General features: G+C 56.2%; 5 protein-coding genes across 8 annotated transcripts; all 5 read left to right on the top strand.

Moving 5' to 3' along the window:
* Positions 1-2,653: 2,653 nt before the first annotated feature.
* Positions 2,654-23,061, top strand: LOC121153780 (IgGFc-binding protein-like). Its single transcript, XM_040976526.1, has 15 exons — positions 2,654-2,687; positions 2,793-2,902; positions 3,060-3,258; positions 4,945-5,222; positions 6,795-7,365; positions 8,945-9,549; positions 10,720-11,290; positions 13,142-13,677; positions 14,119-14,734; positions 15,905-16,503; positions 16,924-17,497; positions 18,686-19,284; positions 19,705-20,278; positions 21,461-22,059; positions 22,480-23,061. Exons 1-15 carry the CDS (start codon positions 2,654-2,656, stop codon positions 23,059-23,061), a joined length of 7,047 nt encoding a protein of 2,348 aa, XP_040832460.1.
* A 1,129-nt stretch (positions 23,062-24,190) lies between these two features.
* LOC121153782 (IgGFc-binding protein-like) lies at positions 24,191-33,219 on the top strand. The gene is made up of 7 exons (XM_040976527.1): positions 24,191-24,838; positions 25,259-25,832; positions 27,031-27,629; positions 28,050-28,623; positions 29,822-30,420; positions 30,841-31,414; positions 32,612-33,219. The coding sequence occupies exons 1-7, from the start codon at positions 24,191-24,193 to the stop codon at positions 33,217-33,219; spliced, it is 4,176 nt and encodes a 1,391-aa protein (XP_040832461.1).
* Positions 33,220-33,265: 46 nt separating this feature from the next.
* LOC121153783 (Fc fragment of IgG binding protein) lies at positions 33,266-68,702 on the top strand. The gene is given in 30 exon segments (XM_040976528.1): positions 33,266-33,337; positions 33,631-34,204; positions 35,407-36,005; positions 36,426-36,999; positions 38,202-38,800; positions 39,221-39,608; positions 39,611-39,793; positions 40,993-41,591; positions 42,012-42,585; positions 43,788-44,386; positions 44,807-45,380; positions 46,583-47,181; positions 47,602-48,175; positions 49,384-49,982; positions 50,403-50,976; positions 52,181-52,779; positions 53,200-53,773; positions 54,979-55,571; positions 56,411-57,005; positions 57,152-57,351; positions 58,634-58,772; positions 59,296-59,636; positions 60,567-61,140; positions 61,522-62,138; positions 62,520-63,048; positions 63,990-64,561; positions 64,781-65,354; positions 66,183-66,382; positions 67,301-67,681; positions 68,427-68,702. Coding segments are annotated over 30 exon segments (14,445 nt in total).
* Positions 68,703-72,351: 3,649 nt separating this feature from the next.
* FBL (fibrillarin) lies at positions 72,352-80,238 on the top strand. The gene is made up of 9 exons (XM_040976318.1): positions 72,352-72,441; positions 76,024-76,203; positions 76,300-76,401; positions 76,490-76,584; positions 77,162-77,332; positions 78,366-78,498; positions 79,300-79,412; positions 79,899-80,044; positions 80,159-80,238. The coding sequence occupies exons 1-9, from the start codon at positions 72,432-72,434 to the stop codon at positions 80,181-80,183; spliced, it is 975 nt and encodes a 324-aa protein (XP_040832252.1). The 5' UTR covers positions 72,352-72,431; the 3' UTR covers positions 80,184-80,238.
* A 309-nt stretch (positions 80,239-80,547) lies between these two features.
* On the top strand, positions 80,548-88,123 carry DYRK1B (dual specificity tyrosine phosphorylation regulated kinase 1B). 4 transcript variants are annotated; one of them, XM_040976321.1, is made up of 12 exons: positions 80,548-80,673; positions 82,568-82,731; positions 83,855-83,974; positions 84,073-84,261; positions 84,568-84,715; positions 85,191-85,477; positions 85,813-85,959; positions 86,082-86,222; positions 86,497-86,532; positions 86,617-86,812; positions 87,167-87,273; positions 87,368-88,123. In XM_040976321.1, the coding sequence occupies exons 2-12, from the start codon at positions 82,669-82,671 to the stop codon at positions 87,758-87,760; spliced, it is 1,827 nt and encodes a 608-aa protein (XP_040832255.1). In that variant the 5' UTR covers positions 80,548-80,673; positions 82,568-82,668; the 3' UTR covers positions 87,761-88,123. The 4 variants fall into 4 exon arrangements, with proteins under 4 accessions (XP_040832255.1, XP_040832254.1, XP_040832256.1 ...); XM_040976320.1 differs by having other exon boundaries at positions 86,497-86,812; XM_040976322.1 differs by lacking the exon at positions 86,497-86,532.
* The last annotated feature ends 28,859 nt before the right edge of the window (positions 88,124-116,982 follow it).

Consider the following 116,982-nt stretch of genomic DNA (forward strand, 5'->3'; position numbering starts at 1 on the left):
AGGTGACTCCTCGGTAAAGAGTGAGGAATGCAACTCCACCCAGAAAACCCACAGCGCTGGTCACTCAGTCAGCTTCTCTTCTGTTCCCCCTGTTGGACTCAGAACGCCCCTCACTGCTCATCACTTCTCATCTCAGGCAATGGGGAGTCACCAAAAACCTGTTCATCCAGTCTCTTCCGTGGGGCAGGAAAAAAAAAAAAGGCTGAAAAAAAAAAAACCCACAAAAACATAACAACAACAAAAATCCTCCCAAACCAAATAGATCTTCAGGAACCAGGAAAAAGTGGGATCCTTGTTCATGCTCAGCCTGGGATTCCAAGCGCCCACTGTGGTCCCCAGCCTGGGAGCGGAGAGGAGCAGCCTGCCCACCTGCAGCCCTGGGAGGTGATGGTGGGGTTAGTCCTCACTTTAGGGGCGTCATCCATGCCCAAGGCCTCACACTCCTGTTGGTACCCAGAAGTCTGTGTCCACCCCCCAACACCAGGGGAAATAGGCTGTGTGTGGCCAAGGACATGGGGGTCAGCTTAAGGTTGGGGGGACTGGGGAGGAGCCAGGAGCTGGATGTGGATCATTTGCTGTGTGGTTCCTGGCAGAAGTTGAAGGAAGGAACTCGGCCAGTGGGCCAGACAACAGGACCGGTGCCCGTGCTGCCTTTGCCCCACCCTGCCCCCTCCTCCTCTTTACCCACCCCAGGGGAACCCAGGCTTCCGGCACCCTGCTCCCCAGCTGTCTCCCAGGGACACTGCCCTTCCAAGAGTGAGTTTACCAGCAGGCCCTGGGGTGTAGCCACCAGCTGCTCGCACCCCCCTCACAGGACCCAGGAGTCCAGAGATTTCTGCTCCTCTCCCTTCCCAGGCTGTCTGGGTTCCCTGTCCCATCTGGCAGATCAGCCAGCCGCCTTGTCCAGGAAGTAGGCTCCTTCTGCCTGGCAGCTGGCCCAGGGTGTGGCCTCGGGGCAGACTCCACTATAAAGCCTGGCCTGTGGGGTTCTCACCCAGCAGCTCCAGGGACCTGCCGGTGAGAAAGGCTGGGGCTCCTTTGCAACGGGCGGCGGGGGTGGGATGGGAGGAATAGCAGGTCCTCCACCTTGGCCCCCACACCTGCTGCAGAACCCATCTCCTCGGCATACTTCCTGGCCCTGGCTCCAGCCCACCCTGTCTCAGCTAGCTTCTCTCAGTCTCTCGGCCTTCTTAGCACCCTGGGGGGCCTGGTACCGAGGTCTGGCTGCTTCTCTCCTCCTGGGCTGGAGGTGACGGTCCAGCATCCCAGAATTACTTACTTCTCTTTTCCATTTGCAGCCATGGGTTCCCTGAGGAGCTGGTGGTCACTCTGGGCCGGAGCAGCCCTCCTATGGGGTAAGTCTCACCCACTCCCTTCCCCTTTTCCTGGTCCGAGTCCTTCTGGGTCAGCATCTGTTCTTGCGCATGTGTCCACACATGCATCTCCCAGAGCCAGCCCATGCTGGTAGGGATGGAACAGAGAACTGATGTTTCTGCAGAAAAATCTGGTAGGGTCTGCCCATTCTTGCTTCTCTGGAGAGATGGGGCTAAACCCCTGGAGCCCCAGAGTCAAGGTGGGGGCCACTTAGCCAAGACTTGGCTGGGGGTCTGTTTCTGCCCAGGTGATGGTTGATATCACAAAGATGCTCCTGGAGGGCTTTGGGTCCCCGGTTCTCGTCGGGTTGTAGCCAAGAGTCTTAGATAAGCTCCTAAGGACTGGGGGAGGCTGGGGTCTCAGGGCCCCTTGACCTCGAGCCTCTGGTCCTGAAGGACATTGGGAACACTGTTGCAGGCTCCCTTTACTGGACAAGCTGACCTTCTGGCACCCGCAATTCTCTCTCTTTCCCTTCTCTCTCTCTCCGTACTGGGGAGTGTCTTCCTAGTTGGAGTGTTGAGAAGCTCACCTTCCCATCATCCTTCTCCTTCCTTTACCCCCTCCCACACCCCCGGCCCCCTCCCACCTGGAGTCATATTAAGACAAATCACCTGCTGGCAGCCAAGTGTAGGCAGTGTGGTCCCCATAGTCCTGCAATCAAATTTTGGGTTGAAGATATCACAGCAAAATGCAGAGAGACAGTGTCTTGAAATATAGGAATATCTAGCATTAAAAAAAAAGTGTGTAAAGAAAGCTGGCAGCAGCCACTGCCCACTTGCTGCGGTGCGGGCAGGCTCCAGCTCCCGCAGTCCCATCCGGACAGTGTGGCACATTGGCCTGATTTGCCTGCCCCGTCCAAAGAGTGGGCTTTTAGAAAACAAAAGCCAGAAAGGTTTAAGGTAAGTAGTGCACAAATAAGAACAAAGCCAACAGAAAAAAAGAAAAAAAAAATACCACTACCAAACCCGCATTGGTCAACCCACTTGCTGGCACTGGGCAAGGGCTTGGCTCAGTGATGGGGCAGATTCGATCAGTGCACCCACAACCTGCGTTTTCTCAAGGATGGACCCAGGAGGCTGCCTTGGATCCCGTGGATCCCAGTGCAAAGGGGGCAGGGATTTCTGATGACTTTTCTGCAGAACTACCAGCCAGGGGACGGTGCTGCCTCCCTCCACCTGCTCATTTCCAGCCTGTTGGGGAGCTCTGCCACGGTCTTTGTGCTCAGCCTGGTGGACAAAACCTCACGGAAGGTCATAGCCAGGCTTGGGCAGAGAGAGCCATGGTCAACAGCAGTGCCACGGCTGAGATGATTGGTAGCACGTGATGGTGGTCCACTCTGACCATGAGGTCTTGCTGCTGGCCTTACTGTAGCCTGGCAACACCTTGGGCAAGGAGCACTTTGTGCTGGTGCTTCTCAGCCGGGGCGTTGGTCACTATCAACCTGAAGGGGGCATTGGCGTTCCAGCACAAGATTCATCCAGCCAGTGGTGTCCTGAGCATGACCCTAAAGTCCTATGAGGTGGCCCAGGTACAGGGCACTGTAGATCTCTCGGGGTCCAAGGTCACGGCCAGCAGCCTCGTGGCTGTCCTCTCTGGTCACAGCTGTGCCCAGAAGCGCACCAACTGCAACCATGTGGTGGAGCAGCTGCTGCCCACATCTGCTTGGGGGCATTCTGGCCTCTCAGAGCTGCTTCGATCTAGCCTATGTAGTAGTGATCAGCCAGGCCATGAAGCTGACCTATAACCACGGGGGTACCACTGGCTGTTGGAGCCTCCAGATGGGGGACATAGTACAGTTTGAGGTGTGGCCGTCCCGGCATCGCTACCTGTCTGCAGATGTGGGCATTCAGGTCCTGTTCTTTGGCACAGTGGCGATAAAGAATGGTATGACCTATGGCCCCTACCTGGCCCTAGTCCCAGATGTGGCAACTTACTGTCACATTCACATGGTCCAAAGTGTTCGGAGCACTCTGGGCGTGGCTGCAGTGATGACCTAGACCAAAGTAGTGGGCTAACCGTGGATGGGGACACACTGAAGGCCTGGCTTAACTGGGTGGCTGTGCCAGGCAGTGAGTTCTTATATGCTGAAGTGGACCCAGGCATAGCTAATGGGACTCACACAGTTAGTGCCAACACCAGCATCAAGCTGCTCGCCTTCAGGCTGGGTCAGACTGTGGGCTTTGGGACAGCAGCTGCCTGCAGTCACAGTGGGTGACAGGAAGTGACCCTTTGTGCCCCTGGCGTCCCTTTTCCCACCTGCCTGCTCCCGTGGGGCTCTGCGGCTCCACTGGGCTATGCAGCTCCATCCTCCTTGACATTCTTTTCTTGAGTCTTCTCAGGACACAGAAAGCACCCCAACTTCGAGGGGCCGCTCTTGGGCTTGAATAATCATGGAGAGGAGGAATTGATGATCACTTGGGGTAGCTGACATCAGCTTTAACACTGGGCTCCATTCCTTATTTTTTTGAGGTTTTGATTTCTTCAGCCATTGCGGTGTGGTGTGTGAGTTGGAGCTGAGACTTGGGGTGTCCACTTCCCAAATCAGAGGGTCTGTTGGAGCCTCAGCATCTCCACTTCTCCCCAGCTTCCTGCTAATGCACCCTTGGAGAGGGTAGATAATGGCTCAAGCCCCCGGGTCCCTGCTCCGATGTAGCACTGGGCTCCTGCTTTTGAACAGGTCCAGCGCCAGCTGTTATAGGCACCTAGGGAATGAACCAGTGAAGGAAAGCTTCTCTTTCTCTTTCCTTTCTCTCTCTGCTTTTTAAACAGACAAAAATAACTAAACCTTTTATTATTTTTTTTAAAGAAAGCAAATAAAAAAAATCATGTTGGCACATTTGCCGGATTTCCTTATGATGAACAAGGGATCATTATCTTAATACATTCTCATCTTTCAAATGAGGAAATTGCGGGACAAAGAGATGGAAAAATTGTTTGTCTGGTGTTACTGAGCCCATTGACTGAACCAGGCTTGCTGCCTAGGCAATCTGACCCACGCCAGTCATCTCCAGCAGGCTGAGCAAGCTCTGTCTTTTGTTTCCTGTTCCTAAAAACAAATTCTTATCCTTTTGAGCCTGGTAGGATGGTGGGGAAGAGGGAGAAGTAGAGAAAGAATGATGAAAATGACAGTTCCCTCCATCCTTCTTCACTACCTTCCATCCTTTCGGCTGCCCCATGTTAAACTGAAGAATCCAACAATCAGGACTGGGCAGCTCTCTCTGTGAAAGCCCAGACCTCAACTGCTCCCTGTGGACACTTTTTATTTTATCTGAATAGCAACGAGAGAGAGAGAGAAAGAGAGCAGAAATTCCATCTACTAGTTTGTTTCCTTTATAAGAGTCCAACACCGCAGGGGCTGAGCCCCGAGGGAGCCAGGAGGCCCAACTCCATGCCAGGGTCTTACCTGGGAGAGGGGTAGCCCAACTCTGCCGCCTCCTAGGGTACAGGCAGGAAGCTGGAACCAGGAGCCCACGCTGGGAATCTCACCAGGCACTCATGTGGGCCCTGCTAGGCCAACTCCTGCTCCACTTCTGGCAGCGTCTGACTTTCTGCTTCTTCTTTCTTGCCTAGCTGCTGTGGCCCTGGGTGAGGCAGAGTCCAAGGCTGTGTGCCGTGCCCAAGGAGATCCCCACTACACCACCTTCGATGGCCGTCACTACAATATAATGGGCACCTGCACATACTCCATGGTGGAGCTGTGCGGCACGGACCCGACTCTGCCTGCCTTCGCAGTGGAAGCCAAGAACGAGCACCGGACCAGCCGCCTTGTCTCCTACGTGAGCTTGGTCACTGTACGCGCTTACAGCCAGGTTGTGATGCTGGCCCGCGGGGAGACCGGCTTTGCCCGGGTGAGTGTCGGGAGGCTGTCGGCATCCGTGTCCACAGTGTCCGTCTTTGCTGTGGGGTGGGGAATGGGATATTGGAAAGAGGGTAGGAAATCACTAGCAGGGTTTGAAACCATTTCTAGGAATTCTAAAGATGCTCAGATAGGTAATTAAGAAAATAAATATGCTAATATGGTTTTAGAGCAGTAAAAAAAAAAAAAAAAAAAAGATGAATAAACCACTGAGTGTGGTGAACACCTGTTAAGTGCCCCGTCTGGTTCTTAGCACCCACACCTCCCCTTGCCTGGGTGCACTTGACACTCACAGTGACTCTGGGAGGAGGCGATATGATTAGGGGCTTGTCCTAGTGTTACGAAATGAAGACGCGAGAGCTCTCTGGGGTCCCTTGTGTAAGAGCACTGGTTGACCTCGTGAGTCTCCCACTGCCTGCTGCCACCACCACGTTGTGGGTTAGGAAGTCGACACTTGAATTTTGAGAGGCCACTAGCGTCCCATCTTTAACACCTGGCTGGAAGGACAGGCAGCTGTTTGTCTGCACCCAGGACATTGGTGCCGGAAGACGCTTCCCACTCTGTCCCTACAGCTTCCTTGTGCCTTAAGGCTAGGCTCAGCTGTTCCCTTCTCTGGCGAGCCTGTGTTGGCCTTGTCCCTCCTCTTTCTTCTATTTCTCCCCCTTTTTTCTAAGTTTCTACAGCTATCACTTCCTCCCTGAACTCTGCACTGTCCCTTGACTGTTGCTGGGCCTGTCCTCACTGGGATGGAGAGCCCTAAGAGGCTAAGGCCTGGAGCTTTGTCTTGGTTCACATAGGATCTCTCAGGCCAGGGTCCAGTGCCAGGTGAGTGTCCAGGGGAGATGGATGTAATCCAGCGGTGACTAAGGGCGCACCTGCTGCTTGGGCCAGGGTCAGTGATCAAGGTGTTTCCATGGAGCAATGGCAGCACGGCCCAATGATGGACACCATGAATGTGCAAGTTATTGTCAAGAAAGCTAGAAGTTGTTCCTAAAAGACAATAGGGGAGGGATATAGAGAATGGAGAGGTGTGACTGAAATAGGGTTGCAAGAGGGAGTTGGGCCTAGTAGTTAAGAAGCTAGGCCAGATCCTCACTCCCTGTGTTGGAGTGCCTGGGTTCGATTCCCAGATCTGGATCCCGATCTTAACTTTCTGTTCCTGAAGATCATGGGAAGCACTGATTGGTCCCTGCCGTGTATGTGGGAGACCCAGAGGGAGCTCCTGGCTTCCAGCCCAACCCTGACTGTTGTAGACATTTTGGGAGGGAATCAGCAAATGGGATCTCTCTTTTTCTTCAAAAAAGTTTTTTTTTTTTTTATAAAGCAACAGTAACATTAATAAAAAAGGGTGGCATCACAGGACATCTGAACAAATATTTGATACAAGACAAGGATGAGAGCCACGTGTGTATGATGGGCAAGATGGGTGAGATGGTTTCAGGCCACAGAAGTGGAAGACCAGAGCTCTGATGGCTCAGTGTGGAAGGAGCTGGAAAGAGCAGATGAGGTATAAGTGGCCAGCCAGTCCAGGGCTCTGACCACCTGCATTTCACCCTCTTTGCAGATCAACAACCAGCACTCCCTCCTGCCAGTCTCCCTGAATGAGAACCACGTGCGCGTGTATCAGAGTGGGACCCGGGCTGTGGTGGAGCTTGACTTTGGACTGGTGGTCACCTACGACTGGGACTCCGTGATGACAGTGACCCTGCCTGACAGATTCAAAGACCAGGTGTGTGGGCTGTGCGGCAACTACAATGGCAACCCTGATGACGACTTCCTCACATTTGACGGCGTGGAGGCCTCGAATGCCGTGGAGTTGGCTAACAGCTGGAAATTGGACGACGGGGATTATCTGTGTGATGACGGTTGCCTAAACGACTGTCCTTCCTGCAGTAAAGATGAGACTGACTTCTATGAGGGCGACTTCATGTGTGGCCTGCTGACCTTGACCGAAGGCCCCTTCTCCACATGCCACGAGGCCCTGGACCCCAAGCCCTTTATGAGCGACTGTGTGTATGACCTGTGCGCAGCCAGCGGGGATCAGAACAGCCTGTGCCGTGCTCTGAGTGCCTATGCCCAGGCCTGCATGGACCTGGGCTTTACGCTTGGGGACTGGAGATCATATGCCAGCTGCCGTGAGTGATGCTGCTGTGGGGGTGGGGGAAAAGGACGGGGGTGGGGAGTGCTGGGAGCACACAGGGATAGATGAGGTGCCTCTTGAATCTCAGCATTTGGCTGAACCAAGTGGGGATGCAAGGATGGCCAACCCCGCTGGGCTGTGCCCCACAGTGAGTCCAAGGTCAGGGCAAGCATACATAGCATGCTGGACAGGGATACCCCATAGCGGTCAGGCTGGGGTTACAGGTGGGTGGGAGGGGTGCAGGGAAGAAATGTGCAGATCCTCTCCCCACTAAGCACCCTTTTGTGACTTGCTCTTAATGTCTCAGTCCTCTAGCCTCCTTTGTTAAGCAAGCATTCCTTGGACTCCCTGCCTGGTCCTGGCTGATAACACAGCGAGGGCCAATGACAGATCTTCCCTTGAACCCAGAGAAATGTTTAGGAGATGGAGAGGATAGGGGGAGGGCAGAAGAGAAGGAGCCACTAAGTTCAGGGGAAACACAGAGGGTGTATGGGACTTGTCTGGGTCACTGCTGTGTCCCCCACCCTATACCTCCAGTATCCAGCACCAAGAGGAAGCAGTGGTTTCATCGATTCTCTGCTCCCCCCCCCCAATTTATCCACAGCAGGTGTGTTTTTGCGCTTGCTTCATTTCTGAGCATCCCCTGCATGCCAGGCTCTGTCCATGGTGCTGAAGGCTCAGCGATGAGAGAGACAGGCACTTGGAGAGATTCCCAAGACACATCCCAGTGGGCGGAGGGACAGACAGGTGGTGCACAGTCCAAGTGCTGAATCTCTTCAGAGAGTGATGGAAAGGAAGTTTTCACGCCGTGGAAGTAACTGGGGGATGCTTAGAACAGGAATGGTTTTTATGGGCAGATGACTTAGGTGCCGAGAACAGGGTCAGGTGAGGCAATCAGCTGATGTTCCTGGAAGACCTCAATGTAGATGAGCCCTCTTTAGCCTTACACCAACCCTGTGAGGCCAGTGCTGGGCTATCCCCTTCGCCAAAAGGAAAACTGAGTCACAACGGGGATATGGAGCATTTGCTCATGATCACACACTAGGAAGCAGACAGAGCTTGGGTCTGAACCTGGGCCTTTGGGGCTCCAGGACTCTTATTGTATGGATATCACACTGGCCTTCTGAGAGAAAAACCAGTGCAAAGGTCCTGGGCATGAGTGGAAGGAGGTACAAAGGGAGACAGAGAGCAAACGAGGGAAGAGAAGTGATGGAGGCAGAGGATGCCGGGTCTCAGGGGTCACTGACTAGAGCTCAGGAGAATACTGATAGGGGTCAGCCCTCCTATGATTCAGGTGCTTCTAGGATCTTCTTGCTGCTTGGGGGGAGCAGATGTGAGTCCTGTCAAGAGGTAGATTCCGGATAAGTGTTGAACCTGCAAGCTTCTGGGACACATTTGCAGGTGGGAAGGAAGCTGATCAGGGCAGTACTGAGGTGTAGGGCCCTCGGGGAGGAGCAGGTTGGACGTGTCGGTCCCTGAATGGCAGTACATGCAGAGTAGGCAGGCGGGCTAGGGAAGGCTCCCCTATCCATCACAACAGCGCTGACCTACTCTCTTGTGCCTTTCGCCCACAGCCATGTCCTGCCCAGAAAACAGCAAATATAATTCCTGTGGGCCTGCCTGCCCTGAAACCTGCAACCCAGATTTCACGTCATCCAACTGCTCTGAGCGCCCTTGTGTGGAGAGCTGCGAGTGCCTCCCAGGCTTTGTGGCTAGTGGTGGTGCCTGCATTCCCCAGTCATCATGTGGTTGTTCGTTTGAGGGCCACCTGCTGGCACCAGGCCAGGAGGTGTGGACTGACGACAGATGCAGACAGCGCTGCACCTGCAATGGCGCCACCCAAGAAGTCAGCTGCATCGACACGCAAGGCTGCCCACCTGGCGAGAGCTGCCGTGTGGAGAATGAACTCTTGGGTTGCTACCCAGGCAGCTTTGCCACTTGCCAGGCCTCCGGTGACCCACACTATGTGACCTTTGATGGCCGCCGCTACGACTTCATGGGTGCCTGTGTGTACCTGCTGGCGGGCTCGTGCAACCAGAACTCAGCGCTGCCCGAGTTCCGGGTGCTGGTGGAGAATGAGCATCGGGGCAGCCAGGCCGTGAGCTACACACGTGCTGTGCGGGTGGAGGTATACGGCATGGAGTTGGTCATTAGCAAGGAGTACCCAGGACAAGTGATGGTGAGCAATTTGGGGCCCCATGCTGGGGGAAGGTATAGGGGCTGGGGCAGGAAAAGGAAAAACGCTAAGGCTCCCAGTGGAGTTAGATGTCCCTGTTAGAAGAAATGGTTGTAAAGTGGTTGGGGACATGTCACCAAGCCAATGGGGCTCCCTCTTCTTGCCTGTGTGACTTGGTCACTGCCTTAGGCTTGTCTTCCTCAAAGGTATAAAAAGAAAGAAGGGCCCCTGAGCAGGTGACATTTCACAGGCAGGGGTGGGGACTTGAGGGAGGTTTGCAAGACACCCCAATGCCCAGCACTCGGTCAGTGTTGCCAGTGATTGTGGTCGTAATGCAGTCAGAATCTCAGATGTGTGCATTTTTGTAGGTTTTTTTTTTTTGGGGGGGGGAGCAGTATAACAACATGTCAGGTGACAGATGTATGTGAGGAGCTAGAGGGGAATGCATCACAGGGGTTCTCACCCTCCTGGGGTGCCTAGTGGTCCAAGGATTCAGTCTAGGGGGTCTCTTCCCATTGAAAGCAGAGAACCAATGACTTTGAATAGAAAGGTAAGAATGGAGAAGGACAGTGTTGGGAGACACACAATAGCTGGTATTGATTAGTGAGAAGTTGTGGGCAGTGATGCATAGCACGTGGATTAGGACTGAGTGGGAGAGTGGTAGATGGGAGACAGAGAACTTATAACCCTGGAAAACACATAGGAAAAAAAAAAAAGGAAATTCTGATCTTAGAGAATACTCCAGATAAACAGAGGACAGAATCACCAGTTTGTATTCTTACTAACTCCTCTCTGAGAGGACAGTTAGCCTGAGACTAGAAACAATAACCAACACATAGTAACCAACATGTGCCATATTCACATGTATCAGTTCACTGACTTTGCACCACAACCTGTGTTGCTGGTCTTGAGATTGGGCGGGGCCTCTGTAGGATTGGGCGGAGTTTCAGTGATTCTGGCCTGGGCTAAGAGATGTGGATTTAAGCCAACGTCTGGAAGGGATGACAAACGTTCAGACAGGGGGGTCAGTAGGTACCAGGCCCATGGTGGGATTGAGCATGATTTGTTCAGTGGCACAGCCTGGAGACCAGGAGAGCTGGAGCCCTGGGAGCCATGGAAACAGGAATGCCCAGCCCTTCTAACCACCCTAGTCACCTCCTTTCTCTCCCCCAGGTGGATGGCGTGCTTCAGTACCCTCCGTTTGAGGCCGCTGGAGGGCGCGTGCAGGTGAACCGCCTCGGTAACAATGCTGCCATCCACACAGACTTTGGCCTGACTGTCACCTTCAACTGGGATGCTCTAGTGACTGTCAAGGTGCCCAGCAGCTACACAGATGCCATGTGTGGTCTCTGCGGGAACTTCAATGAGGACCCCAACGATGACTTGACTCTGCGGAATGGCAGCCAAACGACTGATGCCACAGACTTCGGGAACAGCTGGCAGGAGGAGGAGACGGGCCCGGGCTGTGAAGCGACTGGACCCACGGAATGTCCCAACCTGGACGAGATGCTGAATGAACAGCTGCAGAAGAAGGAGAAGTGTGGAATCCTGGCCGACCCCAATGGTCCCTTCCAGAAGTGTCACAAGAAGCTGGATCCTGAGGCTGTGGTTCGTGATTGTGTCTATGACCTCTGCCTGGTACCAGAACAACCTGATCTGTTGTGTGATGCGTTGGCCGCGTATGCAGCTGTGTGTCAGACTGCCGGGGTCACCCTTGATCCATGGAGAAGCGATACACTTTGCCGTGAGTACTGGCCGTGGCGTGTGTGTGTGTGTGTGTATGCATTAGTAGGCGTACATGCTTGTGCCTGTGACTATGAGGAGGAGGGGTCAGCATTATGTGGATGCATTAACATGTAAATATCATCCATTCAGTTCGTTGTTACAGTGGTCCTATGACAAAGGGACTGTAGATCCGCTTTTAAGAGATGAGGAAAGTGGGCCCAGCGGCATGGCCTAGTGGCTAAAGTCCTCGCCTTGAATGCACCCGGGATCCCATATGGGCACCGGTTCTAATCCTGGCAGCTCCACTTCCCCTCCAGCTCCCTGCTTGTGGGCTGGGAAAGCAGTCAAGGATGGCCCAAAGCTTTGGGATCCTGCACCTTTGTCGGATACCCGGAAGAAGTTCCTGGATCCTGGCTCCGGATTGGCATAGCATCGGTTATTGCGGTTACTTGGGGAGTGAATCATCAGATAGAAGTTCTTCCTCTCTGTCTCTTCTCTTCTCTGTATATCTGACTTTCCAAAAAAAAAAAAAAAAAGAAAGAAAAAGAAAGAAAGAAAGAGAGATGAGGAAAGTGAGGGTCACAAAATTGAGACACTCTTGGGATCAAGGCAACTAGAATGTCCTAGAGGATTGGCGTGCCACCGATGTCTGGGAAAGGACAGCTGGCATCCCATCAGTGGCACCTTGCCTGACTCCCACCTGACAGCCGTCACTCAGAGATGAAGTGGCAGTGCTGCTTTGTCTTGTTCTTTTCTTTTCTACCTTCCTTCCTTTGTTATTTTCTTAAGATTAATTATTCGGTGGCAAACTTACAGAGTAAACGAGAGACAGAAAGATATCCGGCCTCTGGTTCTCTCCCCAAATGGCCACAAGTTGGTGCTGAGTCGATCTGAAGCCGGGAGTTTCTTCCCAGTCTTCGATGTGAGTTTAGGGTCCCATGGCTTTGGGCCATTTTCTATAGCTTTCCCAGACCACAGGTAGAGAGCTGGGTGGGAAGTGGAACAGCTAGGGCAGGATCCAGTACCAGTATGGAATTCTGGCCCTTGTAAGGGGAGAATAAGCCAACTGAACCATCACACTAGTCCCGGGTGTACTTTTATGAATAGCCCCATCCCTTGATCAAGCTGTCCTGGTCTACTTGTGGCCTGCTCTGCTCGTGAGAGCTTCCAGAATCCAGCTGTTAGTGCAGGAGTATTCTCCCAGAAGTCTGAAAAACCATATGTTCCCGCCTCGGCTCTGGTTTGACCTGTTTCCTGTTCAGATGGAGGCCAGGCAGAAATAAGGATAGGCACAGGGATGGAAAGAGGCCTGGTTTATTCTGTGTTTATTTTACTTTTGCAGACTTCCTGTCTGCTGCATAGAAGGCATTGGAATTTGGAGTGAAGAAAGGGAAGCTGAGAGGTCTTAGGTGTAGCGACAGGTGTTTGTTCCACTTTACCGTGCTATTTATCACTCTTCCAATAATCGTTTCAATACTATTGCTAGTTAAAATTACTAAGATTCTACTTTGACGATCATGTGGAAGAGTGAACCTAAGACAACCGGAATTGTATTCCATGCATAGGAAGCAAGGAGGTACACATGCAAGGGAATGATTAAATCAAGCCCCAGGTAACATCTTACAACTAACCTGATGGGGCAATTACATTTCGGATAAATCACTTCAATTGCAGCCAGACTGATATGAGTTGTTATTAACAGTGTTCCAGTGGTCAAGTGTGTTCCCCAGGCAGCATTGAACCCTGAGGACGCCAAGGCTGTGAATGTATCAGTGTATGTGAGCACATGTGAAAACACAAGGAGGTGTGAGGGTCTATAAGTCACGCTAAAGAGGAAGTTGAAACAAACAGCCTCCCTTTCTTCCTGCAGCGTTCAACTGCACAGAGCACAGCCACTATGAGCCATGTGCCCATGGTTGCCCGCTAACATGTGGAGAAGTTCCAAGGTCCGGAGCCTGCGGTTCTGAGTGCTACGAGAGCTGTGTGTGTGATGATGGATATTTGCTCAGCGGCAACTCGTGCGTGCCCATTAACTCATGTGGCTGTGTGCACAATGGTGCCTACTACAAGCCAGGCCAGACCTTCTATCCGGGCCCGAAGTGTGACTCCATCTGCAACTGCAAGGCGGGAGGTCAACTGTCCTGCGAGCCCTCCTCCTGTGGCCCACAGGAGACCTGCCAGGTGTCTGATGGTGTCTTGGGCTGCGTGCCCGTGAGTTCTGCCACCTGCCAGGCCTCTGGAGACCCACACTACGTGACCTTCGACGGCCGCCGCTACGACTTCATGGGCGCCTGCGTGTACCTGCTGGCGGGCACGTGCGGCTCGAACAACATGACGCTGCCCGAGTTCCGGGTGCTGGTGGAGAATGAGCATCGGGGCAGCCAGGCCGTGAGCTACACGGGCGCCGTGCGGGTGGAGGTGTACGGCGTGGAGTTGGTCATGAGCCGGAAGAAGCCAGGACAAGTGATGGTGAGCTAAGGGCAAAGGCAGTGGGTGTCGCTGTGTTTGAGGAAAGGGTGAGGGAATGGGAAAGGGAAAGGAAAAGGATTTTGGGGTGAAGGTCCTGGGTCGGGCTGAGCTGGGAGCGTTGCTGCTGGTGAGGAAGGTAGCAGGGCTGCAGCAGAGGAAGGGGAGGTGCGGGGCGAGCCGAGCCGGGCTGTGGGTGTGGTGGTGGGAGGCAGGCGCAGAGCATGGTGGCTGAGAGGTGTGGGTTTCAGGTGGTGCCTGGAGAGTGAGGGGTTGGATGGCGTTCCAGGCAGGAGAAGCAGCAGGTGCCAAGGCCCCTGGTGGGGCTGAGCACAGCCCGGAGACATGGTAGCCACACACGCCTGCAGGAACACCAGCTAGCTGACCCTCCTCATCCTTCTGGTCTCCTCCCGTCTCTCCCAGGTGGATGGCGTGCTTCAGTACCCTCCGTTTGAGGCCGCAGGAGGGCGCGTGCAGGTGAACCGCCTCGGTAACAACGCCGTGGTCCACACAGACTTTGGCCTGACTGTCACCTTCAACTGGGATGCTCTAGTGACTGTCAAGGTGCCCAGCAGCTACACAGATGCCATGTGTGGTCTCTGCGGGAACTTCAACGGGGACCCCAACGATGACTTGACTCTGCGGAATGGCAGCCAAGCAGCCAACACACCTGATTTCGGGAACAGCTGGCAGGAGGAGGAGACGGGCCCGGGCTGTGAAGCGACTGGACCCACGAAGGAATGTCCCAACCTGGACGAGATGCTGAACGACCAGGTGCAGAAGAAGGAGAAGTGTGGAATCCTGGCCGACCCCGAAGGTCCCTTCCGGGAGTGTCACCAACACGTGGATCCCCAGGGCGCTGTGCACGACTGTGTCTATGACCTCTGCCTGGTACCAGAACAACCTGATGTGGCGTGTGACACATTGGTGGCATACGCTGCCGCATGCCAGGCTGCCGGAGCCACCGTGTACCCCTGGAGGAATGAAACGTTTTGCCGTGAGTAGCCGCAGTGGCAGCTCTGTGTGTGTGTGTGTTGCCTGAGTGTTCTTGTGGGTAGGAGGTGGCAGCCTTCTGTCTGTCCATTGACATGCGATGCCATCCCATTCCGTTCATGCTTTAAGAGCCCCCTGATGTAGACACTGTGGTTATCCTGAGCCTAAGGGTAGAGATGGAAAGAGTGAGATTCAGAAAGTTGAAGTTCTAAGCCTGGGGTGATGGCAACTCGAGTGTCGCAGAGGATCGGCATGCTGCTGATGTCTGGGAAAGGACAGCTGGCATCCCATCAGTGGCACCTTGCCTGACTCCCACCTGACAGCCATCACTCAGAGATGAAGCGGCAGTGCTACTGTTCTGAATAGCCCCAGCCCTGCCCTAAGCGAGTCCTCCTGGTGCCCAGCTGGCCTGCCCCGCTCAGGAGAGCATCCTCGGTCAGTCTGGGTGAGAACCGGGCTGTGGCCGTGGGCACAGACGTGGTCTGCCCACACTTCTGCTCGCCCGGAAGGTTGGAGACCCATGTGTTCCCGCCTGGGCTCAGTGTCTGACCCATGGTCCCGTTGAGGTGCACCCTGGAGGCAGCAAGGGATGACTCATGCACTTGGGTGGGCACAGGGGTAGAAAAGAGGCCTGGTGTGTGCCATGTGAAATTCTGATTTGTCAGAAGCTGCTGTGTGAGACAGTGAAGGGTGTGGAATTTGGAGTGCCCCGAGTGAGACAGGAGAGTCCTTGGAGAAGGGCACAGGTTTCCTTCCGTTATGATGGTATTGGTTTAGTACTCTTGCAGCAGCTGTAAAGTTGCAACAAGTTGATATTTCGAGTGTGACCAAATCCTGCTTCCATTGCAATGTGGAAGAGCACTACATGCACAGGCAGAATGTCCGTGCACATGCAAGTGGATGTTTCAATCTGGTCCCGTGTAGCACCTCAGAGCCAACTGGACGGGGCCTACAATGTTAGTCCCAAGTGCTGTTCGACTGAAAGGAACGGTCATCATCAGTGTCCCAGCGGTCAAGTGTGTTCCCCAGGCCGCACTGGGCCATGGGGCGGCTCGTGGTGTGAGCGTTTCTGCATGTGTGTGAGCGCGTGTGAATGCACACGGAGGTGTGAGGGTCCCAGAGTGTATGTCGGAACGGGGAGTGTTGACGGATGGCCTCCCTGTCTCTGCTACAGCATCCAACTGCCCAGAACACAGCCACTACGAGGTGTGTGCCCAAGGCTGCCAGCCCACCTGCGGGAACCTCACGGTGACCGGAGCCTGTGGCTCTGCGTGCTACGAGAGCTGTGTGTGTGACGACGGCTTTGTGCTCAGCGGCAACTCGTGCGTGGCCCCAGAATCCTGCGGCTGTGTTCACAATGGCACCTACCACCCGCCAGGCCAGACCTTCTACCCTGGTCCCGAGTGTGACTCCCTTTGCACCTGCCAGGCGGGAGGCCAGCTGTCCTGCGAGCCCTCCTCCTGTGGCCCACAGGAGACCTGCCAGGTGTCTGATGGTGTCTTGGGCTGCGTGCCCGTGAGTTCTGCCACCTGCCAGGCCTCTGGAGACCCACACTACGTGACCTTCGACGGCCGCCGCTACGACTTCATGGGCGCCTGCGTGTACCTGCTGGCGGGCACGTGCGGCTCGAACAACATGACGCTGCCCGAGTTCCGGGTGCTGGTGGAGAATGAGCATCGGGGCAGCCAGGCCGTGAGCTACACGGGCGCCGTGCGGGTGGAGGTGTACGGCGTGGAGTTGGTCATGAGCCGGAAGAAGCCAGGACAAGTGATGGTGAGCTAAGGGCAAAGGCAGTGGGTGTCGCTGTGTTTGAGGAAAGGGTGAGGGAATGGGAAAGGGAAAGGAAAAGGATTTTGGGGTGAAGGTCCTGGGTCGGGCTGAGCTGGGAGCGTTGCTGCTGGTGAGGAAGGTAGCAGGGCTGCAGCAGAGGAAGGGGAGGTGCGGGGCGAGCCGAGCCGGGCTGTGGGTGTGGTGGTGGGAGGCAGGCGCAGAGCATGGTGGCTGAGAGGTGTGGGTTTCAGGTGGTGCCTGGAGAGTGAGGGGTTGGGTGGCGTTCCAGGCAGGAGAAGCAGCAGGTGCCAAGGCCCCTGGTGGGGCTGAGCACAGCCCGGAGACATGGTAGCCACACACGCCTGCAGGAACACCAGCTAGCTGACCCTCCTCATCCTTCTGGTCTCCTCCCTTCTCTCCCAGGTGGATGGCGTGCTTCAGTACCCTCCGTTTGAGGCCGCTGGAGGGCGCGTGCAGGTGAACCGCCTCGGTAACAACGCCGTGGTCCACACAGACTTTGGCCTGACTGTCACCTTCAACTGGGATGCTCTAGTGACTGTCAAGGTGCCCAGCAGCTACACAGATGCCATGTGTGGTCTCTGCGGGAACTTCAACGAGGACCCCAACGATGACTTGACTCTGCGGAATGGCAGCCAAACGACTGATGCCACAGACTTCGGGAACAGCTGGCAGGAGGAGGAGACGGGCCCGGGCTGTGAAGCGACTGGACCCACGAAGGAATGTCCCAACCTGGACGAGATGCTGAACGACCAGGTGCAGAAGAAGGAGAAGTGTGGAATCCTGGCCGACCCCGAAGGTCCCTTCCGGGAGTGTCACCAACACGTGGATCCCCAGGGCGCTGTGCACGACTGTGTCTATGACCTCTGCCTGGTACCAGAACAACCTGATGTGGCGTGTGACACATTGGTGGCATACGCTGCCGCATGCCAGGCTGCCGGAGCCACCGTGTACCCCTGGAGGAATGAAACGTTTTGCCGTGAGTAGCCGCAGTGGCAGCTCTGTGTGTGTGTGTGTGTGTGTGTGTGTGCGCGTTGCCTGAGTGTTCTTGTGGGTAGGAGGTGGCAGCCTTCTGTCTGTCCGTTGACATGCGATGTCATCCCATTCCGTTCATGCTTTAAGAGCCCCCTGATGTAGACACTGTGGTTATCCTGAGCCTAAGGGTAGAGATGGAAAGAGTGAGATTCAGAAAGTTGAGGTTCTAAGCCTGGGGTGATGGCAACTCGAGTGTCGCAGAGGATCGGCATGCCGCCGATGTCTGGGAAAGGACAGCTGGCATCCCATCAGTGGCACCTTGCCTGACTCCCACCTGACAGCCGTCACTCAGAGATGAAGCGGCAGTGCTACTGTTCTGAATAGCCCCAGCCCTGCCCTAAGCGAGTCCTCCTGGTGCCCAGCTGGCCTGCCCCGCTCAGGAGAGCATCCTCGGTCAGTCTGGGTGAGAACCGGGCTGTGGCCGTGGGCACAGACGTGGTCTGCCCACACTTCTGCTCGCCCGGAAGGTTGGAGACCCATGTGTTCCCGCCTGGGCTCAGTGTCTGACCCATGGTCCCGTTGAGGTGCACCCTGGAGGCAGCAAGGGATGACTCATGCACTTGGGTGGGCACAGGGGTAGAAAAGAGGCCTGGTGTGTGCCATGTGAAATTCTGATTTGTCAGAAGCTGCTGTGTGAGACAGTGAAGGGTGTGGAATTTGGAGTGCCCCGAGTGAGACAGGAGAGTCCTTGGAGAAGGGCACAGGTTTCCTTCCGTTATGATGGTATTGGTTTAGTACTCTTGCAGCAGCTGTAAAGTTGCAACAAGTTGATATTTCGAGTGTGACCAAATCCTGCTTCCATTGCAATGTGGAAGAGCACTACATGCACAGGCAGAATGTCCGTGCACATGCAAGTGGATGTTTCAATCTGGTCCCGTGTAGCACCTCAGAGCCAACTGGACGGGGCCTACAATGTTAGTCCCAAGTGCTGTTCGACTGAAAGGAACGGTCATCATCAGTGTCCCAGCGGTCAAGTGTGTTCCCCAGGCCGCACTGGGCCATGGGGCGGCTCGTGGTGTGAGCGTTTCTGCATGTGTGTGAGCGCGTGTGAATGCACACGGAGGTGTGAGGGTCCCAGAGTGTATGTCGGAACGGGGAGTGTTGACGGATGGCCTCCCTGTCTCTGCTACAGCATCCAACTGCCCAGAACACAGCCACTACGAGGTGTGTGCCCAAGGCTGCCAGCCCACCTGCGGGAACCTCACGGTGACCGGAGCCTGTGGCTCTGCGTGCTACGAGAGCTGTGTGTGCGACGACGGCTTTGTGCTCAGCGGCAACTCGTGCGTGGCCCCAGAATCCTGCGGCTGTGTTCACAATGGCACCTACCACCCGCCAGGCCAGACCTTCTACCCTGGTCCCGAGTGTGACTCCCTTTGCACCTGCCAGGCGGGAGGCCAGCTGTCCTGCGAGCCCTCCTCCTGTGGCCCACAGGAGACCTGCCAGGTGTCTGATGGTGTCTTGGGCTGCGTGCCCGTGAGTTCTGCCACCTGCCAGGCCTCTGGAGACCCACACTACGTGACCTTCGACGGCCGCCGCTACGACTTCATGGGCGCCTGCGTGTACCTGCTGGCGGGCACGTGCGGCTCGAACAACATGACGCTGCCCGAGTTCCGGGTGCTGGTGGAGAATGAGCATCGGGGCAGCCAGGCCGTGAGCTACACGGGCGCCGTGCGGGTGGAGGTGTACGGCGTGGAGTTGGTCATGAGCCGGAAGAAGCCAGGACAAGTGATGGTGAGCTAAGGGCAAAGGCAGTGGGTGTCGCTGTGTTTGAGGAAAGGGTGAGGGAATGGGAAAGGGAAAGGAAAAGGATTTTGGGGTGAAGGTCCTGGGTCGGGCTGAGCTGGGAGCGTTGCTGCTGGTGAGGAAGGTAGCAGGGCTGCAGCAGAGGAAGGGGAGGTGCGGGGCGAGCCGAGCCGGGCTGTGGGTGTGGTGGTGGGAGGCAGGTGCAGAGCATGGTGGCTGAGAGGTGTGGGTTTCAGGTGGTGCCTGGAGAGTGAGGGGTTGGGTGGCGTTCCAGGCAGGAGAAGCAGCAGGTGCCAAGGCCCCTGGTGGGGCTGAGCACAGCCCGGAGACATGGTAGCCACACACGCCTGCAGGAACACCAGCTAGCTGACCCTCCTCATCCTTCTGGTCTCCTCCCTTCTCTCCCAGGTGGATGGCGTGCTTCAGTACCCTCCGTTTGAGGCCGCTGGAGGGCGCGTGCAGGTGAACCGCCTCGGTAACAACGCCGTGGTCCACACAGACTTTGGCCTGACTGTCACCTTCAACTGGGATGCTCTAGTGACTGTCAAGGTGCCCAGCAGCTACACAGATGCCATGTGTGGTCTCTGCGGGAACTTCAACGAGGACCCCAACGATGACTTGACTCTGCGGAATGGCAGCCAAACGACTGATGCCACAGACTTCGGGAACAGCTGGCAGGAGGAGGAGACGGGCCCGGGCTGTGAAGCGACTGGACCCACGAAGGAATGTCCCAACCTGGACGAGATGCTGAACGACCAGGTGCAGAAGAAGGAGAAGTGTGGAATCCTGGCCGACCCCGAAGGTCCCTTCCGGGAGTGTCACCAACACGTGGATCCCCAGGGCGCTGTGCACGACTGTGTCTATGACCTCTGCCTGGTACCAGAACAACCTGATGTGGCGTGTGACACATTGGTGGCATACGCTGCCGCGTGCCAGGCTGCCGGAGCCACCGTGTACCCCTGGAGGAATGAAACGTTTTGCCGTGAGTAGCCGCAGTGGCAGCTCTGTGTGTGTGTGTGTGTGTGTATGTGTTGCCTGAGTGTTCTTGTGGGTAGGAGGTGGCAGCCTTCTGTCTGTCCGTTGACATGCGATGTCATCCCATTCCGTTCATGCTTTAAGAGCCCCCTGATGTAGACACTGTGGTTATCCTGAGCCTAAGGGTAGAGATGGAAAGAGTGAGATTCAGAAAGTTGAGGTTCTAAGCCTGGGGTGATGGCAACTCGAGTGTCGCAGAGGATCGGCATGCCGCCGATGTCTGGGAAAGGACAGCTGGCATCCCATCAGTGGCACCTTGCCTGACTCCCACCTGACAGCCGTCACTCAGAGATGAAGCGGCAGTGCTACTGTTCTGAATAGCCCCAGCCCTGCCCTAAGCGAGTCCTCCTGGTGCCCAGCTGGCCTGCCCCGCTCAGGAGAGCATCCTCGGTCAGTCTGGGTGAGAACCGGGCTGTGGCCGTGGGCACAGACGTGGTCTGCCCACACTTCTGCTCGCCCGGAAGGTTGGAGACCCATGTGTTCCCGCCTGGGCTCAGTGTCTGACCCATGGTCCCGTTGAGGTGCACCCTGGAGGCAGCAAGGGATGACTCATGCACTTGGGTGGGCACAGGGGTAGAAAAGAGGCCTGGTGTGTGCCATGTGAAATTCTGATTTGTCAGAAGCTGCTGTGTGAGACAGTGAAGGGTGTGGAATTTGGAGTGCCCCGAGTGAGACAGGAGAGTCCTTGGAGAAGGGCACAGGTTTCCTTCCGTTATGATGGTATTGGTTTAGTACTCTTGCAGCAGCTGTAAAGTTGCAACAAGTTGATATTTCGAGTGTGACCAAATCCTGCTTCCATTGCAATGTGGAAGAGCACTACATGCACAGGCAGAATGTCCGTGCACATGCAAGTGGATGTTTCAATCTGGTCCCGTGTAGCACCTCAGAGCCAACTGGACGGGGCCTACAATGTTAGTCCCAAGTGCTGTTCGACTGAAAGGAACGGTCATCATCAGTGTCCCAGCGGTCAAGTGTGTTCCCCAGGCCGCACTGGGCCATGGGGCGGCTCGTGGTGTGAGCGTTTCTGCATGTGTGTGAGCGCGTGTGAATGCACACGGAGGTGTGAGGGTCCCAGAGTGTATGTCGGAACGGGGAGTGTTGACGGATGGCCTCCCTGTCTCTGCTACAGCATCCAACTGCCCAGAACACAGCCACTACGAGGTGTGTGCCCAAGGCTGCCAGCCCACCTGCGGGAACCTCACGGTGACCGGAGCCTGTGGCTCTGCGTGCTACGAGAGCTGTGTGTGCGACGACGGCTTTGTGCTCAGCGGCAACTCGTGCGTGGCCCCAGAATCCTGCGGCTGTGTTCACAATGGCACCTACCACCCGCCAGGCCAGACCTTCTACCCTGGTCCCGAGTGTGACTCCCTTTGCACCTGCCAGGCGGGAGGCCAGCTGTCCTGCGAGCCCTCCTCCTGTGGCCCACAGGAGACCTGCCAGGTGTCTGATGGTGTCTTGGGCTGCGTGCCCGTGAGTTCTGCCACCTGCCAGGCCTCTGGAGACCCACACTACGTGACCTTCGACGGCCGCCGCTACGACTTCATGGGCGCCTGCGTGTACCTGCTGGCGGGCACGTGCGGCTCGAACAACATGACGCTGCCCGAGTTCCGGGTGCTGGTGGAGAATGAGCATCGGGGCAGCCAGGCCGTGAGCTACACGGGCGCCGTGCGGGTGGAGGTGTACGGCGTGGAGTTGGTCATGAGCCGGAAGAAGCCAGGACAAGTGATGGTGAGCTAAGGGCAAAGGCAGTGGGTGTCGCTGTGTTTGAGGAAAGGGTGAGGGAATGGGAAAGGGAAAGGAAAAGGATTTTGGGGTGAAGGTCCTGGGTCGGGCTGAGCTGGGAGCGTTGCTGCTGGTGAGGAAGGTAGCAGGGCTGCAGCAGAGGAAGGGGAGGTGCGGGGCGAGCCGAGCCGGGCTGTGGGTGTGGTGGTGGGAGGCAGGTGCAGAGCATGGTGGCTGAGAGGTGTGGGTTTCAGGTGGTGCCTGGAGAGTGAGGGGTTGGGTGGCGTTCCAGGCAGGAGAAGCAGCAGGTGCCAAGGCCCCTGGTGGGGCTGAGCACAGCCCGGAGACATGGTAGCCACACACGCCTGCAGGAACACCAGCTAGCTGACCCTCCTCATCCTTCTGGTCTCCTCCCTTCTCTCCCAGGTGGATGGCGTGCTTCAGTACCCTCCGTTTGAGGCCGCTGGAGGGCGCGTGCAGGTGAACCGCCTCGGTAACAACGCCGTGGTCCACACAGACTTTGGCCTGACTGTCACCTTCAACTGGGATGCTCTAGTGACTGTCAAGGTGCCCAGCAGCTACACAGATGCCATGTGTGGTCTCTGCGGGAACTTCAACGAGGACCCCAACGATGACTTGACTCTGCGGAATGGCAGCCAAACGACTGATGCCACAGACTTCGGGAACAGCTGGCAGGAGGAGGAGACGGGCCCGGGCTGTGAAGCGACTGGACCCACGAAGGAATGTCCCAACCTGGACGAGATGCTGAACGACCAGGTGCAGAAGAAGGAGAAGTGTGGAATCCTGGCCGACCCCGAAGGTCCCTTCCGGGAGTGTCACCAACACGTGGATCCCCAGGGCGCTGTGCGCGACTGTGTCTATGACCTCTGCCTGGTACCAGAACAACCTGATGTGGCGTGTGACACATTGGTGGCATACGCTGCCGCGTGCCAGGCTGCCGGAGCCACCGTGTACCCCTGGAGGAATGAAACGTTTTGCCGTGAGTAGCCGCAGTGGCAGCTCTGTGTGTGTGTGTGTGTGTGTGTGTGTGTGTTGCCTGAGTGTTCTTGTGGGTAGGAGGTGGCAGCCTTCTGTCTGTCCGTTGACATGCGATGTCATCCCATTCCGTTCATGCTTTAAGAGCCCCCTGATGTAGACACTGTGGTTATCCTGAGCCTAAGGGTAGAGATGGAAAGAGTGAGATTCAGAAAGTTGAGGTTCTAAGCCTGGGGTGATGGCAACTCGAGTGTCGCAGAGGATCGGCATGCCGCCGATGTCTGGGAAAGGACAGCTGGCATCCCATCAGTGGCACCTTGCCTGACTCCCACCTGACAGCCGTCACTCAGAGATGAAGCGGCAGTGCTACTGTTCTGAATAGCCCCAGCCCTGCCCTAAGCGAGTCCTCCTGGTGCCCAGCTGGCCTGCCCCGCTCAGGAGAGCATCCTCGGTCAGTCTGGGTGAGAACCGGGCTGTGGCCGTGGGCACAGACGTGGTCTGCCCACACTTCTGCTCGCCCGGAAGGTTGGAGACCCATGTGTTCCCGCCTGGGCTCAGTGTCTGACCCATGGTCCCGTTGAGGTGCACCCTGGAGGCAGCAAGGGATGACTCATGCACTTGGGTGGGCACAGGGGTAGAAAAGAGGCCTGGTGTGTGCCATGTGAAATTCTGATTTGTCAGAAGCTGCTGTGTGAGACAGTGAAGGGTGTGGAATTTGGAGTGCCCCGAGTGAGACAGGAGAGTCCTTGGAGAAGGGCACAGGTTTCCTTCCGTTATGATGGTATTGGTTTAGTACTCTTGCAGCAGCTGTAAAGTTGCAACAAGTTGATATTTCGAGTGTGACCAAATCCTGCTTCCATTGCAATGTGGAAGAGCACTACATGCACAGGCAGAATGTCCGTGCACATGCAAGTGGATGTTTCAATCTGGTCCCGTGTAGCACCTCAGAGCCAACTGGACGGGGCCTACAATGTTAGTCCCAAGTGCTGTTCGACTGAAAGGAACGGTCATCATCAGTGTCCCAGCGGTCAAGTGTGTTCCCCAGGCCGCACTGGGCCATGGGGCGGCTCGTGGTGTGAGCGTTTCTGCATGTGTGTGAGCGCGTGTGAATGCACACGGAGGTGTGAGGGTCCCAGAGTGTATGTCGGAACGGGGAGTGTTGACGGATGGCCTCCCTGTCTCTGCTACAGCATCCAACTGCCCAGAACACAGCCACTACGAGGTGTGTGCCCAAGGCTGCCAGCCCACCTGCGGGAACCTCACGGTGACCGGAGCCTGTGGCTCTGCGTGCTACGAGAGCTGTGTGTGCGACGACGGCTTTGTGCTCAGCGGCAACTCGTGCGTGGCCCCAGAATCCTGCGGCTGTGTTCACAATGGCACCTACCACCCGCCAGGCCAGACCTTCTACCCTGGTCCCGAGTGTGACTCCCTTTGCACCTGCCAGGCGGGAGGCCAGCTGTCCTGCGAGCCCTCCTCCTGTGGCCCACAGGAGACCTGCCAGGTGTCTGATGGTGTCTTGGGCTGCGTGCCCGTGAGTTCTGCCACCTGCCAGGCCTCTGGAGACCCACACTACGTGACCTTCGACGGCCGCCGCTACGACTTCATGGGCGCCTGCGTGTACCTGCTGGCGGGCACGTGCGGCTCGAACAACATGACGCTGCCCGAGTTCCGGGTGCTGGTGGAGAATGAGCATCGGGGCAGCCAGGCCGTGAGCTACACGGGCGCCGTGCGGGTGGAGGTGTACGGCGTGGAGTTGGTCATGAGCCGGAAGAAGCCAGGACAAGTGATGGTGAGCTAAGGGCAAAGGCAGTGGGTGTCGCTGTGTTTGAGGAAAGGGTGAGGGAATGGGAAAGGGAAAGGAAAAGGATTTTGGGGTGAAGGTCCTGGGTCGGGCTGAGCTGGGAGCGTTGCTGCTGGTGAGGAAGGTAGCAGGGCTGCAGCAGAGGAAGGGGAGGTGCGGGGCGAGCCGAGCCGGGCTGTGGGTGTGGTGGTGGGAGGCAGGTGCAGAGCATGGTGGCTGAGAGGTGTGGGTTTCAGGTGGTGCCTGGAGAGTGAGGGGTTGGGTGGCGTTCCAGGCAGGAGAAGCAGCAGGTGCCAAGGCCCCTGGTGGGGCTGAGCACAGCCCGGAGACATGGTAGCCACACACGCCTGCAGGAACACCAGCTAGCTGACCCTCCTCATCCTTCTGGTCTCCTCCCTTCTCTCCCAGGTGGATGGCGTGCTTCAGTACCCTCCGTTTGAGGCCGCTGGAGGGCGCGTGCAGGTGAACCGCCTCGGTAACAACGCCGTGGTCCACACAGACTTTGGCCTGACTGTCACCTTCAACTGGGATGCTCTAGTGACTGTCAAGGTGCCCAGCAGCTACACAGATGCCATGTGTGGTCTCTGCGGGAACTTCAACGAGGACCCCAACGATGACTTGACTCTGCGGAATGGCAGCCAAACGACTGATGCCACAGACTTCGGGAACAGCTGGCAGGAGGAGGAGACGGGCCCGGGCTGTGAAGCGACTGGACCCACGAAGGAATGTCCCAACCTGGACGAGATGCTGAACGACCAGGTGCAGAAGAAGGAGAAGTGTGGAATCCTGGCCGACCCCGAAGGTCCCTTCCGGGAGTGTCACCAACACGTGGATCCCCAGGGCGCTGTGCGCGACTGTGTCTATGACCTCTGCCTGGTACCAGAACAACCTGATGTGGCGTGTGACACATTGGTGGCATACGCTGCCGCGTGCCAGGCTGCCGGAGCCACCGTGTACCCCTGGAGGAACGAAACGTTTTGCCGTGAGTAGCCGCAGTGGCAGCTCTGTGTGTGTGTGTGTGTGTGTGTGTGTGTGTGTGTGTGTGTGTTGCCTGAGTGTTCTTGTGGGTAGGAGGTGGCAGCCTTCTGTCTGTCCGTTGACATGCGATGTCATCCCATTCCGTTCATGCTTTAAGAGCCCCCTGATGTAGACACTGTGGTTATCCTGAGCCTAAGGGTAGAGATGGAAAGAGTGAGATTCAGAAAGTTGAGGTTCTAAGCCTGGGGTGATGGCAACTCGAGTGTCGCAGAGGATCGGCATGCCGCCGATGTCTGGGAAAGGACAGCTGGCATCCCATCAGTGGCACCTTGCCTGACTCCCACCTGACAGCCGTCACTCAGAGATGAAGCGGCAGTGCTACTGTTCTGAATAGCCCCAGCCCTGCCCTAAGCGAGTCCTCCTGGTGCCCAGCTGGCCTGCCCCGCTCAGGAGAGCATCCTCGGTCAGTCTGGGTGAGAACCGGGCTGTGGCCGTGGGCACAGACGTGGTCTGCCCACACCTCTGCTCGCCCGGAAGGTTGGAGACCCATGTGTTCCCGCCTGGGCTCAGTGTCTGACCCATGGTCCCGTTGAGGTGCACCCTGGAGGCAGCAAGGGATGACTCATGCACTTGGGTGGGCACAGGGGTAGAAAAGAGGCCTGGTGTGTGCCATGTGAAATTCTGATTTGTCAGAAGCTGCTGTGTGAGACAGTGAAGGGTGTGGAATTTGGAGTGCCCCGAGTGAGACAGGAGAGTCCTTGGAGAAGGGCACAGGTTTCCTTCCGTTATGATGGTATTGGTTTAGTACTCTTGCAGCAGCTGTAAAGTTGCAACAAGTTGATATTTCGAGTGTGACCAAATCCTGCTTCCATTGCAATGTGGAAGAGCACTACATGCACAGGCAGAATGTCCGTGCACATGCAAGTGGATGTTTCAATCTGGTCCCGTGTAGCACCTCAGAGCCAACTGGACGGGGCCTACAATGTTAGTCCCAAGTGCTGTTCGACTGAAAGGAACGGTCATCATCAGTGTCCCAGCGGTCAAGTGTGTTCCCCAGGCCGCACTGGGCCATGGGGCGGCTCGTGGTGTGAGCGTTTCTGCATGTGTGTGAGCGCGTGTGAATGCACACGGAGGTGTGAGGGTCCCAGAGTGTATGTCGGAACGGGGAGTGTTGACGGATGGCCTCCCTGTCTCTGCTACAGCATCCAACTGCCCAGAACACAGCCACTACGAGGTGTGTGCCCAAGGCTGCCAGCCCACCTGCGGGAACCTCACGGTGACCGGAGCCTGTGGCTCTGCGTGCTACGAGAGCTGTGTGTGCGACGACGGCTTTGTGCTCAGCGGCAACTCGTGCGTGGCCCCAGAATCCTGCGGCTGTGTTCACAATGGCACCTACCACCCGCCAGGCCAGACCTTCTACCCTGGTCCCGAGTGTGACTCCCTTTGCACCTGCCAGGCGGGAGGCCAGCTGTCCTGCGAGCCCTCCTCCTGTGGCCCACAGGAGACCTGCCAGGTGTCTGATGGTGTCTTGGGCTGCGTGCCCGTGAGTTCTGCCACCTGCCAGGCCTCTGGAGACCCACACTACGTGACCTTCGACGGCCGCCGCTACGACTTCATGGGCGCCTGCGTGTACCTGCTGGCGGGCACGTGCGGCTCGAACAACATGACGCTGCCCGAGTTCCGGGTGCTGGTGGAGAATGAGCATCGGGGCAGCCAGGCCGTGAGCTACACGGGCGCCGTGCGGGTGGAGGTGTACGGCGTGGAGTTGGTCATGAGCCGGAAGAAGCCAGGACAAGTGATGGTGAGCTAAGGGCAAAGGCAGTGGGTGTCGCTGTGTTTGAGGAAAGGGTGAGGGAATGGGAAAGGGAAAGGAAAAGGATTTTGGGGTGAAGGTCCTGGGTCGGGCTGAGCTGGGAGCGTTGCTGCTGGTGAGGAAGGTAGCAGGGCTGCAGCAGAGGAAGGGGAGGTGCGGGGCGAGCCGAGCCGGGCTGTGGGTGTGGTGGTGGGAGGCAGGTGCAGAGCATGGTGGCTGAGAGGTGTGGGTTTCAGGTGGTGCCTGGAGAGTGAGGGGTTGGGTGGCGTTCCAGGCAGGAGAAGCAGCAGGTGCCAAGGCCCCTGGTGGGGCTGAGCACAGCCCGGAGACATGGTAGCCACACACGCCTGCAGGAACACCAGCTAGCTGACCCTCCTCATCCTTCTGGTCTCCTCCCTTCTCTCCCAGGTGGATGGCGTGCTTCAGTACCCTCCGTTTGAGGCCGCTGGAGGGCGCGTGCAGGTGAACCGCCTCGGTAACAACGCCGTGGTCCACACAGACTTTGGCCTGACTGTCACCTTCAACTGGGATGCTCTAGTGACTGTCAAGGTGCCCAGCAGCTACACAGATGCCATGTGTGGTCTCTGCGGGAACTTCAACGAGGACCCCAACGATGACTTGACTCTGCGGAATGGCAGCCAAACGACTGATGCCACAGACTTCGGGAACAGCTGGCAGGAGGAGGAGACGGGCCCGGGCTGTGAAGCGACTGGACCCACGAAGGAATGTCCCAACCTGGACGAGATGCTGAACGACCAGGTGCAGAAGAAGGAGAAGTGTGGAATCCTGGCCGACCCCGAAGGTCCCTTCCGGGAGTGTCACCAACACGTGGATCCCCAGGGCGCTGTGCGCGACTGTGTCTATGACCTCTGCCTGGTACCAGAACAACCTGATGTGGCGTGTGACACATTGGTGGCATACGCTGCCGCGTGCCAGGCTGCCGGAGCCACCGTGTACCCCTGGAGGAACGAAACGTTTTGCCGTGAGTAGCCGCAGTGGCAGCTCTGTGTGTGTGTGTGTGTGTGTGTGTGTGTGTGTGTGTGTGTGTTGCCTGAGTGTTCTTGTGGGTAGGAGGTGGCAGCCTTCTGTCTGTCCGTTGACATGCGATGTCATCCCATTCCGTTCATGCTTTAAGAGCCCCCTGATGTAGACACTGTGGTTATCCTGAGCCTAAGGGTAGAGATGGAAAGAGTGAGATTCAGAAAGTTGAGGTTCTAAGCCTGGGGTGATGGCAACTCGAGTGTCGCAGAGGATCGGCATGCCGCCGATGTCTGGGAAAGGACAGCTGGCATCCCATCAGTGGCACCTTGCCTGACTCCCACCTGACAGCCGTCACTCAGAGATGAAGCGGCAGTGCTACTGTTCTGAATAGCCCCAGCCCTGCCCTAAGCGAGTCCTCCTGGTGCCCAGCTGGCCTGCCCCGCTCAGGAGAGCATCCTCGGTCAGTCTGGGTGAGAACCGGGCTGTGGCCGTGGGCACAGACGTGGTCTGCCCACACTTCTGCTCGCCCGGAAGGTTGGAGACCCATGTGTTCCCGCCTGGGCTCAGTGTCTGACCCATGGTCCCGTTGAGGTGCACCCTGGAGGCAGCAAGGGATGACTCATGCACTTGGGTGGGCACAGGGGTAGAAAAGAGGCCTGGTGTGTGCCATGTGAAATTCTGATTTGTCAGAAGCTGCTGTGTGAGACAGTGAAGGGTGTGGAATTTGGAGTGCCCCGAGTGAGACAGGAGAGTCCTTGGAGAAGGGCACAGGTTTCCTTCCGTTATGATGGTATTGGTTTAGTACTCTTGCAGCAGCTGTAAAGTTGCAACAAGTTGATATTTCGAGTGTGACCAAATCCTGCTTCCATTGCAATGTGGAAGAGCACTACATGCACAGGCAGAATGTCCGTGCACATGCAAGTGGATGTTTCAATCTGGTCCCGTGTAGCACCTCAGAGCCAACTGGACGGGGCCTACAATGTTAGTCCCAAGTGCTGTTCGACTGAAAGGAACGGTCATCATCAGTGTCCCAGCGGTCAAGTGTGTTCCCCAGGCCGCACTGGGCCATGGGGCGGCTCGTGGTGTGAGCGTTTCTGCATGTGTGTGAGCGCGTGTGAATGCACACGGAGGTGTGAGGGTCCCAGAGTGTATGTCGGAACGGGGAGTGTTGACGGATGGCCTCCCTGTCTCTGCTACAGCATCCAACTGCCCAGAACACAGCCACTACGAGGTGTGTGCCCAAGGCTGCCAGCCCACCTGCGGGAACCTCACGGTGACCGGAGCCTGTGGCTCTGCGTGCTACGAGAGCTGTGTGTGCGACGACGGCTTTGTGCTCAGCGGCAACTCGTGCGTGGCCCCAGAATCCTGCGGCTGTGTTCACAATGGCACCTACCACCCGCCAGGCCAGACCTTCTACCCTGGTCCCGAGTGTGACTCCCTTTGCACCTGCCAGGCGGGAGGCCAGCTGTCCTGCGAGCCCTCCTCCTGTGGCCCACAGGAGACCTGCCAGGTGTCTGATGGTGTCTTGGGCTGCGTGCCCGTGAGTTCTGCCACCTGCCAGGCCTCTGGAGACCCACACTACGTGACCTTCGACGGCCGCCGCTACGACTTCATGGGCGCCTGCGTGTACCTGCTGGCGGGCACGTGCGGCTCGAACAACATGACGCTGCCCGAGTTCCGGGTGCTGGTGGAGAATGAGCATCGGGGCAGCCAGGCCGTGAGCTACACGGGCGCCGTGCGGGTGGAGGTGTACGGCGTGGAGTTGGTCATGAGCCGGAAGAAGCCAGGACAAGTGATGGTGAGCTAAGGGCAAAGGCAGTGGGTGTCGCTGTGTTTGAGGAAAGGGTGAGGGAATGGGAAAGGGAAAGGAAAAGGATTTTGGGGTGAAGGTCCTGGGTCGGGCTGAGCTGGGAGCGTTGCTGCTGGTGAGGAAGGTAGCAGGGCTGCAGCAGAGGAAGGGGAGGTGCGGGGCGAGCCGAGCCGGGCTGTGGGTGTGGTGGTGGGAGGCAGGTGCAGAGCATGGTGGCTGAGAGGTGTGGGTTTCAGGTGGTGCCTGGAGAGTGAGGGGTTGGGTGGCGTTCCAGGCAGGAGAAGCAGCAGGTGCCAAGGCCCCTGGTGGGGCTGAGCACAGCCCGGAGACATGGTAGCCACACACGCCTGCAGGAACACCAGCTAGCTGACCCTCCTCATCCTTCTGGTCTCCTCCCTTCTCTCCCAGGTGGATGGCGTGCTTCAGTACCCTCCGTTTGAGGCCGCTGGAGGGCGCGTGCAGGTGAACCGCCTCGGTAACAACGCCGTGGTCCACACAGACTTTGGCCTGACTGTCACCTTCAACTGGGATGCTCTAGTGACTGTCAAGGTGCCCAGCAGCTACACAGATGCCATGTGTGGTCTCTGCGGGAACTTCAACGAGGACCCCAACGATGACTTGACTCTGCGGAATGGCAGCCAAACGACTGATGCCACAGACTTCGGGAACAGCTGGCAGGAGGAGGAGACGGGCCCGGGCTGTGAAGCGACTGGACCCACGAAGGAATGTCCCAACCTGGACGAGATGCTGAACGACCAGGTGCAGAAGAAGGAGAAGTGTGGAATCCTGGCCGACCCCGAAGGTCCCTTCCGGGAGTGTCACCAACACGTGGATCCCCAGGGCGCTGTGCGCGACTGTGTCTATGACCTCTGCCTGGTACCAGAACAACCTGATGTGGCGTGTGACACATTGGTGGCATACGCTGCCGCGTGCCAGGCTGCCGGAGCCACCGTGTACCCCTGGAGGAACGAAACGTTTTGCCGTGAGTAGCCGCAGTGGCAGCTCTGTGTGTGTGTGTGTGTGTGTGTGTGTGTGTGTGTGTGTGTGTTGCCTGAGTGTTCTTGTGGGTAGGAGGTGGCAGCCTTCTGTCTGTCCGTTGACATGCGATGTCATCCCATTCCGTTCATGCTTTAAGAGCCCCCTGATGTAGACACTGTGGTTATCCTGAGCCTAAGGGTAGAGATGGAAAGAGTGAGATTCAGAAAGTTGAGGTTCTAAGCCTGGGTGATGGCAACTCGAGTGTCGCAGAGGATCGGCATGCCGCCGATGTCTGGGAAAGGACAGCTGGCATCCCATCAGTGGCACCTTGCCTGACTCCCACCTGACAGCCGTCACTCAGAGATGAAGCGGCAGTGCTACTGTTCTGAATAGCCCCAGCCCTGCCCTAAGCGAGTCCTCCTGGTGCCCAGCTGGCCTGCCCCGCTCAGGAGAGCATCCTCGGTCAGTCTGGGTGAGAACCGGGCTGTGGCCGTGGGCACAGACGTGGTCTGCCCACACTTCTGCTCGCCCGGAAGGTTGGAGACCCATGTGTTCCCGCCTGGGCTCAGTGTCTGACCCATGGTCCCGTTGAGGTGCACCCTGGAGGCAGCAAGGGATGACTCATGCACTTGGGTGGGCACAGGGGTAGAAAAGAGGCCTGGTGTGTGCCATGTGAAATTCTGATTTGTCAGAAGCTGCTGTGTGAGACAGTGAAGGGTGTGGAATTTGGAGTGCCCCGAGTGAGACAGGAGAGTCCTTGGAGAAGGGCACAGGTTTCCTTCCGTTATGATGGTATTGGTTTAGTACTCTTGCAGCAGCTGTAAAGTTGCAACAAGTTGATATTTCGAGTGTGACCAAATCCTGCTTCCATTGCAATGTGGAAGAGCACTACATGCACAGGCAGAATGTCCGTGCACATGCAAGTGGATGTTTCAATCTGGTCCCGTGTAGCACCTCAGAGCCAACTGGACGGGGCCTACAATGTTAGTCCCAAGTGCTGTTCGACTGAAAGGAACGGTCATCATCAGTGTCCCAGCGGTCAAGTGTGTTCCCCAGGCCGCACTGGGCCATGGGGCGGCTCGTGGTGTGAGCGTTTCTGCATGTGTGTGAGCGCGTGTGAATGCACACGGAGGTGTGAGGGTCCCAGAGTGTATGTCGGAACGGGGAGTGTTGACGGATGGCCTCCCTGTCTCTGCTACAGCATCCAACTGCCCAGAACACAGCCACTACGAGGTGTGTGCCCAAGGCTGCCAGCCCACCTGCGGGAACCTCACGGTGACCGGAGCCTGTGGCTCTGCGTGCTACGAGAGCTGTGTGTGCGACGACGGCTTTGTGCTCAGCGGCAACTCGTGCGTGGCCCCAGAATCCTGCGGCTGTGTTCACAATGGCACCTACCACCCGCCAGGCCAGACCTTCTACCCTGGTCCCGAGTGTGACTCCCTTTGCACCTGCCAGGCGGGAGGCCAGCTGTCCTGCGAGCCCTCCTCCTGTGGCCCACAGGAGACCTGCCAGGTGTCTGATGGTGTCTTGGGCTGCGTGCCCGTGAGTTCTGCCACCTGCCAGGCCTCTGGAGACCCACACTACGTGACCTTCGACGGCCGCCGCTACGACTTCATGGGCGCCTGCGTGTACCTGCTGGCGGGCACGTGCGGCTCGAACAACATGACGCTGCCCGAGTTCCGGGTGCTGGTGGAGAATGAGCATCGGGGCAGCCAGGCCGTGAGCTACACGGGCGCCGTGCGGGTGGAGGTGTACGGCGTGGAGTTGGTCATGAGCCGGAAGAAGCCAGGACAAGTGATGGTGAGCTAAGGGCAAAGGCAGTGGGTGTCGCTGTGTTTGAGGAAAGGGTGAGGGAATGGGAAAGGGAAAGGAAAAGGATTTTGGGGTGAAGGTCCTGGGTCGGGCTGAGCTGGGAGCGTTGCTGCTGGTGAGGAAGGTAGCAGGGCTGCAGCAGAGGAAGGGGAGGTGCGGGGCGAGCCGAGCCGGGCTGTGGGTGTGGTGGTGGGAGGCAGGTGCAGAGCATGGTGGCTGAGAGGTGTGGGTTTCAGGTGGTGCCTGGAGAGTGAGGGGTTGGGTGGCGTTCCAGGCAGGAGAAGCAGCAGGTGCCAAGGCCCCTGGTGGGGCTGAGCACAGCCCGGAGACATGGTAGCCACACACGCCTGCAGGAACACCAGCTAGCTGACCCTCCTCATCCTTCTGGTCTCCTCCCTTCTCTCCCAGGTGGATGGCGTGCTTCAGTACCCTCCGTTTGAGGCCGCTGGAGGGCGCGTGCAGGTGAACCGCCTCGGTAACAACGCCGTGGTCCACACAGACTTTGGCCTGACTGTCACCTTCAACTGGGATGCTCTAGTGACTGTCAAGGTGCCCAGCAGCTACACAGATGCCATGTGTGGTCTCTGCGGGAACTTCAACGAGGACCCCAACGATGACTTGACTCTGCGGAATGGCAGCCAAACGACTGATGCCACAGACTTCGGGAACAGCTGGCAGGAGGAGGAGACGGGCCCGGGCTGTGAAGCGACTGGACCCACGAAGGAATGTCCCAACCTGGACGAGATGCTGAACGACCAGGTGCAGAAGAAGGAGAAGTGTGGAATCCTGGCCGACCCCGAAGGTCCCTTCCGGGAGTGTCACCAACACGTGGATCCCCAGGGCGCTGTGCGCGACTGTGTCTATGACCTCTGCCTGGTACCAGAACAACCTGATGTGGCGTGTGACACATTGGTGGCATACGCTGCCGCGTGCCAGGCTGCCGGAGCCACCGTGTACCCCTGGAGGAACGAAACGTTTTGCCGTGAGTAGCCGCAGTGGCAGCTCTGTGTGTGTGTGTGTGTGTGTGTGTGTGTGTGTGTGTGTGTGTGTGTTGCCTGAGTGTTCTTGTGGGTAGGAGGTGGCAGCCTTCTGTCTGTCCGTTGACATGCGATGTCATCCCATTCCGTTCATGCTTTAAGAGCCCCCTGATGTAGACACTGTGGTTATCCTGAGCCTAAGGGTAGAGATGGAAAGAGTGAGATTCAGAAAGTTGAGGTTCTAAGCCTGGGGTGATGGCAACTCGAGTGTCGCAGAGGATCGGCATGCCGCCGATGTCTGGGAAAGGACAGCTGGCATCCCATCAGTGGCACCTTGCCTGACTCCCACCTGACAGCCGTCACTCAGAGATGAAGCGGCAGTGCTACTGTTCTGAATAGCCCCAGCCCTGCCCTAAGCGAGTCCTCCTGGTGCCCAGCTGGCCTGCCCCGCTCAGGAGAGCATCCTCGGTCAGTCTGGGTGAGAACCGGGCTGTGGCCGTGGGCACAGACGTGGTCTGCCCACACTTCTGCTCGCCCGGAAGGTTGGAGACCCATGTGTTCCCGCCTGGGCTCAGTGTCTGACCCATCGTCCCGTTGAGGTGCACCCTGGAGGCAGCAAGGGATGACTCATGCACTTGGGTGGGCACAGGGGTAGAAAAGAGGCCTGGTGTGTGCCATGTGAAATTCTGATTTGTCAGAAGCTGCTGTGTGAGACAGTGAAGGGTGTGGAATTTGGAGTGCCCCGAGTGAGACAGGAGAGTCCTTGGAGAAGGGCACAGGTTTCCTTCCGTTATGATGGTATTGGTTTAGTACTCTTGCAGCAGCTGTAAAGTTGCAACAAGTTGATATTTCGAGTGTGACCAAATCCTGCTTCCATTGCAATGTGGAAGAGCACTACATGCACAGGCAGAATGTCCGTGCACATGCAAGTGGATGTTTCAATCTGGTCCCGTGTAGCACCTCAGAGCCAACTGGACGGGGCCTACAATGTTAGTCCCAAGTGCTGTTCGACTGAAAGGAACGGTCATCATCAGTGTCCCAGCGGTCAAGTGTGTTCCCCAGGCCGCACTGGGCCATGGGGCGGCTCGTGGTGTGAGCGTTTCTGCATGTGTGTGAGCGCGTGTGAATGCACACGGAGGTGTGAGGGTCCCAGAGTGTATGTCGGAACGGGGAGTGTTGACGGATGGCCTCCCTGTCTCTGCTACAGCATCCAACTGCCCAGAACACAGCCACTACGAGGTGTGTGCCCAAGGCTGCCAGCCCACCTGCGGGAACCTCACGGTGACCGGAGCCTGTGGCTCTGCGTGCTACGAGAGCTGTGTGTGCGACGACGGCTTTGTGCTCAGCGGCAACTCGTGCGTGGCCCCAGAATCCTGCGGCTGTGTTCACAATGGCACCTACCACCCGCCAGGCCAGACCTTCTACCCTGGTCCCGAGTGTGACTCCCTTTGCACCTGCCAGGCGGGAGGCCAGCTGTCCTGCGAGCCCTCCTCCTGTGGCCCACAGGAGACCTGCCAGGTGTCTGATGGTGTCTTGGGCTGCGTGCCCGTGAGTTCTGCCACCTGCCAGGCCTCTGGAGACCCACACTACGTGACCTTCGACGGCCGCCGCTACGACTTCATGGGCGCCTGCGTGTACCTGCTGGCGGGCACGTGCGGCTCGAACAACATGACGCTGCCCGAGTTCCGGGTGCTGGTGGAGAATGAGCATCGGGGCAGCCAGGCCGTGAGCTACACGGGCGCCGTGCGGGTGGAGGTGTACGGCGTGGAGTTGGTCATGAGCCGGAAGAAGCCAGGACAAGTGATGGTGAGCTAAGGGCAAAGGCAGTGGGTGTCGCTGTGTTTGAGGAAAGGGTGAGGGAATGGGAAAGGGAAAGGAAAAGGATTTTGGGGTGAAGGTCCTGGGTCGGGCTGAGCTGGGAGCGTTGCTGCTGGTGAGGAAGGTAGCAGGGCTGCAGCAGAGGAAGGGGAGGTGCGGGGCGAGCCGAGCCGGGCTGTGGGTGTGGTGGTGGGAGGCAGGCGCAGAGCATGGTGGCTGAGAGGTGTGGGTTTCAGGTGGTGCCTGGAGAGTGAGGGGTTGGGTGGCGTTCCAGGCAGGAGAAGCAGCAGGTGCCAAGGCCCCTGGTGGGGCTGAGCACAGCCCGGAGACATGGTAGCCACACACGCCTGCAGGAACACCAGCTAGCTGACCCTCCTCATCCTTCTGGTCTCCTCCCTTCTCTCCCAGGTGGATGGCGTGCTTCAGTACCCTCCGTTTGAGGCCGCAGGAGGGCGCGTGCAGGTGAACCGCCTCGGTAACAACGCCGTGGTCCACACAGACTTTGGCCTGACTGTCACCTTCAACTGGGATGCTCTAGTGACTGTCAAGGTGCCCAGCAGCTACACAGATGCCATGTGTGGTCTCTGCGGGAACTTCAACGAGGACCCCAACGATGACTTGACTCTGCGGAATGGCAGCCAAACGACTGATGCCACAGACTTCGGGAACAGCTGGCAGGAGGAGGAGACGGGCCCGGGCTGTGAAGCGACTGGACCCACGAAGGAATGTCCCAACCTGGACGAGATGCTGAACGACCAGGTGCAGAAGAAGGAGAAGTGTGGAATCCTGGCCGACCCCAATGGTCCCTTCCGGGAGTGTCACCAACACGTGGATCCCCAGGGCGCTGTGCGCGACTGTGTCTATGACCTCTGCCTGGTACCAGAACAACCTGATGTGGCGTGTGACACATTGGTGGCATACGCTGCCGCGTGCCAGGCTGCCGGAGCCACCGTGTACCCCTGGAGGAATGAAACGTTTTGCCGTAAGTAGCCGCAGTGGCAGCTCTGTGTGTGTGTGTGTGTGTGTGTGTGTGTGTGTGTGTGTGTGTGTGTTGCCTGAGTGTTCTTGTGGGTAGGAGGTGGCAGCCTTCTGTCTGTCCGTTGACATGCGATGTCATCCCATTCCGTTCATGCTTTAAGAGCCCCCTGATGTAGACACTGTGGTTATCCTGAGCCTAAGGGTAGAGATGGAAAGAGTGAGATTCAGAAAGTTGAGGTTCTAAGCCTGGGGTGATGGCAACTCGAGTGTCGCAGAGGATCGGCATGCCGCCGATGTCTGGGAAAGGACAGCTGGCATCCCATCAGTGGCACCTTGCCTGACTCCCACCTGACAGCCGTCACTCAGAGATGAAGCGGCAGTGCTACTGTTCTGAATAGCCCCAGCCCTGCCCTAAGCGAGTCCTCCTGGTGCCCAGCTGGCCTGCCCCGCTCAGGAGAGCATCCTCGGTCAGTCTGGGTGAGAACCGGGCTGTGGCCGTGGGCACAGACGTGGTCTGCCCACACTTCTGCTCGCCCGGAAGGTTGGAGACCCATGTGTTCCCGCCTGGGCTCAGTGTCTGACCCATCGTCCCGTTGAGGTGCACCCTGGAGGCAGCAAGGGATGACTCATGCACTTGGGTGGGCACAGGGGTAGAAAAGAGGCCTGGTGTGTGCCATGTGAAATTCTGATTTGTCAGAAGCTGCTGTGTGAGACAGTGAAGGGTGTGGAATTTGGAGTGCCCCGAGTGAGACAGGAGAGTCCTTGGAGAAGGGCACAGGTTTCCTTCCGTTATGATGGTATTGGTTTAGTACTCTTGCAGCAGCTGTAAAGTTGCAACAAGTTGATATTTCGAGTGTGACCAAATCCTGCTTCCATTGCAATGTGGAAGAGCACTACATGCACAGGCAGAATGTCCGTGCACATGCAAGTGGATGTTTCAATCTGGTCCCGTGTAGCACCTCAGAGCCAACTGGACGGGGCCTACAATGTTAGTCCCAAGTGCTGTTCGACTGAAAGGAACGGTCATCATCAGTGTCCCAGCGGTCAAGTGTGTTCCCCAGGCCGCACTGGGCCATGGGGCGGCTCGTGGTGTGAGCGTTTCTGCATGTGTGTGAGCGCGTGTGAATGCACACGGAGGTGTGAGGGTCCCAGAGTGTATGTCGGAACGGGGAGTGTTGACGGATGGCCTCCCTGTCTCTGCTACAGCATCCAACTGCCCAGAACACAGCCACTACGAGGTGTGTGCCCAAGGCTGCCAGCCCACCTGCGGGAACCTCACGGTGACCGGAGCCTGTGGCTCTGCGTGCTACGAGAGCTGTGTGTGCGACGACGGCTTTGTGCTCAGCGGCAACTCGTGCGTGGCCCCAGAATCCTGCGGCTGTGTTCACAATGGCACCTACCACCCGCCAGGCCAGACCTTCTACCCTGGTCCCGAGTGTGACTCCCTTTGCACCTGCCAGGCGGGAGGCCAGCTGTCCTGCGAGCCCTCCTCCTGTGGCCCACAGGAGACCTGCCAGGTGTCTGATGGTGTCTTGGGCTGCGTGCCCGTGAGTTCTGCCACCTGCCAGGCCTCTGGAGACCCACACTACGTGACCTTCGACGGCCGCCGCTACGACTTCATGGGCGCCTGCGTGTACCTGCTGGCGGGCACGTGCGGCTCGAACAACATGACGCTGCCCGAGTTCCGGGTGCTGGTGGAGAATGAGCATCGGGGCAGCCAGGCCGTGAGCTACACGGGCGCCGTGCGGGTGGAGGTGTACGGCGTGGAGTTGGTCATGAGCCGGAAGAAGCCAGGACAAGTGATGGTGAGCTAAGGGCAAAGGCAGTGGGTGTCGCTGTGTTTGAGGAAAGGGTGAGGGAATGGGAAAGGGAAAGGAAAAGGATTTTGGGGTGAAGGTCCTGGGTCGGGCTGAGCTGGGAGCGTTGCTGCTGGTGAGGAAGGTAGCAGGGCTGCAGCAGAGGAAGGGGAGGTGCGGGGCGAGCCGAGCCGGGCTGTGGGTGTGGTGGTGGGAGGCAGGCGCAGAGCATGGTGGCTGAGAGGTGTGGGTTTCAGGTGGTGCCTGGAGAGTGAGGGGTTGGGTGGCGTTCCAGGCAGGAGAAGCAGCAGGTGCCAAGGCCCCTGGTGGGGCTGAGCACAGCCCGGAGACATGGTAGCCACACACGCCTGCAGGAACACCAGCTAGCTGACCCTCCTCATCCTTCTGGTCTCCTCCCTTCTCTCCCAGGTGGATGGCGTGCTTCAGTACCCTCCGTTTGAGGCCGCTGGAGGGCGCGTGCAGGTGAACCGCCTCGGTAACAACGCCGTGGTCCACACAGACTTTGGCCTGACTGTCACCTTCAACTGGGATGCTCTAGTGACTGTCAAGGTGCCCAGCAGCTACACAGATGCCATGTGTGGTCTCTGCGGGAACTTCAACGAGGACCCCAACGATGACTTGACTCTGCGGAATGGCAGCCAAACGACTGATGCCACAGACTTCGGGAACAGCTGGCAGGAGGAGGAGACGGGCCCGGGCTGTGAAGCGACTGGACCCACGAAGGAATGTCCCAACCTGGACGAGATGCTGAACGACCAGGTGCAGAAGAAGGAGAAGTGTGGAATCCTGGCCGACCCCAAGGTCCCTTCCGGGAGTGTCACCAACACGTGGATCCCCAGGGCGCTGTGCGCGACTGTGTCTATGACCTCTGCCTGGTACCAGAACAACCTGATGTGGCGTGTGACACATTGGTGGCATACGCTGCCGCGTGCCAGGCTGCCGGAGCCACCGTGTACCCCTGGAGGAATGAAACGTTTTGCCGTAAGTAGCCGCAGTGGCAGCTCTGTGTGTGTGTGTGTGTGTGTGTGTGTGTGTGTGTGTGTGTGTGTTGCCTGAGTGTTCTTGTGGGTAGGAGGTGGCAGCCTTCTGTCTGTCCGTTGACATGCGATGTCATCCCATTCCGTTCATGCTTTAAGAGCCCCCTGATGTAGACACTGTGGTTATCCTGAGCCTAAGGGTAGAGATGGAAAGAGTGAGATTCAGAAAGTTGAGGTTCTAAGCCTGGGTGATGGCAACTCGAGTGTCGCAGAGGATCGGCATGCCGCCGATGTCTGGGAAAGGACAGCTGGCATCCCATCAGTGGCACCTTGCCTGACTCCCACCTGACAGCCGTCACTCAGAGATGAAGCGGCAGTGCTACTGTTCTGAATAGCCCCAGCCCTGCCCTAAGCGAGTCCTCCTGGTGCCCAGCTGGCCTGCCCCGCTCAGGAGAGCATCCTCGGTCAGTCTGGGTGAGAACCGGGCTGTGGCCGTGGGCACAGACGTGGTCTGCCCACACTTCTGCTCGCCCGGAAGGTTGGAGACCCATGTGTTCCCGCCTGGGCTCAGTGTCTGACCCATCGTCCCGTTGAGGTGCACCCTGGAGGCAGCAAGGGATGACTCATGCACTTGGGTGGGCACAGGGGTAGAAAAGAGGCCTGGTGTGTGCCATGTGAAATTCTGATTTGTCAGAAGCTGCTGTGTGAGACAGTGAAGGGTGTGGAATTTGGAGTGCCCCGAGTGAGACAGGAGAGTCCTTGGAGAAGGGCACAGGTTTCCTTCCGTTATGATGGTATTGGTTTAGTACTCTTGCAGCAGCTGTAAAGTTGCAACAAGTTGATATTTCGAGTGTGACCAAATCCTGCTTCCATTGCAATGTGGAAGAGCACTACATGCACAGGCAGAATGTCCGTGCACATGCAAGTGGATGTTTCAATCTGGTCCCGTGTAGCACCTCAGAGCCAACTGGACGGGGCCTACAATGTTAGTCCCAAGTGCTGTTCGACTGAAAGGAACGGTCATCATCAGTGTCCCAGCGGTCAAGTGTGTTCCCCAGGCCGCACTGGGCCATGGGGCGGCTCGTGGTGTGAGCGTTTCTGCATGTGTGTGAGCGCGTGTGAATGCACACGGAGGTGTGAGGGTCCCAGAGTGTATGTCGGAACGGGGAGTGTTGACGGATGGCCTCCCTGTCTCTGCTACAGCATCCAACTGCCCAGAACACAGCCACTACGAGGTGTGTGCCCAAGGCTGCCAGCCCACCTGCGGGAACCTCACGGTGACCGGAGCCTGTGGCTCTGCGTGCTACGAGAGCTGTGTGTGCGACGACGGCTTTGTGCTCAGCGGCAACTCGTGCGTGGCCCCAGAATCCTGCGGCTGTGTTCACAATGGCACCTACCACCCGCCAGGCCAGACCTTCTACCCTGGTCCCGAGTGTGACTCCCTTTGCACCTGCCAGGCGGGAGGCCAGCTGTCCTGCGAGCCCTCCTCCTGTGGCCCACAGGAGACCTGCCAGGTGTCTGATGGTGTCTTGGGCTGCGTGCCCGTGAGTTCTGCCACCTGCCAGGCCTCTGGAGACCCACACTACGTGACCTTCGACGGCCGCCGCTACGACTTCATGGGCGCCTGCGTGTACCTGCTGGCGGGCACGTGCGGCTCGAACAACATGACGCTGCCCGAGTTCCGGGTGCTGGTGGAGAATGAGCATCGGGGCAGCCAGGCCGTGAGCTACACGGGCGCCGTGCGGGTGGAGGTGTACGGCGTGGAGTTGGTCATGAGCCGGAAGAAGCCAGGACAAGTGATGGTGAGCTAAGGGCAAAGGCAGTGGGTGTCGCTGTGTTTGAGGAAAGGGTGAGGGAATGGGAAAGGGAAAGGAAAAGGATTTTGGGGTGAAGGTCCTGGGTCGGGCTGAGCTGGGAGCGTTGCTGCTGGTGAGGAAGGTAGCAGGGCTGCAGCAGAGGAAGGGGAGGTGCGGGGCGAGCCGAGCCGGGCTGTGGGTGTGGTGGTGGGAGGCAGGCGCAGAGCATGGTGGCTGAGAGGTGTGGGTTTCAGGTGGTGCCTGGAGAGTGAGGGGTTGGGTGGCGTTCCAGGCAGGAGAAGCAGCAGGTGCCAAGGCCCCTGGGGGGGCTGAGCACAGCCCGGAGACATGGTAGCCACACACGCCTGCAGGAACACCAGCTAGCTGACCCTCCTCATCCTTCTGGTCTCCTCCCTTCTCTCCCAGGTGGATGGTGTGCTTCAGTACCCTCCGTTTGAGGCCGCAGGAGGGCGCGTGCAGGTGAACCGCCTCGGTAACAACGCCGTGGTCCACACAGACTTTGGCCTGACTGTCACCTTCAACTGGGATGCTCTAGTGACTGTCAAGGTGCCCAGCAGCTACACAGATGCCATGTGTGGTCTCTGCGGGAACTTCAACGAGGACCCCAACGATGACTTGACTCTGCGGAATGGCAGCCAAACGACTGATGCCACAGACTTCGGGAACAGCTGGCAGGAGGAGGAGACGGGCCCGGGCTGTGAAGCGACTGGACCCACGAAGGAATGTCCCAACCTGGACGAGATGCTGAACGACCAGGTGCAGAAGAAGGAGAAGTGTGGAATCCTGGCCGACCCCAATGGTCCCTTCCGGGAGTGTCACCAACACGTGGATCCCCAGGGCGCTGTGCGCGACTGTGTCTATGACCTCTGCCTGGTACCAGAACAACCTGATGTGGCGTGTGACACATTGGTGGCATACGCTGCCGCGTGCCAGGCTGCCGGAGCCACCGTGTACCCCTGGAGGAATGAAACGTTTTGCCGTAAGTAGCCGCAGTGGCAGCTCTGTGTGTGTGTGTGTGTGTGTGTGTGTGTGTGTGTGTGTGTGTGTGTTGCCTGAGTGTTCTTGTGGGTAGGAGGTGGCAGCCTTCTGTCTGTCCGTTGACATGCGATGTCATCCCATTCCGTTCATGCTTTAAGAGCCCCCTGATGTAGACACTGTGGTTATCCTGAGCCTAAGGGTAGAGATGGAAAGAGTGAGATTCAGAAAGTTGAGGTTCTAAGCCTGGGGTGATGGCAACTCGAGTGTCGCAGAGGATCGGCATGCCGCCGATGTCTGGGAAAGGACAGCTGGCATCCCATCAGTGGCACCTTGCCTGACTCCCACCTGACAGCCGTCACTCAGAGATGAAGCGGCAGTGCTACTGTTCTGAATAGCCCCAGCCCTGCCCTAAGCGAGTCCTCCTGGTGCCCAGCTGGCCTGCCCCGCTCAGGAGAGCATCCTCGGTCAGTCTGGGTGAGAACCGGGCTGTGGCCGTGGGCACAGACGTGGTCTGCCCACACTTCTGCTCGCCCGGAAGGTTGGAGACCCATGTGTTCCCGCCTGGGCTCAGTGTCTGACCCATCGTCCCGTTGAGGTGCACCCTGGAGGCAGCAAGGGATGACTCATGCACTTGGGTGGGCACAGGGGTAGAAAAGAGGCCTGGTGTGTGCCATGTGAAATTCTGATTTGTCAGAAGCTGCTGTGTGAGACAGTGAAGGGTGTGGAATTTGGAGTGCCCCGAGTGAGACAGGAGAGTCCTTGGAGAAGGGCACAGGTTTCCTTCCGTTATGATGGTATTGGTTTAGTACTCTTGCAGCAGCTGTAAAGTTGCAACAAGTTGATATTTCGAGTGTGACCAAATCCTGCTTCCATTGCAATGTGGAAGAGCACTACATGCACAGGCAGAATGTCCGTGCACATGCAAGTGGATGTTTCAATCTGGTCCCGTGTAGCACCTCAGAGCCAACTGGACGGGGCCTACAATGTTAGTCCCAAGTGCTGTTCGACTGAAAGGAACGGTCATCATCAGTGTCCCAGCGGTCAAGTGTGTTCCCCAGGCCGCACTGGGCCATGGGGCGGCTCGTGGTGTGAGCGTTTCTGCATGTGTGTGAGCGCGTGTGAATGCACACGGAGGTGTGAGGGTCCCAGAGTGTATGTTGGAACGGGGAGTGTTGACGGATGGCCTCCCTGTCTCTGCTACAGCATCCAACTGCCCAGAACACAGCCACTACGAGGTGTGTGCCCAAGGCTGCCAGCCCACCTGCGGGAACCTCACGGTGACCGGAGCCTGTGGCTCTGCGTGCTACGAGAGCTGTGTGTGCGACGACGGCTTTGTGCTCAGCGGCAACTCGTGCGTGGCCCCAGAATCCTGCGGCTGTGTTCACAATGGCACCTACCACCCGCCAGGCCAGACCTTCTACCCTGGTCCCGAGTGTGACTCCCTTTGCACCTGCCAGGCGGGAGGCCAGCTGTCCTGCGAGCCCTCCTCCTGTGGCCCACAGGAGACCTGCCAGGTGTCTGATGGTGTCTTGGGCTGCGTGCCCGTGAGTTCTGCCACCTGCCAGGCCTCTGGAGACCCACACTACGTGACCTTCGACGGCCGCCGCTACGACTTCATGGGCGCCTGCGTGTACCTGCTGGCGGGCACGTGCGGCTCGAACAACATGACGCTGCCCGAGTTCCGGGTGCTGGTGGAGAATGAGCATCGGGGCAGCCAGGCCGTGAGCTACACGGGCGCCGTGCGGGTGGAGGTGTACGGCGTGGAGTTGGTCATGAGCCGGAAGAAGCCAGGACAAGTGATGGTGAGCTAAGGGCAAAGGCAGTGGGTGTCGCTGTGTTTGAGGAAAGGGTGAGGGAATGGGAAAGGGAAAGGAAAAGGATTTTGGGGTGAAGGTCCTGGGTCGGGCTGAGCTGGGAGCGTTGCTGCTGGTGAGGAAGGTAGCAGGGCTGCAGCAGAGGAAGGGGAGGTGCGGGGCGAGCCGAGCCGGGCTGTGGGTGTGGTGGTGGGAGGCAGGCGCAGAGCATGGTGGCTGAGAGGTGTGGGTTTCAGGTGGTGCCTGGAGAGTGAGGGGTTGGGTGGCGTTCCAGGCAGGAGAAGCAGCAGGTGCCAAGGCCCCTGGTGGGGCTGAGCACAGCCCGGAGACATGGTAGCCACACACGCCTGCAGGAACACCAGCTAGCTGACCCTCCTCATCCTTCTGGTCTCCTCCCTTCTCTCCCAGGTGGATGGTGTGCTTCAGTACCCTCCGTTTGAGGCCGCTGGAGGGCGCGTGCAGGTGAACCGCCTCGGTAACAACGCCGTGGTCCACACAGACTTTGGCCTGACTGTCACCTTCAACTGGGATGCTCTAGTGACTGTCAAGGTGCCCAGCAGCTACACAGATGCCATGTGTGGTCTCTGCGGGAACTTCAACGAGGACCCCAACGATGACTTGACTCTGCGGAATGGCAGCCAAACGACTGATGCCACAGACTTCGGGAACAGCTGGCAGGAGGAGGAGACGGGCCCGGGCTGTGAAGCGACTGGACCCACGAAGGAATGTCCCAACCTGGACGAGATGCTGAACGACCAGGTGCAGAAGAAGGAGAAGTGTGGAATCCTGGCCGACCCCAATGGTCCCTTCCGGGAGTGTCACCAACACGTGCAACCCGATGGCGCTGTGCGCGACTGTGTCTATGACCTCTGCCTGGTACCAGAACAACCTGATGTGGCGTGTGACACATTGGTGGCATACGCTGCCGCGTGCCAGGCTGCCGGAGCCACCGTGTACCCCTGGAGGAATGAAACGTTTTGCCGTGAGTAGCCGCAGTGGCAGCTCTGTGTGTGTGTGTGTGTGTGTGTGTGTGTGTGTGTGTGTGTATGTGTTGCCTGAGTGTTCTTGTGGGTAGGAGGTGGCAGCCTTCTGTCTGTCCGTTGACATGCGATGTCATCCCATTCCGTTCATGCTTTAAGAGCCCCCTGATGTAGACACTGTGGTTATCCTGAGCCTAAGGGTAGAGATGGAAAGAGTGAGATTCAGAAAGTTGAGGTTCTAAGCCTGGGGTGATGGCAACTCGAGTGTCGCAGAGGATCGGCATGCCGCCGATGTCTGGGAAAGGACAGCTGGCATCCCATCAGTGGCACCTTGCCTGACTCCCACCTGACAGCCGTCACTCAGAGATGAAGCGGCAGTGCTACTGTTCTGAATAGCCCCAGCCCTGCCCTAAGCGAGTCCTCCTGGTGCCCAGCTGGCCTGCCCCGCTCAGGAGAGCATCCTCGGTCAGTCTGGGTGAGAACCGGGCTGTGGCCGTGGGCACAGACGTGGTCTGCCCACACTTCTGCTCGCCCGGAAGGTTGGAGACCCATGTGTTCCCGCCTGGGCTCAGTGTCTGACCCATCGTCCCGTTGAGGTGCACCCTGGAGGCAGCAAGGGATGACTCATGCACTTGGGTGGGCACAGGGGTAGAAAAGAGGCCTGGTGTGTGCCATGTGAAATTCTGATTTGTCAGAAGCTGCTGTGTGAGACAGTGAAGGGTGTGGAATTTGGAGTGCCCCGAGTGAGACAGGAGAGTCCTTGGAGAAGGGCACAGGTTTCCTTCCGTTATGATGGTATTGGTTTAGTACTCTTGCAGCAGCTGTAAAGTTGCAACAAGTTGATATTTCGAGTGTGACCAAATCCTGCTTCCATTGCAATGTGGAAGAGCACTACATGCACAGGCAGAATGTCCGTGCACATGCAAGTGGATGTTTCAATCTGGTCCCGTGTAGCACCTCAGAGCCAACTGGACGGGGCCTACAATGTTAGTCCCAAGTGCTGTTCGACTGAAAGGAACGGTCATCATCAGTGTCCCAGCGGTCAAGTGTGTTCCCCAGGCCGCACTGGGCCATGGGGCGGCTCGTGGTGTGAGCGTTTCTGCATGTGTGTGAGCGCGTGTGAATGCACACGGAGGTGTGAGGGTCCCAGAGTGTATGTCGGAACGGGGAGTGTTGACGGATGGCCTCCCTGTCTCTGCTACAGCATCCAACTGCCCAGAACACAGCCACTACGAGGTGTGTGCCCAAGGCTGCCAGCCCACCTGCGGGAACCTCACGGTGACCGGAGCCTGTGGCTCTGCGTGCTACGAGAGCTGTGTGTGCGACGACGGCTTTGTGCTCAGCGGCAACTCGTGCGTGGCCCCAGAATCCTGCGGCTGTGTTCACAATGGCACCTACCACCCGCCAGGCCAGACCTTCTACCCTGGTCCCGAGTGTGACTCCCTTTGCACCTGCCAGGCGGGAGGCCAGCTGTCCTGCGAGCCCTCCTCCTGTGGCCCACAGGAGACCTGCCAGGTGTCTGATGGTGTCTTGGGCTGCGTGCCCGTGAGTTCTGCCACCTGCCAGGCCTCTGGAGACCCACACTACGTGACCTTCGACGGCCGCCGCTACGACTTCATGGGCGCCTGCGTGTACCTGCTGGCGGGCACGTGCGGCTCGAACAACATGACGCTGCCCGAGTTCCGGGTGCTGGTGGAGAATGAGCATCGGGGCAGCCAGGCCGTGAGCTACACGGGCGCCGTGCGGGTGGAGGTGTACGGCGTGGAGTTGGTCATGAGCCGGAAGAAGCCAGGACAAGTGATGGTGAGCTAAGGGCAAAGGCAGTGGGTGTCGCTGTGTTTGAGGAAAGGGTGAGGGAATGGGAAAGGGAAAGGAAAAGGATTTTGGGGTGAAGGTCCTGGGTCGGGCTGAGCTGGGAGCGTTGCTGCTGGTGAGGAAGGTAGCAGGGCTGCAGCAGAGGAAGGGGAGGTGCGGGGCGAGCCGAGCCGGGCTGTGGGTGTGGTGGTGGGAGGCAGGCGCAGAGCATGGTGGCTGAGAGGTGTGGGTTTCAGGTGGTGCCTGGAGAGTGAGGGGTTGGGTGGCGTTCCAGGCAGGAGAAGCAGCAGGTGCCAAGGCCCCTGGTGGGGCTGAGCACAGCCCGGAGACATGGTAGCCACACACGCCTGCAGGAACACCAGCTAGCTGACCCTCCTCATCCTTCTGGTCTCCTCCCTTCTCTCCCAGGTGGATGGCGTGCTTCAGTACCCTCCGTTTGAGGCCGCTGGAGGGCGCGTGCAGGTGAACCGCCTCGGTAACAACGCCGTGGTCCACACAGACTTTGGCCTGACTGTCACCTTCAACTGGGATGCTCTAGTGACTGTCAAGGTGCCCAGCAGCTACACAGATGCCATGTGTGGTCTCTGCGGGAACTTCAACGAGGACCCCAACGATGACTTGACTCTGCGGAATGGCAGCCAAACGACTGATGCCACAGACTTCGGGAACAGCTGGCAGGAGGAGGAGACGGGCCCGGGCTGTGAAGCGACTGGACCCACGAAGGAATGTCCCAACCTGGACGAGATGCTGAACGACCAGGTGCAGAAGAAGGAGAAGTGTGGAATCCTGGCCGACCCCAATGGTCCCTTCCGGGAGTGTCACCAACACGTGGATCCCCAGGGCGCTGTGCGCGACTGTGTCTATGACCTCTGCCTGGTACCAGAACAACCTGATGTGGCGTGTGACACATTGGTGGCATACGCTGCCGCGTGCCAGGCTGCCGGAGCCACCGTGTACCCCTGGAGGAACGAAACGTTTTGCCGTGAGTAGCCGCAGTGGCAGCTCTGTGTGTGTGTGTGTGTGTGTGTGTGTGTGTGTGTGTGTGTGTGTGTGTGTGTTGCCTGAGTGTTCTTGTGGGTAGGAGGTGGCAGCCTTCTGTCTGTCCGTTGACATGCGATGTCATCCCATTCCGTTCATGCTTTAAGAGCCCCCTGATGTAGACACTGTGGTTATCCTGAGCCTAAGGGTAGAGATGGAAAGAGTGAGATTCAGAAAGTTGAGGTTCTAAGCCTGGGATGATGGCAACTCGAGTGTCGCAGAGGATCGGCATGCCGCCGATGTCTGGGAAAGGACAGCTGGCATCCCATCAGTGGCACCTTGCCTGACTCCCACCTGACAGCCGTCACTCAGAGATGAAGCGGCAGTGCTACTGTTCTGAATAGCCCCAGCCCTGCCCTAAGCGAGTCCTCCTGGTGCCCAGCTGGCCTGCCCCGCTCAGGAGAGCATCCTCGGTCAGTCTGGGTGAGAACCGGGCTGTGGCCGTGGGCACAGACGTGGTCTGCCCACACTTCTGCTCGCCCGGAAGGTTGGAGACCCATGTGTTCCCGCCTGGGCTCAGTGTCTGACCCATCGTCCCGTTGAGGTGCACCCTGGAGGCAGCAAGGGATGACTCATGCACTTGGGTGGGCACAGGGGTAGAAAAGAGGCCTGGTGTGTGCCATGTGAAATTCTGATTTGTCAGAAGCTGCTGTGTGAGACAGTGAAGGGTGTGGAATTTGGAGTGCCCCGAGTGAGACAGGAGAGTCCTTGGAGAAGGGCACAGGTTTCCTTCCGTTATGATGGTATTGGTTTAGTACTCTTGCAGCAGCTGTAAAGTTGCAACAAGTTGATATTTCGAGTGTGACCAAATCCTGCTTCCATTGCAATGTGGAAGAGCACTACATGCACAGGCAGAATGTCCGTGCACATGCAAGTGGATGTTTCAATCTGGTCCCGTGTAGCACCTCAGAGCCAACTGGACGGGGCCTACAATGTTAGTCCCAAGTGCTGTTCGACTGAAAGGAACGGTCATCATCAGTGTCCCAGCGGTCAAGTGTGTTCCCCAGGCCGCACTGGGCCATGGGGCGGCTCGTGGTGTGAGCGTTTCTGCATGTGTGTGAGCGCGTGTGAATGCACACGGAGGTGTGAGGGTCCCAGAGTGTATGTCGGAACGGGGAGTGTTGACGGATGGCCTCCCTGTCTCTGCTACAGCATCCAACTGCCCAGAACACAGCCACTACGAGGTGTGTGCCCAAGGCTGCCAGCCCACCTGCGGGAACCTCACGGTGACCGGAGCCTGTGGCTCTGCGTGCTACGAGAGCTGTGTGTGCGACGACGGCTTTGTGCTCAGCGGCAACTCGTGCGTGGCCCCAGAATCCTGCGGCTGTGTTCACAATGGCACCTACCACCCGCCAGGCCAGACCTTCTACCCTGGTCCCGAGTGTGACTCCCTTTGCACCTGCCAGGCGGGAGGCCAGCTGTCCTGCGAGCCCTCCTCCTGTGGCCCACAGGAGACCTGCCAGGTGTCTGATGGTGTCTTGGGCTGCGTGCCCGTGAGTTCTGCCACCTGCCAGGCCTCTGGAGACCCACACTACGTGACCTTCGACGGCCGCCGCTACGACTTCATGGGCGCCTGCGTGTACCTGCTGGCGGGCACGTGCGGCTCGAACAACATGACGCTGCCCGAGTTCCGGGTGCTGGTGGAGAATGAGCATCGGGGCAGCCAGGCCGTGAGCTACACGGGCGCCGTGCGGGTGGAGGTGTACGGCGTGGAGTTGGTCATGAGCCGGAAGAAGCCAGGACAAGTGATGGTGAGCTAAGGGCAAAGGCAGTGGGTGTCGCTGTGTTTGAGGAAAGGGTGAGGGAATGGGAAAGGGAAAGGAAAAGGATTTTGGGGTGAAGGTCCTGGGTCGGGCTGAGCTGGGAGCGTTGCTGCTGGTGAGGAAGGTAGCAGGGCTGCAGCAGAGGAAGGGGAGGTGCGGGGCGAGCCGAGCCGGGCTGTGGGTGTGGTGGTGGGAGGCAGGCGCAGAGCATGGTGGCTGAGAGGTGTGGGTTTCAGGTGGTGCCTGGAGAGTGAGGGGTTGGGTGGCGTTCCAGGCAGGAGAAGCAGCAGGTGCCAAGGCCCCTGGTGGGGCTGAGCACAGCCCGGAGACATGGTAGCCACACACGCCTGCAGGAACACCAGCTAGCTGACCCTCCTCATCCTTCTGGTCTCCTCCCTTCTCTCCCAGGTGGATGGCGTGCTTCAGTACCCTCCGTTTGAGGCCGCTGGAGGGCGCGTGCAGGTGAACCGCCTCGGTAACAACGCCGTGGTCCACACAGACTTTGGCCTGACTGTCACCTTCAACTGGGATGCTCTAGTGACTGTCAAGGTGCCCAGCAGCTACACAGATGCCATGTGTGGTCTCTGCGGGAACTTCAACGAGGACCCCAACGATGACTTGACTCTGCGGAATGGCAGCCAAACGACTGATGCCACAGACTTCGGGAACAGCTGGCAGGAGGAGGAGACGGGCCCGGGCTGTGAAGCGACTGGACCCACGAAGGAATGTCCCAACCTGGACGAGATGCTGAACGACCAGGTGCAGAAGAAGGAGAAGTGTGGAATCCTGGCCGACCCCGAAGGTCCCTTCCGGGAGTGTCACCAACACGTGGATCCCCAGGGCGCTGTGCGCGACTGTGTCTATGACCTCTGCCTGGTACCAGAACAACCTGATGTGGCGTGTGACACATTGGTGGCATACGCTGCCGCGTGCCAGGCTGCCGGAGCCACCGTGTACCCCTGGAGGAACGAAACGTTTTGCCGTAAGTAGCCGCAGTGGCAGCTCTGTGTGTGTGTGTGTGTGTGTGTGTGTGTGTGTGTGTGTGTGTGTGTGTTGCCTGAGTGTTCTTGTGGGTAGGAGGTGGCAGCCTTCTGTCTGTCCGTTGACATGCGATGCCATCCAATTCCGTTCATGCTTTAAGAGCCCCCTGATGTAGACACTGTGGTTATCCTGAGCCTAAGGGTAGAGATGGAAAGAGTGAGATTCAGAAAGTTGAGGTTCTAAGCCTGGGATGATGGCAACTCGAGTGTCGCAGAGGATCGGCATGCCGCCGATGTCTGGGAAAGGACAGCTGGCATCCCATCAGTGGCACCTTGCCTGACTCCCACCTGACAGCCGTCACTCAGAGATGAAGCGGCAGTGCTACTGTTCTGAATAGCCCCAGCCCTGCCCTAAGCGAGTCCTCCTGGTGCCCAGCTGGCCTGCCCCGCTCAGGAGAGCATCCTCGGTCAGTCTGGGTGAGAACCGGGCTGTGGCCGTGGGCACAGACGTGGTCTGCCCACACCTCTGCTCGCCCGGAAGGTTGGAGACCCATGTGTTCCCGCCTGGGCTCAGTGTCTGACCCATGGTCCCGTTGAGGTGCACCCTGGAGGCAGCAAGGGATGACTCATGCACTTGGGTGGGCACAGGGGTAGAAAAGAGGCCTGGTGTGTGCCATGTGAAATTCTGATTTGTCAGAAGCTGCTGTGTGAGACAGTGAAGGGTGTGGAATTTGGAGTGCCCCGAGTGAGACAGGAGAGTCCTTGGAGAAGGGCACAGGTTTCCTTCCGTTATGATGGTATTGGTTTAGTACTCTTGCAGCAGCTGTAAAGTTGCAACAAGTTGATATTTCGAGTGTGACCAAATCCTGCTTCCATTGCAATGTGGAAGAGCACTACATGCACAGGCAGAATGTCCGTGCACATGCAAGTGGATGTTTCAATCTGGTCCCGTGTAGCACCTCAGAGCCAACTGGACGGGGCCTACAATGTTAGTCCCAAGTGCTGTTCGACTGAAAGGAACGGTCATCATCAGTGTCCCAGCGGTCAAGTGTGTTCCCCAGGCCGCACTGGGCCATGGGGCGGCTCGTGGTGTGAGCGTTTCTGCATGTGTGTGAGCGCGTGTGAATGCACACGGAGGTGTGAGGGTCCCAGAGTGTATGTCGGAACGGGGAGTGTTGACGGATGGCCTCCCTGTCTCTGCTACAGCATCCAACTGCCCAGAACACAGCCACTACGAGGTGTGTGCCCAAGGCTGCCAGCCCACCTGCGGGAACCTCACGGTGACCGGAGCCTGTGGCTCTGCGTGCTACGAGAGCTGTGTGTGCGACGACGGCTTTGTGCTCAGCGGCAACTCGTGCGTGGCCCCAGAATCCTGCGGCTGTGTTCACAATGGCACCTACCACCCGCCAGGCCAGACCTTCTACCCTGGTCCCGAGTGTGACTCCCTTTGCACCTGCCAGGCGGGAGGCCAGCTGTCCTGCGAGCCCTCCTCCTGTGGCCCACAGGAGACCTGCCAGGTGTCTGATGGTGTCTTGGGCTGCGTGCCCGTGAGTTCTGCCACCTGCCAGGCCTCTGGAGACCCACACTACGTGACCTTCGACGGCCGCCGCTACGACTTCATGGGCGCCTGCGTGTACCTGCTGGCGGGCACGTGCGGCTCGAACAACATGACGCTGCCCGAGTTCCGGGTGCTGGTGGAGAATGAGCATCGGGGCAGCCAGGCCGTGAGCTACACGGGCGCCGTGCGGGTGGAGGTGTACGGCGTGGAGTTGGTCATGAGCCGGAAGAAGCCAGGACAAGTGATGGTGAGCTAAGGGCAAAGGCAGTGGGTGTCGCTGTGTTTGAGGAAAGGGTGAGGGAATGGGAAAGGGAAAGGAAAAGGATTTTGGGGTGAAGGTCCTGGGTCGGGCTGAGCTGGGAGCGTTGCTGCTGGTGAGGAAGGTAGCAGGGCTGCAGCAGAGGAAGGGGAGGTGCGGGGCGAGCCGAGCCGGGCTGTGGGTGTGGTGGTGGGAGGCAGGTGCAGAGCATGGTGGCTGAGAGGTGTGGGTTTCAGGTGGTGCCTGGAGAGTGAGGGGTTGGATGGCGTTCCAGGCAGGAGAAGCAGCAGGTGCCAAGGCCCCTGGTGGGGCTGAGCACAGCCCGGAGACATGGTAGCCACACACGCCTGCAGGAACACCAGCTAGCTGACCCTCCTCATCCTTCTGGTCTCCTCCCTTCTCTCCCAGGTGGATGGCGTGCTTCAGTACCCTCCGTTTGAGGCCGCTGGAGGGCGCGTGCAGGTGAACCGCCTCGGTAACAACGCCGTGGTCCACACAGACTTTGGCCTGACTGTCACCTTCAACTGGGATGCTCTAGTGACTGTCAAGGTGCCCAGCAGCTACACAGATGCCATGTGTGGTCTCTGCGGGAACTTCAACGAGGACCCCAACGATGACTTGACTCTGCGGAATGGCAGCCAAACGACTGATGCCACAGACTTCGGGAACAGCTGGCAGGAGGAGGAGACGGGCCCGGGCTGTGAAGCGACTGGACCCACGAAGGAATGTCCCAACCTGGACGAGATGCTGAACGACCAGGTGCAGAAGAAGGAGAAGTGTGGAATCCTGGCCGACCCCGAAGGTCCCTTCCGGGAGTGTCACCAACACGTGGATCCCCAGGGCGCTGTGCGCGACTGTGTCTATGACCTCTGCCTGGTACCAGAACAACCTGATGTGGCGTGTGACACATTGGTGGCATACGCTGCCGCGTGCCAGGCTGCCGGAGCCACCGTGTACCCCTGGAGGAACGAAACGTTTTGCCGTGAGTAGCCGCAGTGGCAGCTCTGTGTGTGTGTGTGTGTGTGTATGTGTGTGTGTGTGTGTGTGTGTATGTGTTGCCTGAGTGTTCTTGTGGGTAGGAGGTGGCAGCCTTCTGTCTGTCCATTGACATGCGATGCCATCCAATTCCGTTCATGCTTTAAGAGCCCCCTGATGTAGACACTGTGGTTATCCTGAGCCTAAGGGTAGAGATGGAAAGAGTGAGATTCAGAAAGTTGAGGTTCCAAGCCTGGGATGATTGCAACTCGAGTGTCGCAGAGGATCGGCATGCCGCCGATGTCTGGGAAAGGACAGCTGGCATCCCATCAGTGGCACCTTGCCTGACTCCCACCTGACAGCCGTCACTCAGAGATGAAGCGGCAGTGCTACTGTTCTGAATAGCCCCAGCCCTGCCCTAAGCGAGTCCTCCTGGTGCCCAGCTGGCCTGCCCCGCTCAGGAGAGCATCCTCGGTCAGTCTGGGTGAGAACCGGCTGTGGCCGTGGGCACAGACGTGGTCTGCCCACACCTCTGCTCGCCCGGAAGGTTGGAGACCCATGTGTTCCCGCCTGGGCTCAGTGTCTGACCCATGGTCCCGTTGAGGTGCACCCTGGAGGCAGCAAGGGATGACTCATGCACTTGGGTGGGCACAGGGGTAGAAAAGAGGCCTGGTGTGTGCCATGTGAAATTCTGATTTGTCAGAAGCTGCTGTGTGAGACAGTGAAGGGTGTGGAATTTGGAGTGCCCCGAGTGAGACAGGAGAGTCCTTGGAGAAGGGCACAGGTTTCCTTCCGTTATGATGGTATTGGTTTAGTACTCTTGCAGCAGCTGTAAAGTTGCAACAAGTTGATATTTCGAGTGTGACCAAATCCTGCTTCCATTGCAATGTGGAAGAGCACTACATGCACAGGCAGAATGTCCGTGCACATGCAAGTGGATGTTTCAATCTGGTCCCGTGTAGCACCTCAGAGCCAACTGGACGGGGCCTACAATGTTAGTCCCAAGTGCTGTTCGACTGAAAGGAACGGTCATCATCAGTGTCCCAGCGGTCAAGTGTGTTCCCCAGGCCGCACTGGGCCATGGGGCGGCTCGTGGTGTGAGCGTTTCTGCATGTGTGTGAGCGCGTGTGAATGCACACGGAGGTGTGAGGGTCCCAGAGTGTATGTCGGAACGGGGAGTGTTGACGGATGGCCTCCCTGTCTCTGCTACAGCATCCAACTGCCCAGAACACAGCCACTACGAGGTGTGTGCCCAAGGCTGCCAGCCCACCTGCGGGAACCTCACGGTGACCGGAGCCTGTGGCTCTGCGTGCTACGAGAGCTGTGTGTGCGACGACGGCTTTGTGCTCAGCGGCAACTCGTGCGTGGCCCCAGAATCCTGCGGCTGTGTTCACAATGGCACCTACCACCCGCCAGGCCAGACCTTCTACCCTGGTCCCGAGTGTGACTCCCTTTGCACCTGCCAGGCGGGAGGCCAGCTGTCCTGCGAGCCCTCCTCCTGTGGCCCACAGGAGACCTGCCAGGTGTCTGATGGTGTCTTGGGCTGCGTGCCCGTGAGTTCTGCCACCTGCCAGGCCTCTGGAGACCCACACTACGTCAGCTTTGATGGCCGCTACTTCGATTTCATGGGCACCTGTGTGTATGTGCTGGCTAAGAGCTGTGGCAACTCTTCTGATCTGCCAGAATTCACCGTCTTGCAGGACAATGAGCCATGGGGCAATGGATATGCCAGCGCTACCAAGGCCATTACCGTCTTAGTTGGCAACTACACCATATTCTTGGAGCAGAACCAACGAAAGGTTTTGGTAAGAATGTGTGCGTTGCAGTGGTGTTAGGACCTGTTTTCCCTTCTTCATACTGTGTCTGCTGTCTGCACCCTCCAGGCTCTCTGCTTCCTGTTGTTTGTGCTATGTACTATCCCCTCTTCCTCCTCCATGCCCTCCGCTATCAGCCTATAGTGCAGGTGCTAATATCCTGGACCAGGTTGTACTCTGAGGTTGGAAATGTTTAAAGAGAGGGCACACTCTAAGAAGATTAGATCATGTGTATCAGAGGAACTTGTCATGTTAATACCTATAGCAACCTCAGTAACAGCCACATCCATAGACGTAGGCTCATTCCTTGTCCTACTGGCCACTGGTCAGCATGTGGAGAACAAGGAGACAGAGACAGAGAGAGAAATATCTTTCTTCCATCTTGTTGTTTACTCCCCAAATACTTGCAGTTCTTGGAGCTGTACCAGGTTGAAACCAGGTGCGGGAACTGTATACAGGTTTCACACATGGGTGCAGGGGCCCAAGGACTTTGTGCCTCCTCCACTACTTTCCCAGGTACATTAACAGGGAGCTGGATTAGAATTGGATCTGGCATGACTTAACCGGTGCCCATATGGGATATGGTGTCACCAGCAGTGGTTTAACTTGCTATACCACAACACCAACCGCTTGAATTCACATTTTGAGATTGAATAGACATATATGTTGGGGACTGGGGGTGTTGTTCAGTCTCCCTACTAGACCCTGTTGTTATACCCATTTCACAAATGCAGAAACTGAAACCTGAGAGGGAGTCCCTGCAGGCCTTTCCTGTCAGGCAGGGAGGCTCTAGTGGGCACCTCTTACAGCATGTTCCCCCTGCCTGCCAGGTGAACGGTGTGGCCCTGACACCGCCCATGGAGTTGGAGGAAGGCCAGATCCGCATCTACCAGCATGGGTCTGACATCGTGGTAGAGACCGACTTTGGCCTGCGCGTGGCCTATGACCTCATGTACTACGTGCGGGTCACTGTGCCGGGCAGCTACCAACAGCACCTGTGTGGCCTGTGTGGAGACTACAATGACAACCCCACAGATGACTTCCAGAAGCCCGACGGCTCACAGGCGACCAACCCCAATGACTTTGGTAACTCCTGGGAGGAGGACGTGCCGGGCTCATCCTGCCAGTCACCCCCCGACTGCAGCACCTGGGATGGTGATATCTGTGAGGACAACAAGTGCAGCGAGGAGCTGGAGACGCAATACAAGGGCGAGGAATACTGCGGGTTTCTCACCAGCGCCACAGGCCCGCTGGCCTCCTGCCACGCCCTGCTGGACCCTACCGGCTTCTTGAAGGACTGTGTCTTTGACCTCTGCCAGTCCAAGGGTAGCCTAGATATCCTGTGCAGCAACCTCCATGCCTACGTGAGTGCTTGCCAGGCAACTGGAGGCCAAGTGGATTCCTGGAGGAATGATACTTTCTGTCGTGAGTGAGAGGGATGCGGTGGGGGAGGGGAACGACCCTGAGGGAAGCAGGGTAGAGAAGGGGAGGCTGTTGAGGGATTGGAGGCCCCGGGGGGGGGTCCTCCCTCCCTGTGCAGGAGCTCTGACAGGCATCCCCCTTCCTTGCAGCGCTGAAGTGCCCCCCCAACAGCCACTATGAGCTGTGTGCCGACACCTGCTCCCAGAGCTGCTCAGCTCGCAATGCCTCCCTCAAGTGCCCAGATGGCTGTGCGGAGGGCTGCCAATGTAACCCCAACTTCTTCTACAATGGCACATCGTGTGTGCCCGCCCAGGAGTGTGGCTGCTACCACAATGGCATCAACTTCGAGGTGGGTACCCAGCCTTTCCCACCCCAGGAGGCACACTGGAGACAGCCTCCTGGGTCTCCCTCCCACCACCCCTCAGCCCCACAGGGCACCAGTGCCTCTCGTCCTCCCCACTGTGAGGCAGCACTTGGTCCAGTCTTCCCCACCTCCATCCCTCCTGGCCCCATGCTCTTCCCTCGGGTCCACTGTGGAGAAGATCTTCCAAGTGTAACTTTGAACCCTCCCCTGACTGCCCAGGTCAAGTTTTGGCTTTTGTAGCGCAGACTTGGACAAGGAGGAAATTATGCCTCTATCTCCCCTGCCAATTCTGCTTCTCTCCTCCACTCTCACTGTTGCTCCCTTTCTTGAGGAGGGGGTTAATGATTTTATGTTTTTAATTTTTCATTTTATTTGAAAGAGAAACCATTCACCCACTGGTTCATTGTTCAAATGCCCACAACAGCCAGGGCTGGGACTCGGAACTCCATCCAGGACTCCTCCATGAGCCTTGGAGCCATCCCCTTAGCAGGAAGTGGATGAAAATGGAAGAGCCGGGACTAGACAGACCCAGCTCTCATGTGGAATATAGGCGCCTCCCCACCATCCCTCAAGCAGCAGCTTAGGCTCCTGGGCAAGCACCTGCCCCCATGGGTCCTTTTCATCAAGCTGAGGAAGAATGTGTCTGCCGTGAGGCTCCCTGTAAGCTCTCTAAGAGGGCAGGGGCTCTGTCTCGTTCTCCTCCCATGAATGATGCCAACGATGCATCCCTGGTAAAGAGGAAATACGGAGGCTGCTTTAAATGCTGTATGCATGTGCTATACTCGCACCGCCTCTGTCGACTTTTTATTACAAGAACATTCGGATGTGCGGAGGACGATGGAGGGAAGCTCCGTGTGTCCACTCATCTCTGCGCTGCACGATAACGTCACCACTTCCCTCAGTCTCATTTGTCCCGATCGGGATGACAGCAAGGCAGCCTCTTTTTATTGCCTATGTGTCCTACTCATAGCCTTACATAGGCAGATATTGGAATCATCTGGAAGAATTAGATGAGGAATCTGCCCAGAGTTGGACAGTTTGGAAACAGCAGAGTGGCTTTCCACCCAGGCTGTTGGCACTGAGTTACCCATTCCCTGCTTCCTCCCACACACCATGAGTTTGCAGAATGTATGAGTGAATGAGTCCATGTATGGAAGTAAATGAGTGAATTGGGTCCCAAGGTCATAGGCAAAGGGAGAGACCCCTGTTCCTGTCCCTAGCTGCCACCCGCAGAGTCTCTGATGGGCTGCGCCTTGTGTCCCCACAGCCGGAGCAGACGGTGCTGACTGACAACTGCCAGCAAGAGTGTGTTTGCCATGAGGGTGTCCTGACGTGCCAGGCACACAGCTGTGAGCCTGGGCAGTTGTGCCAGCCCTCGGGAGGCATCCTGAGCTGTGTCACCAAAGGTGCTTGGCTGGGACTGGGGCAGAGGCAGGGGTGGGAAGGGACAAAGGACACAGAGCCAGGCACTGAGGAGGGGAATGAGGGGATGTCTCTAACGGAACAGCCTGTTCCTGCAACCAGCTAAGGATTGAGGTCTCCAACCTGTGTGGGCGGGTGGGTGAGATGGGGGTCCCTGGACTGGATTTATCAGGGCCAGGAACAGAGACCCCCACTCCTGCAACCTTGTATATGGGAACCTTCAGGGCTAAGTATTCCTTAGTCACTGTCACATACCTTTAGTATAAGGCAGGTCTGGATTATCCTCCAAGGCCATGAGACATACACATGAGGGTTCCCAGGCCTCAGTCTGCAATGCTACAATCCCAGAAAGTTCTCTGTGACCTTGGAGTTGGGCACAGAGACTTCTGAGACATGAGTCTTAGGGGTGAGCCAAAGTTCTCTGGCATATCTGGCACAGGGCTGGCAGCAGCTATGTCTACACTGGATGGTCCCTCAAGGTTTTCTCTCCTCTTCCCCTGCCTCCAGATCCATGCCAAGACGTAACCTGCCCTCCCCAGACGACATGCAAGGAGCAGAACGGCCAGGGTGTGTGTGTGTCCAACTCCGGAACCACGTGCTGGCTGTGGGGCGACCCACATTACCACTCCTTCGACGGCTACAACTTTGACTTCCAAGGCACCTGCAGCTACGTGCTGGCAGAGGTCGGTGACTGCCCGGGTGTGGACGCTGGGAACCTAACACACTTTGCCATCACCACCAAGAACGAAAACCGAGGCAACCCGTCCGTGTCCTTCGTGAAGCTGGTCACTGTGACTGTCCTGGACGTGAACATCTCCATCTACAAGGGCGAGATCGGCAAAGTCAGGGTATGTGTGTAGCAAGACGGTCCCCCATTCACACTCTCCACCTCCTACCAGGAGGGCCAGATGAACTCCAACAGGCCCGTTAGGGAGCACAAGGTTCCATGTCTTCCCCTAGGCCACCAAACAGCAATATTTCATGCATACCTCTCCCTTTTTCTGAAAACTGAACAAATCTAGTCCTGGACTGAGGGCTTCAGTGTTTGTCTCTTGGTAGAGCTGAGTTGGAATCCCAGCTCTGCTCCCGTATGTGATAATGGGCAATTGATTACATCTGCTGGGCCTTAGCTCCCTCATCTAGAAACAGGGCATCAATTACCCTACCATGAGATGGTATGTGACAGGTGCCCGGTGAGTACCCAGCAAGCAAAGCAGAGATCCCGACACAGGCAGAGACACAGGGGGCAGAGAGATGGGCCTGCACGTGTTTCTGCTCAGAGAAGAGCAGTGCAGATTCCCTGGAAGTTCATGGGGAGAGAGTGCAGTGTGGGTTAGGGTTGGGGACCAGTGATTGGTCAAGAGGGCTGTCCAGACACACAGCCAAGCACAGAGCATGCAGGGTACGGTGGGGGGAAAGAGACAAGGTTAGAGACAGGAGGGAGACCAGGCACCCCGAGAAAGAGAGAGAAACTTGGATACAGGTGAAAGTCCAGAGAGGTAGACCCTGGCGAAGATACAGGGAGAGACAAGAGAGAGGAAGAAGACGGAGAGCGAGAGAGAACGAGAGAAAGAGAGGAGAATAAGAACGAGCCAGAAAAAGAAACAGACATGAGCTCCCCCTGTCCAGTGCCCAGTCATGATATTTGTCAAATGTCTATGTGAGCTTCAATGATGTGAAAGGCCGCCGTAGGCCCCCAGCCTCCATCAGGATGAAGCAGGGAGCCAGTGGCCAGGGCTGGAATGATTGACGCGTCCCTTTTCCCCACCCTCCACCAGGTGAATGGCGTGTTGACAACGTTGCCTGTCTCATTGGCCAATGGGCAGATCTCAGTGACCCAGGGTGTCTCTAAGGCAATACTGGTGACTGACTTCGGGCTACAGGTCACCTACGACTGGGACTGGCGTGTGGAGGTGACGCTGCCCAACAGCTACCTTGGCGCGGTGTGCGGGCTCTGCGGGAACATGGATGGCGATCCCAGCAATGACCAAGTCTTCCCCAATGGCACAGCTGCCCCCTCCATCCCGGAATGGGGTGGCAGCTGGCAAACCCCAGACTGGGACTCACAGTGCTGGGATGAGTGTCAGGGGTCCTGCCCAACATGTACCGAGGACCAGAAGAAGAAGTACCAGGGCTCTGATTTCTGCGGACCCCTGGCCCCTGGAATCGAGGGCCTCTTCTCCAAGTGCCACTCTTATGTGCCACCCGACATCTACTTCGAGGGCTGCGTTCTAGACGTGTGCCTGGGCGGCGGGGATCGGGACATACTTTGCAAGGCACTGGCTGCCTATGCTGCTCTTTGCCAGGCTGCTGGCGCTGAGCTCCAGGACTGGAGGAAGCAGCTCAAGTGTGGTGAGGATGGGAGAGGAAGCAGGAGGGGTTTGGGGAGGTGTAGGTGGTGCTGTCTCTGGTTGGACTGTGCTTGCTTGATTTTTCTGGGTCTTTCTCCCATCCAAGTACTAACCAGGCCCGACCCTGCTTAACTTCCGAGATCAGATGAGATCGGACGCGTTCAGGGTGGTATGGCCGTAGACTGATTTTTCTGAGTCTTTCTTTTGCTTCTCTTACAGTCTTTGCTTCTCTTTGTGTCTCGCCCTTGGCACTTCTGTTGGGGTGGAGTGTGAGGGGACTCTGTCTCTTTCCATCTCTGTCTGCCTCTTTGCTTCTGTGTTTTCCCACCATGTGCTTGGATCCTATCCTCACACCCCCCGCCCCATCTCTCTCCCACCACAGAGATCACCTGCCCTGACCACAGCCACTACGAGCTCTGTGGCTCACCCTGCCCGGCCACCTGCTCATCCCCTGAGAACACCACGACCTCCGCCCTGTGCCAGGGTCCCTGCGTCGAGGGCTGCCAGTGCGACACAGGCTTCGTGCTGAGCGGCGACCGCTGTGTGTCCCTGGAGGATGGCTGTGGCTGCTGGGAAAACGGCATCTACTATGAGAGGGGCAGCGAGTTCTGGACCGACGCCACCTGCTCCGAGCGGTGCCGCTGTGAACCTGCCTGTGGCTCGCTGATCTGCATGTCCTCCAGGTGTGGAAAAGGTGAAGAGTGTGCCTTGCAGCCCTCGGGCGAGTACAGCTGCCAGCCAGAGAGCATAGCCGAGTGCCAGGCCTGGGGTGACCCCCACTACGTCACCCTGGATGGGCATCAGTTTGACTTCCAGGGCGCCTGCGAGTACCTGCTCAGTGCGCCATGCTCCAAGCTGCCAGAAGGGACCGAGAAGTTCAACGTCACTGTGGCCAATCAGCAGCTGGGCAACCAGGCTGTCAGCTACACCCACAGCGTCACTCTGTACATCTATGACCATAGCTTGACCCTCAGCGCCAGCTGGCCTCAGCAGCTACAGGTGAGAAGCTAGTAGCGGGAGGGTGAGGAGGGAGTTTGGGCCAGATAGGAGCAGGTGCCAGCGCTGGGGCTGCCTGGGATAGTGAGAGCTCTGTTTTACCCCTGAATGTGTTTTGTAAGCCGGCCTGGGGTCTGAGCATAGTCCTAGGAGCCAGATGGCTGTAGGCAGTGGTTTGCCTTTCTCTGAACCACAGTCAACTTCTCTGTGAAATGGGCCTACAAAACCATCAGCTCTCAGGTGGCATAAAGAGCCGATGTCGGTAGATGTTGGTTATTGCTACTCATGTGCTCAGGGTCCCACAGCCTGTAGTTGGTCAAGCTGGGACTCCAACCTGTGGTTCCCACAGCTGACTTCTGCTCCACTCCTCTCCAATGCCTGCAGGTGGATGGCCGGTTAGTGACACTGCCCTACCAGCTGGACTCACGCTTGAATGCGTACTTGAGTGGCATCGATGTGGTGGTGACCACCGCTGCCGGGATCTCGCTGAGCTACGGGGACAGCTTCGTGCGCCTCCACGTGCCCTCGGTGTATGCCCACGCCCTCTGTGGCCTGTGTGGGAACTACAATCAGGACCCCTCAGATGACCTGACCGACAAAAAGCCAGAGGACTGGCAAGTGGGTGGGGAACCAGGCTGTGGGTTGTGTGAGTCCGGGTCGTGCCCAGAGCCGTGCACGCCCGAGGAGCAGGAGGCCTTCAGAGACGCCTGCAGTGTGATCTCGGACCCCAAAGGCCCACTGGCCCCTTGCCACAGCTTCCTGCCACCGGAGCAGTACTTCCAGGGCTGCTTGCTGGACGCTTGCCAGACTCAGGGCCATGAGAGTGGCCTCTGCACTGCCGTGGCCTCCTATGTGACAGCCTGCCAGGCCGCTGGTGCCCAACTGGAGGACTGGAGACAGCCAGGCTTCTGTGGTGAGTACCTGGTTGGTTGGTTTGCTTAAGATGTGTTTATTTCTATTGGAAAGGCAGATTTTCAGAAAGAAGGAGAGACAGAAAGATCTTCTATCTGCTGGTTTACTCCCCAGAAGGCTGCCATGGCTGGAGCTGAGCCGATCTGAAGCCAGGAACCAGATTACTTCTGGTTTCCCATGTGGGTGCAGGGTCCCAAGGCTTTGCGCCATCCTCTAGTGCTTTCCCAGGCCACAAGCAGGGAGCTGGATGGGAACTGGAGCAGTCAGGACATGAACTGGCACCCATGTGGGATCCCTGTGCTTGCAATGGGAGGATTAACCAATCGATTCATTGCGCTGGGCCTGAGTGCCTGGTTTTTACCTGGTCCACACAACAGAAGCTTTCTTCCCTTCTGCCCACTTCCACCCCAGTGTTGTCCTCCCAGGATTCTGGGACAAGGGTCTTCCCTCTTCCCAGGGCTGGGGAAACAGCTGAGTGCCCTGAGCCATGGGTATCTGGTTATTTGATGTACCGAGACTAATTGAGCAGGCACACCCCAGGTCAGGCTGACATATCCCTGGGGACAGCTGGGTCCACATGCAAGGTTAGTCCTGGTCAGTCGATGTCCTAGCCGTCCCTGCTGGGCATCCCATCTCCTTGGTCAAGTTCATCCTGGCAGTGTCAAATAATCAGACATGAGCTGTAGGTTTGGTTTCTCCCGCATCCCCTCCTCGCCACCACCTACCAAGGCAGGCTGGATCAGAGACTTGGGCAGATGCGTGGAGAGGCCATCGCCCCTGGCTCCAGATTTGAGATGGCCGAGGCAGATCCTGTGCGATACTGGACCTTTAGAAGTCATAGGGCATAATGCATGTCACTGTGTGGAAGGTCCCTGGGTGGGACCCCATTCCTTCCCGCACTGGGGCAGATGGTCTCACTCAAGGCCCATCTTGTGTCTGCAGCTCCTCAGTGCCCAGCCCACAGTCACTACGAGCTCTGTGGCGACTCCTGCTCTGTAAGCTGCCCCACTCTCTCGGCACCCGAGGGCTGCAAGTCCACATGCCGCGAGGGCTGCTTCTGTGATGCTGGCTACGTGCTCAGCGGTGACACCTGCGTGCCCCTGGGCCAGTGTGGCTGCCTCCATGAGGGCCACTACTACCCGCTGGGTGCCACCTTCTACCCGGGCCCCGAGTGTGAGCGGTACTGTGAGTGCGGCCCAGATGGCCTCGTCAGCTGCCAGGAGGGTGTAGCCTGTGGGCCCTACGAGGAGTGCAAAGTGCAGAACGGCATCCAGGCCTGCTATCCCAAGGGCTCTGGTCACTGCCTGGCCGACGGGGGCATCCACTACGTCTCCCTGGATGGACACGCCTACGACCTGCACGGCTCCTGCTCCTACATCTTGGCCCAGGTCTGCCAGCCGGAGCCTGGAGATGAAGACTTCACCATCATCCTGGAGAAGGACGCGGCTGGAGAGCCGAAGGGCCTGCTGGTGACTGTGGCCAACCAGGTGGTGAGCCTGGATTTGGGGCTACAGGTGAGTGGATGAGACATTGCCCTGCCATTCCCCATTTCCTGCAGGGGCTCCATCTTGAGTATTCCAAGGGGGCCCCACTCCCCTGGGAAGTCTGAGTGCAGAAGGAGGGGGACACGACTCCCCACAGGGCCCATGCAGGGTGGTCCCTGGGACTGTAGGGGGTGGACAGCTTTCTGGAGTGTCTAAGAATCCTCCTTTCTTCACTCCCCTCTCCACCAGGTCACCATAGATGGCGAAGAGATGGCCCTGCCTGTGGCCGTGGGCCATGTGCGGGTGACTGCCGAGGGCCGCAACCTGATCCTGCAGACCACCGGGGGGCTGCGGCTGCTCTTCAACAGCAACGCCCACGTCCTCATCTCCATCCCCAGCACCTTCCATGGCCGTGTGTGCGGCCTCTGCGGCAACTTCAACGGCAACTGGACTGATGACTTTGTCCTGCCCGGAGGCACGGTTGCTCCCGATGCTGAGGCCTTCGGAGCTGAGTGGAGAGCACCTGGCTCCTCTGAGGATTGCAGTGAGGGCTGTGGCACCCAGGACTGCCCCACGTGCTCAGCGGACGAGACGGCTGCCTACGAGAGCAGTGAGATCTGTGGGAAGCTGCTCGATGCCAACGGCACCTTCGCCAGCTGCCACGAGGTGCTGAGTCCATCTGAGTACTTCCGCCAGTGTGTCTACGACCTGTGCGCCAGCAAGGGCAACATGACCAGCCTCTGCCACAGCCTGGCCGCCTATGTGGCTGACTGCCAGGCAGCCGGCGTGACCATGAAACCCTGGAGGACGGACAGTTTCTGCCGTGAGTGTCCTTGGGGTCCTGGGGAAGGATACCTCCTGTCTGTCCACCTCCTCTGACTGTATCTCAGGAGCATCCTCTCCCTGTGAAAGTCCTCTCCCTGCGCCCCCAACACCTCATTTCTGCTGGCTCTCTCAGCCTCCTCTGACTGCCCCTTCTCAGGCTCCTATCTAGGGGTCAACTCTCCCCCAAACCTCACTTTGTCTCTGTCCTGGGTGTTTTCTCACCCTGCTGTGTCTGGAATTTATGCGGACCCTGGAGATGAGAGCAAGTTTTCTCCAAGCACCCAGGACAAAGCTGCAGCCTGTCAGACACCCCCACCTCAAAAAAAGATTGCACCTCACTGTCATAGGGCAAGGAATGGCTCCTGTCCTGTTCTGCCGCCAGGGTCAGCTTGGGTCTCTTCTGGGCTGGACCCCTACCCAGGATCCTTGACCACTGCATAGCTTTGGACTTGCCATGCGTGGTGACCGTGGACACTGTCACCAGCTCCCCTGACTGCTAGCCGTGGGGAGGGAGTGATCGAATGGGAGTGCCTTCCCTTCCTTGTCCGTAGACTCTCCTGCACCTGCTATGGTCCCAGGTGATGTCAGTATTACATCCCCAACCGGTCCTCCTTTCCTTGGCCCCAGCATCTGGGACCTTGTTCAGACACAGCGGGCACTGATTTTTAGCCAGAGGCCTGCACCTTATCCTGAACTATCCCCCTAAACCCCACGTTTTTTTGTCTGCTCCTGGGTGTGCGTGCAATCGCAGGGCGGGACTCGGGGCCCTGAGCTCCCCCCCACACTAGGGCGGGCTGTGACCTGAGCCTGCCTCTTCTCCCTGCAGCTGCGGAGTGCCCCGCCCACAGCCACTACTCCTTGTGCACAAACACCTGCCAGGGCTCTTGCTCGGCGCTCTCTGGCCTCACGGGCTGCACCAGCCTCTGCTTTGAGGGCTGCGAATGTGATGACCGCTACCTGCTCTCCGACGGCGTCTGTATCCCCATCCAGGACTGCGGCTGCACCTACGAGGGGCGCTACATGCCTGTGAGTAGGGGCTTGAGGGAGTGGGGGAGTGGACGGGGGCCATCTAACCTCCTAAAGGATGGGGCACTTAGTTGGTGGACTTGATGTGTGGGCACCTAGTTGGGGGCTTGACTAGGTGGCCCTCCCTGAATTCCCACAACCCCCCTGCTCCATCTTGGTCTTCATCCCACTGTCAGTGCCTCCCCCTCCTGACCCGACCCCCTGTGCTGGACAGCTTCCTGTCCATGTGAGTCCAGCATGCAGAGGAGAGATCGGGTCTGGAGAGAGAGATGTGGGAGCTGGGAGGTGGGAGGATGGGGCGATGCGACCGGTTCCACAGAATCAACTAACTAGGGACCAGAAATACTTGGAAAAAACAAAAAGTTTGTACGACGCATTACAGACATTTTTTAAAAATTCAATTCCCTAAACATTAAGTGGAACAGTTACGTACACTGATTTGATATTATTGTGAGTAGTAATCTGGGTACAGGCGCGGCTGGGCAAAATAGCACAGTGATGTTGGCACGTGGGCCAGCTGCGTCCCAGCTTGGAGTGCCAGGGTTGGAGCCTGGCTCCACTTCCAGGCCAGCTTTCTCCTGAGGTACACCCTGGGAAACAGCAGGTGGTGGATGATTCAAGCACTTAGGGCCTGGCTGGCAGGAGGGCTGGATTGAGTCCCATGCTTCTGCTTTAGCCTGATCCAAACCTGCTAGTGCAGGCAGGTGGATCGTCACTCAGTGGGCCTGCCGAGGGACGCCGGGTCTGGGTGAGGCTGAGCTGCCTGAGCTGTCTGTTCTTCCCTGTGGCTTCTCAGCCATCAGTGAGTTGACCACAGTGTATTCTCAGGCATTCTGCCTGAATGCAGAGGGCTGGAGGGCTGTGGCCTGCGAGGGCCCCCACCTTGTCTCACTCACCGGCCCCCTCTTCTCTGTGCAGGTGAACACCTCCTTGCTGTCTTCAGACTGCAGCGAGAGCTGCTACTGCTCAGACAATGGCCTCACGTGCTCCGCAAATGAATGTCAAGTCGGCTTTGTGTGCGACATCCACGAGGGGACCCGGGTCTGCCAGGTCTCGCAGGGTCTCTGCTCCCTCACTGCGGGCTCCAACCTCACCACCTTTGACGGAGCCCTTGGTGCCTTCAGCTCTCCGGGCGTGTATGATCTCTCCTCCCGCTGCCCTGGCCTGGCATCGCACATCCCCTGGTACCGTGTGGTTGCTGCTGTCCAGTCCTGCGAGGACAAAGCCAAGACCGTAGTCCAGATCCATGTCTTCTTCGAGGACGGCATAGTGACTGTGATCCCCGGCAAGGGCGTGTGGGTGAGTCTGAGGATGGTGGCTGGTGGACAGGAGGACAGAGGGTCTCCCCTGGACTTGTGAGTTTGGTATTTGCAATACCTCTACACTCCCTGGCTTGTTCTCTCTTCTGTGCAATTCAAGTCACCTCATAATTTTGATGTTGGCATGATCCATCAAGATTGCACTGGTTGCCAGTGACAGAAATCCGAGCTCAAAAGTTCCTTAAGCCAAAGTGGATTCATTGGCCCATGTAACTAGACCACCCAGAGGTCAGGCCCTAGGCTTGGCTAGAACATATCCTCGCAACATGAGCAGGACTCTGTCTTCTATGTGTCAATCACCAAGTCAGCTGGATTCATGGACAGGCTTTCCTCTTACAGGGGCGAAGATGCCTGCTTGTGCCCCTCCTTGCCCCAGCTGTGCCAGGCCCACACCCCACTACATATTGTTATATGTGCTAAGGTCATTACTTAATTTTAGACATCAGATTACAAGACATAAAAGATAAATCCTCTTTTTTTAGGGCACCAGTAACTTACAGAATATGCTCAAGGGTTCTTTCATTTAGAAAACTAGACCCCAAACAGGATGACCCTGAGACTGATTGGTTGGTTGGTGTTGTCTATCAAGTACAACATCCCTGACCTTGGGGAGGCCATCTGGATTCTTGGAATGTGTGGTCTTGCTTGGGGTCTCCACTGTGGTAACACCCCAGCTCTCCACCGGCTCTGGCCTCACCCTTGTGCTTGTCTACCTCCATCTCCAGGTGAACGGCCTCCCAGTGGCTCTCCCGGTTGACGTGTTAACATCAGTGTCTGTGAGCCAGACATCTGACGGCTCCATACTCGTCCAGCAGAAGGCAGGAGTGAGCGTGTGGCTTGGAACCGACGGGCAGCTGACTGTGGCCGTCAGCGATGACCATGCTGGAACGCTGTGTGGGGCCTGTGGAAACTTTGACAGGAACCCGACCAATGACTTGGGTGACTCCCAGGAGGACACAGATATGGATAAATGGCGGGCGCCGGACTTCTCCCCTTGGTGAGACTTCTTGGGGCAAGGGCGGGTATCCCCACAGGAAGGAGGGGGGTCTGGGTGGGTGCTCAGTCTATAAGAGCAGGTGCTAAGTGTCTGTCTTTTGCAGTGATCCCTGATCAGTCATCCACTGGGAATGAAGACCTGCGGATCTGACCCACCCCTGGAAATGGTGAAAGGAAACACCCACTACCATGCCCTTTTGCAAAATCACTGAACCCCAATGGGAAACCAATGAATAAATATCTGAAGCCAAGCTGTATGCTGATGTGTCTGTGCCTTGTGTACTCATCCCTGACGTTCCTCCCTGCGTCACGGGGATCAGATGCCAGGGGAATCCAACACACATGAGTTTTTATTGGGGTGACTGGATGAATGGAAAGATGGACAGATGGGTGGATCGATCGATTGGCTGATGCTTTATTGCATGAGTAGAAGAAGAGACAGATTGGCAAAGGAATAAATGGGCAAATAGAAAGACAAGGAAATGAACAATTTGAGGAATAGTCAGATAAAAGGATGAGTGACTGTTTGGAGGGAACAAATGGAAAGTGGAAAGAAAAACCAATAGCTTTCATTTGTAGACCTTAACAAGTTACTTCATTTCTCCCTGGCTCAGTTTCCTCAATGATAAGTTGTTGGTGATTGGACTCACAGAGCTGAGAAGGGAATCGGATGGGTTAATCCCATCAGTAAGTCATAAACCAGTTTCGGTTGCCTTCACACCTGCCCCTGCTTCTCCAAGGTGGTCTGCCCAGCACAGTGCACTGCCAGCACCCAGGAAGTCCAGGAGCACCAACAGGCAGGGTTCTTAATTCTGCCCAGTTCATCGACAAAGTATGTTGAATTGCATCAAAACATAGTGGAAGTCACACACATACATACTATTATATGATATAATGCCTTAAAAGTTTATAAATAGGGGCCTGGCGCAGTGGTCAAGCGGCTAAAGTCCTCGCCTTGAACATGCTAGGATCCCATACAAGCACCAGTTCTAATCCCGGCAGCCCCGCTTCCCATCCAAGCTCCTGGCTTGTGGCCTGAGAAAGCAGTCAAGGATGACCCAAAGCCTTGGGACCCTGCATCGGCGTGGCAGACCTGTAAGAGCTCCTGGCTCTTGGCTTCTGATTGGCTCAACTCCAGCCACTGTGGCCGCTTGGGGAGTGAATCATCGGATGGAAGATCTTCCTCTTTGTCTCTCCTCTCTATATATCTGACTTTGCAATAAAAATAAATAAATCTTTAAAAAAAAAGATTTTAGAAATAGCAGGTTAGGATAGTGGCTAGGTAATAGGCACCAATGTCTAGTTTAACAAGATGAATCTGATAGGGGATCTAGTGGGCACAGTACGATGACTGCACTGTACAATTTATTTTAGAATTTAGAACTTGAAAAGAGGAGTGCAAAGGTTCCTACCTACAAGCTAAATATTTATGGAAATAGAAATACTGATTGTTCCGGTTACACATAGAATACATGCATAGAATTAATCCACTGTTAAGGGCCATTGTTGTGGAGTAATGAATTACACTCCCACTTACAGTGCTGGCATCTCATATGAGCAGTGGTTTGAGTCCTGGATGCTCCACTTCCCATCCAGCTCCTTGCTAATGGTCTGGGAAAGCAGTAGGAGATGGCCCAAGTGCTCGGGCTCCCGCACTCATGGAGGAGACCAGATGAAGCGCCTGGCTCCTGGATTTAGCCTGGCCCCGCCATGTGGGGAGTGAATCAATGGATACAAGTTCTGTCTCTCTCTCTCTCTCTCTCTCTCTCTCTCTTCCTCTCTGTAATTCTGCCTTTCAGACGAGGTGACCAGCTTCATGCTCTGCTGGGGTCTTAGGGTGACAGTGACCACTCGAGAGGTGTGCCCTGGGGGGACGGGGCAATGGACAGGGAGTGGGGTGCATATGGGATGGGTCTTTCTCCTTCCGCCAGACTGTGACCTCTGTGGCTATCATGGTCGCCATTGTGTCTGCAACATCAGATGCGGCGAGCACTCGAACGGAGGGGTGGGAAGAGTACAAGGTTGAGGCAGGAGATGTCCAGAGGCCAGAATGGGCCAAGAATCCTGATCTTGAACTTGGGAATCACTGAAGTTGACACAAGAAGCCGCAACAAGAACTGGAATAACAGGGAATGACAGTGCCAGGGGTTGCCCGTGGGGGCAGGTGCTGTGGCATGACTGGGAGAGCTTCAATACCAGACGGGGGAAGGGGTGGCAGAGGAAGGGCTTCGGAAGCGACTGAGAGGAGCCAAGGGTTCTTGTACTTCCTGCAGGCCCACGGAGGGAGTCAGCCCCACTGGGAATGCTGCATCTCTAAGGAGACAGCTAGGTCGGGGTCAGGGCAAGGAGTGGATAGGAAGATTCTGGGGCAGCTGGAGGCAGTCAGGAGAAGCCCTCCAGTTCCTCTCCCAGCCTGGACCTGGCCTGTGAAGCCTGGGCCTCCCCCACTGCAGCCCCAACAGACACTAGGCCTAAACACCGTGTAGAGGCGGGTCTGTGTCCCTCATTGCGCTGGGGCTGTGTCACCCCGTACTATGGTACAAGAGCGACAAGCAGCATCCGAGAGTGATTATCCAATGTTCAGTCCCACTTGGCAGAGCAGGTGGGCAGGAGAGGCACCTCTCAGCCAGCAGGTGGCGCTAGAGCCCTGGGAACGGGGCTGGCAGCCCTAACTCAGCGCTGTGCCCCTAGGGAAAAAAGCATTTCATGTAGACGCCGTCCCCGAACGTGCAAATTCCTAAGAAGCAGGCGCTGCGTCTGGCTGCCGACCAGGTTCCTCGTGGCCACTTCCAGGAACCTGGCACAGCAAAGCTGCTTGGCTGCGTTAGAAAACCGCAAAGCACACAAACCCTGTCAGCCCTTCAGGCAGGGTCCCACACGCTGATCTGGCCTGGCCGCGCTCCCACTGGGCCCTGCCTTGGTCCTCTGCTCTTCCCTTCCTTCCCAATCCCTCCCCAGTCTTTTCTCGGCTGGCAGATCGAGCAAGCCCCCTTTCTCTGTGTCACTCAGGGTCCTCTGGAAGCTCGTGGGAACGTGGAAGCTCCCTGCTCGCCTCTCCTCCCCTCCTTTCAAGCATTCTCGTTCAGGGATCTCCTCTCTGCAGCCCTCAGGCCCCGGAATGCTCACACCTTGCAGGTCAGAATTCTTTCCTTGGGAATCACTCACACCTTGCATGCCTTAACCATTCCCATCCCCCCTAACATTCCTATCCGCAAACATTGCTTTCCCAAGAAGGTGGCGATTTTTTTTTTTTTTTAACGTTTTGCTCATTGTTGCATTGCCAACACCCGGAACAGTGCCTGTTATAGACAAGATATATCTTAAAATGCTTTTCGATTGGAAAACCGGAATACAGCTGGGAAGGAAAAGGTTCTTTGGGGTCTTAGAGGAGGACCTGAAAGATTTGGTGGGGAAAAACAGACGAGTGACAGAGGGCCTGGCTATAAGTCCTGGTGACGGGGATCCTGGCACCAGAGAAGAGGAAACTTGAACGTAGCAGCGCAAAAAGCGCGGGACGCACAGAAGAGCCGAGCGCGGCGTTTCCGCCCACTGCGCACGCGCGAGCGCTCAGCTCCGGGCAAAGCCGGGCAAGGCAGCTCGGGGGCGGGACTACGTGCTCGCGTCACTCGCTTTGCGACGCCGCGCGCCTGCGCCGCTTTCCACGTGCGACAGTTCCAGACTCGTGCGTGTAGGGACCCCGCCGACTCCCGGAACCGCGCGGCTGAGCGGGCAGCATGAAGCCAGGTGCGGCCGGGCTGCGGGTTCGAGTCTTAGGCGGCACTCGGGGGCCGAGCGCTGGGCCCCGAGGCAGGGAGCCGGGGGAGAGGGCCGGGAGCTGGGCCCCGAGGCAGGGAGCCGGGGGAGAGGGCCGGGCGCGATCCCCCTGGGGTGGGATCTAGAACCGGGCATGCGGGGCGAGCTCGGGGGTCACGGTCGTGGGGTCGGGAGGCGAGCGTGCTCGATCCTGAGGACGCCCTTTGGTTGGGGTCGTGGTTGGGGCAGCAGCCCTCGTGGGATCCTGACCCGGAGGCTTCCGAGGTCTTGGGTCCCGCGGGTTTTAGTTAGGGTCGGAGATCCGTGCTCTGGCGACTGGCAGGCAGCTGGGTCTGGGGAGTCCCCAGTACCTCTCTGATTTCTGCAGCCACCCCTCTGTGTGCCTTCAGCACCCCGTTACCCAGATTCTTCCAGTCTGCCGGCCTCCCCTGCGGACCCCCATTTTCTAGCTCCCTACAGGTTTTTGGGGAGAGGGTAGGGGGGAGGCCCCCTGAGAAGCTGTGGGTATTGGGGACCAGGGACTCCCAACTGCTCAGCGGGAAGAAGCAGGGGGGTTGCTCACAGGCTGCCCCGTTTGGCTTTATTCTGCACCCCTCGCTGCAGCCCTCCCCAGCCCCTGATGGCGGGAGGATGGGGATCCATCTTGCCTCCGTGTTTCAGTTGGGACCTACCTGCTGAGCCCACCGTGTGTGTGAGACTTTGAACACATCATATCATCAATCAAATGGTTGCGATGAAGGGAACATTCGATCTGTGTAAATAGCCCGCTATCTGGCATGGGATAATGTTGACTTGTGTGACATTCTCTTTTATTATTTTCCATAATGCAAAGATTACCTCCCCCCTTTCCTGCCACCATTTCCTTCCGTAATATGACAGAGTTAGTGCTCCTTAGGAACCTCTACCAGTGTGACGTTTTGCTATTTGAGTGCGGGATGGCATTGAAGGTATAGGCAGTGGTAGAAAGTGGAGCATCCCATTGTCAAGGTATATGGAACTGTTTCACTGGATTCCTTTTTTCCAGGAGTAGAGATGTGGTCTGTCTCACTTCCCGATACGCTAGACTCCATTATACAGTTCATCCTTGAGAGTACATGGGAAAGGGGAATGAAGGGTCCTCCTCTCACCCCCCCAGTCATCCTGTGTGAGAACTTGGGCTACCGAGTTTGGGTTTTCCACAGATGGGAAAGCGGGGTGCTGAAGGAGGGAGCCTTGTGCATGAGTGCTTGAGGGGTGTCTCCTGGTGAAGTGGGGTGTGGGCTCCTCGGCCAGGTACCTGCTGCTCTCTGGAATCCCCCAGGGATGGAGGAAGATCCTCTGTCTCCCAGCTCTCCTCCTCCGGCGTGCGGGGCTGCAGCAGTGGTCAGAGGTCAGCTCATACTGGAAGATGCTGAGCGTGTCATGTGACTGATGCTATGTTAAGGGGTCCTCCTGACTCTTGGGGGTGCGCAGTGGCCACAGCCGGCTCTGTCCTGTCCCTGGAACCTGGCTGCTGTGGCTTGGGCCCTGGTGGCGACGGTGGTGGCAGAAGGTGGGCTGATGAAGTCTCGCCACCAGGGAGTAGATTCGGGAAGATGGCACCCGACAGGCTGTATGTGGGCATGAGGCTTCAGCTGGAAAGGGATGGGCAGGCTGGATGGAACTGCTCCTTGAAGGTGTAGGAAGACCAGGAGGCAGGCAGGTTGGAAGCCAGGGAGTCTTGTAGACCTTCCACCTACAAGTGTGTGAATGTGGGTATTTTGGGGGGCTTTTAGTGCATGTTTCTAAGTGCCCCTGGGCCTGCAGTAGGTTGAGGTGATTTGAGTGTTTGGGCAGGGGTGCAACTGTGCCGCCTGCACATGCCCACGTTTCCTGGCTCTCTGTCCTGGTTGGCCTCCATAGAGCATCCCATAGGCGCAGCCAGTGGCTTTCCCTCTAAGTCGAAGGGAGGGGGACTCGGCCCCCTCAGCTTGAATAATCAAGCCATGTGTCCGAACTAATGTCAACTGTACCACTCCCAAGGGGGGCCCTGTGTGAACCCCATAGCCTCATGTTGCAGATGGGGTTTTTTTAAGATTCCTACAAGACTTCCCAGTTCTCTCAGTGGGCCATGGCTGCGGTGTGGCCTTTCTCCCGGGTCCCATGCACAGGCTGCCTGAGGAGAGACCCCTGCGCTGTCTGACTACCACTATATCACTTCCTCAGGACTGGGGACATTCTGGGGCCCCATAGCCTAAGAGATCTGTGTCTGTCTGGAGTTGGATTCTGGTGGGGGCAGGCGGGTAGCAATGAGGTGCTGTGATGGGTGTGGAGCTGGGTGGGGTGGTGGCCAGGGCAGGCTCCTCCAAGGATGTCAGCTTTACCAGACATCTCCCACCCCAGGGCCTTGGAGGAGGGGTTGAGCGGGGCAGTGGGGACCACAGTGCCAAAGACGTGGAGCCTGAACTGTGGGTACTCTTTGGTGGGAACACAGAAAGGGGTTGGAGAGGTCAGTAGAGGCTAGATTTTCACATGGGGGTTCCCAGTTTGGACCCCCACATTAGCATCTTTGCAAGTGCAACTTCTGGGTAGGTCCTGGTGCAGCAGTTAACACACCTACGTCCCAAAGCAGTGCCAGATTAGAGGCCTGGCTGCTGTGTTTATGATCCGGCTTCCTGCTCACTCCCACCAGGCGAGACAGCAGAGGGTGGTTCAGGTGCTTGGGCCCTGCCACGCACGTGGAAGATCTAGATTAAGGTCTAGGCTTTTGGGGCCTGAGCTGTGGCATAGCTGGTTAAGCCACTGTCTGCAACATCAGCAGCCCATAGAGGCAGCAGTTCGAGTCCTAGCTGCTCTACTTCCCGTCCAGCTCCCTCTTGATGCTCCTGGGAAAGCAGTTGGAAGATGTCTTAAGTGCTCCTTAGGGCCCAGCACCCATGTGGGAGATGAGTTGAGGCTCCTGCTTTTAGCCTGGCCCAGCCTTGGTAGAGGGTTTCTGCCTCTGTCTGACTCCTCCATTCAAAGAAAGAAATCTTTAAATTTTTGTTTTCATTGGTCATATTGACCAGCCCCTAAACTGTCTTTAAACTATTACTCGTCCCTAACGGATAGTTTGGGTTTCTTCCCCTGAGCTGGCAGCAGGACGACGAGTTAGCAGGAAGATATGGCTTGGTGAAGTTCCCCCTACGCTGGCGTCGCTGCTCTTGTTGCAGGAGCAAGGGCCAGGTCGGGGGCCTGGGGAAGCCAGTGACCACAGGGTGGACACACATGCCAGATGTGCCCCTCTGACTCCTTCATATCAGCGCATTCCATTTAGCCAGAGGCTGAATTTGACAGGCCAGATATCGAATTGTCGCATTGTTGTGGTTTCTGTGCCTCGTCACTGTCACACCTCAAGTCTAAGTTAACCCAAGGACATTTCACTGTTGATGCTGTGTATTCCCCCGCTGGGGTGGGTCCTGGTTGTGGTGTCTGCGTCCCTCCACACAGGCACTGGCTTCTGGCTCTTTGGTTTAGCAGGAATTGTGAGGTACCAGGTCTTTCAGGGTTTTTAAGTTGCAGTGCCCTAATTGCTATTCTTTGTTTCCCCCACAGGTTTCAGTCCTCGTGGCGGTGGCTTCGGTGGCCGAGGAGGCTTTGGTGACCGTGGTGGTCGCGGCGGCCGCGGTGGAGGCCGAGGGGGCTTTGGCGGGGGCCGAGGGCGAGGAGGGGGCTTCCGGGGCCGAGGAGGAGGAGGAGGTGGCAGAGGAGGTGGCGGCGGTGGAGGAGGCAGAGGTGAGTGAGTTTGAGTGGTGTGGAAGGGCCTTCCTGGGGGGAAGGAAGGGGAGAGGTTTGAAGGCCTGCTTTTCAACCTGCATCTCCCCTCCGTAGGTGGCGGCTTCCACTCTGGGGGCAACCGGGGCCGGGGCCGGGGAGGCAAGAAAGGAAACCAGTCGGGGAAGAATGTGATGGTGGAACCCCATCGACACGAGGGTGAGTGAGGGCGGCAAGGGGGTGCTGGGGCTTGGGACGGGTTGTGGCCCCTGGTCCTCACCCCTGCTTTCCGGCTCGCCTGCTGCAGGTGTCTTCATCTGTCGAGGAAAGGAAGATGCCCTGGTCACCAAGAATCTGGTCCCTGGGGAATCCGTGTACGGAGAGAAGAGAGTCTCCATTGCGGTGAGTCCCGGGCCCCGGGCAGGGCTATGATCTCCTGATGCCCAAGTCAGCATCCTTGAACCAGTTGTCCACTCCCCCAGCCCCATCTCCATGGAGTGCCACTAGTTGCCCTGGCATCCTCCTTGATCCCCACTCTCCCTGCCAGCTCTGCCAGGTTGCATCTTGGTCAGCTGTCTCCTGGTCTCCTGGTCTTCGTGGCCAGCTCCACGCCTTGGGGTTTCACTGCTGGCCTTCCTCCTCCCTGGGATGCTCTCTCATCCTCAGCTCTCCCTGGGCTGCCCTTCCTTATTTTACCTGCTGCCACACTCCACACCTGTCCTCTTCATTTAGCATGTGCCACTGCCTCGCATTGCCAGGCTGAGGTAGTTGGTACAGGGTGCCCTCAGGGGTCTCTGAGGGTCTCCCCAGTACCTGGAGTGGGGCTAATGCAGAGATGCTGAATGGATGGGAGCCATGTCTCACTGTTGCTGGTTCTTGGGGTTTGCTGCCTGTGGCTGCGCCTTCTCCTGGGCCGGTGACTACTGTTGGGGGTCAAGCTCAGGCCTGACTTCCCATATCCCCATTTCTCCCTGCCCAGGAGGGGGATGACAAGATTGAGTACCGGGCCTGGAACCCTTTCCGCTCCAAGCTGGCGGCAGCCATCCTGGGTGGCGTGGATCAGATCCACATCAAACCGGGGGCCAAGGTGCTGTACCTCGGGGCCGCCTCGGGCACCACCGTCTCCCACGTCTCTGACATCGTTGGCCCGGTGAGTGGCTCCAGAGGACAGGCTGGTGGGAGGGAAAGGCCATTACCCCCACCACCACTATCTACCCTGTTCCTACCTGGAATCCCAGGGCTTGGCTGCTTCCCTCTGCTGGGGGCTCGAGGCCATGAATGAAGCAGCTCCTTGAAGTAGAGGCTGCGGGAGCTCTTGGGGGCCTGGCATGGAGTGACCCCTGTGAGCAGGCCTCCACACTGGGCATGCACGTGGACCACTTGGTTTTGCTTGCTCTCTTTACAAAGCTCAAGCTGTCCCCTCTGTCCCGCTCCCATCACTTGTGAAGGAACGAGGGGCTCTCACAGTTTCTGAGCTCAGGTTTCTGCATGCTGTGCAACTTTCCCAGGTATGGGGTGCCTGACACACATTTCCTCTTGCTTTGTGGCCCCTGTCCTTTCCATGTAATGTAGTGCCAGCCTCCCCTGTCCCGACACTGCTGAGAGAGGGCACATGGCTTGGCAGCAGGTCACCTGACCTCTCCTTATCTTGCCCTGCTGGAAAGCGAGGTGGCTGTGAAGCCAGAAGCCCCGATGGCACCTGGCCCCGTGCCCGTACTCTGGGGTCTCATTCCTTGCTTGGCTGGTTCTCTGCTCCTCTTAGGAGCCTCATCTTCGAGCTCTGGCAAGTCAGGTTAGGGAGCCAGGGTACCTGCCGAGGAGCCATTGGCTGGGAGACTTAACACGGAGAGCTCTTCCAATCAGGGATTATTTCACTCTGCAAGGGCAACAGCAGTCAGGGCTGAGCTAGACCCAAAGCCAGAGCTTCTTCAGGGTCTCCCACGTGGATTTTGGACAGGGGCCCTCCCCCTGCTCTTTCCAGGCCCTGAGCAGGGAGCTAGGTCAGAAGTGGACCAGCCGGCTCCTATAACAGGTACCCATATGAGACGGTAGCTTACCCGTTATGTCCTAGCGCCGGCCCTAGCAGTAGAGAGGAGCTGCCGCATGCACCGTGAGGGCCCGCAGCAGGCCTTGCGCACAGGAGAGCTTGGTGTCCCTTTGTCTGAGCAGCGGCTGTCTTTCAGGATGGTCTGGTCTACGCAGTTGAGTTTTCCCACCGCTCCGGCCGTGACCTCATCAACTTGGCCAAGAAGAGGACCAACATTATTCCTGTGATTGAGGACGCCCGGCACCCGCACAAATACCGCATGCTCATTGGTGAGGGTCCCAGTGCGGGGAGGACAGGTCCTACCAGGTTTCCTGGTGGGAGGACAGGCAGAGCCTGGGAGAGGTGTGGAGGCTGTGTCCTTGCTGCAGGATGGCCCTTCTCCCTGCTGGTCTCCCTGCCTCTCCTGAGAGCCCTGGAACGTGGCGCTCCCCCCACTGACTTGCTGCTCCTTGCTAATGGTAGAAAAGCCCCCTCTAGGGGTGCTTACCAGCCTCTGGGGAGGTCCTAGCTCAGGGAGCACAGGCGAGTGTGGCCTGTAGAGACCACTCCAGAATCTGTAAACAGTTAATAGCATGCAGAGTAGCCAGGGGAAGCACCCTAAAGCCCACCAGAAGGGACTGCATAGAATGAGGGGCCATCTGCTTTTTCCAGTTTCAGAATTCAGTTGTCCTGACATCATGTTATCCCCATACCCTCGTCCCGCCTAGTGTTTGCATTTGGCAGTCCTGCGGACCGCTGTTGCTTTTTCTCATCTGTGATGACATGTCACTGCCCCTCCCCAACCCAGGGGCGTCTAGAAGGCAGGGTCCTGGTCTGACTTGTCTCTGTGTCCCCCATGCCCAGCCCAGGGCTGGCCACATTGGAGGTGGCAACCATGATTTATAGGAGGAAGTGAGTGATACCCGAATGTGGATTTTCAGGGTTGCTGTACAGGGAGGGAATGAGTTGGGGTGAGGGAGCAGTGAGACCAGAGGCAGGGAGACCTTCCCAGGAACCTGCTGACAGAGCCCAGACCCCATGGGAGGATCCAGGGTGGGTCTAACTCTCCAGTGTCACCCTTTCCCCTGTAGCAATGGTGGATGTCATCTTTGCCGACGTGGCCCAACCAGACCAAACACGCATTGTGGCTCTGAATGCCCACACCTTCCTGCGGAACGGAGGCCACTTTGTGATTTCCATTAAGGTAAGGGGCTTGGGGAGTTGAAGGTGGGAGCATTTTCCCTGCGAGGCAGCCAGTGGAAACAAGGAGCCTGGGGTGGATCTAGCTTAGTGGTCAGATGTTCGCCGTACACTGTATTGCAGAGGCCCAGGGTCAGAGCTCTGATGGTGCATATGGTTGGGAGCCTGGACCCCACGTGCAAGGCCTGGGCCAGGTCCTGGGGCAGCCCCAGTGAAATATCCACCGTAGCTCCTCCCTCTCTCCAGGCTGATGTGAGGATGGGTTGATCAATACAAGGGAAGGGAAGGATTTTTGCATACATGCTTGGGGCAATTTTTTCTAAAGGTTTATTTTGAAATGACAGCCCTCACTCACGCAGACAGGCCTTGGGTCTATGCTCAAACCTGCACGTTTAGATGAGCAGGCTTCTGTCAGGGTCTCCTGTCATTCGTAACTCCCCTCACGAAGCCCCACTAGGCTCGGGGTAAACAGGGCCTTCTCCCCCCGCAGGCCAACTGTATCGATTCCACCGCCTCGGCCGAGGCCGTGTTCGCGTCAGAGGTGAAGAAGATGCAGCAAGAAAACATGAAGCCCCAGGAACAGCTGACCCTTGAGCCCTACGAGAGAGACCACGCCGTGGTGGTGGGAGTGTACAGGTGAGGGAGATCACGCCGTGGTGGTGGGAGTGGACAGGTGAGCCCAGGACAGCCGGCTGCACCGGGGAGCCCGCACTGGGACCGGCCTAACCCACCCCGTCTCCTCTGCTGCAGGCCGCCCCCCAAGGTGAAGAACTGAAGCTGGATGTGTCCGACTGTGTGTTGTTTTTTTCTATTAAAATGACTGAACTGAACTGTGGCCCCCCGTCTGCTGCTGACTACTCCCTGGCCCGCGGTCGGCACCCTGGGCAGGAACGGCTGGGGAAGGGCAGGGCCCCCGCCGGGCACACTGCGCATGCTCCGCATCACGCCCGCGGCCAGCGCAGCCCTGACCCGGATTTCGCCGCTGGGGCGGGGCCGGTGGCTCACTGCGCATGCTTGCCGTGGCATGGCGCACTTTGTGCGCAAGCGCCGGCAGTTACCCGGAGTCACGTGAGAGGCGCGGACGGGAGTGTGGGAGGAGCTCGGGGCGGGGAGGGGGGGCGGTTTGTTGTGGTCGCCATTTTGCTGGTTGCATTACTGGGTAATCGGGGCCCTGGCTGGCCGCGTCTGCAGGAGACCCTCAGAGAGCGGGCACCTGTGAGCTCGGGCTGTCCGAGCGGTTTGCGTCCCCTTGCCTGCGCCCTCAGGTAACTACGTGGCGGCGAGAGGCGGGGCGGCATCGGCAGGCGGGGAGTGAGGCTGAATGGGATCCGCCCTGCCCGCTCGCAGCTACTGCGAGCCTTAGCACGAGGGAGGCCGAGGGAGGAGAGGGGAGCGAGCTTCTGGCAGGTGCGGGGCTGTGCTTGGCTGTTCTCAGTCCTCATTGACTTCATTCCTGAGAGAGGTGGAACCGGGAAGGCAGCTCGGGAGGGGGGTATCGGGGGCCCCACTCCCGCCCTTTGTTTGGGCTCGGATCCGCCGGCCGCATCGCCGTTGCCTAGCAACAGCTGCCCTAGGCTGCGATTGGCTAAGCTCTCGGCGGCAGTGGCCAATGGCGCGGTTGTTGCCATGGCAGGTGCAGATTGCCAAGCTCGGGCAGACCCCGCCTGCCGGGGCGGGCCGCCGGGGTCCCTGGGGGCGGTGGCCGCTCGGGGCGGGCCGGGTGGGGTGAGGGCTGACCTGCCCATCCCCCGTCCGTCCACCTGCTCTCCCCTTCCCCCGCATGGCCTGGGATGACCCTGGTTCCCTGCTCTCCCCGCCCCCGGCAGCAGCGGCGGAGGCTGCTGTTGTCACCCACCGGGCCGCCTGTCCTGCTTGCCCTCCCCGCCGCGGGGCTTGCCGGGCCTGGCCAGTCCAGGGACAGGCGGCCGCCTTAGCACCGCTGCTGCCGCCGTCACCGCCATGCTGGCCGCTCCCCCGCCCCACTGGGGGCCCCACCGCTCCCCAGCCCCCCGTGGGTCCCGGGCCAGCCCTGACCCTGGTAGGGGTGGAGGCTGGGAGAGACTGGAGGGCCTGGGCGAAAAATTGGGAGGGGAGAGTTTGCAGAGTGTAGTGGTCCTGAAGTGGCAGGCGTGGCAAGGAAAAAGGTCTGACGCTGGAGGGGAGGGGGAACCCATGAGGAAAGAATTTTGTTGTGGTCCATGCACTGAGAGTGGAAAGCCCTATGTGATATTTGGGGATTTGTCTATTGGGGCCTTCTAGGAACGGACACAGCAGTGGATTGATCCTAGAGCGGGGTAACTGGAGAAGGGGCCCTGGTCGGAATATTGGGTAGGGTGGGGTGGGGGAGGGCAAGGATCCACTGTAGGGGAGAAAAGCAGATGGCTCCCTGCCTCCTCCACGTCCATCAGGAAGGGTGCGCCTTGATCAGGAGGGCGTCTTGGAGTGACAGCAGCAAAGTGGACTGAGGTCTGGGGCGGGGGGATGGCCTGATGTGGGAAAGAGGCTTGGCATGACTGCTTAGAGACCCCCATCCTGGAAAGGTGTGTCTTCATGGGAGCACGGGGGTAGGTGTCTGTTGTCCGGGTTCTCGGGGGGGCCCCCTGGTGTGGTTGGGAATCCCTGAAGGACCCCGATGTAGTTTCCAAGGCCTGCAGCGGCTCAGCTCTTGATGAAAGGGGAGGAGGAGGAGTGTGTGTGGCATGGGGGTCCATCGGGAAGGGGTTGTTGAAACAGAAACTTGGCTGTGGGACAAGCGGGGCTCGTGCTGTTCAGACTGCAGAGGGGTGGGAGCTTGCAGGAGGGCCTGAGGGAGCCCTGAGTAGGAGTGGGGGGGGGGACGAACCTGCACTGCCCGCCTGGTGTGCGCTTTCTCTCATTTCTTCTTTTCCTTCTCTGTTTATTGGTGTCCTTCTGTCCTTGTCCTGGCCTGCACCCCCACCCTCTGCCTGCTCTCTGTTCTGGGGCTCTGTATGTGGGGTCATCTGTTTATCGATTGAGGGGGTCTGTTCCACTTGCCTGCCACTTCTCTCTGCCGCCCCCCCTTTGTTGCTGCCTGCTGCTTTGTTGTTTCCCCCACCACCACCCTTCCCTGCCCTGCCTGGCACTGCTGTACATGTCGCTTGGTTCCATGCTGTTTGCTTGCTTCCCATCTATTCCCAGGTCTCAGCGGCGGTGGCAGCCGAGGTGCAGGATGCGAGAAGGCGCCCCCCGGCCGGGCTCCCGCTCCAGGCCTCGCACCCCTGCGGCCCTCTGAGCCCACCATGGCCGTCCCACCAGGCCATGGTCCCTTCTCTGGCTTCCCAGGGCCCCAGGAGCACACGCAGGTATGTGTTCACCTGGTTCCTCACTCCTCTTGGGTGTGACGGGTCCCAAGGGAATGGCAATGTGCCCACATTCTGGGCAGTGAGGAGTGGGAGAGCCTGGCTTCACAGCCTGGTGTCAGTTTTCTAGTCTGTAAAATGGAGCCAGTTACTGCCTGCTTCCCAGGGTTGTGAAGACTAAACAAGGTAATCCCACGCGTGTAAGTGCTGAGAATGGTACCTGGCATGTGGTCAGTGCCCAGTTAATGTGAGAAAAAGGAGTCCAGGGTTGGGGGGTTGCAGGGAGTTGAACAAGAGCAGAGTTGAGCCTAAGGACCTTGGGGCAGAGGGTGGAGAGGGTGAAGCCCTCTGAAGATAGCTCTGAAATGCAGAATTTGACACAAGGTGAAGGGGGGCGTGAGGTGCCACTGCCAGACCTAGGAGCCCTGGCATGAAAGAACTGGGCAGGGTTGCTCTGGCTGGGAGGGTGAGGGTAGGTACCACCTCAGGGATGACAAGGAATTGAGATGGGACGTCTCTCAACAAGATGGGGTACCAGCCGCCAGGACGGGCCTCAGGCTGGTGGGCTCTGTGGGGCAGTCCGGTTCTCCCTGACAATCGATGACCCCACATACCCACTCTGCTGCAGCTGGGAGAGGAGGGGGTGGTGTCAGGAAGCTGACCAGGGTGCTGGGTCGCAAGTCGGGGATGAGGCAAAGTGAGGAGCCCAAGGAATATGAAAACAAAAAATAATAAGTTTGGCTACCAAAAATGTTAGAAGTCCACACAGTAAAGAGCCCTTCAGAAAGCTGTTAGGGAAAAATTTCCATTAGGAATAGGAAAAAGGTACACAGATTTAAAAAATAATTAATACCACCAAAATAAACTAACCTTCATCGCATTTTTTCCAAGACCTTTTTGAAGGTCCCTTATAAGCTGCACACACACATTCGTTAGCCCTCAAATAACATGGTTGTGTGCCAGGCCCTGCTCTAGGCACTGGAGGGGCAGGGTAGACAAGGGGGTGCCCCACCCTTGGGGGATTTCTGTTCTAGTAGGGGAGCCAGGCAAGTAGCTGTGTGTGTGTGTGTGTGTGTGTGTGAGCTGAAGACACAGCTCAGTGTCCACCACCCATCCTGCCCTGCAGGTGTTGCCTGATGTGCGGCTGCTGCCTCGAAGGCCACCCCTGGCCTTCCGGGATGCCACCTCAGCCCCCCTGCGCAAGCTCTCTGTGGACCTCATCAAGACCTACAAGCACATCAACGAGGTAGACATTGGGGCTGGGTAGGGTAGAAGGGACCCCCCCAGCTGGCTGCCACCACTGGTCACTCACTGCACTTGCTTGTCTCTTGGCCGACTGGGAAGGTGTACTATGCCAAGAAGAAGCGGCGGGCCCAGCAGGCACCACCCCAGGACCCGAGCACCAAGAAGGAGAAGAAGGTCCTGAACCACGGCTATGACGACGACAACCATGACTATATCGTGCGCAGTGGCGAGCGCTGGCTGGAGCGCTATGAGATCGACTCGCTCATCGGCAAAGGCTCCTTTGGCCAGGTGTGGACAACAAGCCAGGGCCACACTTGGGGACCTTGGTTCTCAGGGCTACTCCATGCAGGGCGCGCTCCCTACCCCGTCACTTTCCTCGTGCTCTAGTTTCTTGTGCGAAATACTGCAAATAATGGGACTTTGCACCTAGGGTGGCTGGGTTGTCTTATGCCCCTTCCACACCTGTGCATGCTTGGTGATGAACACTCAGCTTGGCCACGTAGTGATAGGGCCTGCTGGCCGCAGACACAGAAACCCTGTCCCGCTCTGCCCAGTGCCCACCTGCCCCATGTGCTGACCGCCCTGCTCCAACAGGTGGTGAAAGCCTACGACCACCAGACCCAGGAGCTGGTGGCCATTAAGATCATCAAGAACAAGAAGGCCTTCCTGAACCAGGCGCAGATAGAGCTGCGGCTGCTGGAGCTCATGAACCAGCATGACACGGAGATGAAGTACTACATAGGTGAGGGAGGCATGGGTCCAGGCTGCGCGGCCATGAGCGCCTGCTGAGCACCCATCAGGGGCCAGCCGGCTGCTAGCAGTCCACGCAGACTGGGAGGGAAGGGGGCACCTGGTGACACAGCCTGGAGGTGCCTGCAGAGCCTCTCAGTATCTGCCCATGTCTGTTCTCATTCCCCTTACTGAAAGCAGAGTTGTAAAACTTTCTGCATTTTGAAAGGAAAATGTACCAATCTTTGGCCCCAACACAGTGAGCTGGAAACTGTGTTACAGAGTTAGGGAGGCAGTCTGGAATGCCTTGAAGACTGCCTGTAGCTAAGGAAACTTTCTCTGTGGTTTCCCGGGAAGGTTTGACAGGAGAAGAGATTGAACTTCCGGTGTGAATCCAGTTATAAAAATACCACAATGAGCAGCTGGCTCTGAGGCAGAGGCGTTGCTCCCTGCGCCCCCTCTGAGCCCAGGTCTCTCCTCCCCCGCAGTGCACCTAAAGCGCCACTTCATGTTCCGGAACCACCTGTGCCTGGTGTTCGAGCTGCTGTCCTACAACCTGTATGACCTCCTGCGCAACACGCACTTCCGTGGCGTCTCGCTGAACCTGACGCGGAAGCTGGCACAGCAGCTCTGCACAGCGCTGCTCTTCCTGGCCACGCCCGAGCTCAGCATCATCCACTGCGACCTCAAGCCCGAGAACATCCTGCTCTGCAACCCCAAGCGCAGTGCCATCAAGATCGTGGACTTTGGCAGCTCCTGCCAGCTAGGCCAGCGGGTGAGCCCCCCCAAGCATCAACATTGGTGGGGCCCGTGTGGGTGGGGCAGCAGCTGGGGCGGGGTCACTGTGGGTGGGGCCACTGGGGTGTGGCAGCAGCAGAGGTGGGACCAGCTGGGGATAGAGGTGGAGGGGCTTCTTGGGTGTTGCAGCTGCGTATGAGAGGCACTCACTGGCTGCCAACTTCTCAGTGGTGACCAAGAGGGTCTGAAGGCCAGGACCTAGAGTGGAGATGCGGATGGACGAGGCCCGCAGTGACCGGGGCATTGCTGAGTGAGGTGGTGGCAGTGGCTTTTGGGAGACCATAAGCCCTGACCACCAAGCCCTCCCCACAGATCTACCAGTACATCCAGAGCCGCTTCTACCGCTCGCCTGAGGTGCTCCTGGGCACGCCCTACGACCTGGCCATTGACATGTGGTCCCTGGGCTGCATCCTGGTGGAGATGCACACTGGAGAGCCCCTCTTCAGCGGCTCCAATGAGGTGCGCCCCAGGAAGGAGGGGGAGCCCAGCTGGCCCCAGGAAGTCCTGTGCTGGAGGGGGCTGGAGGAAGGGGCAGCCTGGCTAGCCCCATGATGCTGACCCTAACCCCTGGCCGCTCACAGGTGGACCAGATGAACCGCATTGTGGAGGTGCTGGGCATCCCTCCAGCCCCCATGCTGGACCAGGCCCCCAAGGCTCGCAAGTACTTTGAGCGCCTGCCTGGGGGTGGCTGGACCCTACGAAGAACAAAGGAACTCAGGAAGGTGCGGTCCCTGCTCCATGCCACTCCTCCTGCCCTGGACGGCCCCTCACTCTCTCACACTTGGGGCTCTCTCTTCCTGCCTCCCCGCCCTGATGTCTCTCCCCTCCTTCCTCTTCCCCTTGTCTGTCTGCTCCCCTTCCCTGCCCACCCTACCCCCCAGCTTCTCTCAGCCTCTCTTTCTCCACCTTCTCTCTGTTTCCCCGTGTGTGACTCCCTGCCCCTCCTGCCCACTGACGGCCACTCTCTTGCCCCCCCTCCCACCCCCTCCCTGCCAGGATTACCAGGGCCCCGGGACACGGCGGCTGCAGGAGGTGCTGGGCGTGCAGACGGGCGGGCCCGGGGGCCGGCGGGCGGGGGAGCCGGGCCACAGCCCCGCCGACTACCTCCGCTTCCAGGACCTGGTGCTGCGCATGCTGGAGTATGAGCCCGCCGCCCGCATCAGCCCTCTGGGCGCCCTGCAGCACGGCTTCTTCCGGCGCACGGCCGACGAGGCCACCAACACGGGCCCGGCAGGCAGCAGTGCCTCCAGCTCACCCGCAGCCCTTGACACCTGCCCCTCCTCCAGCACCACCAGCTCCATCTCCAGCTCGGGTGGGTGCCCAGTGCCCAGAGTGGCTGCTGCCTGGCCCACATGGGGCCTGGGCCTTAACACAGTCACTCTGAAGCAACTCCTAATATCACACTGGAAAATAGGGAGTGTGGGGGAGGAGGGAAGAGTTGCAGCCAACCCTGACAGAATTCCCGAAGCTGGGTGTATGGTCGGGGCTGAAGGCTGACTCTGGCTTTAAAGCTAGTGCTGAACCCTGACCCCAGATCTCAAAAATCGGGCCAGCTCCTGCAGACAGGCCCCCAGCCTAGGCCCCAGGGCCAGCGGGCACACTGAGGCAGCTGCCCCCAAGCCCGACTATGGTCTTCCTCAACCATGGCCTCTCCTGTGGCTTGCAGGTGGCTCCAGCGGCTCCTCCAGTGACAACCGGGCCTATCGTTACAGCAACCGCTACTGTGGGGGCCCGGGACCGCCCATCACAGACTGTGAGATGAATAGCCCCCAGGTACTGGAGTCTGGCCACGTCCCGGGGAGGGCAGGGTGCCTGGGCCTGCGGGACTTGGGGCTCCATCACCCAGTGCCCCAATGCTCTCCTTCAGGTACCACCCTCCCAGCCTCTGCGCCCTTGGGCAGGGGGTGATGTGCCCCACAAGACTCATCAAGCCCTCACCTCTGCCTCGTCACTGCCGGGGCCCGGGGCCCAGTTACCCCCCCAGCCCCGATGCCTTGGTCGACCCCCATCGCCAACCTCACCGCCACCCCCGGAGCTGATGGATGTGAGCCTGGCCAGTGGCCCTCTGGACTGCTCCCCGCCTCACCCGGCACCCACCCCTCAGCATCCAGCCGCTTCAGCCCTCCGGACTCGGATGACGGGAGGGCGTCCACCTCTCCCACCCCAGGCCCCGGATGATCCTGCCACCACCGCTGGGGCCCTGGGGCCTCGCCTGGGCCTCCGGGGTGTGCCCCAGAGCACCACAGCAGCCAGCTCATGACCCTGCCCCCTCCCTGGGGCCCCTCCTGAAGCCATACCCTCCCCCATCTGGGGGCCCTGGGCTCCCACCCTCATCTCCTTGACTGGAATTGCTGCTACCCAGCTGGGGTGGGTGAGGCCTGCACTGATCGGGGCCTGGGGCAGGGGATCAAGGAGAGGGGTTTGGGCAGACCCCCCCCCCCCACTAAGGACTGGACCCTCGTCTCCTTCTCCTCCCTCGTTTTCTATTTATTGTACCAAAGACAGTGGTGGGCCGGCGGAGGGGAGACTTCCCTCACCCCAGGGCCCTAGGAGGGGGTGGGGGCAGGTAGGGGGGAGATGGCCTTGCTCCTCGCTGTACTCCCCAGTAAAGAGCTTTCTCACACGCCTGCCTGAGAGTGTGCAGGGCCTGGGCTCCCCCAACCGGGCCCTCCTGGGCGCCATGGGGAAGGCTCTGTGGGGAGGGAGTGCCAGAAGGCCCTGGTGTGACTGCAGGGAAGGTGGTGCCACGGAGGTCTAGACAGAGATCTGAATAGTATCCCGGCTCACACTGCCCCTTCCCTGGCTGAAACCCAGACCCAGCAAGGGGGGGAGGCCCAACTCTCACCTGGGTGCAGGAGACACCAGGTAGTGGCCGAGGACGCCAGGCCCTGGACAGTGTGCACAGGCGTGGCTTCTTGCCCGACCCGTGGGCGCCCAGTGCACTTAGCAAGCTCCCACAGCGCCGTGGGGAGCAGGTGGGCTATACGCAGACCTGACACCCCCACCCCACCCCAGCTGGACCCACCTTTTGAAATTACGCAGCCAAGCGCTTTGAAATTCTCAGGCATAAAGAAATTCCCTGGGTTTCAGGTAAGTGATGCCGTTTCCAGGACAATTTGGAAGCTGCGGGTCCCCCGTGAGGCCAGTCCAGGAATGCCTGCCCCCAAGGGTGCCTTCTCCCAGACGGAGCCGCAGCGCTTCACGGGAAATGGAGTTCCTCCTGGTCGTCACCTTTTGTCCCGCCCTCGGCTTGGAGAACTACAAAGGCCGGAATTCTCCGTTCGTTCGGGAGCGAGTGCTCAGGCGGCCAATAGGCGCGCAGAGGCAGCCAAGCCCCGGATGTTGGAGGCAGTCCGTAGAGGGAGGAAAGTCAGTGATTGGGTGCTTCGGGTCGTGGCTTGTTCAGGTGTTGGCCGAGGCGTGCGGAAGCAGGGTCCCCCACCTGGGCGGGTCGCCAGGACTTGGCAGGTTAGGGTCTCGCTGAGCTCCAGCGGGTGGTGTGGTGAGGTCTGAAGCGACCCTTCCCTCGGTCGTCACTGACCGGCTCGCTTGAAGCCCAGGCGGTGGGAGAGGCAGGTGTGCTCGCTGGTGCAGGGGAGCGGTGTGGGGCGTGCCGAGGAGGATTCCGGAGACCGGGAAGTAGGCAGGTGTCGGCGGAGGCGGTCGTGGGAAGCATCCTGTGGTGTGGATGTGCGCTGTGGGGCGTGGGAGGATGGGAATCTGGTGTCCAGAGGCGTGACGGTGGAAGTTCTGTCTGGAATGGTCTTGTTCTGAGAACAATGAGAGGCCACGGGAGAATTCCTAAAGGGAAGGGAGGGTACGGCCCGCCTTCCTAGGGATAAATAAATGGGGTGTGGTTGAGGGAGAACTGCTCCCCCACTTGCTTCCTCTGCATTATCTGGAATGCTGCATGGGAGCTTTGTCCCTGGATTGGTCCACTCACAGTCCTTTCTTCCTGTCTGCAGGGACGCGTGATGCTTATGGGTCTGTGTGGGCTCTTACTGCTAGTTCTGTCCCTAACCCAGGCTGGTCTGTGTTCACCTGCCCCCTTGCTGTCCTGGAAATTCCTGGCTCAGTGGCCACCTTAGCAGAAGTGGCTGGTGCTCTGCCCCCCTCCCAACCCAGTCTATCCAGCGCATTGCAGCTTTGCAGGCTCTGCCTCCGGCAGTCCCTTCAGCATGGGGACTCTGCTGTCTTCTCACCCGCCACTCCTGGGCCACCCTCTTTCTTAACCTGTTTCCTGTGCATGGACCAGTGAGGTACTCTCTGACCTTGTCTCTGAACCCCAGACCTGGGGAGTCCTGAGGCCTCTGAACCCCACCCCACCCCCTCTCTACCGCGTGATCCTCAAAGGCTCCCAACTCTCATCAGGACCCCAATTCCAAACCTGCTCTCCCCCAACCCCTTTCAGCTCATCTCAGAGGTGACCCTCCACACTCCAGGGGCCCAGGCAGTCCTGGGACTCCTCCTGGTTGCCCACTAGGACCCCCTGGGTGCCACCCAGACATCCCCTTAATTTCCTGTCTCTGTGGCCCCCTGCAGCCCTCCCTCCGCCAGGTTAAGCCTGTTCCTGAAGCAGAGTTAACTAGGCAGGAGATGAACTCTCACGGCTCTTTAGCTTAAGCAGAGGAATCACTGGTTTAACGTTGCAACGGTTGGGAGAAGGCCAGACTGTGCTTCCTAAGACGCAGCACATAAGTTTCCCTTAGGATCCCGTCAGCCAAGAGGGCTTTTCCTTCATTTTAGTTTGTACAATTGCTTTACACTTGGCAGGGTCCCAGGCCTGGGGAGCAAGAGTGTGGAGGAGTGTGTGTGTTTGCTGATGGGGAGTGACGTTGAGAGAGTTCTTGTCCCCCACTCTGAGGGCAGCATGGCCCTGGGGAGATGAGCTCAGGAGCTGAGGCCACATTGCGTGGTGTCCAGCTGCCTGCACGTGCACGGGCTGCAGGGAGGACCGCCACCACTCTTGGCACCTCGCCGATGCCCTCAGCAGGTGACTGCCCTAGTCACAATTTGGAGGCAGCTTTCTTGGTCAGGGAAGTGTGCACTCTGACGGGACTCGCACCCTGGGGTCTCGTTTCCGGCCACGTGCCTTTAGCTGCCTTCCTCTTCTGCTCCCGCTTCTACCTGGGTGGTGCATTGCTGCTTCCTTTCAGAAGAGAGGCTTCAACTAGGTTCCTTTCTGCCTCCTCGGGCCCTTTGCAGCATCCCCAGTTATTTGTAAAGAAAAAATATTGTTTAGCATTTCTTAGACTCCAGGAATACACAAAGATGCAGCGAGAAAAGTCCCCAGGCTCCCTCAGTGACCATCCTAGCTCACATCCTTTCTCTCTCCCTCTCCTTTTCGGTCTCTTCCCTGCTTTTTTTGTTTTTTAAAGACAACCTACAAGTCCTTAACTCATTCCCAGGCTGGCATGTTAAGCAGCTGCCTGAATCTTCCCTTTTTCCCTGTTTTCCAAGTGCAGGGGCAGTCTTGATCCCTGGTGCGCCTGTGTACGGCGAGGGACTTGATCCCTGGTGCACATGCGCACGGTGAGGGACTCGCTCCCTGGTGCTCCTGAGCACGGTGAGGCTCAGGTCCTGGTGTGCCTGCGCATGGTGGGGCGCGGCCTGGCACACCGACTGTAACCTTAGCCGGCAGGTGGCTCTCCATGTCGCCCTGAGGCCTGACTTGTTCCTAGCAGGGTGGGCTGAGCTGACTTGGCAGCCAAGCAGGACATGTAATCCGCTTGTGGCTTCTTGCCGCTGTCACGGCCTCTTCCCTTATTTGGGATATTCTCTGAATTGCTCTCCACTCCTTCCAGGTCAGGCCGCCTTGGACACTTGTCACACTCGGCAGCCTCAGGTTAAGCATTTCGTGTGCATCCTAGTCGGGGAGTCATTCATTGGCCGCCTGTCTGGAAGCTCCCTCAGGCAGCCATCAGTGTATCCTCAAACCTACAGGGTCCCCAGCAGTGCTGGTCACTCGGCAGGTGCATCCAGTACTTGTGCTGAATGAGCTGGTGAGCTGGGCATTTATCATGAGTAATGGGAAGCCACACAAGTGTGCCTGGTGCACCACGGGACTCAGTTGTCTCGACCTCAGTGGACACCCGAGTGCCCTGGGGTCTTGTTCCAACATGGATTTCGCTTCAGTGGGTCAGGGTGGGGCGGGGGGGGGATGATGACCCCTGGGACCCTGTCTCTCAACAGCTCCCTGGAGGCCAGTGCGTGGAGCTGCCTCGGTCTGACTGCACTGGCCCGTGGCCCGTGTGAACCAGAGACCTCTCAAGGTTTTTAGATTTATCACATCGATATGGCAATATTTTGGATATCTTGAGATAAATAATAAATTATTATTAAAATGAATCTCATGTTCCTTTTTTTTTTTTTTAAAGATTTATTTTTATTATTTTTTCATCGGAAAGGCGGATATACAGAGAGGAGAGACAGAGAGGAAGATCTTCTGTCCGATGATTCACTCCCCAAGTGAGCGCAACAGGCCAATACTATGCCGACCCGAAGCCAGGAGCCTCTTCCGGGTCTCCCATGCGGGTGCAGGGTCCCAAAGCTTTGGGCTGTCCTCGACTGCTTTCCCAGGCCACAGGCAGGGAGCTGGATGGGAAGCGGGGTCACTGGGATTAGAACCGGCGCCCATATGGGATCCCGGGCGTGCAAGGCGAGGACCTTTAACCACTTGCGCCACCGCGCCGGGCCCATCCTTTTTTTTTTTTTTTTTTTTTTTAATGTGGGAAAACTAGATTTGTCTTTGCAGCTCCTTCACTGTCATTGTCACTTAAGCATTTTACACGTGTTTCCCTCTTTGGGGGAGCACCTCACTTTCTCTCACTGTTATCCCCACAGCTAATTCCATTCTTCAAGTCTCCTCCAGGTGGGGCCCCCAGGGAAGGCTGGGGTTCTGCTCTGGGCTTCCTTAGTTCCTTGGGGCTCCCCTTCCTAGCTGTGGTCCTGTTATATCAGCACGTGCATGTCCTTCCCCCTCCTGGCACTGGGAAGTGAGTACGGAGAGCGACCGGGTCTGTGCAGGTCATCACGGAATCTTCAGAACACGGCACGAGGCAGGGGAACCTGGCTGGGGTACCTGGACAGCAGCCTAGCTGGGAAGGCAATGGCAGATGGCTTCAGAGCTTGAGCCTCTGCACTCACATGGGAGACCCAGATGGAGTTCCAGGCTCCTGGCTGAGACCTGGCCCAACACTGGCCATTGTGGCCATTTTGGGAGGGAACTGGTATATGGAAAATAGATACCTCTCTCCCCAAACATAAATTTTTTTAAAAGATTTATTTTTATTGGAAAGGCAGATATACAGAGAGGAGAGACAGAGAGGAAGATCTTCCATCTGCTGGTTCACTCCCCAAATAGCTGCCATGGCTGGAGCTGAGGTGATCCGAAGCCAGGAGCTTCTTCTGGGTCTCCCATGCGGATGCAGGGTCCCAAGGCTTTGGGCCATCCTTGACTGCTTTCTTAGGCCACAAGCAGGGAGTTGGATTGGAAGCAGGGCCTTCGGGATTAGAACTGGTGCCCATATGGGATCCCAGTGCATTCAAGGAGAGGACTTGAGCCACTAGGCTATCATGCCAGGCCCTAAATCTCTTTTTTTTAATGGATAAATAGATGGTTTATGTGCTCACTGGAGTACAATACATTGGTGTGACTGAAGGATGCACAAAGGGCAAATCTTAGAAAAGTGGAACCGGAAATCTGCCTGGGACAGCAGAGCTGTCATCTAAGGTCCTGGGTTCGAGTCCCACCTCTGGCCTGGGACTTATAACCAGTGCATACCATAGGAGGCTGTGGGCGATAACACAGGGCCTGGGTCCCTGTCACCACCTACAGTGGCTCCTGGCTCTTGGATCTTTGTCACCACCTATACTGGCTCTTGGCCTTGGCCTGGTCCAGCTGTTGTGGGCATTTGGGGAATGAAACAGCTGTTGGAAGATTTGTATCCTTGAATAAACATGAATCAGGCAAAATGCAAAACTCCCTCCAGCAGCCTTCAGTCTGTCCTCAAACCTGCAGGGTCCCCAGTCCTGGCAGGTGTGCCCAGTACCTGTGCTGAATGAGTGAGTGGGTGGCTGCCCAGCTCACCAGTTGGGCATTTATCATGAGTAATAGGAAGTGTGTCAGGTGGTTCAGTTGTCTCCTACTTGAGTGGGTGCCCAAGTGCCCTGGGGTTCCAACATGGATTCTGCTTCAATGGGTCGGGGTGTGGGAGGCTCAAAGCCAAGCTAAAGGGAACAACCAGGCAACCAAAGACAGGATAAAAATAGCAAAGGATGAGAGAACCTTTGGGGATTTATCACATTGTCCACTTAAAACAGATCTTCCAGAGGCTGGCAGCTCAATAGGCTAGCCCTCTGACAGCCAGTGCCGGTCCTAGTCCTAGCTACTCTGCTTCCCTTCCAGCTTCCTACATGTGCCCTGGAAAAGCAGTGCAGGACGGCCCAAAACCTTGGGACTCTGCACACACACGGGGGACACAAAAGAATCTGTCTTCTGGCTTCAGATCAGCTCTGCTTTGGCTGTTACAGCTATTTGGTGAGTGAACTGGCAAGATCTTTCTGTTTCACCTTCTCTGTAAATCTGCTTTTCCAATAAAAATATTTCTTTAAAAAAAAAACACGAATTTTACCCAAGTGCATGTGAATTGGACCTTAGTGAGGTTGAGTTTTCCTTAGAGGGTGAGGGAATGGGTTGGAACAAGTTCTCTGTCCCAACATTCCGCATCCCCACTTACGCCGAGGTGGGCTGGGTAAGAAGGGTGTGCAAGTGGCACGCAGGATGGCCAGGCAGAAAAGAAAAAGGGCCCACGTAATGTCCCTGAGCTCCCTAAGGAACTTTGTTTTTGCTTGTACTCTGTCTCCAGCCCCTAACATTGTGCCTGACAGTTAACCTGTTTTTGTGCATACTTTGAAAGTTTCTGTTGAAGCACAGCGGAAGATGCACAAAGCTTGCGCCAGTGAGTGATGGTGTTGAACAACCCTGGCTCCTGCGTGAAATGAAGTATTTCCTTTGGTGAAGTCTTTTGGGTCTCGGTGCCCTGCTGCGTCTCCACATTGACAGACATGAGGAGTCTGTGATAGCTGACGTGTTGGGGTGCCAGGCCCTAGTTGCGGGCTTTGAAGTGTGCTGTCTCTCTCAGTCTGGATCCAGGTTCTCCGTCTTACTGAGCAGGGCCCAAAGGAAATCACAGACGGCTATGCCCGGTCCTGCTGGCTGCAGGGCTGCAGGGCGTGCCATGTTGTGTCTGCCCATATTCCTTCAGGGAATTCTGGCATGGCAATCATATATGGAAGATTGGGCGGGGCGGGGTGGGAAGTTTCCTATATTCCAGCCCCACAGAAGTCATCAGAGGCAACTGATGGTTGCAGTCATGTACCTCAAATCCCTAATGTTTTAGGACGGTCGTTATCTCCTGGTCCTGCCTAGGTGGACTGGGCTCGGTAAGGTAGTTTCGGCTTAGAGACCTTCGTGCTACTGCAGTTGTCTGAAGGCCTACTTCCAGACGTCCAGATGGTACCCCTGTCTGGTGGGCACCCAGTGGGGCTGTGGGCCAGATGAACTGCTGCCCCATGTGGCTCCAGCTGCTCAGCTTTCCAAAATTCACCAAACTACAAGCCTCTTAGGCTCCAGCTTCAGAATTTCAAAATTCGACCCCTCTGTATTTTTTAAAAATAATATTATTTTTATTGGAAAGGCACATGTTTATAGAGAGAGAAGAGACAGAAAGATCTTCTATCTGCTGGTTCACTTTGCAAATGGCCATAATGGCCCAAACAGAGCTGATTGGAAGCCAAGAGCTTCTTCCGGGTCTTCCATGTGGGTGCAGGGTCCCAAGGCTTTGCGCCATCCTCTAGTGCTTTCCCAGGCCACAAGCAGGGAGCTGGATGGGAAGTGGAGCAGCTGGGACATGACCAGCACTAATATGGGATCCCAGTATTTGTAAGAAGAGATTGAGCCACTGAGCCATTGCCCCGGGCGCTCCTCTTTTTACAGTCAGTTGTGCTTCATCACCAAGAACTGCACGGTGCCCGTCCCTTCTTGTTGCTTTCTCTCCACTCTCCAGCCGCTGTCACGGGCTGAATCTGCGTGTCAGAAGAGCCAGGTGTGGACTACAGTGTCAAGCCTCCACACTTGATACTGACTCTTTTTCTCATATCCTTGAAATGTTTGTGGTAAAAAAAAAAAAAAAAAAAACCTTTTTTTTTTTTAATTTGTTTGAAAGGTAGAGAAAGAGACATCTTGCATCTACTGGTTCACACTCCAGCTATCCACCATAGCTAAGATTGGGCCAGACAGAAGCCAGGAGCCTGGAATTCCCTCTGGGCTTCCCACAAGGGTGACAGAGACTCAACCACCCGAATCGTCATCTGCTGCCCCCTCGCCCCACAGACGTCTGCCAGGATCCACACTAGTGGCCCACAGAGCTTGGGAAGCTGGACTGGAAGTGGATTAGCCAGCACTCAAACCTGGGTATTCCAGTGTGGGATGCATGTGTGCAGAGCAGTGGCTTAGCCTGCCATGTCTCTGAGTCACACCCGCCTCTGGAAAGGCCACCTTTATTTACCTTATAAAGTGCGTTATTTATTTACTTGGGAAAGTGAGATTTACAGAGAGAAGGAAATACAGAGAGAAAGATCTTCCATCCACTAATTCACTCCCCAAGTGGCTATAATGGCCAGAGCTGAGCTGATCCAAAGCCAGGAGCTTCTTCCGGGTCTTCTATGCAGGTATAGGGTTCCCAAGGCCTTGGGCCAGTCTCTACTGCTTTCACAGGCAGAGAGCTGGAAGGGAAGTGGAGCAGTCGGGATATGAACTGGGGCCCATATGGAATCTCGGCACATGCAAGGCAAGGACTTTAGCCACTGGGCTACTGTGCTGGTACTGGCTGCTCCACTTCTGATCCAGCTCCCTGCTAATGCGCCTAGGAAGTAGCTGAAGATAGTCCAGGTCCTTGGGCCTCTGCACCTACGTGGGAAATTTAGGAGAAGCTCTTGACTCCTAACTTCAGACTGGCTCAGCTCTGGCCTTTGCAGCCATTTGGGGAGCAGACCAGCAGATGGAAGATCTCTCTCTGTAACTCTAAGTAAATATTTAAAAACAAAGTACTGATGAAATTAAAGAACTGGAGGGATCAAGGGGGAGTCCTAAAACCTCCTTGTCCCTGGGTCCAGCTGTGCCTGAAGGCAGGTCGGCCGGCAGTTAGGTGAGCCTGCAAAATAAGGCTTTTGCTGAGGACACAAGCTGGTTTCCCCAGAGATTGCCTGCACGTGGAGTTTTTTTCAAGGGGCCTCAGAGGGCTGCCGTTGGATTTGCTGTGAGGAGTTTGCGTGTGTGTGTGTGGTGGTGGTGGTGGTGGTGGTGTGGTTCTGCACAGCAGCTCTTCCTAGTGTGGCGTTGGACCCAGTGGGACCTGAGCATGAAGGCCACATTGTTTTGTGCACAGCGCCAAGTCCCAGATGCCAGGAGAACAGCCACCAGCAGCAAGCTGTGGGAGCTAAGAGTGCCATGGGGTGGTTCCCACAGGGGCAGGAGGCACAGGAACTTGGTGTCACCCCCTGCATCTGGCTCCCTGCTTCCAGGTGAACCCCACGGAGGCTTGTGGTGGCCACCCCGCAAACAGCGTGCAGCTTGCATTTGTGGGGGCTGCTGCCGTGTACCTCAATGAGTGCTGGAGACAGGGCATTGGGGCAGCACCTGCTGCGTGGTGCACTTAAGAGTCAGACTCGGTGGGGCCCCCAGTCCCTGCAGAGGTGTCCAGAAAGACCCCTACTCATCCCTGGGAGTTGGGGGGCTCACTGAGAGAGTTGGGGGGCTCCCTGGGAGTTGGGGGGCTCACTCCAGTGGTGTGGGCTCTACTACCCAGTTCCCTGGCCACGCCCATGCTTCTGCTCCAAGGTTTCCCTTCCTCCCCATGTGGAGAGGCAGGTGTGAGCCTCGCATCCGAGACCCAGGGCAGTTTCTTGGTCACCTCGGGTGCTCTTTTCCCTGACTCAGGCCTGGGGCACCTCCCTGGCCTCAGCCGCAGGAGCTGGTAACCTGATCCACCAGCCCAGCCAAGAGAGTAGCCCCCCCACCTCCTGCACCTGTTCAAGGCACCTGATTGATGGCCCTTCCAACCTCAGCGGCTCCTTTTCGGGCCGCGTTCAGGGCTGCCTCCAGCTTTCTTATATAAGCAGACATCACCCCTGCTAACCCCAGGAGGCTGCCCTCTGCAGTCCTCAACCGACACCCCCACCCACCTCCTGTCACAGCCCTGGCCTTGTTAACATACGTGGTTTCAAATGCTGGGCTAGTTAAACCTTCTCCAGCTAACTCCTCTGGAACTGGGCCCTGCTGGGGCAGGAAGGGCTGGGAGTGAGGGAGCCTGGCCCGAGGACCACAGGAGGTCGAGGCAAATGGATGGAAGACTGGCTCTCTAAGGCTTTGAAGGGTTACCAGGAGACATGGGTCTTTCTCCTAAGGGTGCTAATAACAAAACTGCTGTTAAAAGCAGCACGTCTGGGGTGCACAGACAGATCTCTGCAGACATATGCATGTTTTTGCATATAAATACAGTTAAAGAAATTGGACTGTGAGGACCCAGCGTAGTGGTGTGGTAGGCTAATCCTCTGCCTGCAGTGCCAGCATCCCATAGTCTCTGACTCAGCTCCCTGCTGATGACCTAGGAAAGCAGCAGAGGATGATGGTCCAAGGAGCTTGGGCTTCTGTGCCTGTGTGGAAGACCCAGGAAAAGCTGCTGGCTCCCAGCTTGGGATGGGCCCAGCTCTGGTTGTTGCTGCTATTTGAGAAGTGAACCAGCGGATGGAAGATCTCTCTCCTTGTAATCTCTCTCTTCCTTTTCTTCATTTCCATTAAAAATAAATACTTTTTAAAGTTTATTTATTTTATTGGAGAGGAAGATATACAGAGAGGAAGATCTTCTGTCCACTGATTCATACTCAAGTGGCCGCCACAGTCGGAGCTAAGCCGATCCGTAGCCAGGAGCCTCTTCAGGTTTCCCACATGGGTGCAGGGTCCTAAGGCTTTAGGGCATCCTCAACTGCTTTCCCAGGCCACGAGCAGGGAGCTGGATGGGAAATGGAGCTGCCAGGACACGAACTGGCATCCATATGGGATCCCAGCACAGGCAAGGCTAGGATTTTAGCCATTACTCTACTGCGCCAGGCCCTAAAACTAATTTTTTTAAAAATGAGAAACTGGACAATGGACACACACAAAGCCTGGGAGATTGGGCTCTCAGCTCAATGGCTCCTGCTGCTGCCATGGGAGCCTGGGTAGAATGCCCAGTTCCCAGTACTGGAGGCGTTGAGGGCATTAGTGGTGAACCAGCAAGCAGTGGGGGTGCTGTCACTATCGCTGTTTCTATGCCTCTCAGACAGCCAGCCATCCGTGTTCAGAGCTGGTGTGCATCGTCCATGAGAAACTCTGAAATCCCCTTGTATGTGGACCTAGCAGTTCACATCCACACTGCAGCTCTGTCCATCTTCTCCAAGCCACCCCTGGCCCAGCCAGCGCATCCAGCAGGGTGTGCACCCCAGCTTGACCTGGTCCCAGGGGAATTAGAGGAGACTGCATGGAGATCCACACGGGGGCTGAAAGCAAGGCCAGGAACGTTGGAGTGAGAAATTCTGGGAAATTAGTATTCTGAAAGTGAATCCGAATTGCATGAAGAAAATAGTCACTAGGGGTGGCATTGTGGTGTGGCCAGCTAAGCCATCGCCTGCAACACCCAGTCTCTGCAACACCCAACGTCACAGGTTCAAATACTGGCTGTTCCACTTCTGATCCAGCTCCCTGCTGATGCACCCAGAAAGCAGTAGAAGACAGTCCATGTGTTTGGGACCTTGGACCCACGTGGGAGACCTGAATAAAGCTCTTGTATTCAGCCTGGCTCAGCCCCAGCCATCATGGCCATTTGGTGTGGTGAACCAGAGAATGCAAGATGTCCCTCTGTATAGTTCTACCTTTCAAGCCACTAGTCACCTTTGGCTATTCAAATTTAAATAAAATAAACTGAAATCTACAATGCAGTCCCTCAGGGACTCTACACATTGAGAGTGCTCGGTTGCCACACTGTGTGGCTACAATAGCAGCAGGGCAGGCATAGGGCATCTCTGCCGGACAGAGCTGGGGGACAACGAGGTGTGGTCCAGGTGCTGCAAGAGGTGGATCAGCCAATGAACCTTAGGATTCCCTCACCCTTGCAGCAATGAAATCAACAGCATCTCAGAACTATCACAACCACTTGAGCAATACCCTCAGAACATGCTCCACACTGGGGACCTGGGATGACATCGGGTGGCCATCTTCCATCCCTGGGGACAGATGTGGTTGGACGGCTGGGAGTGGCCCTCTCGCCTTCTCTCCTCACTTCCCTCAGATACAGGAAGAAAAAAATGTCTTATCTATTTTCCTCTATTCCTTGACCCTCTCCACATTAATCCATGATCCACATGGGCATGCATCTCTCTCAACTATGTAAATATCATCAAAAATAAAATGAATTATTATTAAAAAATGAAAATAAGTCAAGAGAATCGGGACCATGGCATAGTTTAAGCCCCTGGCTGTGCTACTGGCATCTCATATGGGTACCAGTTGAATCCTGATGCTCTACTTCCAATTTAGCTCGCTGTTTATGGCTTGGGAAAGCAGCAGAGACTGGTCCAAGTCCTTGGGATCCTGCAGCCACATGAGAGACCCAGAAGAAGTTCCTGGCTTCCTGCTTTGGATTTGCCCAGCTCCAGCCATTGCTGCCATTTGGCAAGTAAACTAATGGATGGAAGATTTTTTTCTCTCTCTCTCTCTCCTTCTCTCTGTAATTTTGTATTTCAAGTAAAAATAAATACATCTTGGAAAAAAATAGAAATAAACCAAAAAGGCATTACATTAACTTGAAAGAATTAAGAAATACTATGAACAACAGTATAGCAATAACTTATATAATAGACATGAAAAACAAGTTCTTAGAAACACGTGAACTACTGAACTGAATTTAAAAAGCAAGAAGAAGAAGCATGGTTTTGGCTTGGCAGCTAAGACGCCAACTTGGAGCGTCTACGTCTTGAATCAGAGTGCTTGGGTCCAAGTCCTAGCTACAAAACCCAATCCCAGCTTGCTGCGAAGGCCTAACCTGGTTCCAGTAGCTGGGGCCCCGCTGCCACGTGGGAGGCCTGAACTGAGCATCCAGCTCCTGGCTTTAACCAGTCCCACCCTGCTCTCTTCTGCCCTTTTTCCTCTTCCATCCCCCAGCCAAATAAAAGACTTTGTAATTTTACGTTTTTACAGATTTATTACTTTTCTTTGAAAGGCAGAGTTGCAGAGAGATCCTCCATCCATCCACTTGGTCACTCCCCAAGTGACCACGATGGCGGGTGCTGGACTGACCTGAGCCAGGAGCCTCTTCGGGGTCTTCCAGGTAGGTGCAGGGTCCCGAGGATTTTACTAGGCCACAAGCAGGGAGCTGAACTGGAAGTGGAGCGACCTTCCCAGGAGCATAGAGAGGGAGCTGAATAGGAAATAAACTGGCACCCTTATGGGATTCTGACACCATGGAGAGGCATGACGTACTATGCTACATCATTGGTCCCAATTAAAAAAAAACTTTTAAAGGTCCAAATAGAAATAAACAAGGGTCCACCACAATGACTCAACTAGCTAATCTTCTGCATCACATCTAAGCACCCGCATCCCATGTGGTTGCTGGCTCGTGTCCCAGCTGCCCCACTTCCCATCCAGCTCCCTGCTTGTGTCCTGGGTCATCCTGCTGTGTTTTGTTATTGTAAAAGTTCAAACAACTGAAAAATCTAAATCCTCATGCACTTGATCAGCTTAAGAACTAAAATTCTTTGGACCAGGAAGGTGCGCTGCCAGCTTCACCTCTGCCTGCAACGCAAGCACCCGTGCGAGTGCCAATTGTTGGTAAACTCTCCCCAGCATCCAAGGACAGGAGTTTTGTGGAAGTGAAGACCTCCTGATTCCCCGAGGGAGAGAGACCAGGTCTACAGGAAACCTCTCCTGAGGCTCTCCTCAAAATGGAAAAAAAAAAAAAAAAAGATTTTGCCAGTTTCAGGCTTCCCTATAAGATTTTTGAAAAGTTTAGTTTCTTCTCAGCATTTTTCTCTGTGCAAAATAAATTCTTGTTTTCTGGGAGGGCATTGGACACAGTAGCAAAGATTCTGTGAGGGACTGCCAGATGCCTGGTTTTATTTCTAGAGCAGCTGGCCAGCCAGCTCCCTGCTGATGGGAGCCCAGGAAGAAAGCAGGGGAGGGCACAGGGCTTTGCAATCCAGTCCTGAGTCACACTGAGTTCTGGGCTCATGGCCTTCACCTGGCTGGCTTCTGCTGCTGTGGGCATTTGGGATGTGGCTGGAAGACATCTCATACCTCTCTCTCTCTCTCTCTCTCTCTCTCTCTCTCTTTCTCTTTCTCTCTCTATTTCAAACATACACACACACAAATAAAGAGATGCACACAGAGGAAACTCAATTCCACATCTCTCTTTCATTCCAGTAAAATGAAAATAAAAACATTTTATACTAGAAGTCTGGTTTTATTTCTCTGTCCTGCAGAGGAAGGGGCACAGGTCAGTGTGTGTGCTAGAGACAGAGTGAGGTGCCCCCATCATGGGCACTGGACAGCTGCCATTTAGGACTTCCCTATGGACTGAGGGTCCTGGTAAGGCACAGTCACAGAGACTGAGAGGGAGAGAGAGATAGAGATAGTTCAAGATTCATCCATCCCCATCCATTCCGTTTGATTGGTTTCCTCCGTGATAATCATCATTGAGTTGCCTCAGAAGTGGATCAGCCTTAATCTGAATCGATGCCCCCATGGGATGCCTGAGCTCAGCAGGTGTAGCCGGATTCTGCACAGCCAGATCATTGGCACAGCTGTTTATCCTGTATAGATGTCCTTCCTATGTTTCTTTCTTTTTCTCTTCCTTCTTTCCTCTGTTATTTTTTTCCCTTTATTCCACACTTGCTTGCTTACTGTCTCTCGTTCCTTCTTTTATTTAATTTTTATTTTTGAAAAATATGGTGCAATTGTGTATAATCTGGGATTCCTCTTCCCCATTTTAAATCTGCAATTGATTTTCCCATAATATCAAACACTTCATAAGGAGTTAAAATTCCCTCAGTCTGCTCTTTAAGTGTGCCCCGACATTGCTGGCACAGACAATGTCAGTTCATCATCCCGCTGTCTAGATATACTCAGCACTTCCATTGGGAGTCCGTCTTTTGTTTGAATGCAGAGGGGATGCATGTTGCATTGTGCCTTCACATCTGGATATGGTAGTCTCCGTGACTCCATCACATCCAATTTGTATGGTGGTTCCCTTATATTAGCGAGAACGTATGATATTTGTCTATTGGGGATTGATATATTTCACTGAGCATAATTGTCTCTAGTTGAGACGATCTAGTTGCAAATGGTATCATTTCAACCTTTTTAATGGCTGGATAATGTTCCACGGTGTCCATCTAGCACACGTTCGTTAACCACTCCTCTTTGGATGCGCATCTAGATTATTGGCATGTGTTTGATAGATTGTGCTGCTGCAAATATAGGACTACAGATTCCCTTCTCATATGCAGCTTTAAATTGTTTTGGGTGTATTCCTAGGAGCAGCATAGCTGGGTCATATGCAAGGTTTACTTGCAATTCTCTAAGCACTCTCCATAGTGATTTCCATAGCGGTTGTACTAGCCTGCACACCTAGCAGCAGTGAAGGAGGGAACCTTTCTCCCCACATCCGCACCAGCAACTGCTGTTAGGTGGTGCCTCAATGTAGTTTTCATTTGTAGTTCCTTGATGCCTAGGGAGCCTGAGCATTGTTTTCTGTGTCTGTTACCCATTTGAAACTGTTCTTTTGAAAAATGTTCGTTTCTTTTGCTATTTTCTTCACAGAGGTTTGTTTGTTTGTTTTACTGTTCCTGGGTTTCTGAAGCTCTTTACAAATGTAGGGTATTAGTCCCTTATCATTTTTGTGAAAATTTACTTGCATTCTATTGATTGCTTCTTCACTTACAATCCCCAGGATTAGGGAGAGAACAGCTGTCCTAAATAGCTAAGGTGTTGGTTTGCTGATACTGCTGGAACCTGCTGGCCATTAGGTCTGAGGACCACATGGAACAGGTTTGAGTTGTAAGATGCCAACATTGATATTATGTTTTATGTGGGACCAGTGCAATGCAGTGAGCTCGATGAGCTGACTACCAGATCAATGTATGTGCACATTATGGTTCCTGTTGTCTCAGAGCCTTTGCCACACTGGACAAAATGGAACCTGATGTGCTACTCATGAGGTTCTTGATCTGCTGGCCATTGGGTTTGGGTGTTACCTGGACCTATTTGGTGTGGAACCTGTAAGATGCCATGTCATTGCAATTCACTGAGGCAGACATGAGTTTGCTCCCAGCTTAGTGCATACATAATCCTGTGCCACTTTGCCTTTGCCTCCATACACAAAAATGGTGTTCAAATGGGCTCATCTGGGAGTGTGGGCTGTGGAATACACCCTGTTCCTGAATTGCTTGTTTGGGACCTGCTGCTCTGTCTCTGCTCCTTGTCACATCAAATAAACCATCATGATAGGCAGTCTTTGGCTGGGTTTACCACCTGAGCTCTTGTTGAACTCGTGTTCCCGTCTGATTGGTGGTGGAATTTCAGCCACCACTGGAGTTCAGATTTTCACTGGCTGGATGTCACTTGGGTCTCTAATCAGTATAACATGACACCATTGTTTCTGCTGCATTCCTGTGTAGGTCAGTCTCCAGGTGCCCCTCTGCTCTAGGTCTGTCCTCTCCTACTTCCTGGAATGTGCCAGCTCTGCTTCCCCTGGGTAATGTTTCTGCATCCATTTAAATGTGTCCTCACCCTATTCCACCATCTTGATTTTCCACTTGCTCCACTTCTACTCTAGCTCCCTGCTGATGTGCCTGGGTAAGCCACCATCCAATAAAGAAAATACATTTATCTTGTAAAAACAAAGTAAAAGCACCAAAGCACCAATTTTCAGTGCCTGCATCCATGTAGGAGACTGAGAAAGATCCAGTCCCCTGGTTTGGCATCTGCCAAGACATGGCCATTGTCTCTCTTTCTCCTTCTTCTCTTTCTGACATCTTCCCTCGTCTCTGTTCAACTGTGTTTCTAAGAAAAAAAAATAAAGAGCAAAAAAGAGAGAGAGAAGGTAGTTCCACCATTGTGGCTCGCGTTGGATGTCCGATTTGCACGCTGCACTTGATTTGGTGAAACTGACAGCAATGGAGAACTATCCAAACCACCTGATCAGAACCCTCAGAACATGCAATGCAGTGGGACCCTGGGTTGATATTGGGTGGCGGTTCCCCATCATGGGGTACTGGGACATTTGGGAGGCTGGGCATGGCTTCCCCCTTTATCTCTCCACTTCTCCCAGAGACAGGAACAATGGAGAATGAGGGAACAATCATTTCACCCACTTCTCCCTCATCCTCGATCCTGCCCACCCTAGTCAACCCTGTCATCACCATCCAATAAAGAAAAGACATTTATTTTGTATAAAGAAGATTTTAAAAATCAGAAAGCATTATCAGTTGTGACATGAAGCATTTCAGTAGAATTGTGTAAACTGAGGCAGAGTGAGGGACAGATGAGCATCCCTGGTCCCGTCACAGCGCAGGAGCCACAATGGGCTGGGGGCCAGGCCAGGCTGAGGTCGGAAGGCAGGAGCTTCATCCACATGTCCAAGTTGAGTGGCATGCGTCCAAGAAGTGGGCACATGTTCTGCTGCTTTCCTTGGGCCATTGGTAGGGAATTGGCTCAGAAGTGGGTCAGCTGGGACAAGAATCACAGCCACATGGGATGCTGGCATCACAGGATGCAGCTTTGCCTGCTGTGCCACATGCCTGGTCCTCGGAGAGCACCCCTGGGGTGAACTTGCCTCAGGAGACACAGGAGGCTGGGAGGTGGCAGTGAACTCCTGGCATCTGGTGTGTGCTCATAGGCCTGGATGCTGTCTACTGGATGGCATTTATGAACATCCCCACACCCTCTCACATACACAGACACTTACACACGCACACCATCCCTGCCATTGAAGCAGATGAAACATTCCTCTCTGTATCTCTCAATCACACACATTCCCCATCTGTATGCTATTCAGGAAAAAGACAGAGGCAAGAAGGTTTCAAAGACTATTCAGATTTTATTTTCCTTTAATAAAAACATCCTTTAAACATTCTAGTCAATATGAAGGAATGCCCAAGAAAGGCCTTGTCTTTGCATAGTCACGTCCTGTTTATCCTCAGCTGGTATTTTCTTTCTTGGGTGGAGTGTAAATTGAAGAAGTCGAACTTGGAAATCTTTCTGGATCCTAAGCATTTGAAGTAGCATTTGGCAGGTAGAAAGACAAGCAGGAATCCATCAGGTGGGACGCTGTGGTGACTGGAACTGGGTGGAGAAGGTAGACATCCAGGCTGTTTGGGTCGACGTCGAGGGGGGAGCCATAAATCCTCACCAGCTCGTCCAGGTCATCGGGAAGGGAGGCCCAGGGAGGCGACGGATCCAGGACCAAGTCCTCCAGGTCGCTGGGCCAAGCACCCTGCTGGCAGTTGTGCCCTGAGGTTTGTGGAGCCTGAAGAGGTGTAGATGTGGGTGCCTGGGAAGGCGGCTGTGGCTGTGGTGGCAGCGGCTGCAGGTGGGAATGTGCGGGCAGGACAGCCGAGACAGCTGAAGGACCCAGGACCAAGTCCTCTAGGTTGCTGGGCCAAGTGCCCTGCTGGCTGGTGTGCCCTGAGCCTGGTGGCATCTCAAGAGGTGTAGATGTGGCTGCCTGGGAAGGCAGCTGTGTCTGTGCTGGCTTTGGCTGCAGATGGGAAGGTGCGTGCAGGGAGGCACAGGGATTTGAAGCATCCAGGACCAAGTGGTCCAGGTGGCTAGACTGAGACCCGTGCTGGCTGGTGTGGCCTAAAACAGGTGGTGCCTGAAGAGGTGTAGGTGTGGGTGCCTGGGGAGGTGGCTGTGGTGGCAGCTGGTGCAGATGGGAAGGTGCAGGAAGGGAGGCCCAGGGATTCAAAGGATCCAGGACCAAGTGGTCTAGGTCGCTGGGCCAAGAGCCGTGCTGTCTGTTGTGTGCTGAGGCTGGTGGGGCCTGAAGAGGTGTAGCTGTGGCTGCCTGGGAAGGCGGCTGTGGCTGTGGTGGCAGCAGTTGCAGGTGGGAAGGTGCAGTCATTTGTGGGTAGCGGCTGGAGCCTGAGGTCGGCCCGGGATTCTGCAGTGGCATGGCGGGGACATTAGGGTGCAAGGCCACTTGTGCTGGGTTCCTGGGAAGCCCTCCCTGCTGCTGCTTTTGCTGCTGCTGCTGACTGAGATATCCTCGCCTATTTTTAAACCAGGTCTGCGGAGAAAGGGGGCACAGGTCAGTGTGCGTGGTGGAAAGAGAGTGAGGTGCCCCCATCCCAGGCCAACACTGCCTCGCAGCGTTTCTCATGGACATACAACCCACAAGGGAACTTTGCATGGCTCTGTGCCCAGCCCTGGGTTCCTCTGGGGAGGTGACTGCTGTCCTGGACCCCAGTGAGGCGTGCAGGAGCCCAAAGCACCAAGTCCTGGTAGGCACTGCAGGTGCTGCAGCTGCTGGGAGCACTGGGTGTCCCCACCCTCCCCCATGACACCGACCTTGACAACAGTCGTGTCCAGCTTCAGCTTCTTTGCCAGGCTCTCTAGGGTGTCCCAGTCAGGGCACGGGGTCTTCTCGAATGCAGCGTTCAGGACCCTGAGTTGCTTGAGGCTGAATTGTGTGCGTGGTCGGCGTGCAGCATTGCTAGGGCCTACAGAGGCGACAGACAGGAAAGTCAGGACTGCTTGGCTGGGACCCCAGGAGGTAGTGCGGGTAGCTGAAAATCTCCTCCCCATCCCACAGCCCCACATCCTGCGTTCCGGTACCGTGAACCTGTGCACAAGTGAGCCACCTCTCTGTCTCTCTCCTCGAATCTACTCACACTGGAAAGCTGTGTTGGGGTCACATTCACATTCTGCCCAGACCTCTGATGTCTGAACTGCGCCTAATGCACCCAGTTTCCCACCTCCGTCCCTGCTTACCTGGCATGGTCTCGGACAAGATAAAGCCTATAGCAGCTTTGGCTTCTCCAGTGTCTGAGTGTGTTCTGCCACTCACTCTCGGAGCCCACGTATTTATAGAAGCATGTGAAGGGATTGCCCCCAGCTGCCCAAGTCACACCCTGCCACAATCCCTTTTGCAAATGAGGGCTTCCTTCAGGTGGGGTGCAAAATCCAATCAAACATACAAATGGCCAATGGAAACTTTAGGTGTCAATTAAAGCTGTCCCAGGTTCAAGACATTTTTGTAAACGGGCATAGCTGCCATTGAGGACCTCCCCAAAGAAGAGGGTCCTGGAAGGAAAGAGTCACTGAGACTGAGAGGAAGGGAGGGATGGAGAGAGGGAGAGAGAGGGAGAGAGGGATAGTAGAAGGGATAGAGGGAGGGATAGAGGGAGGGAGGAAGGGAGGAAATAAAGGAGGGACAGAGATCCACCTTGATTCCATGCAATTGGTTCACTCCCTGAGAATCATCTTAGAGTTGCCTCAGCATTGGATCAGTCATTCATCTGAATCGATGTGGCATGGGATGCCTGAGCTCACAGCTGTAGGCGTAGTCTGCAGAGCCAAAGCACTGGCTCAGCTGTGTGTCCTGTACAGATGTGGTGGCTCTTTTTTTTTTTTTTATACCCTCTCTTTTCTCATTTCTTACTCTTTTCCTTTTTTTTTTTTTTAAGCCTAATTATGTATTAGTTTTTCACTTCAATTCACCACTCGGTGTGTATACTATGTAAAAGCCTTGATTTCTAGGGAAAGTCCTGCTCTTGAAACTCTTGTAATGGAATCTTAGATTGTATTCTCACGGTGAAGTCTCTTAGCAAATGTACAAGTTCACAGTTTGTGTAATGTGGCATTCCATTATATTATTTGCATCTTGCTGTCTTTGTTCCTCACCCACATAGAACTCTGAAATGTGGGGACTCTCCAGCTTTCACATCTTTATTCAAATGCGAAACTCATCCTCACTCCTCATACTTGTATACGTTCCCTTGTGTGTTTCCACGTGTTTTTCACAGACCTGGACAAACGGGAAGCTTCCCACACTGCTTGACTGTGGAAAGCTCCTTCCCACTCTCTCCTTTCACGGCTTTGAGATGGACTGTGACGGCTGAAGGCTTTCCCACATTCTTTGCATTGGTCCAGTGTCTTTTCCATGTACATTCTCCTGTGTGCCTGAACGCTGGTGGGATCACTGAAGGCTTTCTCACCCTCCATATACTCACATGGCTTCTCAACAGCATGATTCTCTTGTATCTGAACGTAACTGCTCAAGTCATTCTCACATTGCTTGCGTTCCTAAGGCTTCTCCCCAGTGTGAGTTCTCGTGTGTGATCTCAAAGGGCTGGGGGGGCTGATAGCTGCCCCACATTCCCTGCACCGATGCGGCCCCTCCCCAGCGTGCATTAGTGTGCGCGTTCGGAAACTTTTCAACAGAAACAGAAGCTTTTGCATGTTGTTTGCATTCATAGGCTTTTTCTGCAGTGGTGGGGTTTTTTTTTTTTCTGATTGAGATTTATTTCTTTTTATTGGAAAGTCTCATAATAGAGAAGAGGCGAGACAGAGAGGAAGATCTGTTTGCTGATTCACTCTGCAAATGGCCGCCTTGGCCAGAACTAAGCTGATTTGAAGTCAAGTGCCAAGAGCTTCTTCTGGGTCTCTCACACTGGTACAATGTCCCAAGGCTTTGTGCTGTCCTCCAGTACTTTCCCAAGCCACAAACAGGGAGCTTGGTGGGAAGCAGGGCCATTGGGACTTGAACCGGCACCCATATGGGATGCCAGCTCATGCAAGGTGAGGATTTTCCCTGCTTGCCACTCTCCTAGAGTGCGTAAAGTTCTGTGAAACCTTGCTAGGATGCTTTAAACTGCTAGGATGCTTTAAATTACAGCTAACTTCAATCCTTTGCCATCTACAGTCTGACTCATACAAGTCTTGTAACAGTACTCTTGTTGCTATGCTTTGTGTTCGAGGCTAAATGTCTTCCTGAGACTTTTAGGGCTTACTTCAACTGGTAAAGTATACTTGTTTTAGAGAATCTCACTTGCCTATTTCCTGCCTCGATGCAAAAATGGCTTTAGCTTTTCCAGAGTACAAATAAGTTTAAATGAGTATGGGTTAAAATTCTATATCTTCTCCCAAAAAATTTTTCTTAATTCAGAACCATGAATGCTAGACAAGCTGTGACTGACTCCACGGAAAATTCGAAGTTAATCTTGTCTTTAACTGTCCTATGTGATGGGCTTATAAACCTGCCAATGCTTGAATTGTTTCTGTGAGCTAGGTTCCAATTGTTTGGGGAAGCTTCATGTGTTCTGTGCCTTCATTGAATTAATTGTGTCTAAGTCTTCAACTAAAGTGCTTAGGACCAATGTTTACTCTGACAAAGGTTGGAAGCTGATAATTCTTCCACATCTAGCCCTAAAGCTGAAGTATTCAAATTGGGGTTTCTAACTGAACCTATGACATACTGGATTGGGAGAAAGTATAACTGCCTTATGTTTTGTTGACTAGGCTTCAACAAAAGGAAGCCTTCGAGCTCCAGGCAGTATTTCAGGCACCTGACTTTTACCTTCTACCAGGGACCTCTAGAGTGACCACTCTGCAGCTGTTCTCTCATTGCCCCTTTTCAGCATGAAGCAGCCAAGAGCGGTCGTCACCACAATCCCTAAAACTGCAGTTAGGGTCATCTCTTCTGAGTGCAAAGGATTCTAGAGAGTAAGATGGGAATAGTTCAGCATCATTTGAAAACCCAGGGCCCAGTGGCATGGCGTAGCAGGCAAAGTCCTAGCCTTGAACGTGCCGGGATCCCATTTAGGCGCCAGTTCTAATCCCGAAGCTCCACTTCCCATCAGACTCCTTGCATTTGGACCTAGGAAAGCAGTTGAGGACAGCTGAAAGGCTTGGGACTCTGCACCCGCGTGGGAGACCTGGAGGAAACTCCTGTCTCCTGGCTTCAGATTGGTGCTGCACTGGCTGTTGCGGTCTCTTGGGGAATGCATCATCAGACAGAAGATCTTCCTCTCTGTCTCTCCTCCTTTCTGTATATTTGCCTTTCAATAAGAATAAATAAATCTTTAAAAAGGAAAAAGAAAAGAAAACCCCGGCCAGGTTACTGCTGAAATTGTGTGATTAAATGCTTCTATTTCTGAAACTTTTGTAAAACAACTCAAGACAATTTCAGGGACTCATTTAGCAGAAAACATTGCCAAGGTCGTTGCTGCCTTCAATCCCTGTAATAGAGTTAGCTGTTGGGGTTCAGGATTGCTACTCGCTTTGGTACTGTGTCTTGTTTGCTTATATTGCTTTTCTGTAGTCTGGAGGTGAATTACATGAATCCAAAGCATAACTCACTATCGTCATGCAGTCAATGTAATCACGCTACAAAATAAAAAAGACAGGGGGAGATGAAGGAGCTGAGAGCGTCTGTGGACTAGAGGCTTCTCCCAAGCCAAGGACATCTGGTATCTTGGAGCAACCAAGTCCCAATGCTATCTCTCCCTCCTGCCTCCCTCAGGTTGTAAATGAGGTTGTAAGTGATGCAAGAAGGGCCCCTCGAAGTCTCAGTCTATCTCCTCCTCTCCTTTTCTTCATTGGCTGTGTTGCTCCTCCCTTTTGACTTCCCTTTACTTTAGTTAACATCAAAACACCAAGCCTAGAGACTGTTTAGTCTGCTCCAAGAGAGTGATGAACAAAAGCTTGCATACCCTGGCCTCTGTAACAAGAGCTTTGTCACCCTGTTGTGGGGACGGGGTATAAACATCTGTATGTTCTTAGACAAAGTGCATTATGCTAAGCATGGAAGATGGTCTCATTGTAGCTTAATGAAATCATTTCTCTGTTACGTGTGTTCTTCTCTCTTCAATCATTGCTGGTATCCCAAGGCTTTGGGCCGTCCTCTAGTGCTTTCCCAGGCCACAAGCAGGGAGCTGGATGCAAAGTGGAGCAGCCTGGGATACAAACCAGCACCCACATGGGATCCTGACACATGCAAGTTGAGAACTTCAACCACTAGGTTACTGCACTGGGTCCCACAAAATAAAATAAATGGAAACAGAGAAAGTCAATAAAAGTAAATTGAAAAAGAAAGAAACTATTGTGACAGACACAGACAAGGATTAGCCATACGAGCTATCATCTCAGTCACATACACCCACATTTAAATTTGGTTGCTTCACACCCCACACCACCCACTGGCCTGTCCAATGCCAGCTCTCTGCCCCCGTTTACAGGACATAGTCACTGACAGGATGCAACTTTTGAGGCTGTTACTGCCCCTATGTCTGCACTTGCCCTACTTCTCACTTTCTGAGCCCACCCATTTCTGGAAACATGAAGAGGCCAGCAAGCGGTTGCTCTAGTCCTCCCAAGTTGTACCCTGCCATCATCGAATCCTCAGATGCACAGTAGTCAGGGTTGGCAGGACCAGTGAAGCAAACACACAAATGCAAAGTGGAAACTTCCATTTTCAATATAAACTGCACTAGCATTGGCCCAGCTGTGTGGGCTCTTCAGATGTGATGGGTTTCTTGTTTGTTTGTTTGTTTGTTTGTTTTTGCTTTTTAAGATTTCTTGACTAGGCACCAGCACACTGGAAGCCAATCATCTGCCTGCAAACACATGTTTCCAATCGGCACCTGATCTAGTCCCACCTACTCCATTTCTCAATCAGGTTTCTGCGAATCTGCCTAGGTTAGCAGGGAAGGACTGCTGCAGTGCTTTGGTCCCTGCACCTTTGGGGTGATTCAGGAGAAGCTCCTGGCTTTGAACTAGCTCAGCTCTGGCTATTGGGGCTATTTGGAAATTCAACCAATAGATGGAGAATATCTCTCTCTCTTTAAATCATCCAACATTTATTTTTATTGGGAATGCAGAGATCAAAGAGAGATAGATAGATATACATAGACCGGCAGAGAGACAGACAGATAGACAGAGGTTCCATCTGTATCCGTATCAGCTGCTCTGCTCAGTGACCGGCTGCTCTTTCAGAGCTAGCAGATGTTCCTCTTGGGTTCTCCACACAGTACACATGCAGTCTGGAGCAGGTGGCTCTGTAGGGTTTCCTTCCCATTGACACAGAGGAGTTTGTAAGGACATGGTTTCCCTGAAGATGCCAATCCCAGCAGCTTCAACATTTACATCCTTCCACATGTTTGGGATGAGAGCACAGCTGGCCAAGTAGGGCTCCATCCATCTCTGGGTCAGTTGCTCTGCAAACCAATGAGAACTCAGAAACATCTCCAACCTAAGAAATCAGTGTTCCTCCCATCCCCATTTCTGTGGTTTCTGCCCCTGGTGTGGGTGTGGCTGTGCCTCCAAGAGAAATTCGGAGATATGGTGAGAGAAGACTGGGCCTGGGGAAGCTGAGGACTGAGCCAGCCTGACGTCACAGGCAAAGTGGAGAGATCTCTGGCACTCTTGGACCCCACCGACAGCCCCCGGTGTCCCATGCTCTGGCCTTGCCCCTTCGTGTTCCCAGTGTGGAAAACCACAGGCCTGAGGCTGCCTGAGTCAAAGGGATCACAAGCCCATGTGCGCTTTGGGTCACAGCCTGAGCTCAGCCAAGGGCTCCACTGTCCACCTCAGGGTATGAGGGAGGAAGACTCCAGGCCCAGGTCTCCTCATGTCAAGAGGATTCTGCTATGTTCTTCCAACACTGCTGTGACCCAATGCTCTCGTGTCTAGTTACAAAAGGATTCAGGTTGTTGAGGATTGGAGGGTCAGAGGAGGAGAGGCAGAGAAGGAAATCCATCTTTCAGCTGCTGCCTCAGCCCCACCCCACCCCACCTGCGGCTACCCTGCCAACCCCAGAGCTGGGCCAAACGACAGCCAGGAAGGAGCCAGGGATTTCACGCGGGTCTCCCCCATGGGCTGCAAGGGCTCAAGCCCAGGAACATCCACTGCCAGCTTCCCAGGCATGTTCGTTTATCTCTTCTGCCTCTCCTCTCTGACACTTGACATCTCAACTGCTTCAATCCTTTCACAGCGCTGAAAGGGTTGGCCTGCAGTAGTATTTGAAGAACACAGTAGTAAAAAGGGTATTAGTCACACCCTGCTTTCACTGGATCTACCAATAGGCCACTCCCTGGATCAGCAGAAATATCAAACATGAAAAACAATGGAAACTTTAGTCTTGGACATTAGCTCCATCAAATTCAAGACACTTATTTAAAAATAATAAATGTGGGCCTCATGCGGTAGCCCAGTAGATAAAAGTCCTCAGCTTGAAAAGGCCGGGATCCCATATGGATACCAGTTCTAATTGCAGTGGCCCACTTCCCATCCAGCTCCCTGCTTGTGGCCTGGAAAACAGTTGATGATGGTCCAAGCCTTGGTACACTGTACCCACGTGAGAGACCCAGAAGAGGCTTGAGGTTCCTGGGTTGAGCTCGGCGCCGCTCTGGCTGTTGGGGTGCCTTGGGCAGTGAATCAACAGATAGAAGATACAGAAGATCCTTATCTCTGTCTCTCAACCTCGCTGACTTTGAATTAAAATAAATATCTTTTAAAAAGCTGTGCAGAAGCTTTTTAGTTTGATATAGTCCCATTTGTTTATTTTGGTCTTGATTGCTATTGCTTTTGGTGTTCTATTTAGAAAGGCAGGGCCTACACCTACCTCTTGCAGAGTGTTTCCTACATTTTCTTCCAATAGTTTCAAGTTTTCTGCGTGTAGGTTTAGGTCTTTTATCCATTTAGATTTGATCTTAGTGTATGGTGAGAGATACAGTCCTAACTCAAGTCTCCCACGTATTTGAGTGAATTGGTTTGGTCCTGAAATATCCTCTGGTTTCCCTTGTCTCAGTATCCTCATTTACCTGCAAATGTAGTAGCTAGGTTGGTGGAAGTTTCCCAGAAGTCCCAGCTCACCCGTCACATTCTCCCTCATCAGTCCTACACCCCACACATCACTGGAGAAGGCGAAGCCGCATTGGTTTCATCTTACCGTGACCATGCAGGGTAAGCAGGGGCGGGAGCGAGAAACGGGGTGCATTGGGCACAAAGGAGACAATCAGAGGATGTTCACAAATGCCTTCCAGTAGACAGCATCCAGGCCTATGAGCACACACCAGATGCAAGGAGTTCACTGCCATCCACCAGATGCCAGGAGTTCACTGCCATCCACCAGATGCAAGGAGTTCACTGCCACCTCCCAGACTCCTATGTCTCCTGAGGCAAGTTCAAGATCTCACCCCAGGGGTGCTCTCCGAGGACCAGGCATGTGGCACAGCAGGCAAAGCTGCATCCTGTGATGCCAGCATCCATGTGGCTGTGATTTTTGGCTCCTGCGGCTGTGAAGGGACCAGGGATGCCCATCTGTCTCTCACGCTCTGCTTCAGTTTACACAATTCTACTGAAAGGGGAGCGAAGGGGAAGCCGCAGCTGGACTAAGGTTCCCACTGGGCTGCACAGGACTGCAGTGATCCTTGGAATGTGTATGGACTGGATCTCAGATATGCCAAATAGGACTAAGCTATAGTATTCGCTAGTGTGTAGAAGAGCCAGAGTGGGTGTAGGACAGGCTGGGCTAGACCTGGCACCCATTGAACCATGCCAGATTATGTCTGGGAGTATCCCAGACAGAGCTGGGCTGTCGCACTCTACAGTAAGAGCCAGAATGGATGTGGGCTGGTTAAGCAAGGCCACTATACCTGCCAGGAGAGGAGGTGAGCCAAATAGTCTGGGTCAAGGACCCACCAGTATGAATGAGATCTGCCACTGGGAAGGACCTGATAGAGGAGCTTGGGGAACTCCTTTGTCAGGACACAGTCCCTGCAGGTGAGTGCAAGAACCAAAACTGGGAGCAGTACAGAGCAGTCTAGGTTACAGTACCCACCAACATACACGTGGGTCAGGCCATCGGATGGGCCAGGCTAGGGAGGCTTATAACAGCCACTGGCAGATGTGAGAACCAGGACAGGTTGCAGGACAGGTAAGGTTGAGCCACAACACCAACCAGGTCACATTAGGGCCAGGACTGGGTACAGATTGGGCAAAACCAGGCTGCAGCACCATCTGGTGAGTGCTGAGGTGAGGCAAGCCATACCAGTCAAAGCCACAGCACTCACCAGCACATGTAAAACCCAGAATAGGGTACGGGGTCTCCCACAGATTCATCTAGTACCCCGTTGCAGGAGGGGGTGATCCTTCTGCCCGCCACCCAGTCTCCCGGCGCACACAAGAGAGACAGACAGATTCTATCTAAGCAGTTCTGGTTTATTGGGGAAGTACGGATTCTTATATAGGATAATAGATAACATCAGGGCAGGAATTACAGGAATTCCAGCAGGGGAGAGACTAGGAACCAAGTACTAGGAGCACAACTGTGGCAGCCACCTCCAATAGACGAGGGGTAGGTGAGTGAAATGGCACTGGCAAATCAGTCTTTCTTTGAAACAACATGACTCCTGCCCTGGTTAAATCACAGGGTTCTGTCCTGGCTTGCCATTTTGCTCACCACATGAAACCCAGTGACCTTGACTTAGTGGCCATTTTATTGACTTAGTGACGTCCTTGCCCTGAGCCATACAGCCGGCATTTTCTGTCTGGGTTGGTGACTAAATTGAAGAGCTCCAACTTGGAATTCTTTCTGGATCCTAAGCCTTTTGAAGCAGCTTTTGGCAGCTTGAAAGACAAGTAGGAATCCATAAGGCAGAACATCATTTTTGGTGTTCAGGGTGGAGAAGGTACACATCCAGGCTATTTCGGTCAACGTCAATGGGGGAACCATACATCCTCACAAGCTCATTCAAGTCATCAGGAAGGGAGGCCCAGGGAAGCAAAGGATCCAGGACCAAGTCCTCCAGGTCGCTGGGCCAAGTGCCCTGCTGGCTGTTGTGCCCTGAGGCTGGTGGTACCTGAGGAGATGTAGATGTGGCTGCCTGGGAATGCGGCTGCAGGTGGGAAGCTGTGGTCCCTTGTGGGTGACGACTGGAGGCTGAGGTCTGCCTGGCTTTGCCCTTTTGCTTGGCGGGCGCACTGGGGTGCAAGGCCACTGGTGCTGGGCTCCTGGGAAGCCCTCTCTGCTGCTGCTTTTGCTGCTGCTGCTGCCTGAGCTTGGCTTGTTCATTTTTAAACCAGACCTGCGGAGAGAGGGGGCACAGGTCAGTGTCTGTGGTGGAAAGAGAGTGAGGTGCCCCATCCCAGGCCAACACTGCCTCGCAGCGTTTCTCATGGACATACAACCCACAAGGGAACTTTGCATGGCTCTGTGCCCAGCCCTGGGCTCCTCTGGGGAGGTGACTGCTGGCCTGGACCCCAGTGAGGCATGCAGGAGCCCAAAGCACCAAATACTGGCATTCACTGCTAGTGTTGCATCAACTGGTACACCTGGTGTCCCCACCTTCAGCCCGGACACCAACCTGGACAACACCCATTTTGAG

The sequence above is a fragment of the Ochotona curzoniae genome, unplaced genomic scaffold, assembly GCF_017591425.1.
Source record: "Ochotona curzoniae isolate NIBS_2020 unplaced genomic scaffold, NIBS_Ocur_1.0 contig_2699, whole genome shotgun sequence".
In the NCBI taxonomy this organism is placed as follows: Eukaryota; Metazoa; Chordata; class Mammalia; order Lagomorpha; family Ochotonidae; genus Ochotona; species Ochotona curzoniae.

Coding starts and splice junctions, on each gene's coding strand:
- DYRK1B (XM_040976319.1), top strand. CDS start 81,368: ATGCTGGCCGCTCCCCCGCCCCACTGGGGGCCCCACCGCTCCCCAGCC. Junction 84,716..85,190: donor GGAGATGAAGTACTACATAG/GTGAGGGAGGCA, acceptor CCTCCCCCGCAG/TGCACCTAAAGCGCCACTTC. Junction 86,813..87,166: donor CAGCTCCATCTCCAGCTCGG/GTGGGTGCCCAG, acceptor TGTGGCTTGCAG/GTGGCTCCAGCGGCTCCTCC.
- FBL (XM_040976318.1), top strand. Junction 76,402..76,489: donor GGAACCCCATCGACACGAGG/GTGAGTGAGGGC, acceptor CGCCTGCTGCAG/GTGTCTTCATCTGTCGAGGA. Junction 78,499..79,299: donor CAAATACCGCATGCTCATTG/GTGAGGGTCCCA, acceptor TTTCCCCTGTAG/CAATGGTGGATGTCATCTTT.
- LOC121153780 (XM_040976526.1), top strand. CDS start 2,654: ATGGTCAACAGCAGTGCCACGGCTGAGATGATTG. Junction 5,223..6,794: donor GGGAGACCGGCTTTGCCCGG/GTGAGTGTCGGG, acceptor CCCTCTTTGCAG/ATCAACAACCAGCACTCCCT. Junction 20,279..21,460: donor GAGGAATGAAACGTTTTGCC/GTGAGTAGCCGC, acceptor TCTCTGCTACAG/CATCCAACTGCCCAGAACAC.
- LOC121153782 (XM_040976527.1), top strand. CDS start 24,191: ATGTCGGAACGGGGAGTGTTGACGGATGGCCTCCCTGTCTCTGCTACA. Junction 27,630..28,049: donor AGAAGCCAGGACAAGTGATG/GTGAGCTAAGGG, acceptor CTTCTCTCCCAG/GTGGATGGCGTGCTTCAGTA. Junction 31,415..32,611: donor GAGGAACGAAACGTTTTGCC/GTGAGTAGCCGC, acceptor TCTCTGCTACAG/CATCCAACTGCCCAGAACAC.